At 39.6% G+C, this 143425-nt stretch overlaps 4 protein-coding genes and 9 long non-coding RNA genes across 19 annotated transcripts in view; 7 read left to right on the forward strand and 6 right to left on the reverse strand.

Moving 5' to 3' along the window:
- Positions 1-17485: 17485 nt before the first annotated feature.
- Positions 17486-40085, reverse strand: slc22a4 (solute carrier family 22 member 4). Of its 2 annotated transcripts, XM_078930969.1 has the most exons (11): positions 40017-40085; positions 25794-26216; positions 24390-24493; positions 24137-24291; positions 23159-23330; positions 21956-22082; positions 21785-21885; positions 21369-21583; positions 20469-20651; positions 19902-20037; positions 17486-18255 (listed from the first exon to the last, which is right to left on the reverse strand). In XM_078930969.1, the coding sequence occupies exons 2-11, from the start codon at positions 26199-26201 to the stop codon at positions 18183-18185; spliced, it is 1674 nt and encodes a 557-aa protein (XP_078787095.1). In that variant the 5' UTR covers positions 26202-26216; positions 40017-40085; the 3' UTR covers positions 17486-18182. The 2 variants fall into 2 exon arrangements, with proteins under 2 accessions (XP_078787095.1, XP_020564326.1); XM_020708667.3 differs by lacking the exon at positions 40017-40085 and having other exon boundaries at positions 25794-26326.
- On the forward strand, positions 21382-22115 carry LOC144983738 (uncharacterized). Its single transcript, XR_013647523.1, has 3 exons — positions 21382-21516; positions 21874-21913; positions 22009-22115. It is a non-coding gene; the product is annotated as an uncharacterized LOC144983738 (long non-coding RNA).
- LOC101165246 (organic cation/carnitine transporter 2) lies at positions 27947-34266 on the reverse strand. The gene is made up of 10 exons (XM_004076105.5): positions 33402-34266; positions 33209-33312; positions 32690-32844; positions 32412-32583; positions 32196-32322; positions 30819-30913; positions 30531-30745; positions 29684-29866; positions 29443-29578; positions 27947-29245 (listed from the first exon to the last, which is right to left on the reverse strand). Exons 1-10 carry the CDS (start codon positions 33789-33791, stop codon positions 29140-29142), a joined length of 1683 nt encoding a protein of 560 aa, XP_004076153.2. The 5' UTR covers positions 33792-34266; the 3' UTR covers positions 27947-29139.
- Positions 40086-41508: 1423 nt separating the features above from the next.
- On the forward strand, positions 41509-55823 carry LOC101164991 (organic cation/carnitine transporter 2). Of its 3 annotated transcripts, none has more exons than XM_023962520.2 (11): positions 41509-41617; positions 42283-42714; positions 43271-43374; positions 44248-44402; positions 44497-44668; positions 46680-46809; positions 49878-49975; positions 52587-52801; positions 52916-53098; positions 53479-53614; positions 54955-55823. In XM_023962520.2, exons 2-11 carry the CDS (start codon positions 42295-42297, stop codon positions 54977-54979), a joined length of 1638 nt encoding a protein of 545 aa, XP_023818288.1. In that variant the 5' UTR covers positions 41509-41617; positions 42283-42294; the 3' UTR covers positions 54980-55823. The 3 variants fall into 3 exon arrangements, with proteins under 3 accessions (XP_023818288.1, XP_020564330.2, XP_023818287.1); XM_020708671.3 differs by lacking the exon at positions 41509-41617 and adding an exon at positions 41884-42024; XM_023962519.2 differs by lacking the exon at positions 41509-41617 and adding an exon at positions 42027-42167.
- LOC101164738 (organic cation/carnitine transporter 2) lies at positions 49980-69593 on the reverse strand. Of its 4 annotated transcripts, none has more exons than XM_078930970.1 (11): positions 68972-69593; positions 68528-68710; positions 64177-64280; positions 63694-63848; positions 63407-63578; positions 62455-62581; positions 61754-61851; positions 58485-58699; positions 57493-57675; positions 57185-57320; positions 49980-50118 (listed from the first exon to the last, which is right to left on the reverse strand). In XM_078930970.1, exons 1-11 carry the CDS (start codon positions 69176-69178, stop codon positions 50115-50117), a joined length of 1584 nt encoding a protein of 527 aa, XP_078787096.1. In that variant the 5' UTR covers positions 69179-69593; the 3' UTR covers positions 49980-50114. The 4 variants fall into 4 exon arrangements, with proteins under 4 accessions (XP_078787096.1, XP_004076152.2, XP_020564327.1 ...); XM_004076104.5 differs by lacking the exon at positions 49980-50118 and adding an exon at positions 55735-56051; XM_020708668.3 differs by lacking the exon at positions 49980-50118 and adding an exon at positions 55735-56051 and having other exon boundaries at positions 63729-63848; positions 68574-68710; positions 68972-69405.
- Positions 69594-72010: 2417 nt separating this feature from the next.
- Positions 72011-73272, forward strand: LOC144983739 (uncharacterized). Its single transcript, XR_013647524.1, has 2 exons — positions 72011-72261; positions 72545-73272. It is a non-coding gene; the product is annotated as an uncharacterized LOC144983739 (long non-coding RNA).
- Positions 73273-75523: 2251 nt separating this feature from the next.
- On the forward strand, positions 75524-76280 carry LOC144983740 (uncharacterized). The gene is made up of 2 exons (XR_013647525.1): positions 75524-76037; positions 76152-76280. It is a non-coding gene; the product is annotated as an uncharacterized LOC144983740 (long non-coding RNA).
- A 12898-nt stretch (positions 76281-89178) lies between these two features.
- Positions 89179-89849, forward strand: LOC144981322 (uncharacterized). The gene is made up of 3 exons (XR_013647527.1): positions 89179-89259; positions 89382-89441; positions 89538-89849. It is a non-coding gene; the product is annotated as an uncharacterized LOC144981322 (long non-coding RNA).
- Positions 89850-90809: 960 nt separating this feature from the next.
- On the forward strand, positions 90810-92202 carry LOC105355562 (uncharacterized). The gene is made up of 3 exons (XR_013647526.1): positions 90810-90988; positions 91076-91204; positions 91274-92202. It is a non-coding gene; the product is annotated as an uncharacterized LOC105355562 (long non-coding RNA).
- A 6069-nt stretch (positions 92203-98271) lies between these two features.
- LOC105355561 (uncharacterized) lies at positions 98272-101421 on the forward strand. Its single transcript, XR_002874581.2, has 4 exons — positions 98272-98406; positions 98501-98560; positions 98734-99042; positions 99890-101421. It is a non-coding gene; the product is annotated as an uncharacterized LOC105355561 (long non-coding RNA).
- An 11173-nt stretch (positions 101422-112594) lies between these two features.
- LOC105355560 (uncharacterized) lies at positions 112595-115317 on the reverse strand. Its single transcript, XR_002291640.3, has 5 exons — positions 114994-115317; positions 114866-114915; positions 114390-114689; positions 113455-113742; positions 112595-113367 (listed from the first exon to the last, which is right to left on the reverse strand). It is a non-coding gene; the product is annotated as an uncharacterized LOC105355560 (long non-coding RNA).
- A 3538-nt stretch (positions 115318-118855) lies between these two features.
- On the reverse strand, positions 118856-126927 carry LOC111946293 (uncharacterized). The gene is made up of 5 exons (XR_013647520.1): positions 122304-126927; positions 121824-122132; positions 120935-121222; positions 120726-120854; positions 118856-120653 (listed from the first exon to the last, which is right to left on the reverse strand). It is a non-coding gene; the product is annotated as an uncharacterized LOC111946293 (long non-coding RNA).
- Positions 126928-140815: 13888 nt separating this feature from the next.
- Positions 140816-143425, reverse strand: part of LOC144983741 (uncharacterized) — a 3744-nt gene continuing 1134 nt past the window's right edge. The window contains exon 2 of the long non-coding RNA XR_013647528.1: positions 140816-142126. This is a non-coding gene — a long non-coding RNA (uncharacterized LOC144983741). The remainder of the gene's footprint in view (positions 142127-143425) is intronic.

The following is a 143425-nucleotide window of genomic DNA, read 5'->3' on the forward strand; positions in this document are numbered from 1 at the left end:
CAGGCATTTAACGCGTTCCTGACTGGGTGTCTCATGCCCGCTGTGTCTGTAGCTTCAAAGTCAACCACACCAAGGTTTACTTGCAAGTAAAGTGAGACTCTTTCAGGGTTCACCTGTTTGGTCCACACCAGAGTTCAGGCAAGCTTTTATATTTGCATTTGATGTGGATTTTCTAAGGAACAGAACTATATCATAGAGCCTATTGTGAAATGAACCCAAAACATCACCATTTTAAAACATTAGGAGTAAAAAAAATTTTTTTTTCAAGGACGACAAATAGATATTTCAATTAGACAGGCAACTTTATGTTTCACAAAACAAGTCTCTGCACCACAAACTGAATATAATCTGCTATCAGATTGACAGAGAACTGAGTGAGGGGCCTGAATCTGTGAATGAATACTAGAGATCAAACTTAATAAATGCCAACCCCTACCTTTTTTTACACTACTCAGTACACAGTAACAGTGGACAGAATCTTTGCCTGTAACTACGATGGCAAAACTGCATAAGATAGAGATTAACTCAGACTGCAAGAGGTGTCATGGATGGGGAAAAACCTTTCCTGGTAGTTGGAGCAAGAAAAAAACAAAGCCACATGTGAAGCTTTGCCATATTTGTTAGTTAAATGCTTGCTATTTATAGCTAAAAAAACATTTTTCTTATGAAGGTAATGATTACATGTTATTTGACAAGTGATTGAGGGCATCATAGGTTGAAAAACCCCCTGCATTTCCAAAGAGCCATGGCACAAGCAAGTCAAGACAGAAAGAAAAGGAAAAAATGGAAAGGCAAATTTCATCACACCTACAAAGTTTATTACACAAATCAAACAAAGAGCAATTTGCAACCACATGTGTCTTTAACGCAATACCTAGATAGTTCAGATTCTACAAAGTGTGTAATTAAGATATTAGAAGACTCCTGTCACGAAAGAATTGTTGTCCAAGTCAAAGTAAGGTTTAGTGTTGTGCAAACAGACCAGCTGAAGTGCCAGCCAGTAAATGTCATCTGGCATGTAGGCTTCATGTGTCGTCACCCTCTTTACACAACTTGCGAAGCAGTTCAGATGGATTTGAGCTTTTTCTTGTTTATGCTAAAACACAACATTTGCTTCTTTGGAAATTGTACTCATTTGCAACATTTCTATACTGTATTGTAATGTTTCTGCCTCAGGTCAAATAGGTTAGTCTTTATTGGATGGATGGATGGATGGATAGATAGATAGATAGATAGATAGATAGATAGATAGATAGATAGATAGATAGATAGATAGATAGATAGATAGATAGATAGATAGATAGATAGATAGATAGATAGATAGATAGATAGATAGATAGATAGATAGATAGATAGATAGATAGATAGATAGATAGATAGATAGATAGATAGATAGATAGATAGATAGATAGATAGATAGATAGATAGATAGATAGATAGATAGATAGATAGATAGATAGATAGATAGATAGATAGATAGATAGATAGATAGATAGATAGATAGATGGATGGATGGATGGATGGATGGATGGATGGATGGATGGATGGATGGATAGATATAGATAGATAGATAGATAGATAGATAGATAGATAGATAGATAGATAGATAGATAGATAGATAGATAGATAGATAGATAGATAGATAGATAGATAGATAGATAGATAGATAGATAGATAGATAGATTCCAAGCCTGCAATGATCTGCTGTTTGGTGGACTGAAGTTTGAAAGCAACGATTTTTCCAAGTTTACAAAAGCTTGTCTGATCTGGTTGTGTGCCAAAATTCTTCACGTTGTGGAGGTTGTGAGGTACCCACATACTTTCATATAGGAGTTCTTCATTTCAGACACAATAAAAAAAAACTTTTAGAGTTGTTTGAACAAGACCTTGTCCTGGAAGATGAGTATTAGGAATTAAGCACACCATTGGAGCTTGTAGAAGGCCTTTTCCTAAATAAACCCATAGAATGTAAAGAGTGAACTAACGAAAGAATAAAGAATATTTTTTCAGTTTTTTTTGGGTCCCTTTTGTCTTCTAAGTTTCTATTGCCTGGGAGCTTTCCCATGCCAAATGCTTACATGACAATAAATCAACTGTTGGGAGACTAAAGTATGTTTATCTTGGAAATGTTGAAAGAATAATTCCACATCTAATGGAAACTAACCGTCATGCCAGTAAAAGCACATTTTCCCATCCAAACAATAACTGCAGAGACTTAGGCTTCGTAATGATGCACTGATCAATAGGTTAGGAAATGTAATCTTGATTTTTTTTTACAATCTGCCCAAACCTGCTTTTGTTTAAATTTTACAATGTTTTTATTGTGGTCTGTGCTTACGCATGCTTGCTGAGCCTTTAAAAGACAATATGTTGGCAATTAAAAGAAAGTTGTATTTCATATGTGATTACACAGTAGGCATAGTCAGCGCATTAGGTACCTTAAAAGCAGAGGCTGTTTAATTTGAGGGACACACCAATCATTTTCGTGCTGCAGAACCTCTCAACTCCATTCAGGGTTTAGAAATTAACCCCATGACACCTGGATATATTTTTAATTCTGAATTTTTTTACTTATGTTTTGGCTTTCTAGTAGATGCTAAAAAAAGTTGAAATAGTTAACTGAAGCAGTTTGATGTGAATTTGCATCAATCAGCATCATTTAAACATTTATGATAATAAATAAATGATTATAATAATTAAAAATCAAAAAAAAGATTTTTCTAGACGGTAGGTTAAAAAAGCTTTTGCTTTTAACATGCAACAGATTAAAAAATGGAAACTTATTATTATCCCTTGGTTAAAGGGATAATCTATAACACTCTTTTTGTACAACTTCCCTTTAATCCTATCCATTTAAAAATCAGCAGTTGGATAACAGCATTGTCTGTTTTTTTGTGAAAAAAGAATTATATACGCTGGATAAAAGAGAGTGAAATTGGGGGATTATCAAACTTGTTTTACAATATCTATCCATCTATATAGCCAGGCTGTGTCCCACCAAGGTGGGGTAGCCTAGACAGGGCACACATTCTTAACTCCCTCCTTCTCTTCCCCAAACCCTCCTCCTTCAGTGTGTGCGTGCATGTGTGTGTGTGTGTGACTGGTCTAAGGCCTGGTCTAAGCCACACCACACTGCACCAGGGTCAGCTGTACAGCCCAGTGTGGGCACCTCCACTGCAGGGCCTCAGCCGAGGCTGGTTTCCCCTTGCCGGTTCATACCAAGACCAGACCTCTACCACACCCATCCATTCATTCATAGACAAACTCTCTCCACCCATCTCTGTCCTGAGCAGCCTCTCTCCCCTGCACCACAGTCATCCCTCTTGCATTCAACGCTCTTCTTACACCCTCTGTCCATCCCATTCGTGGTCTTCCTCTCATTCTCACTCCACTCACATCAGATTCGTATACCTTTTTCACCAATCGCTCCCTTTCCATTCTTTCAACATGTCCAAACCATCCCAGTGCCTTTTGCTCTGCTCTATAGGCCAACTCTCACAACACACCAGTTCTCTCTCGGATAACTTCATTTCTCACACGTTTTTCAATATAATAAATGAAATGAAAGAAAGGTAACTGAATACATTTTATTTGTAGCTAAATATCACTTCCCCTTCCCTTTTTTTCTTCTTTTAATGTTATTTCTTTGTCCTATACCATTCAATAACCTTATAAGCACTTTGTTTTGAGGGAAAAAAAGACTTGTGGGGTAAATATTACTGCACAGCACAATTATAATTAGCCTGTGGTTTAAAAAAAATGTTTCATTGATGAGTCAGGATTGTAAGATGTTTGAGGACACACAGGTTGAGTAGATGGAGGATTCCACAAATGTTTCTAGTAATCTATAATGTAATTTTATTAATGGGTCAGTTTTAAAGCAAATTTTATAAACAGTTTTTCAAAAAGGCTCCAAAAACACATCAAAGACTGCAATCTGAGTAGCACAGGAGCTGATTTCTTCCGATTATTTTCTGGACCGCAGCTGTCAAATGTTAAACAATTTATGTTACTTTAAATTTAATTTTGCATTTACCCAACCCAACAAAAAAAAATATGATCTATATTGTGAATCTATATTATGCATAAGAAACCACAGCCTCAGTCAGATGTCTCGCTCAGCATGGTCCGCTTTATTTCACCAGAGTAGCAAAGTCACATAGTTCACCAGTTCAGTCCCTGACCCTCTAAAGAAGCGGAGTAAAACAGCTGTTAATCGAAAACATTTTCTCGGGATGACATAACTTTTAAAGAGATTGTGGTGTCGCTTTTGACCACACGACGGCTGGAGTCATAATGGAGTCGTTCAGTGCTTGCATTCGATTTTCTGTTTAATTGATCCACTTAAACAACCCAGCAGGCATCATGACAATGCAAATTCCATAGATCATAGAAAATTGAACTGAAACTGCTGACATTCTGTCCCAAAAGCCTACAAAACTGTTAACTTTTGCATCTTCTCTGTTTTAACAAGGATAAAGTAAAGACACCGACTTACTATTTTATTTTTTATTTTAATTACAATGTTTAAATATATGCACAAACAATATAGGAAACAAACAGCAATAACATGAGGATCTATTCCTTTAAATTGGGGGAACATTGATTATCCATAGATCAAGGAACGTTTTGTCCTAATTTTTGTGCTGATGTGATACAGTATGTTGCTGGACCATATTAATTCATAAAAATTGACTGGTGTTTGTATGTATTGTGTATCTCTGCTGGGTTTTTTTAAGTTCTGCATGTTTCCATTTGGAAAACATCATTAGTTCTAATGTTTTCCTTCAGTTACTTTGACAAAACTTTACCTTCTTTCCCAATGAAAAGTACTTGTGTTTGGTTTTTAAAATGGTTTGTTTCATTTCGTAATTATTTAAAGTATTGCAGTTTCTCTGAACTAAATTTGTATACATGTGTGTAGACCCACTTTATACTCAATAGCAACATTAATTTTTTCCAACTTATCAGAATCTTTCTTTTTTTTTTTTTTTTTTAGCTCTTTTGTGTCGAAAAACTGTCACCTATTTTTTCCCACAGTATTAAATTGTTGAAGTCAGTTTGTTTTACAAGACCGCTTAATTTGCTTTCATAAATGTTCAAAAATATCCAAAGAAATAACTTTATGAAGTTTTTGGCTTTCTGGAAGCAAAATAAATAAGTTCTTTCTGGCTCTTAAGTCCTCTCCAGGATTCAGCAATATGGAATATTGTAGAAAACATTTTTAATATGAAATTCTCATTTAACCCATTAACCTTCAAAGCAAACTTGAGGTCCACAGTCTTTAGCTCTTTACACATTTTTGTCATTTTGCTTTCAACGCTTCACTAAGCAGGTCCTCATTGGCTTACGCATTTTGGGTCTTTTGTTTTTCTTAGGATAGTTTGTACCACTGTAGAGTATTTTCTCCTGGTCTCCTGCTAGTATCAGCACAGGCCTTGGTGTTTTATCTTAGTTGCACTATTGGTGTCTGATGAGCTTACTCTATCATATGCAGCTCTGTGAAATGCTCTCGTCCCAACAAAGTCATCAACCAACTGTGATTCTTGAGCGACTCAACATTCGGTCAGCTCGTCAACCCTCAATTTGCCCAGGAGCTCCACCGCCATCCCAATACGCCCCTTGCCGGTGTAAATGCAGGAGGTCAAGTTGTTGAGCTTTGTCTAACTCCTTCCTTGTTCCTTTTTGATTAATGTTGATTATCATTTAAAAGTTAAGTATAAATGTGGAACATTTAAACCCTCGCATGCAGTTATATTTATAGTTAACTAAAGTTAAACTTTTATTTTAAAAGTTTATGGCTTTTTATTTAGTTTTACCTGTTGGTCGTCTTTTAATCAAGAAGGCCTGGTTGTAGCAAAAGCATTTGAAAGGTAGCAAAGAAAGTTGAGTTGATCTAAGATTAAACGGATCATGGTGGCTATGATTTGTAGTCTCGCATTTATATTACAGGAACCATAAAAAAAGCACATTTCTAAGGTTTTGAACTAAACTTTATGTTCTTTCTTTCATTTCTTCTTTTCCTCCTTTGCAGTTTCGTTCTGAAAATCTTCAAAAAAAGAATTGCTGACCTTTAGCAAAAGTATTTTACAGTCCAACAGCAAATTTTTTAAAATTACATCCTCTGGAGGCTTTGTTATTTAGTATTCATTAATCCCCTTTTCAACAAAGGCATCTACTTCTAAAAAACAGAATGTAAACAAAGCAACATTTGCTTTGTATTCTAGAAACCAGTTACGTCCCAAAATCTGGAATGTTTAATCATCCGTATTTATCAAATTGAAATAACATACGCATCATATTTTATTAAAGACCCAATCAAAAGAAGTTGTTTCATCATCCAAGCTGGCATATGGCTAAACTTCATGGCTGAATAGCTCCGATATTTCTTGCTATTTTTGTTGCATTTGTATTGTTGGGTTGGGGTTGTGAGGGGCAGTAAGCTGGTGGGAAAGAGTGCAAGCAAAGGGATGATGGGACATGAGGGCAGGCTCACAACGTGCCGACAGTCCTGACAACTCAGAGGTGAATTTCTGCTTAATCTCTGCCCCTCTACAGATATTATGTCCTAGAACACAATTTTTTTTTTTTTTGTCTAATGGCATAATCATACTAAAAAGAATACCGGGAACGTTTTGAAAATGGATCAAAAGATGATTGGAGTAGCAATTTACCTAACTTACCTTCAAAATTATGAGCTGAATTCTAAGCTTACGTTTAAAGTCTTATCCAAGGAAAAGACGGCTGTTTATAGTTTGTGCATTGACGTAAACAGCTACCTCTACAAAGAGGATGTCATTTGATGTACAGCTCAAGAATACATCTTTTCTTAAAGAAAAGCAGCAATGTGATGAGCTTCCACGTGACACCTTAAACTGGCACTGAACTAAATCATTCATGCAAGACTACAAAGTGTCAGTCTATGTTCATTGTAAAAATAACAATCCATTACTTCATAAATATTACATGCTAGGATATGTGTCTTCTCTTTTAGTCCAACATTTTATTGATGTGATAAACAATATGTTTTAGTTTAACAGAGATACAACTCTAGATAAAAACAGAAGTTTATTAAGTAGATAAACTAGTAAACAAAAAAACAAAAACAAATTATAGCCCAGTGGTTTGATTAGTTAAAAATTTTATTATTTTAGGTCTACGATCAAAAGAAAGATCTAATGTTAACTTTAGACTTTCAAATTAGAGCTAATGTAGCAGGTGTTTGATCCACCAAATAAAAGTGAACTTTATTCATCTTGTTGAGGATAAATTAACCCGTCATGGAAGCTCTAAGGAAAAAAAAGTAATATTACAAAACAAGTAAGTAAATACATGAAATCAAATCAAATCAAAACTTTATTTATAAAGCACTTTTCATATAAAAAATATAACACAAAGTGCTTTACATTAAAACAATACAACACAAAATATAAAAACAAGCATGAAGATTAAAATAAACAAGCACAAAAATTAAAAAATAGGGCCCCCACTCCTTTCACACGACCCACCCCCCTAACCTATGGGGAAAGACAGTGAGAAAGAGGCTGAGCACGAAAGCAAGATGTTGGAAACGCTGAGAATTGGAACCTCCCTCTCTGTGAACAGCTGCATAGACAGCCAAATGCAGCATCACAGGCGGGGACCGCTCCACCACAGCTAAGTGGTGATGCAGTTTCCCATCCAGAGCCGCAGCGGATGAACAGCAGCCGACCCAGAGGAAGCAGCGGAAACAAAAATGAGAATAAAAATGAGAATGAAACAGTAAACATATTGATAAAAACAATAAAACATTGAAATAAGGTCAATTAAAATAATGTGTTAAAAATCTAGTTCAAGTTAATAAAACAAGATAAAATGGATAAATAAACAAATAAATAAATAACTAAATAAATGAAAGTAATAAAAAAGCAGCTAAAAGCTAGGTTAAAAAGATGGGTCTTGAGCCTTTTCTTAAAAGCATTAATGCTCTCTGCGGCTCTCAGGTCCTCTGGCAGACTGTTCCACAAACGGGGGCCATAGTGCTGAAACGCAGCCTCTCCATGGGTTTTGGTTTCTACAATCGGAATGGTTGACAGACCGGGGCCAGAAGATCTGAGGGTCCGCGAGGGTTCATACCTTACTAAAAGATCTGATAGATAAGAAGGCGCAAGACCGTTAAGACATTTAAAAACTGTTAAAAGAATCTTAAAATCAATCCTGAAGCATATGGGGAGCCAATGCAGGGATATTAAAATGAATCGATTCCTCATTTTTGTTGACCTAGTCATGCAGAGGAGCAGTGCAGTCTGATGGCTGTGGAAAGGAATGGTATACAGTAAACGTTCATTCCTACACTGGGAGTGTCTGAGCGAAGGAACTTCTCCATCTCTTCAGAGTCAGCTGGTTGAGTGCTGTTTTCCAGAATGGATCAGAGTTTGTTTAATACCCTCCTCCCACCTCCTCCACCAAGTCCAGCGAGCAGCCCGGGACAGAGCTGGACCTTCTTACCTGCTTATTCAGTCTCTAAATGTCCTGATCAGTGCATCCCAGCAGACAAAAGCATAGAGAAGGGCAGAGGCTACCACAGAGCCATAAAGGGTCTAAAGCAGAGGTCTACACAGAAGGAGCTTAGTCTCTCCAGAAGGTGGAGGTGACTTTAACCCTTGTGCTATCCTAGGCACATTGGGAGTTGGGTCATCTAGACCCACTAGAAAGTGCTCTGAACCTTTTTTCTTCAATGATTTGTGATCTTCACTGGTGTCCATGGATTACATGAAATCTTTCCACCTTTATCCACCTTTGTCATGGTAGGGAGAACACGACAATGTAAGGGTGGGGTCATCTAAGATAGCACAAGGGTTACCACCTTCTTAGACAGGTCATTAGTGTTGTGGGACTAGTCCAGTTTATTGTTGAGGTGAACAACCAGGTACTGTCAACCATGACAATGTCAGTTCCCTGGATGTTTACCTGTGTGTGACAACGTTCTTCGTTTTCGGAAATCAATCAGCATCTCTTTGGTCTTGCTGGCATTTAGGCACAGGTGATTGTTCACACTAGCTCAGAGTTCCTGATGGTAGAGCGGTACTCCACATCATCTTCTTCAGACACACAACCCACAATGAACCCACAATAAAGTCCAAAGTGTAAAAAGGTGAAACAGAAAGGTGATAAAATATTTAACACACACGCACACACATATGAAAAAGAATAGTGCAACGTTTACGTGTAAGAGTTTTTCTACAAATTTAAGTTGTAGAAAATTCTGTACCATCTATTTAACTATTTTCTATTTTACTTTACTCTATATGATCTGAAAAACAGTGCTCCTTTACATTAACAGGCATACAGACAATGAAGCACACAAAGTTGATTTTCAGGTTTGAAGCTGCCAGTAACTGTTTGTAAAAGAATGAACATGAAATTCCCCGAGGGTTTTGGGGCAAAGAGCAACAGCAGGAAAAGGTATAGCAATCAGGTAAATGTCACACATAGGCCAATCAGTGTCACTGACAGATGCCTTTCAAAGAAACATCTGAGATGTTCACATGTTTTTGTGAGGACTCAACTTTTCAGCTTAGACTTTCTGCTCGACACCCAGTATCCAGCACCCAGTTCACACATCTTGACGTAGATAAGTGAGAACAGCCCCTTCCAGGAAGAGTCTGCACTGCCAGCGCCGCCCCCAGGCTAACACTTACACCCCCACTTTCTCCACGGAGCTAGCGGTAATCTGCAAGATCACATTACTTTTACATGCATAATATGCACATCCATCTTTGCAAAAGTTTGATTATTGTTTGTTTTCGTGGGTGAAATGTAGACATGCTGCTGAGGCCATGACGTCATGAAATGGGCGGCACCCACATGGAGTGAAAGGCGGTGCCTCAGAGATCGAGCCATCTTACTTCCGGATAGGAAAAGTGCTCATAAAAATATTTAATTCAAAAATCCATTCTTTTGTGTGCCACAAGAATGTTACACGATAACTATCTAAATGACTTTTTGGGTTTTCAGCAGGTGTCAGAAAAGTTACCACAGGGATGGCTGGCTTGAGGCGGCCAAACGCTCGTAGGGTTATTGCTTTTTTCATTTTGAAGCAGAATTCACCAAGTATTGGATGTTCACCCACTAATAGGGAACGTGAGCTGGGCTTAGACCATTGGGTTTTACCCAACGGATGATGTGTTGTTGCAATGGTAATCCTATCTATGTACAATGGTAATCTTAACTTTGTATAACTATCATATACATAGTTATTGTTCACTATGAAATGCTTTAGAATAGCATGGTATAGACCCTTTAAGGGGGGGTAAACCACAAAATGGTCAGCTCATGGCTCCCCCAGGGGATAGATCAAGTTTAAGTTTAACAACTAATGGGACTTTATTTGAAACTATGCAAGAATTTGTCTGCATTCCAGAATCAAAAAAGCTAAAATATGGTTGAGATTAAATTTTTACTGTCCTGAACATAAAAGATTCTAAAGTATGGGCCAAAATTAAAAATATTTTTATATTATGGGCACTTTTATAAACAAAAGTGAAGCAACTACTGTCTTTAGCCTGAGTCACAGCTGCCCTTACAGGTGAATATGGGCTGTCTGCGGTCTCTGGGCCTCACTTATGTATCACATGCACAACTGGTTCATGTAAAATTTGTGCCTGGACAGTTAGGAGCCAGCCATTGCACTTACGAATGACTAGAGAGTGGTTTCAGTCCGTCATATGACAGCATCACCCCTACATGAAGTGTGTTACAGACACTTCACAATACAATTACCACATACACAATAACCACACAAATGTCCCTTGAGGTGGCCATATGAGCCTCAAGGGAACTGCGACCCTCCACAGGGCCCTAAACCCTAAAACCCACAAAACCTGGATGGGTTAACCCCATGCAGGTGCATATGACTAAGGCTTTTGGTATTTCCCAAATCAACATTGGGAAGATAATTTCAATGAAAGGAGAAAAACTATGATTTGGGAATGCTTTAATTGTATTGCTTTAGACAAGTGTGATTTTAGATGAATGACAAAAGTGAACATTAAATTCATATTACAAGACTGTCAGCTCGATGACTCAAAGTATCACAACCTTAAACCAAAAAGCAGCAAAACACAACAATTGCGAGCAGGTGCTATAGTTTTGGAGTGATTCGTACTTCTTAAACCAAGGATGTGTCATGAACAATCATCATCACAAACCAAGATTATACATAATCTGACCTGAAACTATAATAAGAAAAGGAATTGTCCCAGTTTATTCGGAGCAAAACCAAAAGAAAAAAAAAGTTAAGAAACTGAAATGTTAAGTGTTAAAGCAAGTTGTATTTTTATTTCCTAAATGAACAGCTACAGACCCAAACATTGCTGCTTGCAGGACTACATTTGAGCAGGAAATCCAGTAAACTAATCTAGTAACTAATAATATCACTAAAACTACATGTAAAATGAAATATTTACCTGTAGTTTTTGAGCTACAGATTTTAAGTCACATAATTACACCAATGGATTTAGATCATTTAAACTTAGAAAATACAGTGCAGGCAACTCCCTGCTTTAAAAAAAAGATCAAACAGAAAGGAATGTGTGTGACACATGGCTGCACATGAGAGTGCAGGTATGAGAACATCAATCGATACCAAAGTATTTAGTGTTTGTTGACATGCATGAAGGTTAAGGTTCAATAGATACAGCAGACAGGGACAGGAGTGGGGGCCTGTGGGAATGAAAAAGATTGAGTGGTTATGAGCCTGACCGACAGACAGAAAGAAAGGAACATAGTTCAAATTAATCTGAAGATATACTAAAAATACTGGCTCTTCACTTAGGAAATCCATTGTTGATTCAGCAAATCAGTGGATCAGTTTTAATATAAAAGGGATTTCTTAGAAAAATAAAATAAAATATATGATGAATATGAATGTAGGAATGTTAAATAAAAACAATTTCCTTTGAAGATAATTTTTTTTTTTTATATAACATGTCTCTTGGAAACACTGAAGTTTCTTTGATGACAGTGTTGCTGCTTCTTCATTTATTATCATCTTGTCATTCGTCTTCCACTGGAGCTGTAGTCAGCAAAACATTTAGGGTGTAAAAAGTGCGGAGAGCATTTTCACGATAAATGATCCAAAGCAACAGAGTCGTTTATGTTTTGTTTGTTGCTGAAGTTAACCAGGAAGTTGACAGAAAAACATTTGAATTTGACATTAAAAGTGATTGATACCATTTCTTCTTTTTCTGTTATGTTTTGTTGATTCTGGTCTCCTGTACTAAATAAAAGTTACAGATGATTGTATTTAGATACATTTGGTTTTCATTTATCCGTAAAAAGACACACATGCAGCAACCATTAAGACATAGTTAGATTAAATAGTCAGAATCCTAGTTCGATCTGTGAATCGCTGATCTTGGAATCAGATGGCCACCTACTGTACTTCACAATCCACAAAGATATGTTTTGTAAAAAAAAAAGCTCTCAAAGAAAGAGATATCTTGCGTATTGACCTTGATAATGACAGGCTTCGCTTTGTGTTTGTTCTGTGACACTTAACATTTTATGTACTCCACCCATGCAAATACTTTATTTTTACAGATTGTATGTTGCAAGCGTTGGTTTGCATCTGCATTCCTGGCTATGACCTAAAATGCATGCATGAAAACTAACTCAATGTTACCCTAGGTCAGGAAGCCAGACCCTGAAACAATCGAGCAGAAAAAGAATAAAAGCCTCAGACTCTTGCGTGACAGTGTTTGCATTAAATCACACTTCAGTGGCAGTGTTTGGGCCTTTCTGCCATCTGCTCAAGGCATGGCTGCAGGTAAAGTGGTTTGAGGTCATACCGACAATGGCAGAAGGAAAACAAACAGCCCGGGGCCATAAATGTAGGTTGCCAGGGCTGCAGTTTGAGAAAAAACAACAAATAAATATACCAACAACTTTACAGAGGATGCTCACCTTTGTCAAGAGCACAGCTTTTAAGCTTTAGCGAAGCTTAAACTGTGTTCACTTAAGTCTTTTTACATGCATTGTTTTTATTTTATTTTTTTACAAAACCCCAATAAATAACCAGACTGGCATGACAATGGGAGTCACAAGATGCTCAACCCACAGATTCCTTTTCCTGGCATGACCCACAGAATAAAGATAGAGATGCGTGCCTGCAACTATCATAAAAAAAACGAGATAGTAGACATAAACTAGACAAATACCCTGAGAAAATAAAACTAGAGCCAAAAATCTGCTGACAGTGGAGTCTCTGAGCCTCTGACTGTCTAACCTGCTCTGCCACCAAGGCCCGATTTCCTATAAACCACGTGACTTGAAAGAAGACGCCAGTACTTGTTTTCCACCAGCAGGTGGTGCTGTGCAGAGCTAGAAATTAGGGCATTTCTTATAAATCCCTCTGCAGTTGGGAAATCCAGGCCCCCTCTTTTACACAATCTCTTCCACAAATAGTGACACTCCTGTGAGGAAGTCTGGGCATTTTTTTTTTTAACAGTGGTGGATTTTTAGGAAACTAAACAACCATGTCTTACATGAAATGATACCACTTTAAACCTAAAAGAATTTTAGCATTCTAAAAAACTAAACTCTTAAGGGTATGATTTAGGTCCGAAATGTTTGTGTAAAACTATTTTTGATATTTGTAATCATTTCAACACCCTCTACTAAAGCATCACTTTTCTGGACTTTTAGAAGAAAATGAGCCACTTTCCAATGCAAATAATATCCATGATTACAAAAAAAAGATTATTCGTGAGATTTAAAAATAAAAAATCCCCTTATATTTGTCGTGTGACAAACATGCCACATCAAGTAGCATCATCCCAATGATATAGGAGCTTTGCTCATAAAATATCAGAGCTTAGAGAGCTGACTGTGTTTTTTCAGTAGGTTCAGCCTCTTCCCTTTTGTTGGCATACTGTATGTGGAAGCTCTTTATATTTTTTTAACGCCACCCATGCATAGATAATCACAGAAAAAGAAGAATTCAGCATCAAGAGGCTTTTGAGGAAATGCGACAAATATGGAAATCCACCTTTAGCAGGTGTATACTGTAGCACCAGAGACTGAACCTACAGGTTTACCGGTGTTATCTGATGCAGGATTGAGGTTCTGCAGGTTAACAAGGGTGTTTGTAATATTTCTCTAGTGTGAAAATACAAATGGAATTTGAATATGCTGAAGTCTACCAAGGTTCACTGTGTTTAATATATTTGTTTTTTTGGACACTTCCTGATTTTTTTCTGAATTGATAAACCTTTACCTATAGACCATGACAACAACTTCAGGAAACATCTACACTTTTTCAGCTTCAGTTCAAAAGCAAACCCAAAACTTGCATGATGAAAAAAAAAAAAAACAAAAACAAATCATTGTATGCACAAAGCTAAAAAGAATGTGACCTGTTTGCCATTCAAAGGTCTTTGGCGCCCTCTAGTGGTTAAAAACGAAACTTTTAAAAACAAAAGTTTGACTTGCACGCCTCACACAAATTAACCAAGATATATTGTTGTTAAGGCCCTATAAAAATATTACTACTGTTTAATAGGAGTAATAAGTAGACTTAAATACATTTACAATGTTAGTAGGCGGGGCGATGACATCATTGCTATCTCTGTGTCTCCGGCTGCCAGGAGACACAGACATGTTAGGAGCAGTGTGGACAGGCTTGTAGTTTTTTGTTAAGTGGCAGAGGAGACGGCTTTGTGACGGTTGTGCACTTCTGATGATTGTACACAGCTTCTCAGGACTTATTAGCGGCATTTCCACCTTCTGCGGTCCTCCTTCAGACGCACCGCCGTTCGTCGAAACTGTAAACCATCATATGAATTTGTGTTTCCAGTGGTGTCCAGACAAAATAAAGGCAGCTGTTATTCCCACATATTTACATCCAAGATGCTCATTTTGTTTTTTGGAGGTTCCCCACGGCTAAAATTTTAACACGTATTAGCCCAATGGGCAATTATTGTGGCTTGTGGCCAACATAGGGTTCTAAAATTGGATAGAAGGGTCAGACCAGAAGCAGATGCGTGGAGTGAGAAAGAAATAACATGGATTCGGGATTAAAACATTTGGATTGAAAATTATATTTTAAAACAGAAAATTTTAGAGTTTTTAGGTTAAAACTTTTGGTCTCATTTTAGAGCCAATTGCACCAATGGCTTGATGTACCTCGTGTAAAACCTCGAGAAATGCTGCGTTCATGTGGTTGAATGATAGGAAGAATGGAAAACAACAGATCTTCAAACACCACACGGATGCTAGAGCAGGGGCCCCAAACTTTTTCTTGTGAGGGCCACAAGAACTCTTTTTCTTTAAAACTTTAAACTTCTTTTGTCTTTCTTTTATTGAAAAGCCCTAAAATGAAGTTTTATTAATTCATTATCCTTTTAACAAAATAAATAACACTATTTATGAAATAAAAATGACTAAATAACTGTGACTTTCAAAGGTCCAGGATCTTAGAATGAAAACAAAGATCTGATCATCGATCCCAGATTTCTGTAGATCTAAAGAGCTCCGCGTTTCTGTACAGGAGAAAGGCACTGAGGAGATTGATTGACAAGGTCTCCAGCCAATCAGGACACAGAACAGGGTGCGCTGTTTAAAAAAGCAGCATAGTCGCACTAAAAGAATGAGCTCAACCGGGAAAGATGAACTGCGACATAGAAAGGGTAGACTGTCTTCTGTTCTGTTTGACAGGGATTTCAGAGAGTATCAGGTTGGAGCACAGACTGCAGAAGAGTGGAATAAAATGTCACGTTCTATGCAGGGGTTAATTCCAGGAAGCATGTTTAAACTACTGTGACTTTAATCCTGAACTCTGGTTGAAATCACCCTGAACTTTCCTACTCTGGGTATGTCGGTTCCAAAAGACCGGTAATGAGTTGGCGTAATTACGCTCGATTTGGCAAACCTGGATTACAGTAATGCACGTGCACAGCAAGTACATAAAGACATTCTCAATGGATCGCCGATTTCCGGAGTCACCATGGAAACACGTGGAGAAAAAAAGAGAGCACAATACTTTTGAGAGGAAGTCTGAGTCTTTAATGATGGCGTATGTAGATTATACGGCTGCATCAGCAAAAGAAACAGTTTCTGCTTGGAGAAAAAGTTTCTATCTCATTTCTATTTTCATTGTGATGCATATATATATATATATATATATATATATATATATATATATATATATATATATATATATATATATATATATATATATATATATATATATATACATATAAATTATCCAACTTAAATGAAATTATTCAATTGGTAACAAGGAATTGAGTTAAATGTATTCAACCTAATTTCTCATGTCTACCCAACTCTATCTTTTTTACAACTCAAATGTACATATTTATCTAAATAAATGTCATATTACTCCAATTCAATTACAGCTTTTCTCCATTGGTTTGGCTCATTTCTTGAAACAGAAATTACATTCTGAAAATTCTAACATCACTTAATAGTTTTACAGTTTAGCACAACACTATAGCTAACCTGCAAAATCTAATATATCTCCCAAAACTGTTCATTCATGCTTCAAAACTAAATTCCTTTCCCATGTAAAGAGTCAGTGCAACCAAAATGGCAAAGATCCTTCTCAATTGCTTTGGCTCAGTTCTTGAAGCAGACTGGACGTTCTCAACACTCTTGGTACTTTTGTCAAAATAATGTGGACGGTTCGGCACAACACCATGGTTCACCTGCAAAAGCTCACATCTCTCCCAAAACAATTCACTCATGTGTCAAAACTAAATTTCCTTCTCATTTAAACAGTCAGTGCCTCCAAAATACTTCGTCCCTTTGGCATTGTGTAAGCACTGCAAGTCAAAATGATTAGATGTTTTGTCACTATAGCAGAGGACCATTGAAATATCCCTCATGTCCACCTTTCAGTCTTAGCTCAGTCCTTCATTGACAATGGTTACTGTACTGTTTTTGTATAGCTAACAGAATACAATGTTGTATAAAACAAAAAGAGAAAGGATTTTAGGGCAAGTTTACCCCAACATGAATATACGCATTGGAAAAGAAGCCAAATCAAATAAAAATCCTATAAATTATATTTCATTTGAATAAACTGGATGATTGAGTGCAGCAACCTTGACACAAATTTTAAAGAAACTTTTTTTTTTGGACCGTTGAAAATAAATTAATGTGAGGAGGAAGAAATGAGTATTTGGCGACATCTAGTGGTTAAAAATGAACATTACAAAATATATTATTTGAAACCTTCCCGAATGTGGGCGGTCTTTCGAACTTCCACAAATAAAGAGTACACCGATATATTATAAGTATGCACATGCAAATGACACGTTTTCAAACATAAAACGGGAAAAGTGGGGATTTCAGATGAAAAAAAAGTTTAAAACCGGATTAGCTGTAGGCTAGCCATGCTAAAACTAAAAACCCATCTGTCAGTTTTTAGCTAACAACAATGTAAACAAAAACCGGTATTTTAAATCTTCTTTTTAAAAACATCTCACAAATTCAAATTTATTTAGACAAGCAAGACAGGTTTTCTTAAAATCTAAACGAAGACAACAAGTCCGCCATTACGAAAAGGCAGAAAAATCCCCAGTCATGGCAACAGGATGACTAAAAACTAAAAGCGTCATCATCAAACATCCATCATCATGTCATTTAAAAGACTTACTTCTTACATGTAATCCCCATCACTGGGCTCCGATTCGTGGTAATGGTGGTAAACCAGACTTGAGGATCGTTGAAGTGAACAAAGAAGTTGGCTTCTTGCTTTCTTCTTTCACTTTTATTTAGTCCTCCCTGCACCGAAAAATCCGTTGCTTTTTTTCGGAACCCCAACGCGCAGATGCAGACGCGGACGCGTCTCGCGACTCATTTCGGTCCAAAACGTAGCTCGCGCTGTTGATTTGCGCTGGTTCCGACCCAGCGAACATAACAAATACATTCTGTGCTTTCCAGAAGATCTCTGTGTCCCATTCAAAATGAAAGTGAAAGATCACTGAGCTTCCCACGGTAACATCATGAATATTCATATGTTACCTAATGAAGAGCTTACATGTACTGTGAGCATTTGAAAACAAAGGCAAATAACCAGTAATTGTATTGATTCATTTAAAACTTGATTGGGATGAGACAACATGAGACTATCAGCAAAGGTGTTAACATGCAGAAAGAACAGAAATAATCACAAATAACTATAACTTTGTTTCTTTTCCCTGCCAAATGGACATTTTCTCTCCAATGTTGTCTTCTTTTTCACCTTGTTTTCTGTGTAAACACAAAACAGATGTTTGGTGACAATTAGTAAAAAGTAATTCCACAAGTTACCTCATTCATTAATTCACTTTTACACTTAATCTGTGAGAAACTAAGAAAAAACAATTGAAGTAGTTTGCACTTGGTTGATCTGCACACTAGAGGGCTGCATTGGGATCGGGTCCCGCCGGGTCCCGCGGGACCCAACCCAAATCTCGCGGGATTGGGCGGTTTGAATTGTGCTGCGGGCGGGAGCGTGCGGCAAAAAATAAACCCCGCGGGATCAGTGCTGCCATGAATATCTCATGAATATATATTAGCAGACTACGTTAGGCTGAGCGGCTGTTGGATTCTTATGTACTGAAGCTCCGTGAAGGCATCAGGTAGAGACGCCCAATGGCCACTGTCATCTAACCTGTTGTTGGGGGTGCGCCCCGCCCCGCCTCTTACTAAGAGCGCGCTTCAGGCCGTCTGTCTGCGCGCACACAGGGACACTTTTAACCGAACAGGATTTGTGAAAATATATTTAATATTTAAGTTGCACATTACACAAGAGGAATGCATCAAAAGATGAGGCTGGAGGAGGACATGAATCTCTTTAATAATATCAATAAAAATACGTGTTTTTTTTCCTGCGGGACGGGGGACGATACAAAATCAATGCATCTCTATTACTGTGCGGGACTAAATTCTCTGAGTTTTGCGGGTGCGGGCGGGAGTGGACATACATATTGCGGGAGCGGGCGGGAGTGTAACGCATACGTTGCGGGAGCGGGCGGGATTGGTCAAAAATTCAGCGGGCGCGGGCGGGAGCGGGATGAAGAAAATAGTCCCGCGCAGGGCTCTACTGCACACTATTTGGAATCTAACAGCTTTATGAACATTTTTCATTAAAAAAACATTTACTTCAAGTTTATCATATAGGTCATGTGTGTTTTCAGATTAGCAAGAGAAAAAATAATAATACTATTGCTGGTTGAATCATGAATCTGATAATTACTATAAAAAAACACATTGCCTTTTTGCATTGAAGAATTGTGTCAAAGTATTTTACTCCTTATACATGAAAAGTCCATCTTAAAACATTAAAACATGAGCTTGTAATGCACCTACTTCTATGATCCACCAATAAAATAACTGTTAAAGTTATTGGGAAGTTAAAAGTAAATATTTTTTGGGAACATAATATTAACGACATAGATTGCTAGAAGAGACAAAATTTTAAGTTTTCTAAAATTTTAATCCTTTCATCTTTGAATTTAATGTCGACATCCCTGAGATATCTTTCTGTCTTTTTCCCCCCAGAATCTGTTTTTTATTTTATTTGAGGTTTCATTAATGAGAAGGAGGGTCTAAAGGCAGGGATACCCTGTTTATCTTAGTCTGTTAAGTTAAGTACAGCCATTATCTATTGTATTTTACGACAGATTTCTTGTTATACAAATACCGGTATGAAGCCCATTGAGGCACTATTGTTGTAAACTTGGGCTGTATAAATAAAATTGAATTGAAAAGGAATCTTTGTTTTTTTCAAGGCGATGCTAAATTTCTGCAGCATCCTGGATTGAATGGTACATTGCAAATTAGCGACATGTGGGGTTAAGAGAATCTTAAGAGGGAGGCCATACAAATCAAACACAGATTTAATGTAAACTCACCCGCATATCCTCTGCATTTGTGGGATGGTCTCTGGTAAAACTTTCCCGCGTGTTTCCGGCAGGATGAATGTTATGACAGCCCCACTGAGAGCCAGAACACCCATCACTATGTACGGTAGAGCCTTGTAGTATTTACCTATAATAAAGTAAAGGAAACAAGATGAAGGACACTTATTTTCTATAACGCTGTTGAGCATAATGTGTATAAAATTCTGGTTTCAGTTTGGATTTCCATTCAAAAAAATTCAATTGGAAATGACTCCAGAAGTACTAGAACTTTCCAGATTTTCCATTTGTAAACAAATTGTGAAAAGCGTAGCTGTTAAATACTGATTTATTGCTCAAAATTTCAAAATTCTATTCAAAACCTATTTTATTTAGTTTAGAAAAGCAGTGTTTACATAAGCAGTAATTTAAAAATGACCGGACATTGAACTTTCAATGACAAAATTATGAAAACACAAAAACTTAAAACAACAAAAACTCATTTAATGGACAAATCAATGAATTTTACATTAAAAATGTAATTACCAAATAATTTAAACTTTGCCACAGAAGTATTCTTACCCAGATAAATGATGAAAGGGGAGAGAATGGTGGCAATGCGTGCAGCCATGGAGCAGCAGCCCATGGCTGTGTTTCTGATTACAGTGGGGAAAAGCTCGGAGGTGACCGAGTACACAACGCAGAAGGCTGCAGTCACTCCAAACTTCCCCAGCATTTCAAGAAGCACAGCCACTGCGGGTAAATCTAAAGAGAGAAAAAAGGTCCCTAAGTATTCTTCTCTGATACTTTATTTTTAACCACATGGGAGGTGATCTTTAAGAGTTAGGAGGAAATGCCTTCGAGCAAAGTCTGGCTTAATATTTAACATTTCAACCTCTTCCAAAGCACCAAGCAAGAAATAGGAAGTAAAAGTCAAACAGTTAAAACAATTTATTTTACAACTAGAATTACCATTAATATTTTTCTAAAATTAAAAAGTTTTTGGTACTCCTATTAGGTTGGCCCTGCCCAACAAAAAAAGCAACAGATAAATAGTTTTTCATCCAGCATTGTTATAAAAATTAAATTTTCGGAATGGGCACTTGGAATTGTTCAACTCGACCTTTAGAAAAAAAAAGTCAACTATATAGCTTTGTGATGTATGTTGATAGACAGACAGAGTGAGTGAGTGAGTGAGTGAGTGAGTGAGTGAGTGAGTGAGATGGATGGATAGATAGATCATTCATGTTTAGCTAAAGCAGTTTTTCAGCTTGTAACAAGATAAAAAATGAAAGTAACAACAAACACAGTGCAAAATAAATATGTAAATGAACAAAAGTTTAAATGTAAATAAATACGCTAAAAAATGTGAATACAAGACACTCTCTTGATTTAAAGGTTTTCTTGGGTTGACAAACTATTAAGATGGTTGAGCATCTACTGTATTGTAATCCATGTATCATTTCTTTTTTTGAGCCTTACCTATTGGAATGAGGCGCACGCAGAGGATCATGACGCCCCCCAGGAAAAGTGTGGAGGACTGACAGATGTGTCTGGAGCAGTATCGGAGCAGCAACAAAGCAATTATGTATGCTGGGACCTCTGTCACAGCGGACAGGAAGCAGTTTAGGTAAGGGTTGCCATTGAGATTTGATGTGTTGAGGAGTAAAGCATAGTAACTAATGGTGATGATCATCCTGCCAAGATAATCACACACACAAACACACACGCACACACACACAGACACAAATAATCTTTACTTAACCGAAAGTGATGAAACTAGCAGCTATAGGAGCAGTAGCTTAAGACAGAGTTTTTCCTAAAAGTTTCACATGCAATCACTGTTAAAATTGATCAATTTTCAAGGATTAATGCAATTCAATAAAAATAACACTTACCACAAACTGGCACACGCCATTGTTATTGATAATATGTTGCAGCTTTTCACAATGACCATAATGTTGATTTTCCTTTCCTTCATTGCCAGAGAATCTTCAACCTGGAATAAAGCAGAGAGGTCTATTATGGTATGAATTCTAAAGTCAATTTTTGTGACAACTGTGTCTTACCTCTGCCTGTGTAAAAATGGGCTCTGGAACCTGGACTTTGTTCATCTTTGCAGCATCTTTCAGAATGGCCTCAGCCTCCTCTACCTTCCCCTGAGAAAGGAGCCAGCGCGGAGACTCTGAAAGCAACCTGAAAATAAAGTAAACCTGGAATCAATAAGAGACATCACAAAAATATATTTGTCATGAAATAAGTTCCAATTTTAGACTGATGTTTTATGAGCAGAGAAAATATGTCTTCTGACTGACATTGATTACAGTAAGGAGAAACATCTAAAATAAAAACAATGTATAATCACTGAATTCTTAAATTATTTTTCATTAGACACGGTTTGTGTCGGTCAACATACCTTACATGTTTCGGCAGAAACACTTCCGCCTTCCGTCAGGGTCATCATCAGGTGGTAGTGTGTGACGTCTTTAAAAACAGATGGTTGTGACTGAGGCAGAGTCACCTGTCAGACTTTGACTCGTGACTCCGCCCCTTGATGTCCGTTTTTCCTGGAGGATGTTGCTCCAGGTATGAGAGAGCAGGAAGGCCCCCTCATCCCGGTTCATGGAAGTTTGGGCTCACTTTCGTATGTCCACCACCTCCATGATCCATCTGGGGTGTCTGTTGTCTTCAGTGTGGAGGACTTTGGCCTTTTCCCAGTCCATGATGTGGTTTTCCTGCTTGCAGTGGTCCCTTATGGCTGATTTCATCTTTTCTTGAACTGCCTGTTGTCGTCTGCTCTTGTTAGTATTTTACTTTTTTACTTTTCGCATTCTTTTTGATGTTCTGTTTGTCTTGTGATGAAGGTGCGTCCTTTTTCTCCGACGTATGTTTTGTTGCAGACGTGACATGGTCTTTCATAAATGATATTACATTTCTTGTCTTTTGGATGGAGCAACATCCTCCAGCAAAAAATGGACATCAAGAGGCGGAGTCACCTGTCAGACTTTGACTCGTGACTCCGCCTCAGTCACAATCATCTGTTTTTTAAAGACGTCCCACTACCACCTGATGATGACTCTGATGAAGGCGAAGTGTTTCCACCGAAACATGTAAGGTATGTTGACAAACACAAACCGTGTCTGAGAAAAAATAATTTAAGAACTCAGTTAACTTAACAAGGAATTAATTGAATTAACGTATAATCCCGATGGACGTCCTTGTTCAGTTTATAATATTTAAGAATTTCCCTTTTCTGGCAGAAATATTCTTACCACCAAAGAGGAATGTAGATTAAACCAGAGGCAGCCATTGAAATTAGCAGCGACCGCCAGTCTCGAAGGAAATAGGCCACGGCAGGCATTGCCATGTACCCCACCGCTGAACCCATAAAGACTCCAAGAGAGCAGAAAACCACTCGGATCCGCGGGCTGAGAATTTCCGACCCTGTTGGAATAATTCAGTTACTATGAATTCAATTTACGTTAAAGCCACCAATTAAGAGCCACGCTCACCTTTAAATGCAACACAAAGGATGTCAAAAGTAAATTTTCTTTGATCAAAGTAGCTCCAGAAAGCTAAATTGTCATAACTCTTTTATAATGTTGAATACATTTTATGCTTTTTGGTAAAATTCCCCTTCCTGTGCAGAAATGTGAGCCAAATGCTGGAGTAATATTTACAGCAGGAGGTGCTTTTCAAGTTTAATTCCATATAACTATTCTTGGTGACCAACAAAACAAAATGCTCATAAATCACTATCCACCCAGAAATATTACAAATACAGATTATTTTATGCCCTGCACTATGCTAATCTAGTCTTAATTCATTGTGAGTGTGATTAATCCACACACTACCTTCGTGGTTATGTACTGATGTAATAATGCACTGAAATAATTTACTTTCAGATGACTTGTGTAGATTAAATTCTAACATTCTTCCAGACAGCCGTCAGACTTTTTGTCTTTTATGATCAAAACCACACAGTCTGACTCTTTATTTCCTCAAAGCCCTGCAGTTAATAAAAAACCTTAAATTTAATAATTAACTGAATTAAACACAATACTGTAAGATTACATAACATATATATGTAAAAAAAACTACTTCTGCAAAACCCCAATATTTTTAAATTCTTTGATTAATTAAAAACGGTACAAAAGCTATATTTCACATTTTGCACTAGACTGAACATAGTAATGCGATTGCTTCTGTCTAATTAGCGCGCACACAAAAGACCCAAGTTTAAGTTATACCCAAGACAAATGCAATGGTGTAGTTGGAGTATCCACCGGCCCCCACAAGACAGAAAATGAAGGTGAAGATCTCCCAGTTTGGGGAGAAGATCTGTGCTGTGATTGCTACAGTCTGCAGAGCCATCATGACGAAAAGCATTGGCTTCCTTCCAAACCTGGAAAAGAAACACAGTTGAGTCACTTAAATGTATTTATTACCTACATTAAGAAGATAAAAGTGCTGATAAACGATTAAAAATGTTCAGGTTCATACCTGTCAGACAGCTGGCCTGATAGCACAGTTCCCACCAGAACACCAACATAGTGAATCGAGGTGGTCAAAGGACCTTTATATGCATTGTCACATACCAAATCCCACTGAAAAACCAGTACATTTTTCATTTTAGTCATAATTCCTACAGTTACTGAGTCTAACATACACACTGTCAAGTTCTAAAACAAAACAAAGACAGGTAAAGCTTCTATATGAACAAGAAAAGGATGTAATCTGATAGATCTGACACACAAACCTCAGATTAGCAGCTTCTCTTTAAAAAAATTAAATATCCTCTGTGAAACACATACAGCACATTTTTGGTTATTGCAGCTGCAACTAGTCAACACAGTTAAGGCTGAGGCTATAATGGATTGTATTTTTATGTCTCCGTTATACTTTTCCGTTGGTGTGAGAGGTTTTTGTGTTTTTTTCATCCTCGGCCATCTTTGTTTGCACATTTGTGGCTAATTGTCCAAGCATCTGATTGGGCGAGGATCTCCAGGGCAACACTTAAATACTGAGCATCTTCTATCTGCAACTGTCCCCCAGCCGGTAGCTACAGAGCCAACATATCTTCTAGTTATATAGACTTTAGTAAAAGCAAATAATGGTAATTTTTGTGTAAATAAATGCTTTTTTCTAAATAAAACCTGAACTACTTTCACTTCTGCGGTCTTTGAGGCTAATTTGTTTTTCTTTCCTTTACGTTTTGTCCTTTTAAAATTCCCCTAGACTGGGATGAAGCAAAACACTTTTTAAAACAAAAAGCTTAACTGGATCTTTTGATTTTTGCATGGATAGATAAATGTAGTTTTTCCCTTTGGCTCATTCTTCTTTGCTTTCCCTCTTTTATTGTGTCTTTTGTTGACTCAAGGACTGCAGAACTAGCTGTCCGCACCACTCTTGTGCCCTCGTGGACTCGTCACCATGTAACTGATTATGTAAGGCTACCGGTGTAAGATTAAGAATAGGTAAGTAAGAATGGAAATGTTTTATATGAATATAAAACAGTTTTTTAGCAAAGCTTTGACAACAATCAGAGAGCAATGAAGGTTAAAAGACAAAGTGTCAGAGTGGGAAATAATTTAGCATAGCTATTGATGAGTGAGTTACACTGAACTGGTTAAAAGGACTAGTTATTGTCCCATCTCAGATATGAAGTTTTAAAATACTTATCGATATTTCTATGACATTTTTCTACATTATTACAAGTCTTAAAGCAAAACCTGCAGGTAGATAAGTAATAAGTGTTTTTCTTAAACCAGGAGGCACAATATAAATCTCTCATATTCCTTTAAACAGATGATTGCAAACATGAATCAAAGATACTTTAAGCTTCCTAAATGCTTTCTAAAGTTTAAACATTAATTTACTTAACAGGGGAAGTAATTGATTGCTTACTTCTGTAACTATAGTTGACTGATAGATCTCTCTGCTGTATATCCAGCCATCCTGGCAGGCCTCCCAGGGAATTTCACTCACATTCACGTCCACATTGGGGATGATATTTCTTTGTGAATAGTTTCTGACGGTTTCCAGGTGAAGCCTCCTGCATGAGCTGCGCCGTGCAGCTCCGTCAACAGTCTCCATTGGTATCGTCTCATTTCTCCATGCTTCACTTATGCTGTCGCTGTCAGGAATGTAGCACTCGTGAGGTGGAGTATCGCCCACAAATATAATGTAGATGCCAGTAAATCCATTTGGGAGGATGCTGATGGCCAATGCAAAGAAAATTCTCATCTGAAAGGGTCCCCAAGATCCAAGGAAAGATGTGATGGAGTCATAGTCTCGGATTTTTTCGTTGCTCATCACTCCTTTGGAGTGCTGAATAAAATGATATAAAAAACAAAAGAAGAAATCAATTTTTGTAAGTTTCTGCAGGCAAGTGTGCACTGTTCAGTGCGAGGCCATTTAAACAGCAGAGTTGCCTTATGTGCTGCTAATTTAAGTGTGGGAGGGTACATAGAGAGCTGTAAAAACCTAAGCACTACCTAATCTCTGACAAAGTTTAATTGTGGTGATAAAAAACTATCAATAATTACTGACACGTTTTACTGAAAAGCTGAGATTTGTTCTCCCACACACCAAAATTGAATATGTAATCATGAGCAACAAGTAAAAAAATAACTTCTTACTCAGCAGAACCTCAAATGGAGAGTAAATCATTTTTATATTCAGATAAACCATTAAGTCAAGTTGAACTTTGTCAACTTTGAACTTTGTAACAAGAGGGTTTGACCCCTTAAGTGGTCCTAACAGCTTCCGTAATTCTAAACTTAGCTTATCTTCTATTAACAATTAATAAGAAAACACACACTCACATTCATTATATATTATTTACCTGAACACGACACTAGTGGGAAGACTACGTTATTTAAGATAATCTGTGTATAGGAGCTGAATTGTAGCTATTCATGAGTTAACTAGGATTAAAATCCTAAATGTCAGCACCTAAGGAGAAACATCTCAATGCAAAGATCTTCATCCTTCAGGGCTAATGTTATAGCTTCACTTGTGAGCAAAAAAAAAGCAGAATTTTTATTTTTATTTTGCAAAAAGTGTGGTTAAAGTTGTTATAAACACTCACTGGTCCCTTAGCCACACCTGTCCAACTGGTAGTTAATGCAAATTTCTCATCAGCCAATCACATGGCAGCAACTCAATGCATTTAAGCATGAAGACATGGTCAAGACGATCTGCTGCAGTTCAAACTAAGAAATTAGAACGGGGAAGAAAGGCAATTGAAGTGACTTCTAGCATGGCATGGTTGTTGGTGCAACAACCTGTTGATCTACTGGGATTTTCACCCACATCCATCTCTAGGGTTTACAGAGATTAGTCAGAGAAAAAGGAACCTATCCAGTGAGCAGCAGTTCTATGGGTGGAAATGCCTTGTTGATGCCAGAGGTCAGAGGAGAATGGCCAAACTGGTTCCAGCTGATAGAAAGGCAACAGTAATTTAAATAACCAAAGGTTTCCACTGAGGTCTGCAGAAGAGCATCTCTGAACACACAACACATCCAACCTTGAGGAAGATGAGCTACAGCAGCAGAAGGCCACACTGGGTACCACTCCTGTCAGCTAAAAACAGGAAACTGAGGCTAAAATTTGCACAGGTCCACCAAAACTGGACAATAGACGACTGGAAAAATGTTGCCTTGTTTGATAGGTCTGGATTTCTGCTGCAACAGTTGGATGGTAGGGTCATAATTTAGCATCAACAACATGAAAGCGTGGATCCCCAAATGGCCTCCACCATCACCAGATCTCAACCCAATAAAACACCTTTGGGATGTGGTGGAACGGGAGATTGGTATCATGGATGTACAGCCGACAAATCTGCAGCAACTGCGTGATGCTGTCGTGTCAAAATAGACCATACTCTCTGTGGAATGTTTCCAGTACCTTGTTAAATCTATGCCACCAAGGAAAAAGCGGGTCCAACTCGGTACCATCAAGGTGTACCTAATGAAGTGGCCGAGACTCCCCATTAAGTGTAGTTCAAAGTTGGTTGGTGTATTTGGCAAATAGGACATGAGATGAAAACATACAACTTATTATTGTTTTCAATATTTATTTGATGAGTCAAAAGCAAAAAAAAGAACATCTTATGTCACATAATCTAAGTTCCTTCACATTTGTTGAGTCCTGCCATCTCTCTTGAGGGTTTATGGCATTTAGGTTGAGCTGAGGCCTGAACTTTGACGAAATTAGATCTGGCATGCACAGTTCCTGCTTCCCAACCCAGAGGCTCTAGAATACTCTCAAATGGATAATTCATGACTGAGACAGCAGTACTGAGGTGCGATGGTTTGGGGGTTTTAGTCTGTGAGGCCTTGAATCCTGCAGGGCTGCAACAAGAGATTCTTTCATGCTCAACCATCTAGAAAGACTACTACAGCCTTTAAAAAAAAGAGCAAAATATAAAGACTGAGAGTTAGCTTCTTGCACATGATTCAAGTAAAATGTCGTGTAACAGTCATAAATTCACATTGTTTAGTCAAGATTTTGTATCTATTTTTCTGCAGTATGATGGTTTGAATTCAAAATAATCCACAAGTAATCACACAAATCAATCACAAATGGAAGTTCTAAGGGAATCCTTACTTTGAAATATCACTTTTTCTTCATATCTTTACACAGAGAAATACTCTGATCACAATGCTATAATCAATTGGTTCTTTGTTGGATTAAAAAACACAGTGTGGTATATCTCCTCCTTTGATCAGTATTGGTAACAAGTATTTGTCCTATTCTTTACAAACATATAAAAAGTTCCACTTCTCTCTTGACACTTCAAATTTCTCCTAAACATATTTATAAGGCAAAAGAAAAATATGCAAAAAAATTACCATAAATAAATTATGCTTTCAACTATTATAATGTTTAGAGGGGTTCTATTGTGAATTTTTACATTTTTAAACCACAACTTTGCTTTTGCGAATAGTTTAGCTGCCTACAACACCAACTTTTTGTTATTGGTGTCAAAGTTTTTGTTATTGGTGTCAAAGTGTCTTTCATTACATTTTTTTAAATGATAATTTATGATTACCAGTATCATTTTCAATTAGAAGTACTGTAGAAATACTGGTTTAAAATCACAAAAAAAACAAGCTAAATATCTAGATATCTGACAGGATGAACTAAAACTGGTTAGGTTTATGTAAACACAACAATTATGACAGAGGTTTCTGCTAACACGTGACCACTTCTAAATGAAGAAACTGCTACAGAAAGTAGCAGTAAACTACAGATTAAGAGTTTCCACTTCAGATTTGGCTTCAAGTTGAGATAGTGAGTTGTGTGTGGCTCCATTTTGAATACATTTCCTCTTTTTGGATCTTCTGCACAGTCTGCAAAAAAGAGAAAATGTTTTAAATGGCCCATTTACAAGTAAGTAAATTGGTTATCTTATTGTGAAGTGATCCACTTTATGTTTGATCAGCACTTTTTGGAATCTACAGTAAGTGCAGCTACATGACTCACATACTTTTTTCTTGTCTTATCATAGTTTTTCTACTATAATCTTACTCTATAAAAATACACCTACCCCTGACATTCTTGCATCTGCTCCACTGTTTCTGGTAGATCTTTGTGAAGAGTCTCCGGGAGGAATAAGTTAACCATTGAGGAGGAGATAGTGAGACTCCCCATTAAAATATAAGGCAGAACTTTATCATATGTGCCTGCAAATAACAAAGAAGTCACAGAAGGAATGACTTGAATGTCCATGCAGCTCCAGTGATCTTCAAAATCAATTCTTAAACCTGATTTTTAAAAATCCTTTTTACCTAAATAGATGATATAGGGAGCTGTGATGCTGCCAATGCGAGCAGCTGAGGAGCACACCCCCATGCCAACGTTCCTCAGCACTGTGGGGTAGAGCTCAGCTGTGTATATGTACACAATGCTGAAGGCCATGGTAAAGCCAAACTTTCCAGTCATTTCCAGAGCTAGAGCAACCTGTTGAACACCTAAAAAATGTCAAAAATACAAAACAAAAAACACAGATAATCATTTATATTTCACATGTCAGCAAAACAAAATACCTGCATTTTTTCAAACTTCTTTGTACCCATCTTTACGCCGTCATTCAGATCATGAAAAGTGTTTGTTTTTTTACACAAAAAGGTAAAAAAATGCAAAATTTAACAAACAATAATTTATTTGCTAAACGAAAAAAGAGCAAAAAACCTCTCATTGGTGCTCAGTTCAGGTCTGTATTTGCTTTATGATAACAACATACTACTTCAGTTATTTTACAATTTTCTTTTATTCCAAGTTCAAATCTTGTATGAAGAGACTGAATTAATTAAAATTTAACTGTACAGATGAGTTAAATTAAATGTTAACATTAATAATCAATCTTTGAAAAAATCAACCTTAAAAAGGTGCTTCTAAAAGAAATTAGTGTCACTTCTAATAAACAAGTTCAAATATCGTCTTGAAGAACTAAAGTAAAACTTAATTAGCTGATTTTCATATCAACCAAAACCGTTTTATGATTGAGACAAACTTTGTACCTTTTTAAAATTTCTTGAAAAGTGAACCAATGAAAAAGATGGAACATACTTTTTTGAAAATGTACTACATCAATTCAGTTCATCAGGCAGGTGAAGTGAAAGGTTGGAATCTTACTCTCAGGGATGAACTGGATGAGGAGGAGAACTCCTCCACCCAGGAAAAGGAAGACAGACAGAAGGATTCTTCTTGGGGAAACCCTTAGCAGCAAAGTGGAAACTATGTAAGCAGGAACTTCACTGATGGCTGACAGGAAGCAGTTCATGAAGGGATTGCCACTTAGGTTAGAAGTGTTCAGGGATAATCCAAAGTACCCAATGTTTATTGACATCCTAGAACGAGGAAAATAGAATGTATTTTGGGAATACTGTATTAATCAAATATCTATGATTAATGCGCACTTACCACAAAAGGAGACACATCAGAGTGATGCACCGCAGTTTCTTAAATTTCAGAATATCAAGCATGGTGTATTTCCTGCCAGCAGGCATTTCCTGTATCTGAAACCAAAGTTATGAATAAAAAAGGAAAAAAATTACACCTTTAGTAGGCTGATTACATGCACAACGTCTGGGGATTTTTTAAAAAGTCATTCCATTTTTTTTAAATAAAAAATGAACACCTTTTGATAGAAGTATGGTCATGTTATTTCCAAAGAACCTATTTGAAACATTAATGTTAGTGTCATCTTAAATGGTATAAAAGCTTTTAGAAGATTTTAGTCTATTTTTTAAGGTTTTTTGGGAAAAAAAACATGTTAGAAACTGAGTTAAGTATTTTTGTACTCAACATAGGCTAAAAATGACAAGATAAACAGATAATGACTCATAAGTCCAACTATTTTCATTTCTTGAGTTATTTTCAAAGCATTCCAGAGGTCTTTTAATTAGGATTATGCCATTTTTAGTCAAAAGTAATTTTGGAGCTATCCAAGAGCGAATCTAGATTCCAGCTCAGAAGAAGAAAGCCAAGACGTTCGTCGTCTACATGCGAATGGATCAGAATAGAGCCGAACTTGTGGACTGCCAATTGAAGTTTCTAGGTAACAACGACAATGTCATGGTTTGGGTTTCCTTGTATTGGTTTTTGCTTTCCGTGTTGTTTTTTTGTCATGTTTGAGTTCTGTTGAGTTGAGTTCTATTTTGAAAGGTTCCCTGCATGTCACGTTTTTGAGTTTTACTTCCCTGGTTCCAGTCTCTCCTGATCGTTGTCACCTGTGTGTTGTCAGTCCTGTCTGTATTTATGTCTTGTCCCTGCCTTCCTCTTGCGATGGTCCACTATCGTCTCGTCCCTTCTGCCATGTGTTCATGTTTTGCTCTCAGTAAGTTTAGTTTTGTTTTCCTGCTCTGTAGCGCTTTTTGGTAGTTGAATAAATCCCTTGCCCTGGAACCGTGTGCCTCCTGTCTCTGCATTTTGGGTCCGTCATGCTCACCAGCCCCCCACTACCTGACAGACAAGCTCTTTTTCAACAGTTTTTTTTTTTCTCTGCTTCGGATTCCCAATTTGAATAAAAAAAAATACTCGGAAATGCAAGTTTAAGCTTAATTTTTTTTTTTTTACATACTGTATGTTGGCCGTGGTCAGAAAAATGCCACAGGAACATGTTTAAAATACCAAAAACCAGGATTTTCATCAATGGGTATTGGTGACATGGTTCATTTTTCAGCTTTCTATAAATTAAGTGTTTGTGCATACATGAATGCAATGCTCACCTCAAGGTTCCCAGTTTTTTTATGCCAATCATAGTAGTAATAAAAGAGCAATGGCAAAAGGTATCCTCACCTCAGACTCTTTAAAGATGACAGGGGGAGCAGCAACTTTATTTCTCCTGGCAGCATCTCTCACAATGGCCTCAGCTTCAACCACTCTTCCCTGAGTAACCAACCATCGAGGAGACTCTGAGATGAACCTGCATAGTGTTATTGAATGCTTTTAAAATGTGCACAACAATGGGAATATGTGTGTCGGCACACAAGCTGGCGAACGTGGAGAACATACCACCACAGTGGGATGTAAACCACAGAAGTTGCAGACAGAACAGCAAGCAGGGTCCTCCAGTCTCTGATGCCAAATGCAATCCAGGGCAGAGTCATGTAACCAATGCAATAAAACAAGAAGGCCCCAAGCGTTGTGAAGAGAACTCGCATGGTTTTACTCAACACCTCCGTACCTGTGCAAGACAAAACCCTGATAAACATGAATGAGCACAAATAAGCCCAGTTCTGCGGAAAACAATAGTGAGCGTGTAAATGGATTTAACAGGTCAGCATGCTTACCTAGTACAAAAGCAGAAATATAAATGGATATCTGAGAGGCTCCAACGAAGAGGAATATGATACAGAACATTTTCCATGATTGAGAAAAAGACTGAAGGAGAACCGAGAGGCACTGAACCGCCAGAGACATGAAAACGACCTTTTTCCTCCCAAACCTAAAAGCCAAAAAAGTTTCATAATTGGTAAAAACAAATTGTTAAAGATAGATTGTCAAAGATGTATCGACACAACAGCTACAGAATTCTCTCAAAATAAACATACATCTCCTTCCACAGCAGATGGAGCTGTTGCCATGCATGGCAGCAACAGTTTGCTCAGCTGTGTTTGGAGTTCAAATGTTCATAAACATGTCATGAGAGACAAAACTCCCCAGTCAGTCAAAGTTAAAGATGCAAGTTTGTAATTGATGAACAAAAAGTTAAATGATAGTTACAATGGCTGACGATAAAATAACAAATACCCACTGACAAAAAAACAACAGCTATAGCAAAAAAAAACAACAGCTATAGCACAAAATACCTGTCAGAAAGTTGTCCTGATATTAGGGAGCCAAAAAGGTACCCCACAAATAGAGATGAGGATGCAAATGGAACTTTCCACTGGTTGTCACACACAAGGTTCCACTGTGAAACACACCAGACATGTGAACGTGGAGCAAAAACAAGTCAGCATTTGCAGAAATTAACTTTAGAAAGTCACACACAAGACTGACCTCGGTGACGATGGTGGATTGGTAGATTTCTTTGCTGTAGGTCCAACCATCTAAGCACTCTTCCTGCTGCAGGCTAGTGAGGTTGACATCCCTTCCTGGAACGTACCCCTCACTCGACAGGTTTTTTACTACATCTAGCTTATACCTGCTACACTGACTTTTAATGTCTTCTCCATCCACTTCTGTGAAGGGTATGATGGCATTTCTCCACTCTTCAGTCAAGTTAACATCTGGAATGAGACAGTGGTGCTTTGGGGTTGCTCCAGCGAAGATTATGTAAAGTCCATTGAATCCCGTGGACACAAAAACCGTGTTCAAAAGAAAGAAAGTGACCCAGAAATAAGGACCAGTCTGTCCAAGAAATGCAGTGTCCTCATCATAATCTCCCATTTTAAAATAAAATAAATAAATAAATAAACAGAAACAAAAAAATTCCCTGCTCTGCAGAGTGGGAGAGCAGTTCCTCCTAAAGATTTCAGCTCAGTACCAGAGCAGTCTGGTTGAGCTCTCTGTGGGGTAGCATGAACTGGTCATTCAGTGGGACGGAGTCACAAAATAAAAATTTCCATTCCCAGACCTGAGATTGGATCAACCTCCTCTCAGGAGTAAAACTATTGACTCAAAAAAAGGAAAACTCAGAGAGCATGGAGTACGCCTTAACCCAAATGATTTAATTTTCAGGAAATCAAATAATTAGTGGCCTCAGAGTGGCCTGTCTACCGTAGAAACCCAATACACCTCATTACTGTGGTAAGTCTCTGTAAACAGCTTTCCACACTGTTAAATACTCCAGCGTGCCCGTACTCTAAATGTTGCTAAGTAGCATTAAGGCTGCTGTTAGACTATTTTGAGTCACACTGCAGAGGCAAGCTTTTATGGAAAGTTCAGCAGAAACAGTATCACTTTATGTTTGCTTTACTATCTCAGAGATAAACTGTGAAAACGGCTGACCCACGAAAAACCACACGTGCAACAGTTTTAGTCACACTGTATGCTACACTCACCAACACATGTTTCCCTATTTTACTGTAAACCTTTGAAGTTTAGCAGGAATATGTAAAAGGGATTTCTGCTCAAAACACAGACATGTGAAATTCCTGGCTGCAGCTGCCCGCCTTTCATAACAAATGTCATCAGAAAAGGCGTTCACTGTATCCCTGTTCCTCTTGCAGAGGAAAAACCAAATTAAACACAGCATATTTCTCAACATGTGCACTTTGTTCTGATGATCTCTGTTCATAAAGTGAAATTTCTTACAAAAAAACTGTTTTTTTGTACACAGGAATATTTTCACGTGTCTCTTTAGTTCTTTGTTTAAAGACAACCTCGGCTAATATTTTTAGAATTATTGCAATAACTTTTATACACAAATTTATTTAGCAAAAGTAACATATCTGAACTAATTGTATGGGTTTTTAACAGTTTGTACAGCACATCCTCCTAAAACAAAGCCGTTTCAAGTTTCACGATGGCAGTTAAGCTGTTTAATCAATGCTATCAGTGTTCAGACTCGTGGATGTTAATGCATATTTTCTTCAATTCCATTCGCAGTTCTGTAAATGCAAATGCCCACCAAGTGGTGTGTCAGCATGCGTGACAAGATTAAGTCATGCCCTCAATGAGGTTTTCAACACTGCAGACAAACAATCAGGCATTCCCAGGTTATCTGGTAAAAAGCTTTAGGTGTCATGAGTGTAGGTCAAAGGTGAAGATGCTGTAACACTAGTCAATTGTATGGCCCCTATCTCCAAACTTTTAAACAAATCGCAAAGTTGCTCTGCAGTTCAAAGCCAACGAGAAGAATGGTGGACATGGATGAGTCTAGACCTGTAAGTAACGTATTTATCTTATTATCTCCTCATTATACATCATGCAATGTTACTGAATTATGAGTTAAAGCGTTCTGATTGGCTGAAAGCGAACACGCCTGTTTAGCGTGGTGAATTTGACAGACAGATTCATTAGCCATTAATGACATTTGTTAACCTGTGACGTTAGGTGAGTCTCAAAATTCACCACAGATTTTGCTCATAAATGCAGAATGCACAAATGAAACGTAGTTTGCAAATGTACATCCTGCTGTTTGGATGATCTGCAAGTTCATACTGCAAGTGTACCTTAAAATTGTATTTGTGAAACATTTGTAAACCAGACCATGTGCATTTGTGAAAGAGATCCTGTGCATTTCTGAATTAGGAGAGTGATGTGTCCTCATAGCTTCTTATAACAATAAACAATATTGCATAATGAGCTTTAATTACAATTTTTTTCCAATGAGGTTTCAATGATCATTTCAAATACTAATTTCTTTAAACGCCATTTGTGCAAAGCAGTGATCAATTTAACTAGAAACATGTTTTAATGGTTTAACACGTTTTTGGCTAAAATTCAGTTTAATTCAAATTATTTTTCTTGAAGTTTTTATTGAAATGGGTTGCATTTAAGATAATCATGGATAAGTTTGATGAAACTCATCAGCAGCTTTACTTTTATTCTTGAATAACAGCACATACTGATGTGTATAATCACTAACATGATCTTTAACACCAAATTTGACTGAATCAATGATGGATCGAGTTTCTGATAGTCTGAGGGTTAACGTACTGATACAAGTCACATGGGGGAAAGCACCCTAAATGCAATCAGTGCACATATATCAGGGTTACATGTTAGCACATTTATGAATATTTATTGCACAGTACTATAATTTTTTCTTATTATATTAAGGCTTTAAAGTAAAAAAAAGTTGAAAGATTTTTCTCATGGTAACATTTACCTGAAATATGTATTAATGTTTTCCAAAACCTCACTGAGAATTGCTACATGTACAGAACTAAGATTTAAAGATTTAAAGTAGGCATGTCCAAAGTCCAGCCATGAGCCAATATACGGTTCCCTGCACTTTAAGGACTGTGTCTACGACTTCTTATTTGTAATTGGGTAACCATAGAACAGGGGTGGGTCGGAGTGTCTGCATGATTTCCAGATAGTCTTGCCCTACTCATGGCTGATTACCTGGTTCAGGTGTGTCCAGCCAATCAGAACATGCCAATGAGGGCATGTTGGAAAACATGCAGGAATGTGACCCTAAGTCCTCACCTCTGCCATAGAACCTTAGAACCTTAAAGTCCTCTTCCAACTATATTTGTAACCATTGTAAACGTTTTCCATGTGGTCTTTTAATCATTATTATGCTGTTTTTAGCCAAAATCAAAAGGTCTGTGACATTTTTAAGATTTTTAATATTAAGATTAATATTTTCTGCAGAACAGCAGGAGCTAATTAGAAATTCACCCGGAAGTCACCTTATGTGGAAATCCCTGCATTCCTTTGGTAACGCTCCCCTCTAGCGTACCCACCCTCACAGCCCCAGGCCACTTATGGCAGTTGCCACATCACAAACCTGAGCTTTTTCAAACCACAGGTTTTTGTCTGCTCCTGATCGTTAAAGATTTGTATTAGGAAATACTCAGAAACAAAATGTTAATCTTAAATCATTTATATGTTTCCCATCATGAGAAAAATGCTAAAAGAACACGTTAACATAGATTATCATAGGACCAAATCTGTCCCTCTTTGCAAAAGTTTAGAAACATCTGAGACAGAAATAAAAAAAGAGTTCAATTTGTTGTTAATCACTAAACAAATAAATCCACCTGGATTTCTTGGTCTAAAGAAAAAAAAGAAAACTTCCACAGTAACTTGAAACTACCAGGATTTGCTTGCAAGCAAACGAACATCTACATTTTGGGAAGGCCAAAATGTTCTTGTGCTTTCCAGGAGTCAGAGTTTCATTTCCATCTCTCTATCAACAAATAATCTGAAAAGTGTCCCTTTTTAAAACCAAGCAGTCTAGGTGTAAACAGGTCAGCCATGGGATTTATTGCCACATTAGTAAATGATTAAATAAAGGACAAAAAAGTATGTCAGCCACAGATTCTGCATGTTGTTCCACATAAAATGAGTTTAGTCTGTAATGTTCATCATAGATACACTGCATCTCTGAGAGACAGAATGCAAAAAAAAAGAATCCCGGAAATCACTTTGTACATTTATTAAAGAATTAATGGTGCAGAAAATAAACATCTGGACAATAACAAAAGTTCACCTCAGTACTTTGTGATGTAACCCTGGTTGGCACTGTCAGAGGTCTAACTTTTCCTGTAGATCTTTACCAAGTTTGCACACAATGTAGCTGCTATTTTGGTCCATTCTGCCATGCAGATCTTCTCAAGAGTTGTAATGTTTTGAGGGCTGTTGCAGATTATTAACTCCCCCACAAATTCTTTATGGGATTAAGGATCCTAAAACTGGCCAGACCACAACAGGACCTTGAAATACGTTTTATATTAACCCTTTTTATTGTCTGGGCAATGTTTTTGGAATCACTGTCCTGTTAGAAGATTCAGCCACTTTTCATCCTAAATGCTCTCACTGATAGGAGGTTTCTGCCTAAAATTTCACCATGCACAACCCCATTCAACCTTTCCTCAGTCTCCTGTGCCCTTTGCAGAAAAACACCCCCAAACCATGGCGTTTCCACCTCTATGCTTCATAGTGACTCTGGTGTTCTTTGGATGATCAAGAATAGATCCCTTTTTCTTCTGTTTAGACATGCCTGTTTTAATTCCAGTGGTGTCAGCTAGACACATAGAACAACAATATGTCCATGTCTACCATGGTCAAAAATGGGATGCAACTTCTTCCCCCTCCAAACACAGTGAGTGGTGTTGATTCCAAATACTTCCATTTTGATCTAACTCGTCTTTCTTGCTCGACATTTTTGTTGGACGGGCTTACTCTGTGCCAACAGTCTCGCCCACAACTCGCACTACAGAAACTATGCCCTAGAAAAATGACACAAGCTTTTGATTTTGACTAAAAACGGCAAAATTAAACCAATAAGTCTAGTCAGGAAAACTTTAAAAAATGCATCAACAGTTAATCAGAGTGGGACTTTGAGGTAGACTTGAACCATTGCAGTATTTGCTGCTTGTTTATTGGTGCTTCATACTTATTTTCTGCACTAACAATCATATAAATTCTTTGAAATCTTACACTGTGATTTCCTGGATTGTTAGTTTTAATTCCATCTCTCACATTTGAAGGTGAAACTGTCATTGCAACTTGCACGTTTGGTCACAGCCAAATGCTTTTTGCCCAAAATGTATTTAAACAGTCTCTGTTGTGTGTATTAGGGATTCCACCCATGCATCCATCCATCCATCCATCCATCCATCCATCCATCCATCCATCCATCCATCCATCCATCCATCCATCCATCCATCCATCCATCCATCCATCCATCCATCCACCCATGCATCCATCCATCCATCCATCCATCCATCCATCCATCCATCCATCCATCCATCCATCCATCCATCCATCCATCCATCCATCCATGCACCCACCCTTCCATCCATCCATCCATCCATCCATCCATCCATCCATCCATCCATCCATCCATCCATCCATCCATCCATCCATCCATCCATCCATCCTATAATACAATTTTATTAATTCATGATCCCTTTAATAAAATAAATAACTCTACTTATGAAATAAAAAATGACTAAATAACTGTGATTTTCAAAGAGAAAAAGTCAGGAAAAAATGTACTGATACATTAAAAAGAAAAAACAGCAAATATCCTCTCCCGTCATTTTCCCGCTGAGACTTTGAGGGCTGCAGCTCCTCACACGTCTCACAGTTTGCGCTAAAACTGAGCAGCTGCGCTGTGTCCTGTGCATTTGTTTCTCATCCAGTTATTATGAAAAAAAGCAAATTTCTATGTCTTCTGCTGCAGCTCGAGTATCTGCGTTACCTTTTCACCAGAAGATGAACTGTGACGTAGAAAGGGAAGACTGTCTTCTTTTCTATTTGACAGGGATTTTAGAGGCTTTCAGGTTGGAGCACAGACTGCAGAACAGTGGAATAAAATGTCACGTCTTGATCATGTGGCCAGATAAAAAACAAAACAAAATATTGGTCTCTGATAATCATAAGTGGGCCGGACCAAACATGGCCGGATCCAGCCCGCGGGCCGTAGTTTGCTCACCCCTGGTGTAGGCCCTTAAAGTTTTCTTGCTGATCTTTTCTTTTGTAATATATCTATTTAGTTGTATTTTTAATGTCAAATGTAGGGGTTTTATCTACTCAAAGGCTCCACTCAACGTAATGAAAATGTTGAAAAGCTTGAGGTGGAAAGAATGTGTATTTCTACTCAGTTTTACCTCTAAAGCTTCTTAGTTAATTCAATGCAAATGACTCAAATTTTCTTTTTAAAGCTGTTTGGGCTTAATCCCAAATGTTCTAATGTGCCTTTCGAGTAACAATGAACTCTGGACTTTTTCTGTCTTCTATACAAAATGCAATTAAAAAGAGCCTGTTGGGGAACTTTAGAATGTATCTTTTTAGTTTTCTGCAGAAACAGCTTGACTAAAATCCACTAAATCTTCACCAAGTCTGGTATTTGGAACAAACCAACTTACCAAAAAAGTATGCATATGTCACTCTGTACCCATTTTTACCAGTAGCCCTAACAAAGCTGACCTTTAAAAAAGGTGTCATAAAAAAGTTGTTAAAATTATGATTTTGCAGGATTATGCCTCTTACCTGTCACTGCAGTGTGAGGTTGAGAGGCACTGGAAAGGACAAGAAGGGTCTGCTCCTCTTAAGGAAGGCTTTATGGAGGTGTAAAGTCCTTTCATCTTGTCTTGAAGATAGTACATCTGATTTTTCTCTGTAGTCATAAAACAGTCCAGAGTTCATCTCTTTTTTGGAAATTGACTCAGTTAAGAAGGGACAACATGCTTGTCCATACCATCCTAACTTGATCTGCAAGATTTGTTAAATTTTCAATTAAAGTACGGAGGGAACATGAAAATAACAAATAAAGACTTAGACAAAAGTTTTCAGCAGCAGCTAGAGTAGATAAGAGATGTTCTTTAAAGTTGAGAATAATTCTCAACATTCTCAGAGAGTCAAAATTGATCTCTGAGGTGTTTATTTCTTTGAAATGCTGGAACTCATCAATATCTTAAACTATCCTCCTTACTTTTTTTGTTCTTAAAACAAATTAAAGTTTTATATCAGTTGTTTGTGCCAAAAAAGACTCAATCTGTAAAAAGAAGGTGCTGAGGGGATGCAGCACCTCTTACTGGCAAGAAATTGGGACTACACAAGAATCAAAAACTAAAAAGTATTTTTGAACCTTAACAGTAATTTTTAGCTTTTACAAAGAAATTACTAACTTTTGGTAAGTTATTGCACAAAAGCCCATTTTCTTTTTTCATTAGGTGTTGAGATTTCTAAATATAAGCTGAAATGTGCTGAAAACGTGCATTATAACCCTTGAGCTTTAACCATAAAAATGTCCTATTCATTTATTTTTTTGGACAAATGAGGTAAACGATGGGTTTTGGATTTGTTTATATTTGAATCCCATTTTAATACCACTTTTTGGGGTTTATACTACATAACAAGGTAGATTACAGAATCTTAAAATCTGTTGAAGATTATCTCAAAATAATCTCAAGATTATCTGTCCCCTTCACTTCCAAGTACTGTACTTGGGACTCAGCTGTATTTCTGTCACATATTAAGCTTGTGCAGATGTGAACATTTTGGCATTGCTGTCTATCTACAGGCACTTCATTAAAAAAACAAAAAAAAAACATATATATATATATATATATATATATATATATATATTTTACAGGAACATGTGTGAAGAATATGAACTGGAAACCCCAAGGTCAAAATGGGAAACACCTCCGAAGGTGGTAGAGAATGAGAGGGCAAAGATCCTGTGGGACTTCCAGATCCAGACTGATAGGATGGTAATGGCGAACCAACCAGACATTGTAGTGGTGGATAAAGAACAGAGGAAAGCAGTTGTGGTGGATGTGGCAGTGCCAAGCGATGGGAACATCAGGAAGAAGGAACATGAGAAACTGGAGAAATACCAGGGACTCAGAGAAGAACTGGAGAAAGCATGGAAAGTGAAGGTGACAGTGGTGCCTGTGGTAATTGGAGCACTCGGGGCAGTAACCCCCAAGCTGGAGGAGTGGCTATAACAGATACCTGGAAAGACCTCAGACCTCTCAGTCCAGAAAAGCGCAGTGCTAGGAACAGCTAAGATACTGTGCAGGACCCTCAAGCTCCCAGGCCTCTGGTAGAGGACCCAAGCTTGGAGGAGAAACCACCCGCGGAGGGTGAGAGGGGTGTTTTTTTTATTTTTTTTATATATATATATATATATACATATAGTTATTGGGGGTATTGTTGTGGAAATACTTTATAGTATTTTATTCTATAAAGCGTCATAATTTTAATCATAGTTTTTTTTAAATAAACCTTTTTGTTTACCTTAACTTTTTGTTTAAAAAGGCTACATAATATAATATGAAATAAGAAAAAGCAGAATGTATACAAATACAATAACTTGTGCAAAGTGTTAATGTCATGAACCAAATGCAGGAGACCAGGAGATCAGTGGCTGGCACTTAAGACTTTACTAAGTAAACTTAAAGCAAGCAAACCATGGCAAAAGGGAGAAACAGCAGAAGACCTGAGCAAACTGAACTGAAGACACCTGTGGATAATTATCAAATGAAACCAGGTGAGACTGACAAAACCAGAAAACAGAACATGACCCAACTGATCCGAAACAAACCAAATGGCGCACAGTCCTCACGGTTAATCATTAGAGGACAGCTTTGTTCTGCACCCACTGCCAGATTTTCCCTTTAAATATCCTGAAAGGTTAGTTCAGGGAAAAAAAAGTTATTTCTGTGGGTGGTGAGTAAGTGGGATGGTTTTATATGTAAAACAAAAACTGTTCTTAAGAAAAGCCCAATGTGAACTCCTTCATTTCTAGCTCTGCCCAAACATGCGCGCAGACGCTGCAGACGCGGATCCGCAGACCGACTTCTTCGAAGAATCCACTGCGTTCCTGGGACAATGGGGCCGCTTCCAGAAGCAGGTGTTTTTCGCTCTCTGCCTCAGCACAGTCCCCAACGGATTGATCGTCATGAGCATCGTCTTCCTCGCGGACACGCCGCCTCACCACTGCCTCGTCCCCGCGCATCTCAACCTGACAGCCGCGTGGAGGAACGCCAGCATCCCGCTGGAGGGCGGCGCGCGCACCCCCTCCAGGTGCTCCAGGTACAGACTGGAAGACTTGCTGAGTTTCTCGGAGGGTAACCTGCTGCCCGGCGTGGACGTCAATCTGTCCACCGTGCCCACGGAGGGATGCTTTGACGGGTGGGAGTACGACCACAGTGTCTACAAATCTACCATCATTTCTGAGGTGTGTGTCCACCTTTAGCTCAATCCAGAAAGGGCTGATGGATGTTCTCAAAGGCTTTTGAGCCACAATTGGATTACTTTAGTAAAGCACCAAATATAACTTTCATTTTTTATTAGTTTATTTGATACATAAAGTGGTATCTGGTCCAAAACTGGTTAACTTTCAACATTAAGGATTAAAATGATTTGAACAAAATTCTTTTTATTAACTATTTTTGTGTTAATTTAAATAATTGAAATCATCACATAAAAAAAACAAAATTGACTTTTAAAGCAAAAAAGGGATAGGATGATGTATGTTTTCTTCCCCACTTTCAAGCTATTTATTAAATCTATTTTGATGAATTTAATATTTATTTCTCAACTACTTACTAATAATCAAATTATTTACATGGGTAAGAGTTTAAGAAGTATTTTCCAATCAATTTCATGACTAATTATCCTAAATTTGAGATTTCTGTGCATACATTTATTTCTGTTTGTCTTCTTTAGTTTAAGTTATTTATTTTTTGATTGCTTGAAATAAGCCATTTCCAAATCCAAAACGTGTCTTGCAGTGGGATCTGGTGTGTGATGACAGCTGGAAGAATCCAATGACTTCTTCTGTCTTCTTCTGTGGTGTTCTCACAGGGTCCTTCCTTTCAGGGCAACTGTCTGACAGGTTGTATGCAAAAGAGGACATGCTGAACCCTTGTGCTATCTTAGATGACCCCACCCTTCCATTGACGTGTTCTCCCTACCATGACAAAGGTGGTTAAAGGGGTAAAGATTTCATGTTATCCATGGACACCAGTGCAGATCACAAATCATTGAAGAAAAAAGGTTCAGAGCACTGTCTAGTGGGTCTAGATGACCCAACTCCCAATGTTAAAGTGCCTAGGATAGCACAAGGGTTACAGAAGTTTTGATATCAATGTATCACCTACTAAAAAAGGCTGGAGCAGGCTGACATTAATTAGGGCATGTGAAAGGCATAATTAAATAAATTAATGGCATAAAGATAAGGATAAAAGGCATTGTAAAATAATGGAACTTTTTTAAATTTACAATGCTTAGTGCAATGTTCCTTAATCCTGCCAAAGGATACACTGACCTGCATGTGTTTTATGGTATCCTGTTTAAAAACTCCTGATTCAGCTCATGTCACGCAGCAGTTGTTTGAGGAGCGTGGGTGAAAAATGTTAAGTTTTAGTGATGGTTGGTAATCAAAATGCACCAAAAGCATGAGCACACAAACTGATAAAACCTTTTTTCATGATCTTTTTTTTTTTTTTAATCTGCTACACTTTCCACTTCTTAAAAAAAAAAACTTGCTTCGTGCAGCAGCCAAAGCAGATAAGGGAGTTAAGATTATAAATTAATTGCAAGTGTTGCATAATAAAAAAATCTAAAATGTCTAAATACATTTTTATATAGACAAATGGAGGGAATTATTAAAACATTTTAAACATTTAAACTTTTTGAATTAGGGTTAAAAAAAATAAAAGAAAATGTTCAATGTAGAAGATTTTCTCCTTTTTTCTGACAATTTCAGGTATGGAAGAAAAATAGTCATGTTTGCCACCATAGTTATCCAGACTGTTGCCACATTCGTCCAAGCTTTCTCTACAAGTTGGGCCATGTTTTGCGCATTTTTCTTCTTTGTTGGGGGTGGAAATATCTCCAACTACGTAACTGCATTTGTATTGGGTATGTTTTTTGTTTTGTTTCCATTTCTCAGTCATTATGATCTAAAGAAAAGCAGAGGTTTAAATGTTAATTGTTCTTCAAATCTTGTCTCAAGGAGCGGAAATATTGGTCCCACGTATTCGGACCATTTTCTCCACTGCTGGAGTGAGTCTGTTCTTCGCACTGGGATACATGCTACTGCCGCTGCTTGCTTTCCTTATTAGAGACTGGAGGATGCTCCTCTTTGGCCTGACGGTACCCGGATGTCTCTGTGCTCCTCTCTGGTGGTAGGTAGGTGTGTGTTGGCGTGTTTTCTGGGTTTAGTTGTTTGCTGCAAAACTGACCTTCTTAGCTGGTGTAAAGTGTGTGTTTGTGACCATTTTCATGAAAAAATGTGTTGAGTTTCTTATTAAATTAAAAAACAAAATATCAGAATTTTTTAAAATCAAGCTTCAGTTCAGCAAAGGGGAAATTCCATATAAAAGAGTCATCTCAAAATTTGACTAACCTTTCAACCTTTTCTTTTTTTTTTTACAATCGTCGAACATAAAAACTGGATTGTTTTATCCAAATCTTGGTTGAATTTTAGTAGTTGTAGAAGATTCAGAAAATTCGAAGTTTAAGGATTTATTCTAAAAAACAAATCAGACTTTGCTGACTCCCACAAATGCTACAAAGCTGAGTAAAGTTGTGTCATTGTGATTAAAACCGTTTAAATTCACAATTTAAACATTATATTTACAATGCGTCATTGTTGATATAAAATCACTGGCATTTATTTGTTTAGATGACAACTGTTTAAAAATAGTAAAATGGATTAAAAAAGGTACACATTTCCACAAGCTTTGACTCATCTCAGAAGTGTCCCATAGAAGTTTTTAGCAATAGAGATGGCGAGGAGTTCATCACTCTGTTAAAAACTTGCCAAAAAGGTTTGGTTTCAGTTTTAGGTCCTAAGATCCAGAAGGTCCTTGGTCTTCCCTTTAGTTCTGGAAACCAGGACTGTTCTGTCTTCTGAAATCTGTCTCCAGATCGGAGTATTTGGTCTGGAAGATTAACCCCACTGATCCTGCAGGTGGTGTCTTAAATATTAGGCCACTCAGGTATAAATGCGGGTCAGCCAAACTTCAGTCGGCTCATTAACTCTAGTTAAGTGGAAAACCATCCACTGATCGAACTAGAGAAAGATCACATTGGTGTGTGTTCAGAGGTCAAGACGAGGCAGCACTTTTGGCAGCATGGGATTGATTGGTGCTTAAAAGACAACTAAAACTATAAAGATGAACAGGATTTCAAAGTTCTTTTAGCTCTTCATAAGTCTTTTAAATTATTGCTCAGAGGTTTTCGTTTTTCAGTTGTCCTAAAGTTGAGGATTAAACCTCTTGGTGAGTCCTCGGTCCACCATCATGTCCTCATCTGTGGAACATCAGTCTGTCAGAGAATATCATCGCTGTAGACTGGTGTTTTGAAAAGAGGCTTAAAAATGATTTTTTATTTCTTTTTCAAAGCATAAAATTGACATTTTTCTTTAATGTGACCTTTTCTGTTGATTTGACTACTGATGAAAATTTAGCTCTCTTTAATGAAATCACTTTATAATGCTACTATTATTTTTAAATATTTCTTTAGCTGTTTTTTTTTTTTAAAGATTTTCATAAACTATAGACATGAACCCTGTGTTTCCTCATACGGGATCTGGGGGTTTGGCCTCCTCCATCTGGGGGGGGTCGTTGCTCTAGCGCTTGCCCTTGTCTGGGGGCCCTGGCCTGTGGCTTGCTGTGGTCACTGGCCTCCCATGATCTGTTGGGTTGCTGTGGCAATGTTGTCTATGATCAAATGCAATTGTTCATGTTTATTAGAGACAAGGGTATTATGTTTTGGATCAAATTAGTGGGGTGGGGGCCTGTGTGTATGTGATGAGTGTCATGTTTTAGATTTTTGTAAAAGGTTTTCTTTATTCGATGTGGATTTTCTTTTACATGAAGCCATGTTTTGGAGATGGCGTGAAAGCATAAGAGGCTCACCAAATATAGTTAGCTTTGAATTTAAAATGATACATAATTCATATCAACATATATTAAAAAGGTTTGAACATTTCAGCAAGCCATTGGCCAGGTGTTTTTATGTGAAATTTTAAATCAAGTCACTGTTTTCTTTCTCACAGAAAGTATATTCATTTGGCTATTTATTTATTTTTTGGGTGAATACCAAGAAATCTACAGAAAATGCACAAAGACTGAATGTTGTAGACGCAATTTCTGTTTTTATCTACTGTTCCCGCTCATGTTGATGTTGCAGGTTCATCCCGGAATCTCCTCGATGGCTGCTCTCTCAGGGAAGGGAGGATGAGGCAGAGGCCATTATTAGAAAGGCTGCTGAGATAAACAATGTGGAGCCTCCAACAGTCATCTTTGCTTCTTCATTGAAGGTGAAAGCATCTTTTTCTGCCACAATGAACAGCTTTGAAGTTGGCGAATAGTGACGCTTGCTTTTGTTTAGCACACAGTTGAGAAATGACACCCCCCCACCCCCACGGTCATTACTTAAAGACCACCTCCAATGAAAATTGTGGTTTTTGGTCATTTGAACATATTCCTCTGTGGCATTTTTGTGATGATGGAGGACATGTATAAAGAAAATTAGCTTAAAATTTCATTTCTGGGTATTTGTGAATTGTTGTGAATCAGGAGCCGACTAAAGATGGAAAGCTCTTCTAGTTGTTGCATAAAAACTACAACTGGTGGGCCACAAGCTTCCTGCACCGCTCCACTCTGATGCATTCACTTTCAGACAAATGGGTCCATTAATGTCTTCATTTTTCTAGTCTGAGCTGGCATCTGAATCACAACTGTATGACTAGATGGCTCCAAAATGGCATGTCATTTCTGTTACACTGCTAATGTTAGCTTGGGATTGTGAGGGGATGTAAGATAGCAGGAGCGCATGTAAACAGATGGATGATGGGAAGTAGGGCTGGGCTAATTATGGACCAATGGTCCTGCCCACAACTCAAATGAATCCTGATGAACTCTTGCTGCTTTGCAGAAACTATGTCCATGGAAAATAGTTTTATTTATTTTGGTTTTAGCTAAAAACGGCATAATCATAATTAAAAGACCAATGGGAACGCTTACCCATTGATGACCTCACCCTTACATTGAGGTGTTCTCCCTACCATTATAAAGGTGGAAAGATTTCATGTAATCCATGGACACCAGTGAAGATCACAAATCATTGAAAAAAAAAGGTTCAGCGCTCTGTCTAGTGGGTCTAGATGACCCAACTCCCAATGTTAAAGTGCCTAGGATAGCACAATAATCCTTGTGCTATCTTAGGCACTTTAACATGGCTCAAAAGATAGTTAAAGTGTGACTAAAAAGTTTGCACCAAATGCATATCTTACAAATACTGCAAATGTTTCATTGCATCTTAAAAGTAAAAAAGTCACGAAACTTAGGCAAACATTAAGTGAAACAAAAATAAATGAACATTAATTGCATACAAGAACATTGCAAACTAAATTGGTTTTCTGCAAGACACTTGTTCTGCTGCACTTGAGTGTTCATGATGTCCTCATGATGTCTTAAACTTAAAGGAAGCAGGACATTTAAAGTTGAACTTTAGACCACAATGTTGGTTAAAGGCTAACAACCATTTGCCAGCATTTCAATTTGCAAGTTAATATTGCACCAAAGCACTATCATTATGCTGGCAATGCCTACATTTAATGAAAAAAAGAACAACTCATCAATCAATTTATTATTTGTATAGCATAGGCAACCAAAATGCTTAACATAAAATCAGAACCAATATGATACAATAAAGAAACAATGACATCAGTTAAACAATAAAAGCAATAAAATTAACAAGCCGACCCACCAAATCTGCTCATTGGAGTTAAAAGCCTGAATAAGCCTGATTTTAAAAGTGTCTTAAAATTACCGACAGTTCTGGCAGACCTTACAGAAAAGGGGGGAGCATTTCAGAGTTTAGGGGCTGGAACTGAAAAGGCTCTGTCTCCCAGCACAAGCAGAGTCCTGGGAACCATTAAAAGCATTTAATCTTCAGATCTTAGGACTCGATGAGGACAATAAAAATGTAACAGCTCAGAGAGATAGAGGTGCCAGACCATTCAATCATTTAAAAAGAAGTCAGAAGTAAAATCTTAAAAATGATTGTAAAAGACACAGACAGCCAGTGAAGAGAGCGTAAAAGTGGAGTAACATGCTCACACCATCTGGTACCTGTTAACAGGGGGGGGCCGCAGAATTTTTAACAAGCTGGAGGCGGCGGAGCAGAGACTGGTCAATGCCACTGTACAGAGAGCTACAGTAGTCCAGTCTGGAGAAGATTAAAGCATGATTATGATTAAAGCATGGCTCATGAACTGCAGAACCAAAGTTAAAAGGAATGTGTGATTTGGAGAGAGGTGTTAATTTTTATTATCTGCTGATCCAGGATGTTAGAGATCGTGAAACTAAGCCAGAGGAGGAGCCGCAAAAACCACCAAAAATTGGAAAAGTGCACAAAAACATAAAAATGTATCAAAATCATATGAAATTCAAATTGTAACGTTGAATAATGGAAAAAGGAAAAGTAATTTGCTAGAAAATTTGACTCTTGTTTATTTTGCTGCAAACATTTATTCTAAAGTAAATATTTTTAGATCCTGTTAATATATTTTTTTTTTTTTTAGGTTTTTCAGTTAACGATTAAAAAGCAGGTTTTCATCAGACGGAGTTCACTTTCACACATCTTTATAATTTTTCATTGTCTGAGGGACAATTGACAAGATTTAAACAACTATGTGTGCAAGCATATTTTATTTTGATGCCATCTCCTTGAGGGGTAAAAAAGCAACAGGCCGTTGTTATGCAAGATGCATTTATTTTATTTTCTAGTTTGGCAAAATGTAACAATTGAGATCTTCTAACTAATAAGCACGTTCTTTTTTTCATTTAATTTTTTTCAATGAAAATGTCAACATTTTAATTAAACATGAATGCTTCTCCTTCTGTTGGCAGACCAGCTGCTTCCTTATCCAGCTGGTTTTTGTCACATGATGCAACATGTGAACTTTATTCTAGAAAGCAAACTGCCTCAAACTACATTATGACATTTACTCTGTGCTGACACACTGTACTACCCTTTGCCTGTTATACAAAAGACATTAAAGTTAAAGTGTAATGAACTTACAAATACTTTGGCCTAACACAACTCTGTCCTGTTACATCAAGATGCTTTTAAAACTAGTAGAATAATGTGAATATATTAATTATTGCACTGTAATATTTCTTATTGTTGGGAGATCAGTTCATTTTTTTCCTTCTTTTTAATAAATGTATTTGTGCTTAAAATAACGTAGATCTAAGTTTGGACATTTCTGTTTGTGTTGTTTCTCATAAAATACTCAGGAAATGGCCATGTATCTAAAGCATTTACCTTTTTTTAAACTGTAAAAGTTTGTGCTGTTCCTCATGTTCTGCTGTCGCACAGAATGAAGAGGAGCCTGAGAAGACGAGGGCCCTTAACATCTGTGACCTGCTTCACTCCCGAAACATCCGCTGGATCTCAATCACGCTGTGGCTGGTCTGGTGAGTCCCTGCTGTCCCAGTTGACCTCCACATTCCATAACAAAAAACAACCTGGAGCTCGTACTGTACGAGCTCGAGTCAGGTTTACTGCTGCTCATTGCCTGTTCAGGCATGATCTGCACCCCACACGCCGACCTGTTCAACTAACGACAAATAATGAGCTGTCAGGTGCTATGAAGCCTGCAGCAAAGATCAAAACCACTTTTTATATAGTATCACAGTAGGACCAGCTTGGAATAGTGGGTCTTGAGGGATTTTTTTTTCTGTTATGAAAGGAACAACATTTTAGAAAAGAATACCACTGATGTGTCTTTTATTTCAAATTTAATTTCTTGCGTGTTTGTAACATCAAGCTTTGGTTGTTCCAGATTTTGTGTTCAAGCAAAACTAAAGTTTGTTTCCATGTGAAAAAGTTAAACATTACATCAGTTGCAGTTAATTTTTCAATAAATATTGAGTTTGGCCGATGACTTTACTTCACTGCTCAATTTTGGAAACTGGAAATTTGAGTTTGACACCCCTGTTTTACACTAACCCTCCTATTATCCTTGGGATCAATTTGACCCCATTTCATGTTTATCATTTAAAAAATAATAGGTGACTTTTTTTTGTCATAATCGGGGTGTCAGTGGCTCAGGCGGTTAAGCAGGTTGTCCAATGATCGAAGGGTCGGCGTTTCGATCCTACAACTGTTGTTGTGTCCTTGGGCAAGACACTTCACCTTCCCTGCCTCCATTGGGGCTCCAGTGGAGAGTGAATGAATAATGGACACATTGTCAGCGCTTTAACCCTCATGCCATTTTATGGGGTTCAGACGACCCCACCCTTGCATTGATGTGTTATCCCTACCATGACGCAGGTGGATAAAGGGGAAGAGGATTTCATGTTATCCATGGATGCCAGTGAAGATCACAAATCACACATTGTTCTGACCATTGTGTCATTTTTTAAATTTTGCTTACTGTTGTTCATTTTTTTTAATCTTAATTGTTTTCTGTCGCACATTAGCACCGCAGCTATTCTGTGAAACTGCTCTGTTCACTGAATGAATACTCCTTAAGATCAATGAAGAAAAAAGGTTGGAGGTACTTTCCTGTGGGGTTCAGATGACCTCACTCCCAATGAGTTGAGCGCCTGGAAAAGCGCAGATCCATTGTTATATTTCATGACTTTTGCTAATTTGATGGGGACAACTGATTAAGCATTAGATTATTATGATTATAGTTTTTTTCAATGTGCTAAACACATATTGCATACAATGGTGTTCCTCGGGGGTCAGTTTGACCCCAGGCTGTTTTAGCTGTGTAAAACTTGCCTCTGTGTGTGTGACATGCCTACACCTGCAGGTGCAGAGTTGTTACTTTTGAGTTGATACTTAACAGGTGGGTGGGGAAAACAACTATTCCCACGAGAACTTTGCTACTTCTTCTCTTGTGGGCACCTAGGAAACAACTTGACTTAAAATCCTGCCAAAATGAGGAAGCCCATGTAGGCTTGTGAGTTGAAGACATCCAAGTCTTTCCAACTACGCATGCCTTCCTTCTAACATTGTCATCTCAAGTACATTATTTTCAATGTATGGTTATATGTAGAGCTTGAACAATGACTGTCTTAACCATGGCTGACTGTGTGTCTGGTGGGACACACTTAGCAGCACATCTATCCTGTTGTTGAAGTGGGTCGTGGGACCATAATTTTTCCTTTTTGGTGCTAATGTGACATTGTATGACCTACTGTAGTCATACCTGCTGAAATAGAACTGATATTTCCACCAAAAACAAACGGGGTCCATACTCTTGTGGTCATTAATGTTGTCCGTAAATTTGAGAAGATTTGTATGAAAACTTTTCAAGATACATTCATTCTAATTAAAAATTTTGGGCTGATGGTGGCGCTAGAAAACAGGTCAACTGATAGGTTTCATTATCAAGGGGTTATTTATGTATTCAAGAAATGATGTGCCTGACACAAAAACCTGGTCAACAGTTTTATGTAAATTATTTTCTGGAGGCAAACATCCCTGTGGTCAGATTTAACCCCAAGGCCAAAATTTGTCAGTAATATCTGAGGATAATCCAAGGGTTAAACTGCTTATAGTTTTGTAAATAAAATAATGAAAATTATACTGATGTTGATACAAATAAAAGTACATAAAAGAGGAAATGCATATAAAGTGAAGACAGCCACTTGAAATGTCAAATAATCTAATCACTTGGGTTAAAAAAAACAATGGAAATGACAATCACAGCTGACGGCTGTGATTGCCAAAAAATTCAAATATACTTTGGGAGTAACAAAACCAAAATCAAAACCCACTTCCTGAGTTGTGTTTTTATTTTAGTTTTTTAAAATGTTTTTGAGGAATGAAAAATGGAAAAAAAACTACATTGATCAATCGATCTATCCATTTCCCAACCTCCTATACTGGGATCACAAGGATGCTGGAGATGGGGTACTCCCTTGATGGGTCCCCAGTCCATCGCAGGGCCCCAGATTACTTTAAAAAGAAGATTACATCCTGATAACTCAAGTGCATGAGACACATGCTTTGTTTGGCAGAAGCTGCACATATTAATTTATGTTTTATTTAATTGCACTTTGTTTCCTGCAGGAACTCTCTTTCAATTTCTTACTTTGCCCTTTCTCTGAACACGGCAAACCTCATCGGGAATGTGTACTTCAACTGCTTCCTGTCTGCTTTGGTGGAGATCCCGGCCTACTCGCTGTCTTGGCTCATGTTCCGCTTTTGTCCTAGAAGATTCAGTATTTTCCCGATGCTCTTTATGGGTGGGGTGGTGTTACTCATTATTCATCTCCTCCCAACAGGTAGGACAATATTTCATCACAGGTCTAAAGTAAGTTTAGTATTGATTGTTGCATACAAGTTGAATGCTTTTTTTTTTTTTTTTTTTTTTTTTTTTTAAATGTGCTGCCTTGCAGCTTTGGTTTACGTATCCATAACACTTGAGATGATCGGGAAGTTTGCAGTGACGACGGCCTATGCCCTCGTCTATGCATACACAGCAGAGGTCTACCCCACCGTCCTGAGGACCACAGCTTTGGCCTCCTGTTCTATGGCTTCCAGAATTGGTAGCATCATTTCTCCATTCTTTGTTTACCTGCGTAAGTATCATCCCAGTTTGGCAATCATTGTCTCCACTTGGAAATGTATCCCCCTACTATAAAGTTGATATGTTGTATTTTAAACACGCGCTATTTTTCTTTTCTCTATTCTTAGAATTTTCTTGATTTATGAAGTTTTCTATTATTTTTAACTAATAAAACTCCAGGTTTGTGAAGGACTGCCACTTTGGTCTTGATGCTTCTTCAGAATTCTTAAAAAGAGCAACCACCAGCTCACAAATATCACCTCTCAGTATTCCCCTTTAGTCTCCAATTAAGACTGTAAAAAAAACAAAACAAACAACCTTTGGTCTTATAAAGTACCATTAAAGAGCCTTTTGTTTTCACTGTCCACCCTTCTTCTGCTCTTTTTGCCACAGGAAACTATTCAGTTTCACTGCCTCACATCCTCATGGGAAGCCTAACTGTTCTGATGGGGTTGCTGAGTCTCCTGCTGCCTGAGACCCATGGAATGCCTCTGCCTGACACCATCACTCACATGCAGCGCTTTCCTGGGTACAGATGCTCCTCCCACACATCCGTCCTGAACTCCATCATTACTAAATATTTCCGAATGTACTTCAGTTCCTTGACATGGAAATGTTACATTTTCAGAAAAGTTTGGTTATTTTCAATGATTTCTGTGTTTTATAGACAAAAGAAATGGTTCTAAATGATTTTTCCAGCTTAACTTTAACTCCTAACTTGAATTTTGCTACAAAAAAACAAAAAAAAAGAAACAGAGGGGTGTTTTTGTAACCTTCACACAGATCTTCTCTTTGGCTGTTTGCGACTTTACATAATAAAGTGAACAATGTTCCAGATTCACACAAGTGATTCCAGCAAAGGCTGAGATCCAAGTGAGAACACAATGTTCTCTAACACGGCCTGCCACCTGCACACATCCAGCTTCACAGTGGGGCCTGACTGGACCCTGTTTGATGTACTTTCTTGAGAACACTCACCGCGAATAAACTCGAGCTAACAAGTTCAGAAGAGCATAAAACTGAAACCAATGGGGGATAATTTAACATTGTTTGATCCTGGGAAAGTCCATTGTTTTCCTTTTTGTCATTCAAGTTGAAAAGGTCCTCAAAATCAGTACGTTATGGACTAGTTCAGCTAATGAAAATGACCTCACAGTTTAATCAGATTTAGCTTTCTTGTTTTATACATTTTCTCCTAAGTCAAGTTTATTACAAAAAGGGTTGTCAATTTAAAGCATGCCGGTTCAAATGATAAAAGTAAATGTAAACATAAATGTGTAACATTAAATATTAAAGTGAATTCTAATTTTGAAATATTCCATTTAAGTGTACATTCACAAAAATGATTCTATAGACTTGAAGTTAGATTTATATTTAACTAGATTTTAGATTTGGGTTTATATTTAGCTTTTAATTTACATGCATGACCCTTTTAGATGTGGTCAGGTTTTACTTAAATGCAGTGAAAGGTTTGCAGAAAAATTTAACTTCAACTTGCTGTGCTTTAACAAACAATGACTTGTCATCTGTCCCTGTATATCAAATTTTATGTCAAAAGTAAACATTTAAACCTTTTTCAGTGATAAAACAAAATCCTGACGAATGGGCTGATCAGTAAAATGCTGCAGATGTTTGTCCGAAGCGTTCTAATTTAACCAAAAATGCAACTTGAAAATGCAACTGAACCAAAAATTTAGAATAGAAGATGAGTTAAGTGTTTTAAAAATAAGTCATTTTTCTATGAGAAGAACAGTAATTTATCAATTTGCTGGATGCTCTTACTGTTTATTGATGGGATAGAGGAAGTCTGATTTTTGCACAGTGGCAGTCATTTCTTAACTTTCTGAATTTTTTCTTTTTCTTTTTCAGGTGTTTTCGCAGAAAAGGCTACTGAGAGACAAAAGCAGCAGAAGAGAAAGCTCTTGAAGAAAAGTCTGAGCTCAACGATCAGCAGTGAAAACAAGCAGAGATGACGCCAAACGCGGTCGATGCACATTTTGATGAACTCATTTGTATATATTGCATTTTGCTAATCATGTAAAATGCTGGACATGACTTTTTACAATTTAAAAGCAAAAAATAAAATACAAATAATTTTATGAAAAATATAGATCAAACCAAATACCACACCATCTTCCCAATGGAGGTAAAAACTATAGAAGTAAAAAAATAAAAGAATTTGATGTCGGCGGTAGGTATCCATTCTCAGTATAGGGCTGAAGATAACTTCAGTGATTTATGGCTGAATAATAAAAGGAAAGATAAAAAGGGGCCATATCACTGAATTTCTTTAAAGTAAACTACCCAAAAAGGCACAAAAGGACAGCATATAATATAGAATTTTAGCAATAAGTGTTGTTGGGGGGGGGGGGGAACCAACCAACCAACCAACCAGGTTCTAACAAACCATAAACATGGAAGTTTATCTAATCATTTAAAAAATATACAGAAAAAACTTTATAAATATTTCTATTAACTAAATGTTATTAACATATTTCTGAGCCACATAATTAAAAGTTTTTTAGTGTTTATGTACAGATTGTTTAATAAAGAAATATTTTTACTATTGAATATTTGTCAGTAAGGTTTTGCTTCCAATTCTAGTCTGATAACTTATTGTGAAAAATAAAAACACACAAATACTTGTGGTTTTGATCAACGTGCTGTATTCATTTGTACAATAATACTTTAAAAGATGCACTTTTGAATCTTAATAATAAAATTTGATTTCATACAAATTTTGTCTATTTGCTTTCATTTTGAAAATTTGTAATTTGTAATTTAAAAAAAAAAGCAAGTTGGTGCTAATACTTGTGGTCATCACATGAACACTAGTGATTACAAATTAAAAAAAAAGAAAACATCTAGTTTGCATCAGTCACAATATTAAACAAGAATGCAGACATCAACGAGAATCATCCAATGATACTGGACTGATATTTCTTTTGTTGCATAGATGGATTTTCCTGTAATGATGAAGAAAACCAGTTGTATTCTGACATGAATTAAGTGAAAACCTGTTAAAACACATCTTTGAAAATGCATACACTTTGAAAATGTCTTATGCGTAAATTTAGTAACTGTTGCTCCCCAGTTTCTTGTCATGAAGAGAGAGTAATTCACTGATATTTTCCTTTTTAAATGTGGCGTGTTGCAAATGACTGCAGATGTATAAAATAAGTGCTCAACTTTCAAGCTAATGTTTTCAGTCTTGTAAAAAAAACATGTCACCACTTGGGAGCAGTGTTGAACAATGGAAAATGGGAAATCTCTTCTTACAGGAGCAGTGTAACATGGGTTGGAGATTATCACAAGTACTATTTGTGTCCATTGTTGTTAATATTTTGAATTCCTCTCGTTTTTGTGTTCATTTGGTGGTGTTTAATAAGCGAACTGATTAAGTGCACTCAAGCATAAACAATTATAAAGTTAACATGCTTATGCTAAATTCTTTAATGGGAAGGTTAAATTTAAAGAAGAGACAGGATTTTTACCAATAAATCCACAATTAGATATTGAACCTGAACCCTATATTTTATATTTTTCAATACTATTTAGTATGCCCACTTGAAATTTAAAGATGAATAAAAAAATACAAATTTTAAAATTGTTTACATATTTTTCCTCCAAGTTCTTTTTTTATTCTAGTAGCAAATCTGAACATCTGTTCATTGCAATCAGTAGATTTCAAAGAACTGTTTGAACTACTGTCAGTTGTTTTTTCTGTCTAGACTAATCTAGATCTCACTTCTAGCACATTTTTAGGCTTCACATGTTTTTACTTGTCAGTTTTCTCTCAGCTTTTTCTTTTTTTGCACCTAGTTGGATTTCCTGTTTTTCTGGGAAGTCCTGTTTCCTTCTTAGTGATAGGATTAATACTCAGTGCAGTCACGCTTAGAATATTTTAGGATGTGGATTATTTTAGCAAATCCCAATTTATGTCCACCCACACCACATGACAAGTAGGAACACAATTACAATCCCATTATTGTAGAACTGCTTAATAATCTAAACATTGACAAAAGAAAGTATTTTATTTAGTCAAATTCTACAGGTGAGTAAAATGAGATGCTATTGAGAAAAGTACACAAATTGTTACCTTTGTCGTTCATGCATTTGTTCAATAGTTTCAGGCAGAGGTAGTTTGAAACTCTCTGGAAGGAAATAGGCGGAAATGGCAGTCACCACAGCCAGAGTTGCTAATATGACGTATGGCAGGTACTTATAGTGTACACCTGAAAGAGGAAGAGAAAGGGTGTCAGTGTGGTCAAGCTTTGATGCTAAGCTTCCGTTTCCACCAACATTTCAAACTTTTTGATGTTCAGACAGCTGTAAAACACAGCATAGCGCAACCATGGTGTAAAAATAACGTTAATGATTAAAATGTTTAATATCAGATGTACTTACTTAAGCTTAACAAGAATGGTGTGATGCAACTCCCCATCCTGGAGATGGTGGTGGTTGTCCCTGTTGCTGTGTTCCTGAGCACCGTTGGGTAAAGCTCTGTGGTGTAGGCAAACATCAGCGAGGCACCAGTGGTGAAGGAGTATTTACTCACCATCTCCAGAGTGAGAGACAAACTGGAAAGATCTAGACAATGACACATTTTTAACATTTATCACCATAATAAAGCAAATCATGATATCAATTATTAAAAATTAGGTTGAAAGAAAGTGAGATCTTAGATTTTTAAGAAGGTTTACAGTCGTTTAAGTTTTACATGATCCACTCAGATCATTTTTTGATCTATTGTAAACCGTTCCCGGTGGTGTTTATTTATGATTATGCTGTTTTTGGGCAGGACTTTGGGCACAGAGGATGTCTCCCCTTCCCATCATACATCTATTTACGTGGTCTCCCACTAGCTTACACTCCCTCACAAACCCAACAAAAATGAACAATATCACAGCTTTCCAGCTCTACAACATTGAGCCAGTTGCCAGGTTGGATTACAAAAACCAAGCCATCAAATCATATGCAAGTGGATGCATCAGAATGGAGCGGAGCAGGGAGCCTCTGGCTTTCAATAGTAAATTCTATGTCACACTTGCAAGCTTTTTCCAACAGCATTTTTTTGTCTACTCCCAACTCACAATAATTTAAATAAGACATATTCAGAAATTCAATTATAAGTTTTTTTTTCAATATATGTCCAATATATGTCCTCCATCATCAAAAAAAATGCCACAAGAATGTGTTAAAAACACCAAAAACATTATTGGTCTTTAAAAAATGTTACAAAACATTTTCAAGATGTCTCTTGCATACACCCTCATACCTCTTTATGCTAAAAAAAATCAAATTATGTAAATGGAAGATTTAAGTTCATTTTAATAATTCAAAACAATCCTTAGTGCACAAACTAACATAGTATAGGTAACAAAAAATGTTCTGCTCACGTTCTGGCACCAGTGGAATCAAGTACAATGGCACCGCTCCAGCGATCAATGAAACGATGATAGAGAGCCGCCGTGGAAAATATCGCAGAGCTATAAAGCTGGAAGCATAAGCTGGGATCTCTACCAGTGCAGAGATGAAACAGCTGATGTAGGGGTCAGTGTGGAGCTGGGACGTGTTGAAGGACAAGCAATAGTAACCTGTAATCAGAGTAAACCTGGACAAACAATGGACAGAAGTTACACAGATGGATAAATCCATTCTGTGTCATGATGCTAAACATATTTTTTGTCAGATTAGCTAAAGCTAGACATGACTTTGCTAGACACCCTAGAGTCTAGTGGCTAGACAAAGTTCCCATGAAGCTCTGCAGGATGGACTTAACAGGCAAAATTGAAGCACAACAGTGAGTGAGAAAGCCAGCAGACTGGTTTAATTTCTAACCTGAACAGCAAGTTATTTTGCTTTTATTTTGAAAAAGAAAAGCGGTGACAAACACTTTTTATTACCTTAATTTTTAAGTAGTCATTCAATAATCCAAGACCTCCTGCCAATTTAACCCAATTCCCCAAGCTCTGGTCAAGGCTACTCTCTCCTCCATGTCTCCTCTCATTGTAAGCAACATTCATGGGTCCCTCAAGACCAGATTTGTTCCTTCTGCCCTCAAATCAGCAGTTGTCACCCCCTTATTAAAAAAATCAGGTTCAGATCCCACCAATCTCAATGGGCCAGTTGTTCAAAAAGTTTAATCTGGATCAAAATTATCCGAATTTGGAAATCACAGTTTTTCCTATGCAGGATCAGGTAATCCATTTTAATTTTATGCTGGTTTTTCAAAGCAACATTGGACTGGATCACCCTGATCCAGATACACAGTTTTCAAGGTTACCAAATCCAGATTACCTGTGCTCTAAATGGGACAACATATCACAACACGGGCTACCAGCTATGTAAAGAACAGGTAGAAGAGCCAACATGGGGTCACTGTGAGAGTTTGTTATTTTGAGACAAAACACAAAAATAACTAACATGCACTTCCATTCATAATTTCTTTTATGACCCCTCATCTGAGTCACAAAAAACAAAAAAAAACAAATATACATTAACAATACATTGTGGATATTTTGAAAATGTCTTAAATAAAATGGCTAAATGTCCAATAGTTAACAAAATAAAGAATGTTCAGGGAGTTTTTTTATCTGAGGAGGAGAGACCAGAATTTTCAAGCGCTGCTTTTAGGAGGCGGATCTGCAGTTTAGCTTTGGTTTGCTGCAGTTTGGTCAGCTTGATATGTTCCTCTGCCAGGAGTATCTGTGCTTCTGCTCTTTCAGTCTCTCGTTTTAGAAGTAATTCATAGGCATCATGATTATTTTTCAAGCGTCTTTTCTGAGCTCCTGTGACTGCTGGCTCTACCAGTGAGGGTCCAGGTTGAATTTCAATAATACTTTTAATAGGGCTGAGATCCAGAATGAATGTTTCCTCTGCATTAGGAGGAACAGGCTCACTTTCCTCTACCTCTACAAGCCTACCCACTCCTACCATGGCTGATTACTCCTTTTCTTGCAGCATCCACACCAGCGCAGGCACGCTTCAACACTGCTCATTGCAAAACAAAATGTGCAATTGAGCGTTTAAATGGAGTTCTACAGAGGCGCTTTGCATGCCTTAACTACTTGCGAGTGGAACCACAGGGAGCACGCAACATAATACTAGCATGTATCGTCCTGCACAACATCGCTACCAGGCGCAATGTCCCTCACTGTGATGACGTTTATGATGCATCTGAGCCATTTGAAGAACCAGACCAACCTCTGGCATTCTGTCAGAATGAGGACTGAGTGGACGTATAGTAAGGGATGCAATTGTTAGACATTATTTTTGACAGGCTCATCTTTGATGATTTTTTCTTTAAAATTAATATACGGTGATGAATTGAATATATTATTTTTTTTGTTATTGAAATCTGTTTTGGGGATTATTTCATATTTCATTGTTTTTACTTTACTGAATAGCTTAATTGGCAGCCTATGTCTACTATATCTACTTTATCACTGTTACAACGGTTACACAAGTCAAGTGCAAAATATGAATAAAAGTATAAACACTAAATGTAACAAATGTATTATTTGACCAATTTTAAAGTTTTTCTTAATTTCCCTCCTGGAATCCACCTTTAAATCCTACCCCCTATTGGGATCAGGATAATCCAGTATGTTTGGATCAAAGTTATCCAAATCCTACTGACAGGTTTTAAACAAACAAACTGCAGGTTTGATCCAGATTTGAACTAAGTTTGGATACTGTGATCTAATCTGATTTCAGATTCCTTCTTTCCCTTTTGAACAACCCATTTTCAAGATTTGATCCAATCCGATCACCAAAATCCGATCAGTTTACCTTTGAACAACTGGCCCAATAACTTCAAAGGTACCACTCATTGCAAAAGTCCTTGAAAAAAGTGTTGCCTCCCAACTCCAGCTCTCTTCTAAGAATTAGTATGAACAGTTTCAGTCTGGCTTCTGTCAACTCTACAGAAACAGCCATCTTTAGAATGACCAATGACTTTCTTCTTCCCGTTGATGCTGGCTTAGTTTCCATCCTCCTCCTGCTTGACCTGACCGTGGCCTTTGAGACACCGCTGACCCCATCCTTCTGGAGAAGCTTTCTAACATTGGCATCACCGACTTACCAAGGCTCCTTCCTGGGGCCCCTGCTGTTCATCATCTACCTTCTCCCCCTTGGTCACATTCACTTTCACTGCTATGCAGATGGCCCCCCAGCTCTATTTCTCCAAGCCTGATTCCACGCCCCCACCTGCCTCCCTCTACAATTGCATCCTTGAAATAAAATCCTGGTTCAGTGCAAACATCCTTAAATTAAATAGCAACTAAACAGAACTTCTTGTTAGAGAAATGAAGAGCACCTGATATCTTTTCCATCTGCCTTTAAAACTTCAAACTTCAAACTTTATTTATTTGTATAGCGCCTTTCATTTTGGTTAAAAACTCAAAGCGCTTTACATAAAAAGCGATAAAATAGTCATAAAAAATGACAAAGATTTAAAACACGGGATAATCACACACAGATGGGACCCAGATGGGACCCTTACAAGAAAGGTGCCATATAAATAAAATGTATTATAAGTTATCTTTGTAAATTTACAATGAGTAAATTCATTTAAGGAATTTCAGTGATCAATGTTTGCATTTTTTATAAAAGATAAACAAAATCCCAGGAACTTTTTCGAATGGTTTTTGTTGTTTATACCTACAAAACAAAGCAGAGAAGGAGTGTTGTGGTTCGAATCCTGCTGTGCCTCAGCAGGTCAAACACGTTATAATGTTCTTTCTGGGTGTCTGTCTTCTCCACCTGAAAGGCAGAAACATGTATTTACATAGGATCTTAAAACCAAACAGAGACAAATTCATTCTTAAAAATCAAATCTTTAAACAACTGTTACTAATATTTTTGTAATTTTTTCCTAAAAAAAAATCTTTAGTATGTATCCTTTTCTGAAGTTCAGCTGGACAGTTTTGGTGAGTTTAGTAATGAGACAAAAGACAAAAATTTTCTGCCTCATACTTCCCTATAGAGTGACATTTTCAATTGAATATTTTTTCTCAATAGTTTTTACAGTGTGCATTTTTGACTACTTTGAATGTAAAGGTTGGTATTCTTTGGCTTTCAATCACAAGACCCTTTTACATGAATAAAGCTCAATTTGTTAAAAATATGTGAGCTTTTGTTCACATCAACTAGTTTTCATCACCAACAATTTGCTCTTTTTAAAAAAGCTGATTAAATGTGTTTCAACCAAGAATATCCGGACATTTCCTTTTTTTTGGTCTTTTGATGCTTCTTCATTTTCTGCCCACATTCCCAACCATATTTTATTAACCAAACAATTTATATCTGTAGCAGGAACTCCGATTGCAAATGTTTGCACGCTTTTCTCAGACTATAAAAACTTACAGAGTTACATTCAAAGATGTTGCTTGGTGCTTGAACTTTGTTCCACTTAGCAGCCATTTTCACTACAGCTTCAGCTTCAGCAATTCTGCCTTGAGATAGCAGCCAACGAGGGGACTCTGGGAGGATCCTGGATCACCATTGGGAAAAGATATGACAAATCTGAATTAAACAAACTGTAAAGAAGTATTTTACTTTTGCTTCTTAAAAGGCTCACACCCCCAACATGTCTGTAACCCTTGTGCTATCCTAGGCACTTTAATATTGGGAGTTGGGTCATCTAAACCCACTAGACAGTGCTCTGAACCTTTTTTCTTCAATGATTTGTGATCTTCACTGGTGTCCATGGATTACATGAAATCTTTCCACCTTTATCCACCTTTGTCATGGTAGGGAGAACACGTCAATGGAAGGGGGGGGTCATCTAAGATACCACAAGGGATGCAATTTTGTATGCTCATGTCAATTGTCTCAATAAAACAATTGAAAATGTAATAATTAAAGTTTAGAAAACAAAAAATAAAGAACGTTTTTTTAAGTCTTTAGTCAGAGCTCAATCCGGTTTTAAGCTAGCAGGCAAATTTGAACACTTCAGCAGCCAAAGCCTGAAAAAGAATTGACAGTTTTTTAAACTTTACTATCAATGCCTTTGTTTGGGATTTAAACAAAAGCCAAACAATTTTTTAAAATATCAAATATAAATATATATGTTTTTTTTCTAAAGTATAGCATCTAAAAGAGGAAACATTACATGCAATATTGACACTAGGGGACAGCAAACACCACAAAATTGTGTCCAATAGAGCTCGTAACAGGTTTTAGAAATACATGTATCAACTATTTCAGGAATTTGTTTTAAAATGGAAAACTAAAGACTTGCGTGGTTGAATTTTAGTGCATAAAGTCAATAGAAAAAGCCTATTGTATTTTAAACATTAAAGACTGTTAAACATACCACCAAAGGGGAATGTAGGCCACACAAGGGACAGACAGAGCCAAGAGAAGAGATTTCCAGTCCCTCAAAAAGTAAGCACAGAGAGGTAGCAACATGTAGCCGACAGCAAATCCACAGCATGTCCCCATGGATGAGTACAGGACACGTACATTCCCGGTGAAAATCTCTGCACCTAAACAAAGAAAAACACATGAACAAAAAGGGAGACACTGTACACAGAATCTTTGTATCAAACATTTGTACCATCATGCTAAAGTGGATTAAATCATATGTTTTTTCTTTTTTACCCAAAACTAAAGCAGCAACAAAATTTGATATTTGCCCCAGTCCGTTGATGAAGAGGAGGATGATAAACCAAATCCATGTTGTTGTGAAGACTGAAAGAAAGGTAAAAATTGTCTGTGCTGCCATTGTTGCAAACAGAACCGGTTTTCTTCCAAATCTGCAAAAAGAACAAAAATACAACAAAAAAATCTAATGAAAAGGCCAAAGGCCTCATGAATCTGAATATGTGCATTTAGGGTTTTGTTTACTGTTTGCGCAGAAACGTTTACAACAGAAAATATGCAAAAGTATTATAAACAAATGCAGCTTGTTTACAAAGAAGAACGACTTCATTAAAGTGTGTCTGCATTTGGGATAATTAATAATTCAGACAAAGCAATAGATTTGGCACTCAAATCTGGAAAATAAAAGTATTTTGTTTTGATCGAGACTGAAGCTTGACCTCTGGATGGGTGCTCCAGTACACTAACTGGCATTTGCATTACCTGTCTGACAGTGGTCCTGAGAAAAATGACCCCAGAAGAACTCCAACGAAGAAAATGGTGGAGGTGAATGGCTGCTTCCATTGCTCAGTGCACACCAAGTCAAACTAGAGAATTGAAGCATTCAAGTCAAAGTGAAAAAATGGTTATTTCAAAGTAAATTGATCATTTTTCATTGTTACATAACAGTTCATCTCTGTTCAGTTTATTTTTAAAGTGACTTTTCACAACCAAGATTGTCTCAGGGTGCTACAAAAAAGAAAGAATTGTTATATTGTAAGTCATTCCAGACATTCTGCATTTTTACTGTTAAAATCACTTCAGATCATTCCAATGAGGCCATATTATGTCAAAAGTTTTGTCATTTACACATGTGATTAACAAATTAGATTCAATGGATTATAATAGTATCCCCAAAATGACCAAACTAAGGGTGATAGTGAAAAGGAAAATTCCCTCTAGATGGAAGAAAAGGAAGAAATCTCAACACCATTTGTTTAGACTGGTTAAGGTCTGAGAAGACAAACATAGAAATGCTTTGACATCTGTTGAAGTACAAGAGAGGCACATCACCAACGAAAAACTGAAAGAACAGGAAGTATCTAAACACAAAATCAATAGAATATCTGCTACAAGACTAAAGGAAGGTTAGTCACTGCAGCAGTTGGAGGACGAAGCCGACAAATACGAAGATATGAAAACATTTGTAACCAGACAAAATAACAAAAGGGAGTTTTTGAACACTTGAGAAAATAAAAAATCCTAATCTTCTGTCTTGTAAGAAAATTGTATCAATAAATATTTTTAAAAGCAAAAAATTATTAGTTTGAGAAAACTTAGAGATGACGATTTGTTTTTCTCAAAATAAGATAATAAAATAATAAGAATTCCTTTTATTTTTATTACTTACTCATTGGCAGATTATCTTGCTAATTTAAAGAAAATCTGTGAGTGGGGTAAACATTTTTGACTGTTTATGCAGTGCATTTAAACGATGAAGTATTTTGGTAATAATAATAAAAAAAGGATACATTAGTAACAACAAAATAGTTTGGACCTCAGTGAGTTTAGCTTCTTGGCCTGTCTGTTCTCGACAGACTTATTTATAAATGATCCGTAGATACACATCTTTTTGGTCACTTTGATCACAATTTATTAATTTAAATAAAACAAATGAAGAATTGTCATCCATTTATGTATCCATTTGTTTTCCTTAAACACAAAATAAATGCTGCATCTGCTCACCAATTCAATAAATGCAGTTTCACTTAAAATTTTTCTTCAGTTCCATTTTTTATAACAATGTTCATGATCGAAAACATTTTCAAAGCTTTTTACTTTATGCTTTGTTGGAATTTTGATTGCCGCCCCCCTTTTTCCACATTATAAAATACACAAAGGTGCACAATCTTTGACAAGGTACATTATATTTGGGAAGTGCCATTCACACATGGGGAGCCATTCAGAGGGCTTCACAGAAATACAGTCTTGGTTCCAGCATAGTTTGACACTTCTGAGCTATGTTTTTCCACTAATCTGACATCGTTTTTGAATGCTGTTAAAATAAAGTTTAAAGAATACATCCAGAAAGCTGGGAATTTGTTTGTGTAGTTTGATTTTCATTTTGTGCCATTCGATGCTTCCATGTCATGTGTCCTGTCATGTAACAATGACATCTAGTTTTAGTCTTGTATGTTAACAGTTGGAGACACGTTTTGGCAAGTATTCTAAAGTAAGCACACTCAACTCAACAATGTCAAAATGACACAAAAATGTTCTTTGATAAAGCCCAACATTTCTTAAGAGAAAAGGCTCAGCTTCCAGGAATAGAGAAGCTTTGAATGAAAAGAAGGGGTGTGTCTCTCCTATTATACAAAATATAAACCCTTTGCTTTTTCTATTTTAACTACATAATAAAAGAAAGATTTAATGAGCATTTGATGATTTGGTAACACTTTATATTAAGATTCTTTAACAAGCTTTGTTAACACATTAACAAGCATTATAAATTAATTTATAGGGTGTTAGTAAGACATTTATTAGTACAATAAGTCTAATAAGGTTTATTAAATTACTTAGTTAACACATTTACAAGCATTATTATTAGGATTTTTCAAGATGCTAGTGATGCATTTACTGATATTATAGGTGCCTAACAAATGTGTCAGTGTTGATAAGCTTAATAAGATTTATTAACAACCTTTGTTAACAAATTAAGAAGTATTATTATTGTTTAGGGTTCTAGTAAGATATTTATTAGCATTACAGACGCCTGACACAAGCCTAAGTGTTCATAAGCTTAATAAGTTTTATTAACTAACTTAACAAATTAATAGGCTTTATTAATGTGTCAGATGCTAGTAAGATATTTATTAGCATTATAGATGTCTTGCAAATACCTGAAAGTGTTAATAAGATTTATTAACATCTAAAGTCAGATCATTGTCTTCTAAATCCATATTACTAAACTGCTTATAAGCTTTACAAATGTAGTAATTAACTTTGTTAATAGTTTATTAATTGTTTTGCAGCACCCCATCTAAAGTGTGGACGTTTTTTACCACAAACAACCACAAAGCATAAAGATTGTAAAATGAACTTTATGACATTAAAACAGACTAAACATACACAAATCGTTCTGTAAAAGATATATAAAAATTTAATTCAGACAAATATTTTTTTTAAAAAAAAACATATATACTGTTGTTGGATGACTAGCATCATAGCTAATAAGGATAAACTATTAGCATCTATCCTGAGTGAAACATTCATTGCAAATCCCATCACCAGGAGACAATTCTCTGCATTCAATGCCAACAGCATTCAACCACATTTGCCTTGCTTCAAAGTCCACAAGAAAGTTACACAAGCCAGTCATTTTAGAAGACCGAAGACAATAAACCTACAGGAGCCATGCTAAAGCTAACACGCTAACCTGCCCATCTTTGATTTTGAATCAAAGATGGGCAGGTTAACTAATGTCACCATTGACTAATGAATCTGTCAATCAAACTCATCAGCAAAACAGGCGTGCTCACTTTCAGCCAATTGAATGGCCTCTTAGACTTTGCTTTCACACAGGTGACAAAAAAGCCCCGCCCATCTTTGATTCTGCACCGGTCGGTCGTTAGCGTGTTAGCTTTAGCATGGCTCCTGTAGGTTTATTGTCTTCGTTCTTCAAAAATTACTGGCTTGTGTAACTTTCTTGTGGACTTTGAAGCAAGGCAACAGTGGTTGAATGCCGTTGGCATTGAATGCAGAGAATTGTCTCCTGGTGATGGGATTTGCAATGAATGTTTCACTCAGGATAGATGCTAATACTTTATCCTTATCAGCTATGATGCTAGAGTCATCCAACAACAGTATATATGTTTTAAAAATGATTTTATTTGTCTGAATTAAATTTTTATATATCTTTTACAGAACAATTTGTGTATGTTTAGTCTGTTTTAATGTCATAAAGTTCTTTTTACAATCTTTATGCTTTGTGGTTGTTTGTATTAAAAAACGTCCACACTTTAGATGGGGTGCTGCAAAACAATTAATAAACTATTAACAAAGTTAATTAATACATTTGTAAAGCTTATAAGCAGTTTAGTAATATGGATTCAGAAGACAATGGTCTGACTTTAGATGTTAATAAATCTTATTAACACTTTCAGGTATTTGCAAGACATCTATAATGCTAATAAATATCTTACTAGCATCTGACACATTAATAAAGCCTATTAATTTGTTACGTTAGTTAATAAAACTTATTAAGCTTATGAACACTCATGCTTGTGTCAGGCATCTATAATGCTAATAAATATCTTACTAGAACCCAAAACAATAATAATACTTCTTAATTTGTTAACAAAGGTTGTTAATAAATCTTATTAAGCTTATTAACACTGACACATTTGTTAGGCACCTATAATATCAGTAAATGCATCATTAGCATTTTGAAAACATCCTAATAATAATGCTTGTAAATGTGTTAACTAAGTAATTTAATAAACCTTATTAGACTTATTGTACTAATAAATGTCTTACTAACACCCTATAAATTAATTTATAATGCTTGTTAATGTGTTAACAAAGCTTGTTAAGGAATCTTAATATAAAGTGTTACCGATGATTTTATAATCTTTTCCATCAACATTTAAATACCTACGTGAAAAAGAAGTAGTTTTAGTGTGTTGACTGACAGCTTTTATAATATTTTTAAATCCCTTCAATGTTGGGGGGGGGATTACAGGCATCCATAAGATTCAGAAAGAGCAAAAAAAAGTTCACAAAAAAGACATTTGTATGTACAAAATGGGTAAACAGGATTATGAAAAAGATGCAAATTGAACATTTTCTCACTCACTTCAGTCACTATGGTAGACTGGTAAATGTCTTTGCTGTAGACCCACCCGTCCACACAGCCCTCCAGCTCGATGTCGCTGAGGTTGATGTCCTTGTGAGGAATAAAACCACGAGCGGAGAGATTCCTGACCACATCCAGTCTGTATCTGCTGCACTTGCTCAGCTCTTGTTTTCCATTCACCTCCTGACAGTCACAATGACAACAGCATAAAACAAACCCATACGATGAGCATTGATAATTGATATTAGTCATTAAAATCAAATGTAAACTTTGTTTTTCCACGTTTAAGCAGATCATTTGAAGGCAAAACAGAGGAAAAAAAACATTCACACAATCTTCACCTCACTGCACACATCATGGTGGAACAATGTAAAGATGAATTTTAGAGACACCTGAAAAGGTGAGGAGTGAAGCTTTCATAACTGGTACAGAAAAGTGACTTACTGTGAGTGGTATGACACTTGTTAGCCATTCCTCTGTGAGGTTGCTCTCTGGGACGCGGCAGTGGTGACTTGGGATGTCATTCATGAAAACAAGAGTGAAAGCTCCGAATCCATTGGGCATGATGCTGGCGCAGAGTAGAAAGAAGACGGCCTGTTGGAAACGTCCCCACTGCCCCAAAAAAGCCACGGCATCCCCATAATTTTTCATTCCGAATCAACCCTCTTTCTCCTGGGTAAACGCTCTGTCTGCTGTCTTCTCCAAAAAAAAGAAATCGGATGTGCCATTTGGTTTTTTTTCCTCTAAACGCAGGTTTAAATAGAAGAGCACTCCCTTTCAAGGGATTACATCTTCCTGTTCACACCTGTTTTAAAAAAAAAATGAGCAAAGATCCAAGAGGGGGAAAGACTCACGCGATCCTGTAAGCTCAGCACAGTGGTGAGCAAATGATCAGGAAAATGTAGCAGAACTTCAGAGTGTGACACCCTCCACCCTGAAAGCCTCAAGGACATATAGAATTTTGACCCTTTCCCTAGATGAACCCGGTTAGTGCTGGTGAAAACATGAAATGAGTTTTGGTTTCTTGCTTTTCCTGTTTACTGACTAGTTTTACAAAAGAGTTGTGAAACGATTCTGTCTCAGAGCAACATGTGTTCTTGTTATGCTGCCAAATAGAGAAAGATTCAGACATGTGGTAATTCCGAAAGTATTTTTTTTTTAATTTGTGTTTGTGTTGATAATAAAACTTTAAAAGAAACATTTTTGGTTTATTTATTGAGTAACAACAATGTCAAAAAACTAACCAAAAGAAACACTTACATTGTTACATTATGTTTGTTTCCTTTGGAATAGCTGCTAAAAACTAAAACAAATAGCATCCTGAATAGAAAAAAACATTAGGTTGCAATATTTGCTTTATTGTGGTGCTTGCAGACCCATTTTAGAAGTAAAGAAGTCAAGTTTTTAGTTTACTTTTTAGCTGAAATCTAACTCAACAAAATTTGGATTTGGTTGTGTCAAGACTAATTGTTAAGATGTCAAAACATTTAGGGTATTGCCTATCGGGGAGTTAAATAGGAAGAACACAGATATTTAAAGGTAAAGCAGATTTATCTGGAAACCAAGATTGATTTTATGAGTCTTTTATAAATGTTTATGCTCTAAGACCTTTTTATCTGAATTATTTTTAAAATAAAAGTATGAGTCCTTGAGGTCCTCTGCACTGGTCTTCCAGTTGTCCCTAAAACCTCTGGTGAGGCTTCATCTGCCTCCTCAGTCCTCGCCTCTGGAACAGCCTGACGGAGAGCCTCAGGACTCCATACGGTGGAGAAAATGTTTCAACATGGCTTTAAGATGATCCAATCTGGTTAATTTATTTTTAAAAAAGTATCAATGATTAAACTTTTTTTATTAATCTATTTTTATTTATGTTTGTTATTATAATTATTTTTTTCCTATTGTAAATATTTAAATTTATCTAATTTCTAGTGATCCTGATATTCTTGAATATATTATTATCATTAATTTGAACTTGAGGTTCCTTTGCGCCAGGGCTTGCAGGTTTGATCTGTGGTTGCTGCCGCGCTGCTCGCTCTCACTGATGGGGCGGCTGGGATCCAGTGTTGGGGAGTGGACCCTGTTGCTGTCCTAATCTGGGTGGGCTCTGTGGCGATGTTCCTGCGGCAGAGGTGGCTCCTGGTATTAATAGATTCCCAATCTACACTTCCTCAAAGCACAAACAAAGCATTTGTTTCTTTATAATGTTTTCTGCTGGTATTCATTATATGTGGGGTCATGGGGTGTATGTGTCAACAGAGAGGGGGGGGGGTTGATTCATATTATGTTAACCACCTTTTTTTATTTTCTTTTTTTAGTTTGTGCTTAATTGTGAAAGTGCTTTGAGCTGCTCAAAGCTTGAAAAACTCATTTTTATGAATAAAGTTTGATTTAAATTTGACTCATGATCCCAGCTTCCCTGTTCTGCTACAGTGGTATGAGAAAGTTCGGGCACCCCTGATAATTTTTAAGAGTTTTCTTAATATATCATTGGTTGTTCGGATCATCAATTTCAGTTAAATATATCATATAGCAGATTAACACAGTGATATTTGAGAAGTGAAATGAAGTTTATGGGATTTAAAGAAACTTTGCAATAATTACTTAAACAAAAATAGGCAGGTGCGTAAATTTGGGGACCCCTGTTGTTTTATTGATTTGACTATAGCAATAATTATTGGAACACAAATTTTGTTTTATAAGGTCATTGACCCTTGACCTACATACACATGTGAAGTCAATCATGAGAAGAGGTATTTAACCCCTTGTGCTATCTTAGATGACCCCACCCTTACATTGACGTGTTATTCCTACCATGACAAAGGTGGATAAAGGTGGAAAGATTTCATGTAATCCATGGACACCAGTGAAGATCACAAATCATTGAAGAAAAAAAGGTTCAGAGCACTGTCTAGTGGGTCTAGATGACCCAACTCCCAATGTTAAAGTGTCTAGGATAGCACAAGGGTTAAGGTAGCAAAGAGCAGGTTTTTCTCCTCTTTGAATCTTCTCTGAAGAATGTCAACATGGGAACCTGAAAACAGCTGTCAGATGACCTGAAAACAAAGATTGTTTAACACCATAGTTTAGGTGAAGGATACAAAAAGCTTGCCAAGAGATTTAGCTGTCAATTTCCACTGTGAGTAATATAGTGAGAAAATGGAAGACCACAGGCACAGTCCAAGCAAAGGCTCGGAGTGGCGACCCAGAAAAATCTCAGATAGGCAGAGGCGAAGGATACTGAGAACAATCAAACTCAACCCACAGACCAGCTCCAAAGACCTACAACATGATCAGATGGTGTCACTGTGCATCGTTGAACCATTCAGCGCACTTTGCACAAGGAGATGCTGTATGGAAGAGTAATGCAGAAGAAGCCTTTTCTGTGCACACACCACAAACAGAGTCGCTTGATGTTTGCTAAAGCACATTTGGATAAGCAAGCTTCACTTTGGAATAAGGTGCTGTGGACTGATGGAACTAAAATGGAGTTATTTGGACATAACAAGGGGCGGTGTGCTTGGCGAACAAAGAACACAGCATTCCAAGACAAACACTTACTACCCACAGCTGGTGGCGGTTCCATCATGCTTTGGGGCTGTGCGGCCAGTGCAGGTATCGGAAATCTTGTCAAAGTTGAAGGTCGCATGGATTCCAGTCAGTATCAGCAGATTCTTACAAACAATGTTCAAGAATCAGTGACAAAGTTGAAGTTGCGCCGGGGCTGGATACTTTAGGTAAGAGAATAAAAATGTCTCACAGATCAGGACGAGTTCAGATTTTGAAACTGTAACATATTAAACTTAGTATAATTATTATACCGCAACTCAGTAAAGTCTCCGGCAGTTATGATTTACAATGAAGACGAGTAAAAATAGTCTGGAGTTGCACAGTTGTGTTATACTGTGCACAAGTATGTATTTGAAATCTAAATTTAATTTTGTGGGGAACCGGAGTGAAAATAGTATAATAGTAGCAGTAAGAAACATGTCATTGCTAACATCAGCACCGTCTGTGCAGCTGGATCAGTCAGTCATTACAGCCATTGCTGCAGGAGACCAGAGTGCCAGAAACAAGAGTCTGGTTAAACGATGGTGTCAAATCCCAACTTTCAAGGTACTTTTACTTTATAATGGCTCTATGTAATGGTACATGTAACTTTTGGACCCTGTTTGTGAATGGTGCATTGATGCTAGTTCACTCAGAATCATCTGACCCATGGACCACCTGTTTAATAAATACTACATTTCATTCAGATTACCTTGTTTCACTATGGCATTCAATTATTATTTCTCAACTGGAATTGTACCTCAAGAAATATCTGATAAATGCTTTATCACATCATCTCCTAGCATCAATCTGATTTTTTTTAAATAATTTTAAACGGGGCCATAATGCATCCTTTGGAGCACACAACTTTTCTGAAAATACACCAAAATTTTAACTGTTAACTCATTTTGTGTTTTGGGGAGTTTTTATTGTTGTATTTTTATGCTTTTACATATTTTTGTACTGTGAGGCGACCTTGAGTGTCCAGAAAGGCGCCATATAAATAAAATGTATTATTATTATTATTTAAAATGTATGCAGGTTGTTATGATCTTTTCTCCTTCTGTGATTCGACTTTTTTGTGTGACTTCTTCATCTTTCCTATCAGTTGTAACACTTTTAATCAATAACTATGTATGAACTAACTAAATCAAAGAATTTTTATTTGTATAACTTTGCATTAAAAAGCATGTACTCCATTACTGAGTCTTTACATCACTCTGGTCAGGTTGGCATCTTTTTGCCGGTGGTTCTTTGTCGGACTTGGCCGTTGGTTTGATCCTGTTAGCCTGCTCCCTGCTGGTCCTCTGTGGCTGCTTGATACTGCTGGTGAAACTCCTCAACTCTTTGCTCAAGGGCCAAGTGGCAAAGGCAATTAATAGTATTGTTAACACAGTAATGTAGCAAATACTAAAACAATTATTTATATGGGAAAATTTAATTAATAAAACGTTAAACATTTTAATTTTAGCAATGATTTATTATGTGTATGAAACAATGTTATAAAGTATTAACACATTTTAAAAAGTTTAACCATAACTTATATTTGTCCTACAGACTTTCCCCACCCGTTCACTTGGCTTGCAGGATATCTGGCTGTGTTTGTTGGAGCAGGAATGACCTTTCTGGTTCAGAGTAGTTCTGTGTTTACATAAGCCATCACCCCCCTTGTTGGTAATTTAACAATAAACACAGTTTCATTTATTACATGAATAATTGATGAATGAATGAACGAATAAAACCATTTTTTTTCAAGTGCAATTCATCTTAACCTTTTGAGACCTGGTATCCACATGCAACAACACAACATTGTGGGTTTTATTACCACTCTAGTAAACTCTGACTACCTGGGGTCCTATGACTACAAAATAAAAAAGGCATTTCAAACAAGAGCTCGGGTCTTAGGAGGTTAATTAAATAAAGTTACCTAAGAATTTGTGAAACATTGTTGGTGACTTGAAAGTTAAAAAGTATTCACTTAAAGCCCAGGAGGCTGTTTTTTTTGGAACAGGATTTCCAGCAAAACTATAGGTCACAGTAAATATGTATGAATGATAGTATTAAAATACTTCACTTCTTTTAAAGTGGTTACTTTGACCAATTGGTTAAATTTTATTAAATAATTTAGTAGCAAAACTTGCTACTAAAGCGTAGCAAGTAGTAAGGATTTTTTTATGTCCTGCTTCTGTGCTCGAGCTAAACTTTTGTTTTAACATTTTGCCCAAATATTCATCTGTCGCTGCACGTATTGGGGAAGGTTGAGACCTACATTGAGTTGAATTATTTGTAATGACCCATTACGGTCTGGCACAACAGGGATTGGTGTAATCAGTAACGGGTTTATCCGTTAACCCTGGGGTCTAACCTTGGAATCACTACCACAGCTTTGCTGGCAGGCCTGGAAAGTCCTGGAGACAAATTCGCTGCTGCCACACAGGTATGGACTCATTAACACTGTGAATTCAGTGAGGTTGGACATACACCAAAGCTGAAAAAGGAGTTTGAAAGGGTGAAGGCTGTAGTCGGGCCAAAAGTAATGTGTCCACCTGATCTTGAAAGGGAAGCTATACCAACATGGGAAGAGCATAGTTTATTCACACCCGTCTCCTTGTGCTATCCTAGGCACTTTAACATTGGGAGTTGGGTCATCTAGACCCACTAGACAGTGCGCTGAACCTTTTTTTGCAATGATTTGTGATCTTCACTGGTGTCCATGGATTACATGAAATCTTTCCACCTTTATCCACCTTTGTCATGGTAGGGAGAACACGTCAATGTAAGGGTGGGGTCATCTAAGATAACATAGAAGGGTTAAAGTGACACAGCTTACAGGTTTTCTCCGTCAGCATTAAAAAAATAGCACTACCCAATAGTACTTGATAAATGATTTTAAAATCCACCCCGATTGTGGTGTTCACATGAGTGTGACATGTTTGGTGTGAAACTACCCCATCTAGTGGTGAAAAGAAAAACTAACTAACAGTTGTTGAACACCGCCAGAGGGTTCAAGACAAAATGTAACGAGGCGTGTTCGGAAAAATAAAGACACTACAGCGGACTGTCCATTTTTTTTGTGAAGCATCACGGACATTACTACGGAGCCCGTGTCCTGACATTAAGATATAAAAATATATCTTGTTCCCACAGATTAATATCTTGTTCCCACAGGTTATTATGTCGTTCGCACAAAATACTATTCCGTTCCCACAAGATACTATTCCGTTCCCACAAGATACTATTGCGTTCCCTCAAAATACTATTCCGTTCCCTCGAAATGATTAACTCGTGCGAACGCAATAATTATGTCGTTCGAACGCAATAATTAATCCGTTCGAACGCAATAATTATTCACGTCATAAGTCATTCACGCGGATATGCTCTTTGTACGCCGGCAAAAGCCGCTTTCAGCGGTAACTTCCGTGTCTCTGTGACCCATATTCGCTCAAAAAAGGAACATGAAAAACAAAAATGATCACTTTATTACCGTCTCAATGAATATAAGAAAAATATCAAAAGATTTATGATAACTAGGCTGCTTTGTCAAACGATAGCTCCTGCTAGGCTACTACTAGCTCCGCCGCAGAGCTCTCTGATCATGTATGCCGGCATTTGGGCAACTGGCTGGTCTGTTGTCAGACAGCTGATATTGTAGTTTAGGGTCGAATAGGAATAATAATATTCAGGACTTGTCTTTTATTAACTTTAGCAGTCAGTATCTTTACATTCGAAGGCTATTAGGCTACATGCTAACTGACTAGCCGATCATTTCCTGTTATTAATTTACGTCATAGATTTACAGCAGATACCTTCACATTTCTGTCTGTGTGTGTCTCATTACATTGCATTGAAGACACGGAGGATGTTTAGAGAACAGATTTATTGATTTCAAAAAGCACAGAAGCATCCAGCAAAGCACGCTGGGAAACGGGACGTACTGCTATTGTTGTTATGCTACAAGCTAAAGGTAAGTGCTTTAGGCGAAGCATCCAGCTTAATATGATATTTTTCAGATTTTCATCGAGAAAATAACAGATCGACCATTCTTGCTTTTATTTTTACCCCTATTGAATGCTCACAGAGACACGGAAGTAGCGGCAGGAAGCGGCTTTTGCAGCAAGATGACTGAGGGCGTACCAGATGATGTGAAAGTGAATACGATGGATGCTTTTGTGCTTTTTGAAATCAATAAATCTGTTCTCTAAACATCCTCCGTGTCTTCAATGCAATGTAATGAGACACACACAGACGGAAATGTGAAGGTATCTGCTGTAAATCTATGACGTAAATTAATAACAGGAAATGATCGGCTAGTCAGTTAGCATGTAGCCTAATAGCCTTCGAATGTAAAGATACTGACTGCTAAAGTTAATAAAAGACAAGTCCTGAATATTATTATTCCTATTCGACCCTAAACTACAATATCAGCTGTCTGTCAACCGACCAGCCAGTTGCCCAAATGCCGGCATACATGATCAGAGAGCTCTGCGGCGGAGCTAGTAGTAGCCTAGCAGGAGCTATCGTATGACAAAGCAGCCTAGTTATCATAAATCTTTTGATATTTCTCTTATATTCATTGAGACGGTAATAAAGTGATCATTTTTGTTTTTCATGTTCCTTTTTTGAACGAATATGGGTCACAGAGACACAGAAGTTACCGCTGAAAGCGGCTTTTGCCGGCGTACAAAGAGCATATCCGCGTGAATGACTTATGACGTGAATAATTATTGCGTTCGAACGGATTAATTATTGCGTTCGAACGACATAATTATTGCGTTCGCACGAGTTAATCATTTCGAGGGAACGGAATAGTATTTTGAGGGAACGCAATAGTATCTTGTGGGAACGGAATAGTATCTTGTGGGAACGGAATAGTATTTCGTGCGAACGACATAATAACCTGTGGGAACAAGATATTAATCTGTGGGAACAAGATATATTTTTATATCTTAATGTCAGGACACGGGCTCCGTACATTACACCGATCATCTTTTGATCTATTGTAAAAGTGTTCCCAGTGGTCTTTTAGAAAACCTGGTTCATTTTCTAGCACACTTTCTGCAGAGCGGCAGGAGTTCATTAGAATGTAAAGCAGGGAGGTTGTGGCCTGTCCACTTTCTACGCCAAAATTAAGCCTTTTTCCAACTGGATTTTTTATTGTCTGCTACTGTTTTACAATGATTTGAGTAAAGAAATACTCATAAAACGCAATTTTGAGCCTTAATTTCATTTTATTATGTCCTTCATCATCAGGAAAATGCCATAATATCACCAAAAACACAATTTACAACAGAGAGGGTCTTTAATTCCCCTAACAATTGTCCAATTTATTTTTTCGTGCTTTTAAAGAAAACACTTTCATGTACATTTTACATTTATTTCCCATTTCTCCTTTAACCTCCTGGGAATTCTGCACTGGTATCCCATACCTGCAGCCAGCCTACCCACACGAATGGCGTGTGCCCTTGGGAAACGTACTGCCAGGTATCTAAACACAGGTTTTATTTTTAGCTGAAAGTGAGTAGGAAAAATAGAAAAGATAAATAACAAAATGGCTGTCTATGGCCAATGATTTTATAGAAAAAAAATGTTTTTTGATGCTCACAAAATTAAAATGAAACTGTCTTAACAGGTATCGTTGGTTTGCCATTCTGTACCTCCTCCTCTGTTTCCTGCTGTTCCAATCTCTGGCGTCTGCTCTTTCCATGGCTGGTTGGGAAGGGATGACTGGCGTTGGCCTGCCAGTCGTCATAGTGATAGTATCTGTTGCCACCATTAATTTTATGCAAGTGCACTGACCTGATTATTTGCAATCAAGACTAAAAAAATTGGGACTCCTTTCCCGTTAGGATGAGCTCATTGGAGCCCTTTGATGACCTCATGACCAAAGCGATGCTTCAGTGCAGATTTGTTTTGTGTCTTAATCCCTCAACAAAAAAGAAATCTCATTGTTGATTTTTGTTTCTTCACTTTAAGAAAAATGAAAATGGAGGAACATCAGGGATTCTGACAGTTTAAATTGAAAGGAAAGAAGAAGGAAACAAAGGGGATCACTTTCTTGATAAAAAAACATTTGCCAACAGGAACATTCAACACTTGTTTTTAAGGCTGAAATCTCTGTGATGGAAAAACCCTCGTGAACTTTTTTTCAATGGTCAGGAGCTGTGATGAGTATTTCTGCTCTGGAAGATTGTTGCTTTTATTCATATTTGAACAAAAAGGAATGTAAAAAGAAAAATGGAAAAAAGAAAAATCAGACAGTTCCATTAAGGTATGTCTGTTATCTTTTAAACCAATTTCAAACTTCTACAAATGTTATATCTAAAAAACAAAGAGCTGTGGTAGGTATGCCACTGTCACTCATTAAAAACTCTGTAAAATTTGGTATGATAGCAGCATTTTATAAAAAAAAAATTAAACTATTTCCTCAGGTGACTCAGAAGCTGAAGTTATCTACAAAGAAGTGAAATTTAAAACAAGAAAAGAAAAACTGAAGCCAGACTACAAGACAACTATCTTTGAATCTTGGTTTTGAATTTGATTTCATACGGCTCGCTTTGCTTCTCGCGGTCAGTGGTGCAGTGGTTAGCGCTCTTGCCTCACAGTAAGAAGGCCCCTGGTTCAAGTGGAGTTTACATGTTCTCCCCGTGAATGTTTGGGTTCTCTCCGGGAACTCCACCTTCCTCCCGCCGTCCAAAAACATGCTTCATAGGTTAATAGGTCACTCTAAACTGTCCCAAGGTGTGAGTGTGAATAGGTGTGTGATATGTGTGACCCTGCGACAGACTGGCAACCTGTCCAGGGTGTCCCCTGCCTTTGCCTGTATGGGGCCGGGATAGGCTCCAGCAGCCCCGTGACCCTGAAAGGGATAAAACGGAAGAAGATTAATGAATGAACTTTGCTTCCATCAGGAGTTAAGAACTTTGCTTAACTAAAAAAAAAAAAAGACTTTAAAGATTTACCCATGTATGTTTTATAAATGTGTTTTTAGCATATTTAGCCACAAGATGGAGCAAGAATACTTCTCCTTATTAACATGTGTGATGTCATTACTTACTTCAAAACTGCTATTTAATCAATCTTGTTTAAGTTATTGTGTTTTGGCTCCAATTATGAGTCACTTGCATATGTTTTTATTCTTTTGAGATGTTTTTAAATGCATCATTTCATTTAAGAACACCAGAAAGGGCTAGAGTGTTTTGGAAAAAATTAAATAATAAACAAAACAGTAAAATTATCTGGGTGACCCTTAACACTTTACATAACTAGCATTTGACATCAAGTGTTTGAGTCACTTTCCAACAGTGGTACATTTTCAGTAAATGAAAAGCCTGGATCAGCTAATAACTTAATCATTTCAACCCAAATAATTTGCAATTTAATTATATGATAATTCCTTCGGCTCATAACTTACTAACCTTAATGGATCTGGTGGGGTATTCCAGGAAGCATGTTTAAACTACCCTGACTTTAATCCTGAACTCTGGCTGAAATCCACCTGAACTTGCTTACTCTGGGTACGTCGGTTCCAAAAGACCGGATACGTAAGAGTTAATGGCCGACGAAGTGTGCGGTTACTACTTTTTAACGCACGCCGTGGAAGCCTGAACCGTCCGACGCGAAGTGCGTTAAAAAGTAGTAACCGCACACTTCGAAGGCCATTAACCCGCTTATACCATGGTCACTTACAAAAGCAATACATATTAACCAGGTTTTAGTCCTTAATTCTTGTTTTTTTTTCGATTTGGATCACTTTTCTCATAAACAGCGTACTATATGTTACGCGATGCGGCGCATATAGTACATATATATAACATATAGTCCGCGTCGCGCAGCACCACCGCTGCAGTCAAGATTCGGCGATATATATATGCTGATCGTCACAATGGGTTGAATAAAGCATCAATTCAGAGGGAAAGTTAATCGCTTATCGCTTGTTTTTGCCCAGATGATGAAGCAAAAGGTTGTTTTACAGAAGCCGGCGCAGTGATACAAATCATTTAAGCCAGCCGACAGGAACTTCTTTTTTCACCGTGCGGTTATCAGGTTTTAACGCATACCCAGCAGCCAATCAGAATCGAGTATTCACCCGGACCATGGTATAAGAGTAGGTGTAATTACGCTCGACTTGGTAACCCTGGGTTAATGCACGTGCAGGGCAAGTACATAAAAGCATTCTCAATGGATCGCTGATTTCCGGAGTCACCATGGAAACGCGTGGAGAAAAAAAAAAGAGCGCTATACTTCAGTGAGACAGAGTCTGAGATTTTAATGACAGTGTATAAGGAATATAAGCCCATCAAAAAAGTAATATGGATGGATCAGCAAAAGAAAGAGTTTCTGCTTGGAGAAAAATAACAGACAAAGTAAACACATGAGTTTCTATCTCATTTCTATTTTTATTGTGACGCGCATATATATTTATATATATATACACCCACCCCCACACACCCCCACCCCCCCCCCACCACACACACACCCACACACACACACACACACACACACACACACACACACACACACACACACACCCACACACACACACACACACACACACACACACACACACACACACACACACACACACACACACACACACACACACACACACACACACACACACACACACACACACACACACACACACACACACACACACACACACAACTAATCCAACTTAAATGAACTAATTCAATTGGTAACAAGTAATTGAGTTAAATTTATTCAACCTAATTTCTTACGTCTATCAGACTCAATATTGCTTTTACAACTCACATTTACGTTTTTTCCTAACTAAATGTAATTTTACACCAATTCAATTAGGTTTTTCCATCTTAATGTATTGTACTTCTTGAACTCTCATATGTCTAAGTTAGAGGCTGCAGGTTTACTAATTTTTATAACAATAAAATGAAACAAAATGGATATACAGCATAAATTCCAACATCATGCACCATTTCTCTGACTTTAACATTACACTGCTTCACAGTAGGGGTGCTATTTAAACTCAATTCTCTCCCTCCCCCTCACTCATGGTGCAGAAAGAATTAAACATAACAGGACAAATAACTGGGCAAGACACAGTAAAACAGCTACAACTAAACATATTTGGACAAAAACCCACACTTAAAGCCAAATCCGTCCAGACAGGGAAAGGGAATGGTATCCCACAATTCCTTGCGGTGCAGATCCAACAGCAGCACCAAAGTTACACCTACTTAATTGAATTAATTTGAATGAAAGTAAAATAACTGATAACTACATGTTATTTTAAGATGACTTAACAAAAAAAAATTAAATAAAAGATTTATCTTAACTGAAGCAAATAATTAAGTTAGATAAATGTAAATAGTTTATCTTTCCAACATCCATATATGGTCTAATCACCCTCTCATGGTGGAAAAAGTATTATCTGAGCTTCTTCATCCACTAAATCATCTTCAAATGGACACACCATGCTGCTTCACCTCTCTGAAAACAAACTAACCTTCAACTAAACCTCCTCCAGACCAGGTTATGTTCAGAGCATGAGTTGCCATGGAAACTTGACATACCCTGAAACACACCTCTGTTTTTGGAACTGAAAGCAGTGGTTGTACTCTTCTTTAGCCTCAAACTTATTGTGGGAGCTAGCATAACCTGCTTTCTGGAATACCCCTTAGAGCTTGGTGGAAAAGCTTAGTTTAAAAACTAAGCTAGGCAAACTCATAGAGAGAAACAAAAATGCAACAAAGCAGATGACCTGCCAATGAGGAACTGAAAGCCAGACTTAAATATAGCCTAGTGAGGGTAATTACTAGAAATGAAAACAGCTGAGGTTATTATGAACAGGCCCTTGGTGTGACTAACAGGAAAACAACTCAAAGCATGACCAAAAACAGCTCTGAAACACAATCCTCACAATTATGATGATCCTGGCATTTAAAATGCAAGAAGAAAAAGACTTATGATGACGATGAGGAAAAGTTCAAACAGAAACCTTACTTTTAACGTTTAACAAAAGAAAAAACCCTTTGTCATTTATAGAACGTTATAAATATGCAACCTAAAAACACATAGGCTTGTTTAAAGTACTAAACAAACTGACTTCCTCTTATGCTGTTCAGGCAGTTTGTCACCTACCAAGTGAATCAGCTATCATGAAAAAGGAATTCACACCTCTAAGAAGGATCACACCTCTCTGAGAAAACATTTGCCGCTTGCATGCAGCTGCCATCGATCATTTTTCACCATCCTGCAATGAAAGGAAGTTGATATCTGCGCTTCTAAATGATAGCTACACACTAGAACATTCGCCACAACCAAGGAAATGATGGCGTGTCTTCATAAGACCATTTTGAATATGTGTCACGGCTGGAGGGACGGAAACCCAAGTGCAGATAGAAATGAGGCTGAGACTCAGGAATGCGCTTAGGGGGCGATTTAATGCTAACAGAAAGCGCCACAATGTGGGATCACAAAAACACAAAAAACTCCTCAAGAGAGGGAAAACTGCAAAAGGCAAAAAAAGGGAACAACTAAGCTCAGAAAAAGGCCAAAGGACAAAACAGACCTCAGTGTCGGCTGAGTAGGAAAACCACTGATTTAACAGGGACGCACCGACACTGAGGACTGAGTAGCATCAACTTAAATAAGCATGATTGCAAAGTGCAGGCAGCTTTGCACTCCTCCAAGAGAAGACCAGGCAGGAAAGGGAGGGGCCATCCAGGAGGAGCGACAGCTGACCTGCAAAACACAGACAGTCAGGAAACAGAACAGAAAAAACACCACACTGTGTCAATATGTTTCTGAATGACAACTACAGTATACACTAGAACTGAGGAAATGATGGCTTACCTTCATTCCATTGAAATTTGTAATACGTTTCCCGGTATCTTGTTCATTAAAGGCAAATGTTCTAAAAACAGAGAAAATAACAACGTAGCACCATGTAAGATAACAAGGACCACCAATATATATTAGGCTACTGGACTGGCCTTTGCCTATTTGCTAAAATAAAGACAAATGTGTTTAAAAGAAATCTATGAAAATCACTAATGTAGTATAAGAATTGGAGTTCAAATGTATTTCTTCCAAGTTATATTAAAGGAAACTTTCTTTTAACCCACACAGACACTTAAAGACTGAATCTTTAGTTTCATGCAAATGAGCTGTCATGCATTTTGTTAAGCTTTGCTATTTATGTTAAAACAATAAACCATTATTTTTTTTAAGTTTTGTAGTTTCTCAGAATGATGTTGTCCCAAATAGAGGTGTAAGTTTAAAACGTTAATTAGTGAGTGGAAGTATAATGTCCTTGTACAAGACAACTCAAAACTTTTTGTCCACAAATGTGAACACCATTACACAATTGCAGCATACTGTGCAAGTTTTCCTAAAAAATACAAAAATAAATAAATAAATTAACAAATAAGTCCAATAGTCTGGATTAATATTTTCTTCTCTTATTTTCTATGCTGATGGGGAGCCGGTTTAGCTCGTGCTGGTTGGCAGCACCTTCCGTCTGTGGAACCAGGGTTTGAATCCGGGCTTTTCCCTATTCCCTTCTTTGCTTCTGTGTGCCGGTCCCAAGCCCAGTTGTATTGAGAGGGTTGCGTCAGGAAGGGCATCCGGCGTAAAACATTGCCAAGTTAACCGTGCGACTCATCCACTAAAAGGAAGGTTGATTCGCTGTGGCGACCCCTGATGGGAAAAGCCAAAAGTGAAAGAAGGAGATTTTCTATGGTGATGAGATATGCAGACTGGCTAGGCTGCTCAAGGATCTTGAAATGCTTCTTAAAAAGCCACTCCTTTGTTTCCCGAACAATGTGTTTGGAACCGTTGTCATTCTGAAAGATCTTTAATCCGCAAAATTCTCCCTGCGTAAGGGAATTTTCACTCAAAATCTGATGATATGTGGCCCCATTCATTCTCCTTTACACAGATAAGCTGTCCTGGTCCTGTTGCATGATGTTATCTCCCCCATGCTTCGCGGCAGGTTTGGTGTTCTTGGGGTATAACCCAGCATTCTTTCTCCTCCAAACATGACACAGAGTTTTTTACTAAAAAGTTCTATTTTGGTTTCATCTGACCAAATCACATTCCCCCAATCCTCTTTTGGATCATCTGAATGCTCTGCAGCGAAGTGGTAAGTCGTAGGTTGAACTACACAGTTGAGTCAAAGACTCTATAAATGGGGCCAATTGCCTCCCTACTTGAAATTCAGTGTAGGTGCCATGAATTAATTTTGTTTCTTTTGTTAAGATGAATGAATATAACTTATATTTATGTTTTCAACATAGGCCATTGAATTGATGTTCAGCTTGTGGGTCACATGGTTGTGGGCGGTGACCTTAATTGACTTTATCTCACCTGTGGTGCTTTACCAGTGTAAGATGGAAGGGGGGGTGAGCTGGGTTGCTGTATTTTTGTTGACCGCTTTATGCGCTTTGAATATAATTATTTATTTTACCTTTAATTACCCTTTTTTTGTCACGATTAAAAGTTCAGGAAATGAACTTCATCATGCAGGGTCCATTTTTTGAGCTCAAGTGCATCATTCAATAACCCAGACCCAGCGTCAGCCTGTCAGCGACTGTTTGGTTTTGAAGTCGCTGCATTCAGCATTTAAGGGGTTGGATTGGAGCAAGGGTGGCGAACAAGTGTGACACCAAGAGCCGAATTTTTTCACTGTGAGAGTCATAGAGCCACGCCACACACTGACCTGCCAAGACATACACACACGAACACGCAATTAAAGCTGTATTATTTTCCATAACACATTAAATACATTACATTTCAGTTGTGTGCAACTTAAATTCATTTTTACCTTCGTAAAAATATCTTGCTTTTATATATTTTTTTTTATTTAAAATTGAATGACTGACTTTTTGCATCAAAAGCAAATAATTTATCAAATTTTAATAATCCATTGCAATGACTCAGTTCATTCTTCAACGTAGTAAGCTAACAAGTGCTAAGTTACCATTAATCTGCCTGCGTTTTTCGCGGCCCCCATTTCCACATTAAGAGCCCATTAACTTAAACACAGACACATACAACCAAACGACGTGAAAGTCACTTCTGCTCACAGCTCCCTGACTCATCGTTTTACACTTAAGATTTCCCATTTCCCATGAGTCTTAGGGGCTGAAGGCGGGGCTAAACCCCAGGCCAGTTTTAGCCTCTCTGATCGGTTCCTCAACGTGTCAGTCAGAACGGACCGATGCTTTAATTTCACGTGTTTCAAGGTAATAAAGAGGGACTGGCAGACATATATTGAGGAGAACGTTGACAGCAGCTTGAGAGCAGCTCTTTCACACACGGGGATTTCTCTGTTCTCCAAAACGTAACAGGGCCTTATTTCAGAGAGATTTCAGCTCATTTATCTCTGGTTCGCTCGCTGCCTCATCAGTGACAAGCGGGGATCTCATCAGTCAGTCTCTGCATTAAAGGATCCATGAGAAAAGTTATCTGCGGTCGTTTCCGTCCAGTTGCACAAGCAGCGTCACGTTCTGCGCTTTATTCGTTCTGATTGCAGCCTTCTGCTGTGAGTTCCACAAAGAAGGAAAGTGGAATGATTGCCGTTTTGAATGTGCACTTTGAAAAGCTTCAACTTGTTAATAAAGGAGACAATTTGTGTCAAATCAGGAAGAGTTTTTAATTTTCTCTGGGATACATTTTGTTCTTTTCTGCCATGAACAATGTTACTGCTTCCAAAAGCTCATAATAATAAATATAGTGACTTGCCATTCTGTTCAGTAAAAAAGTAAGAATCTTCCTTTTTTTCCAGAAACGTCCTGTGTTTATCTTTGTACTCTGGATTTCACCATTTTCACCATGAGGGTAACGGTCTGCACGCACATCAAATCGGTGTCTTTGTGTTGCGGCATTGGGCGTAACCCGCGCAGATGGTTGGCGCTCACGTATGTGTCGGGAGCAGCATCAAACACACACACACTGCCAAATTACTTTTATTATTATTTTTTTTAATACACTCTGATGGTTTGTGTGTTTTTTAAGAGGGAAAAAATTGTGAAATAAGGCACAGTATATAGAAAATATAATGACACGCAAAGAGCCGCACGCTCATTGGCCAAAAGCCGCATGCGGCTCGAGAGCCGCGTGTTCGCCACCCCTGGATTGGAGGGATAATCCACCAATTGGTCCCTGAACGTGGCTGTGGCTGTAGCCCAATGCTCCTCCAGGGTATGGCTCAACTAAGCGGCGTGTTGTTATGTTACTGTGACAGTGCTCAGCACCAAATACTACAACAAATACTAGGTTTCCATGGCGTTAATTTCTGATAATGCACACTTTGAAGGCCATTATCCCGCTTATACCATGGTCACTTACAACCAAAACCCCAAGAAATACAGTCAGATTTTAGTTCTTTATTCTTGTTATTTTTTTGTTTAGGTTGCTTTTTTGACAAAAATTAATTATTTGTTACATGGTGCAGCCTGTTGTCATGGTAACATGGCAATGCGCCGCTTAGCCAGCACCGACTAAGAAGACAACACACGGTGATTAAATCTCTCATTTATCAATGTTTTTCTTTCCCTATTAAAGTATTTTACTGGCCTTTAAAACTGTCAAATTCCACCCTTAGCAAAAAGTGTCCTAAAAGTATACAGTACTTAGTCTATACTTAAAGTGAGGCAGTTTACTTGAAGTTTACTTTTACTGTCTATGTAGTGTAAACTTAAAATGTTCCAGTTTAGTCTGAAGAACTATTCAGTTTGCATGCTTCCTTTACTGCATGTACATGGTATATAATATATTTGCTATACTTATTTTCAATGAAATACACTTCAATTTAACTACTTTTTGGTAAGTCCAGACACTAACAAATTATATAATTTCTTTTTTTATATGGCATTCATGCTACAAGTTGAAAATGAAGTCTTTAACAGTGGTATTTCTGAATTGGTTATGTTGAATCTATTTGTATTTTCGTGTGGGTGTGTACTCAAACATGTTGGTCGGCACTGCAGCGCGGTTATAAAACCTCTGTAGCAGATATGAATAAAGGCGTGTGGCTTTTGTACGTTCACAGATGGGCAAGGTTTAAGTTTGGTTTTCTTCGGTCTCTAAAAGTTTTTGATGTCTTTGAGAAAGTGTCGGAGATGATGATGCCGATGAATAGTTACAGACAGTTGTACCCAATGGTTTTCACTTCAGATATCCAAGTCTACATTCTGCTTTGGGTGAATTTATGTCTTGTTGAGACCTTTTGATAAGAAAGTGTGGATTGATAAACTATTATCTTTGAGTACCTCGAACATTCCTGGCCTATTTGTGAAAATACATGAATTTTTGGTGTTCTTTAGATATATATTTTTTTCCATCTTAGCTGGTGATTCTCTTGTTACATTAAACTCAACTTTTGTGTTCAGGAAACTTCTCTGCTACTTGAATTTGTTTATTTATGCACATAACACAAACATACATTGAGGGCTCTCTTCTGTGTTTATTTAAATTTGATTATTTCATGCGTCAAAGACATATGTGTGGTGAGTTGAACTGCTCATCATGTAAAGAAGCAGTTCCTCACAGAGAGTCCATATCTCCATCGAGTCCAATGTTGCTCAATTATAAACCATAAAGAAGGCAAAAAAAATGTTTAAGTTCCACAAAAATGTTACTTTACAACCTCATTAAACACATTGGCTTGTTAGATGTGCTAAACAAAAGTACTTCTTCCCCTTATGCTGTTTGGTCAATTTGCCAAGTAAAGCATCCTTAACATCTGTGATGATAAATGAATTTACACCTCTGAGAATGATCACACCTTTCTGTGAAAACATCTGCCACCTGCATGCTTTTGCATTTGTTGGTTTTTCACAATCCTGCATTGAAAGGAAGTGGATTTGTTGTTTCTACATGACAACTACACACTAGAACGTTCGCTACAACCAAGGAAATGATGGCGTGCCTTCATTTGTCTATTTTGATGACATTTCATATTGTTTTGTTCACTAAAAACAAAAGTTCTAAAAAAAAAAAGGGAAAATAGGAACATAGCAGTAGATTGTAAGACAAGGAAAGCATATTTTGTTGTTAAACAATATTCTGTTTGGAGTTTGGCTCAAAAAAATAGAAAATACCTTTTTGTCCACAGCACTAAAACTATGAACTTTTCTTGATTAAGTAGAAAGCACAGAAAAAAAGTAAATTCAAATGTAATTCATATTTTCTAAACAAAAAATGTACATTTTCTAAAAGCATCTTCCTTAAGGTTGTGTTACATTGCTGCTACATACATTTTGTGCATTATCCACACAAACATTCTGTCTTTCATGATACGTGCGTGATATTTGATGCATGATAAGTGTTTCTTGCGTTCATCAGTCGTTGATGTGCGAAGATGTTCGTCGCACACATCAAATTGAAATTGTGTAATTGACGCACAAATCACAAATGAATTGCATATAAACAGCGCAATAATCATGCACGGTTAATTTTCTTTGTTGATTTCTGTGTTCTTTGAGTGGTTCATTCATACTTCTGTGATTTTAACGTGGTCCACTTGTGAAATTTCATGTAACCATTGTCACTTTTATCACAACTGCAGTGTGATGAAAAATGTCTTTGATCAGATCGAAGATCAGATTAGAATTGATCTGTGTATGTGGGCCCAGAAAAACTTCATCCGATTATAACAAACTTGCGTCACTTATGCAGAGCAGCCGATCGGTCCTGTTCGCGCTCCAAAGCCTTTTCTGGAGCGCCACACTGTCTAAGCATGATGTAAAAGCCTGTGCACTAATGGCCCATGATCTGAATAAATTGTTTATATGCACCACGATCGGATCAACAATTGGAAGAACTCACATAAAAGTTAAATTAAATTTGATTTTCACCTGCATAGACTGGTTATTTCCATAAGTCTAAAGTCAGTGGAAGAAGGTGCCTATTTTAATACAAATCATTTTTTCCTACTTTTTTTCAAAGGGAGTCACAAATGTTTTGAAATTGGCAACAATTTTACACAATAACTTTGCTAAAGCAATGACGCTCACAAAAATTGAGGAAGTTCGCAGGTGTAACTGCTTTGTTCTCTGGCTTTTTTGAAGTCACAAAAAGCCACAGAACTGCTTCCGGGATTCTTATCAAAAGCAAGCCACAAAAAAAAAAAAAGAAGACATAAGCCAGGTCTGTCTGCAGCATTCAGTCTCGTGAGTCAAAGAGCAGAACATCTTCAGAAGGTGAACAACGACTGACTTGTTTTGTCTTTCACTCAATAGATCGTTGCAAGTATTTGTTCATTTCCATAAATGTTTATATTAAATATATGTTTTTCATGTTGGTATGCGTTTTCTTTTTCTAGTCACAATGATTTTCATCTCTTTGATCACAGCCGCTCTGTTAACAGGATCTTCTGGAAAAGGTAAATTTGTCTGTAATATATTTTTAAACGAATCACACATTTTTCAAGAATGTTAAACATATGTTAAACATGTTTTCATCTTTTTGTGTCTTCCAGGTTTTACAGAGTGCAGCTTTAATGAATCTGGAGAAACTTTGTGTTTTGCTGTAGCTGGAAAATCTAGGCTTTTTTACCTGTTGAACACAGACTTTGTTGACATGAGGCTTCTTAAGGATGGTACAAACAGAATCTTGAAAACACTCCCAAATGGATCAGTACAAATCTATACTAACACAGCCAGTTACTTTAAAAATGGAACAATCAAACTGAACAATGTCTCAAAGAAAGATGCTGGAACTTACATGCTTGAGGAGTTCAACTCTGAAGGGAAAGTTCTGAGAAAGTGCAGAATCCATCTTAATGTACTTGGTAAGAAAAATGTTTTTTCATCTCTTTTTTACATATTTTACACATTTAAGGATTAAAGATTATGGTTAGCTTTCACAGATAAACAGAAATATGTTGTCCTACTTGAATTGACCTTTATGTAACGGAGTTCATAAAAAAAACGTATTAAAAGTCACTGAAGGAAAAAATTATGCAATTTTAAATCCTTAAGCCAATACAAAAGAAACAACAACACACAAACGTTAATGGTCAAATGTAAATGTTGAAATACTGTAAAGCTCAACTGCAGTTAAAATTGCATCTGTTTAGGTCCAAAACTTCTCAGAACGACATAAACTAACAGTTGTAAGAATCTTTAAACCACTTTTAAGTAACACTGATTGAAACAAACTGTTTGGTAAACAAAGACAGGTTTTTTCAACCTGTCAGACTGTAGATCGCATCGGCTCCAGCAGTCTGTCACTCCAAAAAAGATTTATGAGTTCAGAAATTAAACGAAATGGCGACAAAGCAAATGACCTGAAAATGAGGATGTGGAAAATTAGGCACTTATATAGACTGAGGACAATTAACAGAAATGAAAACAGCTGTGGATGATTCTGAACATGAACCTGGTGTGACTGACAGACAGGAGGATTAATCCAAACAAAACATGACCAAAAACATCACTAGAATGCACAATCCTCACACCTACGTAAATGTTTCATGAAACCAACACAATTGAAGAAATACAACAGATTGGCTTAATATTTTAGAGAGTATATCACAAATGTTTTGTTATAAATTTTTGACAAGAAACAAGTCTTATTTTCACTCATTTTGGTGGACGTGAAAAACAAGGCGACATAAATATTATATCTTATTTCTTGCAGCTCCTGTGTCTGTGTTAACGGTGTCTCAGCAGTGTTTGTCACCAGAACAGCAGAAAGTCACCTGCTTCTATGAGGGAGATGAAGCAGAGCTCACTCTGTCTTTGAATGGTTTCTTACTTTTACAATCAAACAAACCCATTCAGTCCCTGAACAATGACACATCTGATAGATCCAGTGTATTTAATGTTTCCATCATCCTGCATGGACATCTTCTTGGAGACATCATGTGTAAAGTCTGGAACAATGTCAGCAGAGATGAGACAGTTATAACCCTCACTGCTTGCAACGGTACAGTAAACATTTTTCATAGAGAAAAGTTGGACGATTCAAATCATCAGTTTCTTCTAAATCTAAATAAACATTTGTTTCCTCCAGGTCCACAGCTAGTTTTTGTGGCTGCAGTTGCTGCAGTTTCTGCAGTTGTCCTTCTCTTAGTTTTTGCTGCCTTGACTGCCACCCTTAGGAAACTTTGCAAAAAACAAAGAGCTGTGACAGTTAATGCAGGTAAGTTACTCATGAAGAATTCAGATAAAAATGAGTATTATAGCAGCATTAAAAAAAATATCCCTCCAGGTGACAATGAAGCTGCTGTCATCTACACGGAAGTAAAAGGGAAAAAGGGTAAAAGGAAAACTGAAGCCAGACTACAAGACAGTGCCTGACAGCTATTTTATATTTCAAATGTATAAAATATTGTCAACGTGTTTACTTTTTTTTCCTTGCTTCAATCAGGAACATTTTACCAGGGGATAGATGAACTTAAATACAGAATTACCAAAATGAGTGCTTTAAAGTTTTGAAACTTTGTTTGAGAATGATTTGTTTTATCATATTTTATCACAATATGGAAATAAATTACTTGTTATGAATGAATCAACAAATGAATTGCTTTGTCATCACAACGACAGAAAAGATAGATATAGGCAGAAAAGGGAAAAACATGACGGGAACGGTGGTGGCACATTAAAAACCATACATCTCTACTCAGCTCATGATTGGGCATAAGTTGAGCTTAATGCTCAATTCCGATTTTTTTTTAAAACATCGGATTTTATGCAAGGCCGTTCACATTTCCAATTAAATGTAAACTTTGTGATCTCCTCTGTGACTGTGAAATGACCAAGAAGTGACCTGCATGCGCAAAAGAGTAGTCAACGGGGAACGACATCAATGTTAGCGGAAGTAGCTAACGTTAACAATGGATGTCAACAACAGTGTTGTCAACAGCGGAGCTCTTTTTGCATTATTTCATTTATTTTCACAAAGGAGCCAGCTCAATTACAATCTTCTCATTTTAAGAAGGCATTGGAGCTGGGATCGTCTGTACCCACTGTTGTGGTATGGGGATGTGAGTGTGCTGGGACCATGTGTGTGTGTGTATAAGAGAGAGGAGAGAGTGTGTGCAGCGAGGAAGGGAATGAGGGAATGAGGGGGCCAGTGCGGGCGCGCATTCATGTTGTGTGTTAAGGAGGAAGGAGAACAATAATAAAAGAAGGCTTCCCCCATCAGAACTGCTTTTGACTCTTTATTAATCAGTTCTCGAGAATCTGAGGGTCCGAGGGAAGTGAACCCCCAAAGGAGGATTTGCCTTTGGTCCCCTGCGCTTCTGACCACGGTCGGAAAGTTAAAAAAGTCATCGCAGGAAAGGTTCAACACCATGCTCGGCCATTTCGCTGGAAATGTTTTCAAAAACCGCCCAGTTGTGTTGGAAAAATGTATATAAGTTATCTCCTTTGCTTTTATGAATTACCTAGCTATATAGGTAATATAATCCTGTTTGCAGAAGTGTTTGCGTCCAAGTTCTGTTTCACAGAAAGGTGAAGGTGAAATTCTTGGGAGGAAACCGACGGTCTTAGCGTCTTCCCAAGATCAGCATGTTATCTGCTTCCAGACCGGAATAAAAGGACGCTCTGTGTCAGTTATCCGTGAGAAAAGACTTTGCAGGGCCAGGGATGATGTGGGAAGACTGTGAAAAGACGTGTTGCAATTAAAGTTTTCTGATAGCGCTGCAGCTGTGTTCTTATCTGTTTCCCCTTCTTAGAGCTCAGTGCATATGTAAATTAGGGAAACCCCAACAAATTTAATAAAACGGGAGGAGACAGGAATATGCGCCAGAGCGGAGAGAGATGGTAACTGGGTACTATTCTCTGTTCGTTCTCCTCGTACTCCTTGGTCTGTTGTCTTTCTTTCTTTATTGTGTTATTCAGATGTTGCTTTAACCCAACAGGTTGCGATAAGAGCCCCGGAGTTTGGCCTGAATAGAGTTGTCACCCTAAATATGAATCCAACCGGTGAGCTCGCTGCCCCAAAATTCATACTTTTGGACATAGAGACTGTGATAAAGCTGATATGAATTTGATCTCAAAATAACTTGAATAAAAGTTAAAATCAATTTAGACTCACTTGAATTTTTTGCTTTTTATTTCCTTAAGTATGTTTTACGCAATGCCTCATATGCAGGAGGAAAGGAACCCATTGCCACTGAGAGATAAGGTCCAATTTTATCTGTCACACTTTATGAACATATGTGATACAGTAAGGAACCTCGGTGTTATTCTCGATGCATATTTGACCAATATGTGAATCAAGTAACTAAGACTGCATTTTACCATCTGAGAAATATCGCCCGAGTGAGACCCTTCCTCTCTAGAGCCAGTGATGAAATCTTAATCCAAGCTTTTATTACATCAAGATTAGATTACTGTAATGCCCTCCTTTGTGGTGTAAAGAAGACCACTCTTAATTGCGTGCAGCTAGTCCAGAACTCTGCTGCACGCCTTTGACTGGAACCAGGAAGAGGGAGCACATTACACCAATCTTAAAATCTTTGCACTGGCTCCCTGTCAGCATCAGGATGGATTTTTAAGATTCTTTTAATAGTTTTAAAGAGTGTCCATGGCCTTGGTCTTTCCAGAGCCCTTAGGGGGTGGCGAACAAGTTTGTCACCAAGAGCCGAATTTTTTCACAGTGAGAGTGAAAGAGCCACACCACACATTGACCTGCCAAGACGTAAACACAAAAACACGCAATTAAAGCCATATTATTTTCCATAAAACACTCCTCTCCTTACAACACAACAGCAAGTTTTGTACTTGTGTTTATTTCAAGGAAAGTGTCCACCCACAATACACACATCAAATGCAGCTTAGCCAGAGTTAACACAGCGACTACCCCGGAGGTCAGATACTCCATCCACACACCAGGCACCTCTCTCTCATCTCATACACACTCACACACACACACACACACACACACACACACACTCTCTATCTCACTCTTTTCTCTACGACACACCCAACTACTCAGTGACGTGCAGTGAGGTTAATGCTGGTGAGGCACTGACTCCTCTGAAGTCAGATTTACGATTATAAAACTGAATATTTCACTATTCATCCCACAGTATTTAACAGGTTATTCTTTATATCTCAATATTCCTCTATCAATGACCCTTACACCAACAAATACACAATCATCTGGACAGAGTCATTCATATTCCCAATAAACACATTAAATACTTTACATTTCAGTTGTGTGCAGCATAAATTAATTTTAACCATAATTAAAATAATCTTGCTTTTATAATTTTTTTATTCAATTTAATGGATGACATTTTGCATGAAAAGCCAATTATTGAAGTAATACATTACAAACACTCAGCTTATTCATCAAAATGGCAGGCAAACAAGAGATACGCTGGCAATGAACTGGCTGCATTATGAACCTATGCACGCCCCTTCTGATCAAATACAGAACCCAGTGGCTTGCATACACATTCAAACAGCCAAACAGCATGCATCTAACTTCTGCTCATAGCCCCCTGGCACATGGTTTTCACCCAAGATTCCTCACTTCCCATGAGCCTTAGGGGCTGAAGGCGGGGCTAACCCCCAGGCCAGTTGTAGCCTCTCTGATCAGTTCTTTTACGTGAGTGTCAGTCAGAATGGACCGATGCCTTGATTTCACATGTTTCAAGGAAATAAACAGGGACTGGCAGACATATATTGAGGAGAACATCGACAGCAGCTTGAGAGTAGCTCTTTTACACACAAGTATTTCTCTGTTCTCCAAAACATAACAGGGCCTTCTTTCAAAGAGATTTCAGCTCAATCATCTCCGGTTCGCTCACTGCTTCATCAGTGACAACCGGGGATCTCAGGCAGTCAGTCTCTGCATTAGAGGATCGGGTATGTGTCGGGAGCAGCATCAAAACACACACACACTGCCAAATTACTTTATTATTATTAATTTTGAATACCCTCTGATGGATTTGAGTGTGGTTTAAGAGGGAAAAAACTCTGAAATTAAGCACAGTATATTGAAAATAGTGTAGCGACCTGGGAGTTAGCCCCGCCTTGAGCCCCCAAGACTCATGGGAAGTGGGGAGTCTTAGTGTGAAAACCTTGAGTGAGAGGGCTGGAAGCATAAGTGAGATCCATGCTGTTTGGGCTGTTTGTGTGTGCTTGAATAAATGGGTTGTCTACCCGTTTGTTCCTCCTGACACTGTCTGGGGTTGTGCAGTGTATGGGGCACAGAAAGCTTGATTTGAGGTGTATTCTAAGCGGCTTGGCTTCTGCTTCCCAGCTAAAGTGACATCCTAGCTGGGTCATTACATTGGTGTCAGACATGGGATGATTAGACGCTGCTATGCCATGGAGAGCTACGCTGTGGAGCGAGAAATGGAGCAACAGAGCCTGTAGGCAGTTCGGGACAAGGGAGGAGCAAAGTCAAAATCATCTTCCTGATGGTTGAAGAACCCGCAGTCATCTGCAGCCTGTGCCTAGGAGACGGGTCTTCACGCCAGCGATTCACCGTCCGGAGCAGACTGTGATGACGGTGCACAGCCCAGCTGAACTTCACGACACAATGGCTTAACACCGCATGTTTCCTCCAGGTCCACACCATGTGCACGGTTGGATTTTAACCCGACCATTGATCCGATCAAGATATTTTTCCCATTTAACTGCGGCTAATGACTCACTGCTGTTTCCTGCAGTACATTGCAACTAAACTTGAAAAGTTTGGGATCAAGTTTTGGGTGGCTTGCGACTTGAAATCCAAGCTACAGATACACATGTGGCAAATGCAGTACAGTGACACCATGGCAGTGCCAGGATTGTGAGTGATTCCTGAAATGTACTCATTGACATTTTTTAATTTGTAAATATGTGTAAAAATGTCAATTTTTGTACAATTTCTATAAATAAATCTTAGTGAAGGAAAAAAGCCATTTGTGTTGATCTCTCCCCAAGATGACAAAGTGAAAAACAAGATTCATTGAAGTTGTTCAGCATGGCCCCACCAATGGTGCACCAGTAAACGCCTTATTTACATCAGAAAAGCAGCCGTTCAAAGCTGCTTTAGGATATTAGCTGAAAGTCTTTTAGTCGATCGACTAACTGGCAGGATTTATAGGTAAAATAGTCAGATGGATCTGCCTAAGGGCTTCTAGTGTTGAATAAATGGGCTTTGATGCTGGAAAGGAGATTACGCAATCTTCCTCTCTCTTTCTTTCACTCTCTTTCTGAGACTGTTCGGACAGCTCTCCAACTTAGCCAGTTATTTAGCAGCTTGGCTATTGCTGTCCCACTACAGTGACGTACCTGATAGGTCGTTACAATGAGACGCAAAGAGCCGCACGCTCATTGGCCAAGAGCCACATGCGACATATGTTCGCAACCCCTGCCTTAGATCTTCAGGCGCGGGCCTGCTGAGGGTCCCTAGGGTCAAGACAAAAATCCACGGTGAGGCCTCGTTCAGACACCATGGACCTCGTCTGTGGAACAGCATGCCTGAGGATGTGAGGGCCTCATCCACTGTTGAGGTTTTTAAAAAGAAACTCAAGACTCATCTATTTAACTCAGCTTTTAATTAGATTACATATGTGGGATTTTTTACTCTTATATTTTACATTTTTTTATATTTTCACATATTTATTTGTTTAATGCCTTTCAGTCCTTTTATGTCTTAACTTATTCTAATATATATTCCAGAATTTTTTATGCACTAAATCATCTTATCTTATTTTAATTAATATTTTCATATTTTACCTTTTCTTATATTTTAACTTTCTTATTTTAATACTTCTACATTTTAGACTGTTTACGAGTCTTTTCTCACCCTTGGCTGGGGTGTTAGTGTTCGGGCTCCCAGAGATTTGGCCATGCTTTTCCTCTGGCATCTCTTGTTCCAGGTCCTCCGGGCTGCCGGGCCTGGTGTGCCGATGTTGGGCACACAGGACCAGGGGGTTGGGGGTTTCTGGGGCGGGAGATGCTGGGGATGAGTTGTGCTTGTGCTGCTCAGATGCTGACACCCTGGCCAACAGGAGGACAGGGCGGACAGCGCCTCCTGGGTTCTCTTTTCTTTAGCTCTGTGATTTATCTTTTATTTGTGCTTGTTTTTGTGTATTTTATTATGAGGGGCTAATTTAATTATTTTATTACATGTGTAATATGTGTTGGTTTTATTGTATTCTTTTTTTTTTTTTTATGAAAAGCACCTTGAGCTGTCTGTTTGATATGAAAAGTGCTTTATAAAAAAATGTATTTGAATTTGAATTTGATTGTTGGAATGAGGTCACCAAATAAAATTCAGTAGGTTAGTTATAGGCCTAAATTCATGACAATTGTGCAGAAAAACAATCTGTTAACCACTCTATCAATTCTAGTTCAAGTACTCCAGTTGTTATAATTAAGAAATTTTTTTTCATCCCCTCACAAACACTTAAGTGAAGCTAAAGTGAAGCTAAAGTGAACCTTTGTTTAATAAATACTTGGGTGGCCGTGGTGCAGCGGTAGGGCGGTCGTCCCATGATCGTAAGGTTGCAGGTTCGATTCCCGCCTTGCACACCCATGAGTCGAAGCGTCCTTGGGCAAGACACTGAACCCCACCTTGCCTCTGGTGATAGGCGGGCGCCTGTGTTTGGCAGCAGAGCGACCACCAGTGTGTGAATGTGTGTGTGAATGGGTCCGTGACTGTAAAGCGCTTTGTCCTTGTAGGAAGAAAGGCGCTATATAAGTATACGCCATAAATACAAAGAATTCAGTGTAAAAAACACCACGTCGCCCTCTAGAGGAGGCACTGCAAGCTACCGCTGCTAAACTGCAAGAAGAAAAGTAGACTTGCGAGGTCTTTGCAAAGGCCCAAAAGTAAAAAGAATTCGGAAAACACAACCCCAGAATAAACCAGAGGGGTTGATTCCACTATATATGTTTCTTTCTCAAAGCTTTGTCCTTCTGGTAAAATACATTTTTTGGCAGGAAGTCAGTTGTGCAAAAAAGACTTTCTAAAGTGTCTCAGATGTTCTTCACACATGTGAAATGACAAGTTTTAGTATCCAGACTGGGGATCGTTGTAATCAGCTCAGCTGCTGTTTTCTGCTTATTACTTTAAGCTTTCCTACTAATAACACAAACATACATTTAACATCAGGAGTCCCAGAGGAAAAAAAACACACAAGGTGTTAGAGAAGGTTTTTGTTGCAACGGCCTTGTTGACCAACTGTTTTTGTCACTTACAAAACCACACACATATTTCTGTCGTTTTTAGCAGAGAGGCTGGCCACGGAAAAAGACAAACACACACACACACACACACACCGTCCTATTTCTGCTGCATTCAGTCTTGTCAGTCAAAGAGCGAAACACCTTCACTCCTCTGTGTCGTATCGTTGGTGATTTTGACCTTTACCCAAGAACTAGAGTACAGTTGTAAGTATAACTATAGTTTTTTTTTTTTTCTTTTTTCCTAAATGAGTCAATCACATACAGGTTTTACATGTTGATGTGTGTTTTTTCTTTCCAGTCACAATGATTCTCATCTCCTTGATCACAGCAGCTCTGCTAACAGGATCTTTTGGAAAAGGTACATTTTAATGTGAAATTATACTTTTGAAGAAAGTCTAATTATTCAAGTAAAACAGACAGATTTTGAATTAACCAAAGTTTTGTAAAAATATTTCAATGTTAAACTATAAGTTTTAAAATAACTTATTTATTGCTAAATTAATGTTGTTTTTATATCTTTGTGTCTTCCAGGTTTTACAGATTGCAGCTTTAACGAATCAAAGGAAACTTCATGTTTCACTGCAGATCGAAAATCTGTTCATTTTTATCTGTCATACGAATACCATAGTGGCAAGAAGGAGCTAAAACACGGCAAGTCCGTACTCTTCCAGGTGGACCAAAATGGAAAAGTGATAACTGATCACCAATATTTTAAACTTGTTAATGGAACAATCAAATTGAACAATGTCTCAAAGACAAATGCTGGAGTTTACACCTTTCAAGAGTTTAACCCTGATGGCAAAGTACTGAGAAATTCCAGTGTGAATCTCAGAGTACTTGGTAAGAAAATATATATATTTGTTTTACTTCACATTTTTATGTAAATTTGTTCTAAAATACAGATTTATGACTTGAAAATAAAACTCAGTTTCTGTAAAGAAAACATATAAATTGTTCTTGTTACTTAACTTTAGCTTTGAGAGCCAGTTTAGCTCGTGCTGGTTTGCGGCGCCCTCCGTCCGTGAAACCCGGGTTCGACTCCAGGCTGCTCCCTGTTCCCTTCTCTACCTCTGCCGGTTCCAAGCCCGGTTAGAGAAGGTTGCGTCAGGAAGGGCATCTGGCGTAAAACATTGCCAAATTTACCATGCGACTTGTTCGCTGTGGCGACCCCTGATGGGAGAAGCCGAAAGTGGAAGAAGAACTTAACTTTATCTTTGAGAAACACAAGACATTAACTCAACTGTTTTTTATCGATTCTCTAGTTAAACTTAAATGTCCATCTAAGAGTATATTAAAAATATTGAGTAATAATTTAAGAGGCAAATCATGAATTATTATTTTTTTTATAATTCAATCAAACTGGGTATTAACAACAATAAAGGGTTATAGTAACCTATACATACTTAGAAAAATTTTTTCATGGACTTATTTTTTTTAACTTTCATATTTAATTTATCTTCTATTGCAGTTTCCTGTTTTTTTGTAATGAACTGTTTTTTTTCCCTTTTTTAATAGAAAAAAGTTTTCCATGTAAACCAGAAACTGTGGCTTTCTTACTCATTATACATTCTGATTTAAGGACTGTTTTTTTTTACTTTCATGAAATTTTAAAGAAACTTTTTACATTGTTTTTGCTGATGTTTTTACTTGTTTTATTTTATTTTATTTTATGTTTTATTTCTTGCAGCTCCTGTGTCTGTGTTAACGGTGTCTCAGCAGTGTTTGTCACCAGAACAGCAGAAAGTCACCTGCTTCTATGAGGGAGATGAAGCAGAGCTCACTCTGACTTTGAATGGTTTCTTACTTTTACAAACTAACAAACACAGTCAGTCCCTGAACAATGACACATCTGATAGATCCAGTGTGTTTAATGTTTCCATCATCATACATGGACAGCTTTTTGGAAACATCACGTGTAAAGTCTGGAACGATGTCAGCAGAGATGAGACGGTTAAAACCATCACTGCTTGCAACGGTGCAGTATACATTTTCCTCAGAGAAATGTTGGACAAATTCAAATCATCAGTTTATGTGGCTGTAGTTGCTGCAGTGTTGCCACTCTTAGTTTTTGTTGCTTTGACTGCCACTCCTATTGGAAATAGTAAAAAACAAAAAGCAGAAAATAGGTATGATTTTGACATTTTACAACATAAACCCCCAGATGACTTAGAAACTAAAGTTATCTTCATGAAAGTTAAAGTGAAATAAAAAATTGAGAAAAACTGAAGCCAAACTCCAAGATAGAGTTTGACAATCATTTTGATTTATCCCTTAATTAAAGTATTGTTAATATGTCATTTTGTTCTTCTGTCTTTGCTTCACTGAAGACAATTTTACCAATGGATAGATTTACTTTACTTTAATTTCAAAGTTTATGCTGTAAGAGTTGTAAATGTACGTGAAATGTTTGTTTTTCTATATGTTGCCACAAGATGAAGCCACATTACTTCTCTTTATCAACCTGTTAGACTGATATGTTTTTTCTTTCTTCTTAAATGCCATTTTATGAAACTCTTTAAGGTTAATGTGTCTTTTCTTCATTAATAACGCATTGGTATTTTTAATGTGTTTTTAATTTTGTTATTTCTGAAATGTTTATCGAAGAAAATAAAATCCCAGTCATGAAGTCTATATGGGCTGACATAGAGAGAAATTTTATTTTTCTGAAATTTTGAGAATGTACATGAACCACTATTCTACACTGTAACAGCTGGAAATACAAATTGTTTGGTGGAATTGAGCTCATGAGGCAGAAGATAAAATATATAAAAAAGCAGTAAATATCACGTTAAGTCAATGATGCTGGAAAATATAAAAAGTGAATAGCTGTAAATGCATGAATATTCTATCATGAGTATTATATATGTTATATTTTTCTTGATCTGTTACTGTTTTTTGCTTCTCTTTTAAACAAAACTGTATTCAGTTGTGTCTTTTGTGCTGTGTGAACTGTGTAAATCTGTAATATGAATGAATTTAGCTTTAGAATATCTGTAAAAAATGAAAATGAAAATCATTTCAGACTTACGTCTTTCAATTATTTTGTAGTTTCTCTGCATATTTCAGTCCACATTATAGGTGTTAGTTTGAAAGTTTTAATAGTGAGTGACATTATAATGTCCTTTAAGCACTCAAAGAGAAAAAAATAGCACTGTAGTCCAGACAACCAGAAATGTGATGTCCACAAATGTAAATACTATTAAACAATATCAGCAAAAATGATTTCCCTAATAATTGTAAAAGCAAATGAATCCATTACTGAGTTCCATAATCTGCATTTATATGTTCTCATTTCTTTTAGATACAGGAAGGCCAGAGTTCTTGCACAATTGTCTTCCTGTGTCTTTGAATAATGCAGCTTATTGACTTCCACTTTTCACCAAATGTTTTACTCTGTTCTTCCTTGATTCCATTCTAGAATGTGTCTACTTCAATTTGTACTGAAAAATGCCTCCATGATTACATAGATTCCACATCTTTCCCTTTGTTCTGCTTGACACTTGTTCCTACTTTCATGTTGTCCAAAATGACTGCCACTTTACAGCTTTAGTTTGAAGAGACAAAACAAATGTACAGGATGCAAGATAAAATTTCTAAAGGGAGAACTTAAAACACAAATAGCAATGGTATGTTCTGCATTCCACATTTGTAAATCTGGTAAAACATAACAATTTGAGACAGAAAAAATAGGATATTTAATATTGCAATGATCAAAGCTTTTCCCTCTTTATCAAAAGTCTCAATTGAAGTAAAAAAGAGGGAAAAAAAATCGCATCGTTATTAATTTATTTCCCTATTCAAAGTAAAGCTGGCATTTAATATTGAGCATTTAAGAATAAAAAAACAATGTTAATGTCATGGCTACAGAACACTTTCGGACCCAGATGCTGGAACCCAGAAGAAACACAGCGGAAGACGAGCGTGGAAGGTAAGAGATTTAATGGGAGATTCTGGAGACAGAGTGTGAGCAGGACATGACGTAGGTCCCTGGCGTGAGGCAGATGCTGGTGGCGTCACTGGTGGGTTCCTCCACAGGAAAGTGCAGCCGTCTGAAGGGGAGGTCCAAAGAACAGAGGCAACGGCAGAGGCTCGAGGTGTGACCGCAGGAGAAGACAGAGTGGGGGATCCGGGCTGAAGCTGATTCTGACGACCACTCGTGGTAATGGATTCCTGGAGGTGAGCAGAAAGAGAGTTTAGGCAGAGCTTGGCGTAGCGTGACAAACTAGAGCTTGACAAACTAGAACTCCTTATGAAGGCGGATGAGGTGATGAGGTAGGTGGTCGCAGCTGGGGAGAATCAGCAGCCAAGTGGAGAAGAGAGCGGGAAGAGTCTGACAGAGGCACCATATCAGTACCCCCCCTCAACGACCGCCTCCAGGCAGTCAAGGGCGGCGATCCGGGTGGGCACGGAAGAAATCCTCAATGAGCGAGGGGTCCAAAATAAACGAGCGGGCAATCCAGGAGCGCTCCTCCGGACCGTAGCCTACCCAGTCGTCCAGGAACTGGAATCCACGACCCCTACGACGGACATCCAGAATCTGGCTGACGTCGTAGGCCGGAGCGCCATCGATGACCCGGGCGGGTGGTGGGGAAGCGGACAGCGGGCACAGAGGACTGTCCTGGACTGGTTTGATCTGAGAGATGTGGAAAGAAGGGTGAACCTTCAGGGCTTTAGGAAAACGGCGACGGACACAGGTAGGGTTGATGAGCTTTTCAATGACATAGGGTCCAATGAACCATGGGGCCAGTTTCTTTGAGGATGCCTGAATGGGAATGTTACGAGTTGAGAGCCATACCCTTTGACCTGGTTGGTAATCGGGCCCCACCACCCTGAGACGGTTGGCGATCTGGCAGTTGCTCTCCTTGGTGCGGAGGAGAGCGGCCTTCGTCTGAGTCCAAATGCGTTGGCAACGCTGCAGGTGATGTTGGACGGAAGGCACTGCCAGATCCAATTCCTGTGACGGAAACAGAGGTGGTGAGTACCCGAGGGCGGCCTCAAAAGGAGAGATCCCGGTGGCAGATGATGGGTGAGTATTATGGGCATACTCGATCCATACAAGGAATTGGGACCAGTCCTGTTAATTCTGTGCCGCCAGACAGCGGAGGGCTGCCTCCAGTTACTGGTTCGCTCTCTCCACTTGGCCATTAGACTGTGGATGGTAGCCGGAAGTGAGACTGACCGTGGCCCCCAAGGCCGAACAGAAGGCCTTCCAGACCTGAGAAGTGAACTGGGGGCCACGGTCGGAGACAATGTCCACAGGGATGCCATGGTGGCGAAAAACGTGGTTGACCATGAGGTTAGCTGTCTCAGTGGCCGTGGGGAGTTGAGGAAGGGGAATGAAATGAGCCATCTTAGAAAAACGATCTACAACGGTGAGGATGACTGTGTTACCGTGTGACAGGGGGAGACCAGTGTCAAAATCCATGGCCAGGTGAGACCAGGGGCGGTCGGGAGTAGGAAGGGGATGGAGCAGACCTGCTGGGGCTGAGGATGAAGACTTAGACCGGGCACACGTGGAGCAGGCTGCGACGTACTCCCGCACGTCCTTTTCCATGGCAGGCCAATGGAACCTCTTACGGATAAGACTCAGGGTCCGGTGCACTCCCCCGTGGCAGGCTAAACGGGAGGTATGCCCCCAGGTGATGACATCCGAACGAAGCTCAGCTGGAACAATCAGGGTAACCCTGGGGACAGGAGGGTGGTCGTTGATGTTACTCAGGGCTTGGAGTACCTTATTTTCGATATCCCAAGTGAGGGCTCCGATTATGCAGGTGGACGGTAGTATATTGGAAGGGGTGTGTTCAGAAGGGCTGTATTTCCGGGACAGAGTGTCAGGCTTGACATTACGGGATCCGGGTCTGTAAGTGATTGTGAAATTGAAGCGGTCGAAAAAAAGACACCATCGAGCTTGCCTGGAGTTGATCCTCTTGGCGGAGCGGAGATAGGCCAGGTTCCTATGGTCGGTCCATACGATAAACGGCTGCTCGGCTTCCTCCAACCAGTGACGCGACTCCTCCAGTGCCAGCTTGATGGCGAGTAGCTCCCGGTTCCCGACATCGTAATTCTGTTCTGCTGGAGACAGTTTGCGTGAAAAAAATGCACAAGGTTTCATTTTGCCTGTGTTGGCTTCCTTCTGGGAGAGGACAGCCCCAACACCTGAGTCCGAAGCATCCACTTCGACAATGAATTGTCGTGATGGGTCAGGTTGGATGAGGATAGGTGCCGTGACAAAAAGATTTTTGAGTTTGTCGAAGGCTTGCTGAGCTTCTGTGGTCCAGATGAACGGACGATTAACGGACGTAAGACGAGTGAGGGGGGAAGCGATGCTGCTATAGTTTCTGATGAAACGTCTGTAGAAGTTTGCGAAACCTAAGAACTGTTGAAGTTTCTTTCGATTTTCAGGAGGTGCCCAATTGGTGACAGCCTCAATCTTAGAGGGGTCAGGACGAATGCAGCCAGACTCAATGATGTAGCCTAAGAACTGGACAGTAGAGACATGGAACTTGCATTTCTCATGCTTGACGTAGAGCTGATTTTCGAGTAATCTCTCGAGTACGAGACGTACATGATGTTCGTGCTGGGCCTGATCCTGAGAGTAAATGAGTATATCATCTAAGTAAACAAAAATGAAATGATTGAGAAAGTCACGAAGGATGTTGTTGACCATTCTCTGGAAGACTGCCGGGGCGTTGGTGAGGCCAAAGGGCATGACCAAGTATTCATAGTGCCCAAGGGGGTGTTAAAGGCAGTCTTCCATTCGTCGCCATCTTTAATGCGAACCAAATGATAAGCATTACGGAGGTCTAGCTTAGTGAAAATGCGGGCTTTCTGAGCAGAGTCGAAAACTGATGTGATTAATGGCAGAGAGTATTTATCTTTGACAGTGATCTGATTAAGGTCGCGGTAGTCAATGCATGGCCTGAGTGTTTTATCTTTCTTTTCCACGAAGAAAAATCCTGCTCCCACAGGGGAGGAAGAAGGTCGAATGTGACCCAAAGCGAGCGCTTCCTGAACATACTGCTCCATAGCGGTTTTTTCAGGAGTAAGGGCTCCATTGAGTGACGGATCCCTGGGACCAGTTGGGACCCTCCAAACCTCATCCGGAGGTTTGGAGGGAAGGGAGAGCTCGGTGATCATGCTGTGTTCGATCGGTGACGTGTAAGCGGACTTTAGAGGACAAGAAGGTGGATGATTGCGCTCCCTTTGGCGTTCTCGTATCCTAATGTCCGATCTAAGAGCTGCAGAGACTAACTCCTCAAAGGAGCGTGCTTCAGGTTGAGAACAGAGGTAGTCTTTTATTTGTTCGTTCAGGGATTGGTAAAAAATACCTTTAAGAGTCAGATCGGGCCAGCCAGCTTCCACCGCTAAAATGCGGAAGTCGATGACGTGATCGCTTACCGGTCGGCTGCACTGTCTGAGTGCGAGTAGCCGCCGGGTCGCTTCTTCCTGCTTACGAGGTTGGTCAAATATAAGGCGAAATTCACTGAGGAAACGTTCATAAGACAGGTGAGTGGTAGGATTGGCAGAGAGGAAGGCTTGAGCCCACTGGAGAGCTTTGTTTCGCAGAGAATTAATAATGAGTGTGATCTTACTGTGGTCTGTTTGATAGTATCCAGGGGCTTGTTGACATATCAACTGGCACTGCAGCAAAAATCCTCCGCAGGCTTCAACATCCCCGAAGAAGGGTTCCGGTTGGAGTCGGATATTTTCGGGGGTGGACGGTGATCCGGAAGCGGGAGGAGGTGAATTGACGGAAGCATGAGCTGTGGCGGGCGAAACATGGGAAAATTGACTTGTTATTTCATGTAAAGTCTGAGTAATACCATCCAGGCGATGAAAAAGGTCCTGCTGGGCCGCAGCCATTTCCGACAGGGCGTCCGCTTTACGTCCGAGCATAAGGCCTTGTTGGGAAACGGCTAGTCTGAGTCCTTCCGGGTCAGCTGGGTCGGGATTTTGGCCAGTCCGTTCTGTCATGGCTACAGAACACTTTCGGACCCAGATGCTGGAACCCAGAAGAAACACCGCGGAAGACGAGCGTGGCAGGTAAGAGATTTAATGGGAGATTCAGGAGACAGAGTGTGAGCAGGACATGAGGTAGTCCCTGGCGTGAGGCAGATGCTGGTGGCGTCACTGGTGGGTTCCTCCACAGGAAAGTGCAGCCGTCTGAAGGGGAGGTCCAAAGAACAGAGGCAACGGCAGAGGCTCGAGGTGTGACCGCAGGAGAAAACAGAGTGGGGGATCCGGGCTGAGGCTGATTTTTTTTTTTTTTAACTTGTCCTGTCCAACAGCTAGGCAGGCAGATGAGAGCTGAGGGCCTTTTGTGTTGGACATATTTTACTTTAACAAGAGGGGTTATTAATCTTCAGACAAACCAAAGGTGTGACTGAACAAACCCCTTTTGTAATTCAGGCCAAACTTTATTCATTTCAACCATGATTGAAAATCTTTGGTGTTGAACCGGACGGAAAAGGAAAGAAGGGAAGAGGAGGGAGGGATGTCAGAGGGGGGGGGGTCATAGTGAGAGGGGGGGGTAAGACCATGAAGCAGCATAGAGCAGACAGGTTTACTGGTTGTTTATCGTTACGGTACAGTTCCAATGTAGTACAAAAAGGGCGGGGCCTGTTCACACACACTCAAATATTATCAACACACCTGCTAGCTGCAAGAAATGTTCACATGTCAACATGTACACAAAACAGATAGTGTTCACACACGCATACTTATGCCTTTAAACCAACTAGTGTGAAATCTTTCATTCATTCAATCATGCAAACTATAAGTGCAAAGGTGAGCTAACACCTGTGCTCAGGTGAGTGTTTATGTTTTTCTAAAATGGATGGTGGAATGTGAAAAGAAGGAGGAGGAGCGCCCAGCCACCCCCACACCCAGACCCCCGCCGCAGCAGCAGCGGCAGCCGGAATTCCCCCAACGCCACACGGGAACAGGCAGGGAACAACCGCCCCCCGGGCGACCAAGACCGCCACCCAGGCCAGGGCCAGCAGGACCGCCGCGAGGCCCCCAGAGCAAGAGAGCAGGGAGGCGCGGAGAGAAAGAGAGCGCCGCCCCAGCCCAGCCAGGAAAGCAGCCCCCCCGCCGCGCCGGAAGAGCCCAACGCAGGGCCCCACCGGAGAAGGACGCCCACAGCCCCAGACGAGCACCCCACCACCACCCAGGAGTTCCGGGCATCCCCCCGCCCCAACCCAAGGTACGAGCCAGGACCCCCCAAGGGAGACCCGCTCCGCACTCCAGGCAGCCACCCACCCGGCCCACGGTTGGTCCAGGGAGGAGCAAGGCAGGGGCCCGCCGCCCCCGCCCAGGAGGGGGGAACCCCGGGGAAAAAAGGGTGGCCCACAAGGGGTGTTATAAATATGGCCCGACCAGGCTCGGCCATGTTGGAAGTTTGGCGGGGCCCAGCGCTCAGGGGCAAGGACCAGGACCCACCCCCCAGGGACACGAACACCCCGGCTCAGATGTAATATGAACCCCCCCACCGGCCAGGGAGCCGGCACCCAAGGGACACGGCCGCCATCGCCAAGGGGCCCACACCCCCCACCAGGGAAGGGGTAGGGGACAGATGGACCCAGGTCCCCCCCTTCCTTGCAAAATGTGTGTGCGTGTATGTGTGTTTGAGAGGGTGTGTGTGTGCATGTGTGTGTGTTTATGTTGGAATGTATATATTGAAGGGGGAGGGGTGTGTGTACTAAGGGGGGTGCAGTTAAAATTGGCGAGTAGGGCACTAAGGGGACATCTCCTGATTACTCACACTGATGTCCCCCCACCCTCCCCACCAAGGGGCCCTAAATGTCTAAGGTGCCAGGTACCTTGGTGGGTAAGGTGCCAGGAGGACATCTGCTGCTTGCTTGCAGTGATGTCCAAGCACCCCCCCTACCAAGGACCCTACATGTCTAAGGTGCAAATAAAACCGAAAGAGGGGGGGCCCACTCCATACGGCAACCATAGGAGGGGGGCCACTGCCAAGTAACCCCCCCCCCCCCCAAGGCGCATCCCAGGCTAGACCCCCCACCCCCTCACCCTAATATGAGGTTATATGAGAAAGGGGGTAAGTTGGGGACAGCTGGTAGACTGTGCCCCGGTGGTCAAACAGCTGTCCCCCAGCCCCCCCCCCCAGCAAAGGGGCCAGGGCCACCCAGCCCAGGGGCCCCACCCCCGGAGGCGCCGACACCCCAAGCCCGGCACCACCCACCCCACACAGAGAGAGAGGAGCCAGAAAGCGTCGCCCCCCCCGGAGCAAGCCCAGGCCCACACCCCCAGACGCCGGCCCTAGAGGAGCTCTGGTCAGGTTTCGACGGGACCGAGGAGGCCAACCGACCGAGGCAACCACTGATTGCCTCAGCCCCCCCCGCCAAACCCCCCCAGCGCAGGCAAAGGGACCACCCCCCCAAGCCAAGCCAGACCACCACCCCACCCCCCCACCGCGCACCCCCACACCCAAGCCCAGAGGACCACGCAGCGCCCCAGCCTGCCCCACCCAGGCACCGGACCCGACCCCCGACCAACGGAGCCCCCACCGCCCCCGCCAGGCACCGGAGGCCCCGACCCCCACCCCAAACCACGGCAGAAGGGCAAGGAGCAGCGACGACCAAGCCCCCCCACCCCTTAAGTCATGGAGTCAACCACAGGAGACCAGAGAGACTGAATTCTTTCAAAGTTACTTGAACTTTGGGCTGACATTTTTTCCAAGCTGATATGATCAAACAGCAGATTTCTGTGTTGACTTATGTTTATATTTTTCTTGTTTTTCCAATTTATTAAAATAGTTTTTTTGGCAATACAAAGAGTTGTGAAAATGATAGATGCTAATCCTTCTTTTATATCGATGGCACTCATGTCACCAAGCACACAAAGTGACGGTGAGGCCGTGATTGAAACCTTAAGCCAGACTGATAAATCGGCACATACCTGCTGCCAGAGAGCCTGGACAGGAGTGCAAAACCACAGTGCGTGCATGTAGCTGTCGGGTAGATTATTATCACAGTGCTCGCAAATGTCTGAGTTACTGAGACCCATCTTGAACATCCTCTGTCCAGTGTAGTAAATTCTGTGAAGAGTTTTGAGATGGATTAGCTGCAGATTTGGACTTTTTGTCAGTTTAAAGGTGTTTAGACAGAGTTCTGACCAGAAGCTTTCATCTGTGCTGATGCTCAAATCTGCATCCCATTTTTTTGTTGGAAGGGCAATATTGTTATCTAAATTACATAAAAGTTTGTATATTTTGGAGAGAGTTCTATTCATTGAAAAATTAATCAGAGTGGTAACTACATCTGGTAGCTTTAAATCGTCGTCTTTAAATTTATACTTTTTAGTAATACTTGATTTAAGTTGCTGATATTCCAAGAAGTTATTTATTCCATGTTTGTCTTGAAGTTCCTGGGGAGTTATGAATCTTCTATCAATAATTACGTGCTCTAGTTGTTTTATGCCCCCTGCTTGCCAAGCTGGGAAGTGAATCATTTTTTTGTTAATAAGGATGTTATATGAAGACAATTGTGCCGTCATTTTGCACGGTTGAATTGATGATTTTGATATTTTGAGAAATTCCCACCAGGCTGTTAAAGTGGCATTTATATTAATGCTTTTGAAACAATCCTGTTTTTTAACTGTTTGGCTAATAAATGGTAGCTGTGACAGGTTGATCTTTCCACATAACGCCTGTTCCAAGTCTAACCATGAGTTGGTTTCTGGATTATTTTTTAACCATTTTAAGATATATTGTAATCTATTTGCAAGAAAGTATTTGTGGAAGTTAGGTAATTCTAATCCTCCACAGCTTTTTGCAGATTTTAAAGTTTTTAGACTAATTCTTGCAGGTTTGTTGTTCCATAGAAAGCTTGATATGGATGAGTCTAATGTTTTGAACCATTTTAATGGCGGTTGTGTGGGAATCATTGAGAAGAGATAATTAACTTTGGGTACGATTTTCATTTTAACCGTGGCTACCTTGCCCATAAGGGACAGAGGCAGGTTGGTCCAGCGTGTTAGATCGTCCTGTATGCTTTTCAGTAATGGGGTGTGGTTTAGCTGCACCAGTTCTGATAGTTTGGGGGAAAAGTAGATACCCAGATATTTGATATTTCCTGTTTTAACTGGAATTGTGAGTCTTTGTTCCATATTCCTGTTGAGTGGTAATAAAACAGACTTATTCCAATTAATGGAATAGTCTGATATGGAGGAGAATTCATTTATGATCATTGCTGTTTCATTTACAGAATGTAAATTTGTTGTCAAATTTTTTGTCAACATGATTTAAATATATCAATGTAACAATGCAAGAAATTATGTGTGATTTTCAAGATTTTATGTTTCGAAGGTGTAGAGGGATGGAGGGAACGGTGTCTGCTTCCGTGTCCTCTTTGCGTGATGAAAAAAAGTAGAGCCACTTTCTCTTTTGTGCTTAACAGGCACGTTTATTCACATTGGAAAGATGTAGAACATGCTCCTCGGATCATGGAGTCCGCCATACACACCGAACATTGCACATGCGCAGCTACGCTGCAGAAGCACAGACATTACTGTCAACAGCTTACCGTAAGGCACCTTTTATGAACACATAGATAAACATAGACTCTAACTTTACCATAACACATTGAGTAAGGACTCACTTTAATCTTTACATCTTAACAGAAGGTAAACATAATTTGTTCTTATTTAACACACATGTTTAGTATTTGTAAACTGAAAAACCCCACTTTTCCCGTTTTTTCAGTGAACCCTTATAAACCTTCTTCATAGCAAAGTGAGGGTGTGTTGCTCTTGACAAGACTGAATGTTGCAGACATAGGAAGGTGTGATTGTGGGTTTCATTTTGAGGTTTTCTGTGGCCAGCTTTTCGGGTGAAAGAAAAAAAACAGAGGTATCTGAGTGGTTTCTAAGTGACAAAAACTGTTGGTCAACAAGGCCGTTGCAGCAACAACGTTTCTCTCACACCTTCTATGTGCATCTATTCTATGTTAATATTAATGTTGAATGGATGTTGGAAGACAAATTAAGAAATAGAAAAGTTTCCTCAAAGCAGCAGCTGAGTGGATCACAATAAAATGTTTACCATCCTGGACACTAAAACAGTACAGCTTTTTCAGAAAACTTGTCATTTCATGAAAGAAGAACATCTGAGAAAGAAAAAAAAGCTGACTTCCTGTCAAATAAATATGGTTTACCAGAAGAACAACATATGTGATCTTAGACAGAAACATAGATATCTGTGGTGAAAGCATTCTTTCACTTTTGATTAAAAAGTTTTCTGTAATTATTTGGAATCAACATCATTTCTTAGCTTTCACAAAGATGGAAAAAACTAAACCATTCTCATGAGTGGAAGGTTTAACAGTCCACATGTCTTTATTTATCTTCACCTTAACCACAGAGGGGTTTGAACTGCGCTCAAAAGCTGTGAAACGTCTTTGTGAAGACACTTAAACATATAAGGAGTTTCACTTTAGTGAAGTTCAATTTTAACTTTTGATCTGCTACTTAAAAACAAGAAAAAATATATATTTTGAGTAAACATTTTAGACAGTTCCACAATTTAAGCTGCTACAATTTTAACCTCCTTTTTTAAAATGAAAAACAATGTCAGAAACAATTTTTTAACCTTGTATCTTTTTCTTAAATTCCCAATATTAAATGCCAGCTCTTTTGCTCTTTTTTACTTCAATTGAGACTTTTGATAAAGAAGGAAAAGTTTTGATCATTCTAAAAAGACAAATTCTAGAATGGAATCAAGGAAGAACAGAGTAAAACTTCTCTTGGTGAAAAGTGGAAGTCAATGAGCTGCATTATTCAAAGACACAGGAAGACAATTGTGCAAGAACTCTGGCCTTTAAAAGAAATGAGAACATATAGATGCAGATTATGGAACTCAGTAATGGATTCATTTGCTTTTACAATTATTAGAGAAATCCTGTTTGCTGCTATTGTTTAATAGCATTTACATTTGTGGACATCACATTTCTGGTTGTCTGGACTACAGTGCTATTTTTTTCTCTTTGAGTGCTTAAAGGACATTATAATGTCAATCACTATTTAAACTTTTAAACTAACAACTATAATGTGGACTAAAATATGCAGAAAACTACAAAATGAATGAAAGAAGATGTTTCAAGTGAGTCTGAAGGGATTTTAATTTTCATTTTTTACAGATATTTTAAAGTTTAATTCATTCATATTACAGATTTACACAGTTCACACACCACAAAAGACAAAACTGATTCAAATTTTATTTAAAAAAAGAAGCAAAAAACAGTAACAGATCAAGAAAAATATAACATAATATATAATACATAATATATAATACACATGATAGAATATTCATGCATTTCCAGCTATTTACTTTTTATATTTTCCAGCATCATTGACTTAACGTGATATTTACTGCTTTTATACGTTTTATCTTCTGCCTCATGAGCTCAATTCCACCAAACAATTTGTATTTCCAGCTTTTACAGTGTAGAATAGTGGTTCATGTACATTCTCAAAATTTCAGAAAAATAATATTTCTCTCTATGTCAGCCCATATAGACTTCATGACTGGGATTTCATTTTATTCTAAAAACATTTCAAAAATAACAAAATTAAAAACAAATTACAGGAACAAAAATACCAATGCGGTATTAATGAAGTAAAGTCACATTAACCTTAAGAAGTTTCTTAAAATGGCATTTAAGAAATAAGAAAAAAACATTCAACAGTCTAACAGGTTGATAAAGAGAAGTAATGTGGCTTCATCTTGTGGCAACATATAGAAAAACAAACATTTCACGTACATTTGAAACTCTTACAGAACAAAATGTTGAAATTAAAGTAAAAGTAAATCTATCCATTGGTAAAATTGTTTTCAGTGAAGCAAAGACAGAAGAAAAAAGTGACATATAAACAATTGTTTAATTTAAGGATAAATCAAAATGATTGTCAAACTCTATCTTGGAGTTTGGCTTCAGTTTTTCTCTATTTTTTATTTCACTTTAACTTTCATGAAGATAAATTTAGTTTTTAAGTCATCTGGGGGTTTATGTTGTAAAATGACACCATCATATCTATCTTCTGGTTTTTGAATTTTACAAATTATAATTAGAGTGGCAGTCAAAGCAACAAAAACTATGAGTGGAACAACTGCAGCGAATGGGGCCAAAGAAACTGAAACTTGTGAACCTGTAGAAAAAAAGATAATTAATTATAGAACAAACTGATTGATTTTTAATTTGTCCAACATTTTTCTGAGGAAAATGTATACTGCACCGTTGCAAGCAGTCATGGTTTTAACCGTCTCATCTCTGCTGACATCGTTCCAGACTTTACACGTGATGTTTCCAAAAAGCTGTCCATGTATGATGATGGAAACATTAAACACACTGGATCTATCAGATGTGTCATTGTTCAGGGACTGACTGGGTTTGTTTGATTGTAAAAGTAAGAAACCATTCAAAGTCAGAGTGAGCTCTGCTTCATCTCCCTCATAGAAGCAGGTGACTTTCTGCTGTTCTGGTGACAAACACTGCTGAGACACCGTTAACACAGACACAGGAGCTGCAAGAAATAAAACATATTCAAGTAAAAACATCAGCAAGAATAATGTAAAAAGTTTCTTTATATCTCATTAAAGTAACAAAGACAGTCCTAAATTCAGAATTTAAGCTGCAGTTTCTGGTTTTACATATAAAAACATTATTGTCTTTCTATAAAACAGTTAATTGAAAATAGGATTTTGCTATAAAATATACACACAGGATAAAAGTGTCATAATTTTTATTTAGGAAAAATTTTCTTTTGTGAGGTGCTGAATCCCTTCAACCTTTTGTAAAAATAAATAAATAAACAGTTTGATTGAATTGTATTGAGTTGAATTTTTATTTTCCTCTTAAATTATTATAATTCAAAATTCTTGATATGTAAATGCACTTACAGACACACAATAACGTATGTGTGTGTGCACATTTTAGCTGCAGCCGGAAGGATAAACTGTTTTTTCTCAATTCAGGAAATAAAATTCATAATTAGAGAAATGATGAAAATCAGTTGAGATCATGTCTTGTGTTTTTCAAAGATAAAGTTAAGTAACAAGATCAATTTATATTTTTATTTCTCTACGGAAACTGAGTTTTATTTTTAGGTCATAAATTTGTATTTTAGAACAAATTTACAAATGTGAAAAAAAAGAAAAATGTTTTTCTTACCAAGTACTCTGAGATTCACAATGGAATTTCTCAGTACTTTGCCATCAGGGTTAAACTCTTGAAAGGTGTAAACTCCAGCATTTGTCTTTGAAACATTGTTCAATCTGATTGTTCCATTAACATATTGGTGATTAGTTATCACTTTTCCATTTTGGTCCATCTGGAAGAGTACGGACCCGCCGTGTTTTAGCTCCTTCTTGCCACTATGGTATTTTTCTGACAGATAAAAATGAACAGATTTTCCATCTGCAGTGAAACATGAAGTTTCCTTTGATTCATTAAAGCTGCAATCTGTAAAACCTGGAAGACACAAAGATAAAAAAAAACATTAATTTAGCATTTAAAATGTTATTTTAAAACTTATAATTTAACATAAAAATAAATATTTTTACAGAACTTTAGTTAATTCAAAATCTGTCTGTTTTACTTGAATAATTAGACTTTCTTCAAAATTATAATTTCACATTAAAATGTACCTTTTCCAAAAGATCCTGTTAGCAGAGCTGCTGTGATCAAGGTGTTGTGACTGGAAAAAAAAACACATATCAACATGTAAAACCTGTATGTTATGTATTCATTTAAAAAGATCAATAGTTATACTTACATCTGTACTCTCTAGTTTTTGTTTAAAGGTCAAAATCAGCAACAATAAGGGAAAAATCAAACTAGTCAACCCTTAAACAGCTTCTTCACTACAGAGTGAAGGTGTTTCGCTCTTTGACTGACAAGACTGAATGGAGCAGACATAGGACGGTAGGTGTGTGTGTGTGTGTGTAGGTGTGTGTGTTTGTCTTTTTCTGTGGCCAGCCTCTCTGCTAAGAACGACAGAAGTATGTGTGTGGTTTTCTAAGTGACAAAAAACTGTTGGTCATCAAGGCTGCTCAACAAAAACTTTCTCTAACACCTTCTGTGTGCAGCTTTCCTCTGGAATAATAATGTTAATGCATGTTTGTGATATTTCAATGAAAGCTAACAGGAAGTAACAGAAAAGTTTCCTGAACACAGCTGATCATCTGAGAAACTTTAGAAAGTATTTTAAAGTTCCTGCCAAAAATACAGCTTATCTAAAAGAAAATCACTTAATACGTGACAGAAACGTAGATATCTGACATCTTACGCCTTAGCATTACAAATCTGTCTGTAATAGTTTAAAAACAACATTATCCCCTATTTGTTAATGTATAAATTCTATTTTGAACATCATGTCAAGTGAAAATAATGTAGAAACATCCATCCATCTTCAGAACCTGCTGAATCCCTTCTGGGGTCATGGGGTTGCTGGAGCCAATCCAGTTACAGTTGATCAAAGGCCCTGAACAGGTCTGCAGTCTGTTGCAGGGCCTCACACTCATGCACAATTAAAGAAAGTGATTAACATATGAAGCATGTTTTTGGACTGTAGAGGAAGCCGGAGTGCCCGGAGCAAATCACACATGCATGGGGAGAACATGCAAACTCCACACAGAAAGATGGCAGCCAGGACTGAAACCAGGGCCCTCTCACTGTGAGGCCAGAGTGCTACACCACCATGCAGTCCAGGTTAGAAACAATGATGTGAAACATTTCCTCCAGCCATAATTTTAAATCCACAATGTTGAGTGTCAGCTTTTCATTTGAAAGAGGAACATAATTTATGATTATGTCTATTTTGTCTTTTCTTTAATTATTTCAGGAAAGACATTTGATGAAGAGAAAAAGGTTTAGGTCACTGAAATATGGAATGAAGTTTCTTTCTTCGGTTTTAAATTGTCTTTGGTCTCATTCACACTCGTGGTTTCCATTGCAGACCACAACTGGACTCTATAGTTCCTGCTCGTGCCCTTTGGTCTCTATAACGCCCCTCTGTGTTCCAGGCGTTTGTCAATGACGTCTTCCAGGACATGCTGCAACGCTTGGTTGCCGTCTACGTTAACGACATCCTTATCTACTGTACTCTGACACGTTGGAGGAGCACGTTGCACATGTTGCAGATGTTACAGTGGCTGATTAAACATAACCTGTATGCTAAAGGGGAGAAATACGCGTTCTACAAGACCTCTGTTGCTTTTCTGGGTTATGTGATCAGTGTTAGGAGGCGTAACAATGGACCAGGGCAAGATGGAGGCTGTGCTGCAGTAATCCCTGCCAACTACAGTGAAGGAGGTGCAGTAATTCGTCGGGTTCACAAAATTCTACCAGCATTTCATTCATAGCTTCAGCTCAGTGGCAGCTCCTCTCACCTGGAAGGTGCTCCCAAAAGACTGCTCTGGCCCCGGGCGGCCGCTCAACCATTCCGAAAGCTGAAACAGTTCTTTACCCGGTCATCCATCCTTCATCCCCAAGATCCTGCCAGCCAGTTCATCGTACTGGTACTGTTAGGTTGTAAGGGACTGTAAGCTATTATATAGGAGAGAGTGGAAACAAAGGCATGATGAAGTACTGCCACTCTGCAAAAACTGTTTCAGAAAACGACACAGGTTTTTGGATTTTGCCCAAAAGTGGCATAATCATAATTAAAAGACCACTGGAAACACTTTTACAATAGATCAACAGATGATTGGAGTGGGAATACAAAGGAATCACTGTATCCTCCCTCTTGGCTGTGTTAAGCTTAAGGTTATTGTTCTTTGCCTTTTGAACAAACGTCTTGATCTGCTGCCTGTACTCCTCCTCATTCCCCTTCTTTATGCCACAATCGCAGAATTGTCCAAATTATATAGCAACAGGGCTGCACGGTGGCGCAGTGGTTAGCGCTCTTGCCTCACAGCAAGAAGGCCCCCGGTTCAAGTCCCAGCTGGGGGACATGAAAAACACAACATCAATGGGGGACCTGGAGTTTGCATGTTCTCCCCATGCATGCGTGGGTTTCCTCCAGGATCTCCGGCTTCCTCCCATCATCCAAAAACATGCTACATAGGTTGATTGGCAACTCTAAATTGTCCATAGATGTGAGAGTGAATGGATGTGTGATTGAGGATATTCCACCCTGCGACAGACTGGCGACCAGTCCAGGGTATCCCTTGCCTACGCCCAAGTGGCCGGGATAGGCTCCGGCAACCCCGTGACCCCGAAAGGGAATAAACGGTTAAGAAGATGAATGAATGAAAAAAATGAATGAAATATAGCAACAGTTCATTTTCATTCTAGACACAATCAATACCCTATTTTAGGCCCATGGATGGTGAATCCCTGAATAAAATGCCTGAAACAAAAGAATTCCCTCTAACAGTTAGTCCTCCTCTCAATACAAAGATGCTGGCCTCTGTCTCCACCTGGTGGTCAATAACAGTCACTGCGATTCACATGGAAAACCTTAAAAGGAAAATTGATTCAAGTTTTTGACAATTCAAAAAAAAAAAGTACAAGGTATAATATACATTAGATATAATGTACTTTACTGGCAGTTAATCAGAAGGGAGTGAGAGACCTAAGATTACAATTTTTCATTCTTTCTCTGTTTTTAGTTTGTGGTTTAAATGTTGACTGTACAAGAGAACTGGACTGAGGGATCTCTCACCCCTAGCATTCCTCCAAGAAGCCAAAATTTCTATACACTTCTACAGAGAAATAAACAGCTATTACTCTGTCATTCTATTTGTTAAAATAACCATTCTTTCTCTGATTATTTTTTAACATGTTCTTGCTAATCTGATTTTTTTCCACAATATTTCTTTTTTAATCGTGAAGTATTCAAGTTATAAACTGACCAATAGGATGCCCCAATAAAAGACTGTGGTGCCTGCCGGCCCCCACCTCAAAGTTTGATTAACAGATTTTCCGGAGCCCCTCTTCAGTGTAAGGGGCGTGCCCTTCAAACAAGCTCACTCCTAATTGGCAACAGTAGTTGCCACAAAAACATTGATTTAAACTCAGACCAATCACTGTCATCTGGCTCCAATATGGAAGAAAAATGGCGAGTGAAGGTAAGACATTTTCTATGGGTGATGTCACATTCTCTCCATCCAGTTCTCTTATAAAGTCAATAAGTAAATAATGTGAACCTTAAACAGAGAAAGGAATGATCTTTGTTATCAATTCTGCATCAGGATGAAATGTCCCAGAACTTTTTATGAAATATAAAACTATTAAAAATGTCTTGATGGTAGTTTAATCTGAAAATCAGCAACATTTTTAAAAAGTAGTGTCTAAAGTTGCTCAAGCGTAAAATAATTAAATAAAAATATACTTTAAAGAATTAGAAAAACAAGTGATGCATCAATTTCTTGCATTTTTTTTAGGTTTTAACATCTGGTACATCATTCTCTACATGTGCAGTCAATGGAAACATGTTGATCAAGTCAAGAAATGTGACAAAGCAAAAGTCGCTGTTGGCAGTAAACCTAACCAAGATCTGAGGATTTGCATCAGTGTGGTTAGCAGCCTCACCATTCAGCCAGCAAACACATCTAACCACTCACATCCCAGCACACGATCTCAGCTTCAGCTATTGAGCTTCATCCAAAAAACAAAGAAAGTAGAGCATTTAGAGAGAAAGTATTTTATTCATTAGACAAAGTACATTATTGTTACAATGATAATACAATTGTTACAGTCTTGAGTGAGATTAAGAACCTTGAGATGAGAAATTAATGTCTAACCTTTGACAGCTGAGCAGATTTTGTTTGAAAGCAAGAAACTTAAAGGCGGCAGCAGAGAAACCACTGACGCTTCAGCAAAAAATACAGAAACTCATGAAGAAACAATTAACAATACTAAAATATTTATTTTAACATGTGTCCATAAATTCCAGCAAAAATAGACAACAATGAAGAGACTACAATGATTTATGTAGCTGTAAGAGGGAAAAAGTTCTTTATATTCCTGTGCAGGAAAATAAAGGTTTTGATGGCCTTAAAGAAAATGTGTCAAACTCAAGGCCCGGGGGCCAAATGTGGCCCTCCGTGTCATTTTATGTGGCCCGCGAGAGCATAAAAGTTTTTAATTTCTTAGAATAAAAAATAAAAATTGGTGTGTATTTATTCATATCTAGGGCGAATCAGTCTTAAAATATCCGATTGGGCAACTATACATTAGGACTTAAACCCTGCCCATATAAACTAACCTGTCAGAATCAAATGTAAAAGGGTTGATGCTAGTGTAACAAGCAAACATATGTTTTCTATGCTACTGTAATTGTGACTTTAGGTTATAGTAAATAAATAATAAGTTATTTAACATTAAGGAGTAGTTAGATTTATTTTTCATTACATTTAGTTACATGTATAAATTATAATCAGGCTCTTTGAGGACAGCCGCCATGCTGATGTGGCCCTCGGTGAAAATGAGTTTGACACCCCTGCCTTAAAGAAAAGAAAAACACCTAAAACAATTTTATTTTCATATTTTTTACAGAAATTATAATTTTACATATAAAAAGCCCTTCATTTTTACTGAGTCTTCATTCTTGCATTTTATGAGAGGAGAAGTTAAAACACAAAAAGACATTGTTAGGTAGGGTGGTTCCATGTGTTTTCTCTTACCATATGTATTTGTTAAAATTGTTAAATTTCTTACAGAAATTAGAAGAAAAGTTTCCTGAAAATTGCAGCTGAGCTGATCACAAAAAAATACGTAAAGCTTTTAAAATAATGATAACGTGGTTAAACTACAGAAATCCATTTGCAATAGTAAGTAAGCATTTTTAAAATTATTAATGCAGGATCTTAGATTAATATTTTATCATCTAATATCATATGACTGTAAAAAGAACATCCTCCATAGCCATTTAGGTAAAATGTTATTTTTTAAATCTTCTATCATAAAATTACTGAAATGTTGATTATGACTTTCCTCTTAAACATTTTTGTATACACAAGATGTACATTAAATTGTGTTTATTATGTTTTTGTGCTGCCAATTTATTAGAAATCCTTAAATTTCCTCAGTTTTTAATGTCTTATTTTATTTTGGGGGGTTTTAGCAAGCAAAACTGTAAACTATGAATTAAAGCAAATTTAATGGGTATATCTACAAAATAAATGGAGTTATATATGGTTATTTACTTTAAAAGAGAAATGAAAAACTTACAAAGGATTTAATAAAAGAAAGACGCATTTTTAGGATGATCAAATGACCTTGAAAAAGTAAAGTCAATCCAATCAACACAATGTTTAACTATTCCTCAGTGAAGAAGCAGAACAGAATGAAGATTTTGCAACAGAAATACTTTTTTTATCAGCAGAACAAAAAATTATCGTTGGGCGCTGCGTTGTTGCCTGGCTTCAGTTTTTCTATTCTTTTTTTTTATTTTAACGTCTGCGTAGATAACATCAGCTTGTGCGTCTCCTGAAAAAATACAGACTTTTAATAGACTGCTATGATACACATTCTTTACAAAATCCTTTACTAGTGACTTACCTGCATTAACTGCTGCCGCTCTTCGTTTTTGACAAAGTTTTATTAAAGCGGCGATCAAAGCAGCAAGAAGTAAGAATGAGAAAAATGCAGCAACTGCAGCAAATGTAGCCACAGAAACTGATTGTAAACCTGGAGAAAAACAATTTTTTATTTAGATTTAACTGATTTGAATTTGTCCAACATTTCTCTGTGGAAAATGTATACTGCACCGTTGCAAGCAGGGATGGTTTTAACCTTCTCATCTCTGCTGACATTGTTCCAGACTTTACACGTGATGTCTCCAAGAGGCTGTCCATGTATGATGATGGAAACATTAAACACACTGGATCTATCAGATGTGTCATTGTTCAGGGACTGACTGGGTTTGTTTGATTGTAAAAGTAAGAAACCATTCAAAGTCAGAGTGAGCTCTGCTTCATCTCCCTCATAGAAGCAGGTGACTTTCTGCTGTTCTGGTGACAAACACTGCTGAGACACCGTTAACACAGACACAGGAGCTGCAAGAAATAAAACATATTCAAGTAAAAACATCAGCAAGAATAATGTAAAAAGTTTCTTTAAAATGTCAATAAAGTAACAAAGACAGTCCTAAATCCTGAATGAATGAGTAAGAAAGCTATAGTTTGTGTTTAATGGAAAACTCTTTTCTTAAAAAAAAAACTAAAAAAACTGTTAATTTCCTTTTTTTTAATTGATTAAAAAACAGGAAACCGCAATAGAAGATAAATCAATTATAAAAGTTAAAAAAAATGATGTCCATGAAATATTTCCTTCCAAGTATGTATAGGGTACTGTAACCCTTTATTGTTTTTAATACCCAGTTTGATTGATTTGTAATAAAATAATTTATGATTTGCCTCTTAAATTATTACTCAATATTCTTAATATACTCTTAGATGGACATTTAAGTTTAATTAGAGAATCGATAAAAAACAGTTGAGTTCATGTCTTGTGTTTCTCAAAGATAAAGTTAAGTAACAAGAACAATTTATATGTTTTCTTTACAGAAACTGAGTTTTATTTTCAAGTCATAAATATGTATTTTAGAACAAATTTACATAAAAATGTGAAGTAAAACAAATATGTATATTTTCTTACCAAGTACTCTGAGATTCACAATGGAATTTCTCAGTACTTTGCCATCAGGGTTAAACTCTTGAAAGGTGTAAACTCCAGCATTTGTCTTTGAGACATTGTTCAATTTGATTGTTCCATTAACAAGTTTAAAATGTTGGTGATCAGTTATCACTTTTCCATTTTGGTCCACCTGGAAGAGTACGGACTTGCCGTGTTTTAGCTCCTTCTTGCCACTATGGTATTCGTATGACAGATAAAAATGAACAGATTTTCCATCTGCAGTGAAACATGAAGTTTCCTTTGATTCGTTAAAGCTGCAATTTGTAAAACCTGGAAGACACAAAGATGAAAAAACCAAATTACTTTAGCAATAAATATGTTATTTTTAAACTTATAGTTTAACATTGAAATATTTTACAGAACTTTGGTTAATTCAAAATCTGTCTGTTTTACTTGAATAATTAGACTTTCTTCAAAGTATAATTTCACACTAAAATGTACCTTTTCCAAAAGATCCTGTTAGCAGAGCTGCTGTGATCAAGGAGATGAGAATCATTGTGACTGGAAAGAAAAAACACACATCAACATGTAAAACCTGTATGTGATTGACTCATTTAGGAAAAAAGAAAAAAAAAACTATAGTTATACTTACAACTGTACTCTAGTTCTTGGGTAAAGGTCAAAATCACCAACGATATGACACAGAGGAGTGAAGGTGTTTCACTCTTTGACTGACAAGACTGAATGCAGCAGAAATGGGACGGTGTGTGTGTGTTTGTGTGTGTGTTTGTCTTTTTCCGTGGCCAGCCTCTCTGCTAAAATGACAGAAGTATGTGTGTGGTATTGTAAGTGACAAAAACAGTTGGTCAACATGGCCGTTACAACAAAAACCTTCTCTAACACCTTGTGCGCTTTTTTTCCTCTGGGACTCCTGATGTTAAATGTATGTTTGTGTTGTTGGGAGGAAAGCTTAAAGTAAGTATCAGAAAACAGCAGCTGAGCTGATTACAACGATCCACAGTCTGGATAATAAAACTCTACAGATTTTCTGTAGCCCGCGAGAGCATACATTCACATGTGTGAAGAACATCTGAGAACATATAACAAGCACCACAGAGGCGCCCCAGGAGGACTGTGATGGCTCTATTATCCCCTCTTTCAACATTTGGTCCACACGGTCTGCAATAATCTTCCGTTTGTGAGGGGAGACCCGATATGCCTTGCAACGAATGGGAAGGTCATCAGTGGTGAAGATGTGGTGTGTTTCCACTGTAGTTTTTCCCAGTCGGCTTAAACACAGTCCTGTCCAGGATCTAAGCAGGCTATTAACCTCAGGTGGGACCTCAGGACAGGAGAGTTGTTCTGAGTCTGATTTTGCAGAGGGAAACAGAGTATGTGTTGTTGGAAGAGCCACAAACAGGTTGGTTTTGGGACCAACACCATCAGAAGGGTGTTTTTCTTCAGGTGGCAAAAACGGATGGAAAGTGCAGCTTTTAGACCCACGAGTTCCATATGTGTGGTTGCTAAGGTCAATGATAGTAGAGGTTTTACGAAGGAAATCCAGACCCAATATAAGAGCAAAAGCAAGGTTGTCATCTGCCATGATGTAAGTGTCTAAGGGGTAGGAGACATCATGCCAGCAGTACATCAGACAAATTTTACCAAGGGCGTAGTGTATTTTATCATCAGCCAAAGCAAAGCTTTGATCGTTGCTTGGGCGCAGGGTTTCACCACTCCGAGCTATCTCCAACCACAGCCTGTGACTCATAAGGGTGAATGTACAACCAGTGTCAAACACAGCCCTGCATTGTTTTCACCTGATAGTCCTTGGGACGCGCAGCAGAGATAACCAAGGCATCTGTCCCTGTTTAACCATGGTTACTACGTCTGCTGTCCTCTTAGAGGAACTTTTGTCAAGGGGTCTTTCATAAGGTTTTTCTTTAGCTTTCTGCTGATCAACCTTCCCCCAGTAGTCTTTTGATGAACTACAGTCCCTTTCCACTAGTGTGCCTATCCTCACCATCAGGTCTACGGTGGTTACAGTCCCTCTTAAACATCCAGCAATTCGCGGATTACAATTATTTAGAATCTTTCTCACCAGCTCCGATTCACTGATGTCTGCTTTCCATTTTAAACATAGAGCCCGATAATCATAGGCAAAGTCCTTAAGACATTGCCCTGGTAACTGCACCATGTCTCGAAGCCTTTCCTCCACTTCTGCCAGGTAGTCAGGCGGAAGAAAGGCAATTTGAAATCCCTCTCTAAACTCATGTCAGTTGTGTACTTGAGCTTTAGCCACGCTCCACCAACTATGTGCTGGCCCTTTAAGAACACTAGACAATGTGCCTATAAGCTCGGCATCAGTTAGTTGCCTTACAGCTAAAAAGGTTTCACATAGCTCAATGAAGTTTAATACTTCTGCGACTTCTCTGGACCCACTGAAAGATGAGGAATCCATACGGATTGCTGGTTTCGCATACATCATTGGAGCATTTGCCCGCTGACTAACAGTGGTATTTAGCGACGTGTTTTCTGGTGGAGGAACTGGAGAGTTTTTGCTGGTGCTTGGCAAAGCTAGTGTTGGAGACAGCATGTGAATTGACTGAGGACCTGAGGTAAAAGAGAGGTGTACTCCACCCAGCGCAGATGGACCAGAACCGGAAGGAAAACTGGGCGTCTGAGACACTGAATCAAAAACTGTTTGAGTTTGTGAAGTTCTTATTTGTAATGGCTGCGCCGCAGGAGAAAAGGAGTGTTGGTGACGGAGCCGTGCTCCATCAGTGGAGAGAGACGTGGAGATAGTAGCTGGACTGGCACGCTTCAGTCTTTGGATTTCAGCCTTCCACTTATCATCTCGTCGTTGTAAACACTCAACCAATTGCTGCTCATACTGTTGCATCATTGCCACCATGCGTTGTTCAAGAGCTTCCAAAGAATCGTCTACATGGCCTCGGACACCAATCTCCCTGTTAAGAGCACTTTCCATAGAGTCTCTAAAATCATTTTTTAATGATGTTACTATTTGCCCCAGAACATCTAAGACATTATATAGAGGAATTAAAGGAGGGGCATCCATGTAGGAAGTATTATTGTCTACAAGTGTGACATTTTCCTCCTGATCATCATCTGACAGGTAAAGAGAACTGATGAGTGAGGCGACTTCCTCCACAGGGTTCCTCCTGGTGACCCAAGCATCTCCTCCTCACTGCTCATGTTCACTGATGTTATGGTCGAATGCGTCACCCTGCGTCGTTTGACTGTCTTCTCTGGCATCCACGTCACTTGTGGGGTGATCAAATAGCATGGACTGATCTGGATTCGTACCATTATTAGGCGTATCATCCGCCATATTGCTCTGGAGACAATTACAGTGTGATTCACATATATTTATATATTTATATTTGACAGAAGTGAGAACATACAAATTTACAAGTCTTTTTTCTTTTCTTTTTTTTTAACAACTGAAATGCAAGATTTAACAGTCAAATTATATTCCCCATACTGGCCACCACTGTGACAAACACTACTTAATTTAAATAATGTGTGTTATCAAAAGTTCTTTTGGGTTCTTTAAATATTGTTAAACAGAATCACAGTATAATTCAAAACAGTAATACACCTGTAGAGTTTTCCAAAACATAAATTTAATGTGTTTTAACTCCCAAGTTCCTTTTTTCTCGCTCTTTTTTTCCCTGGGTGCGCGCTCATACAAGAGTCAATGAAATGTCCCCGCAAACGCGCATCGCGGCCTCTGTCAGTCTAGTAAATCCAACCAAAATAAACTGGTATACCAGTTAAATAAAAATATGTTTTTTGGGTACCCAAGAAAAAAAAATGTGTCGATCTCACAAGCTGGTCTTTCAGTCTCTTTAGAATGCGCCCACTCCCGGGATAGCGCACGTAACTCCCCTCGGCCGTTCGAATAAATCTCCGGTTTCTGCTCCCCTGTCACTCATCTGGCGTCCACAGAATGTTTGGTGGGATCAATCCAGTAGGCAAGGAACATCGAATATCTTGTAAGTCTTGGTCACGGGAGAGGACCACGGTGGCAGCTGTCAGCGCGTCTTTCACTTTCCTTCTTCCCTCTTTTGCACACCTGTTCCGACCCTATTTAATAACCTTGGGGCGTGACTGCCGTGCGTCAGGTGAACCGTCCATAACATAAATAAATAAACCCATGAACATAACACAAAGACCACATCCAGAAACGACAGTGGATAACATATACCATGTGCATGTGGGGACGTTAGTTCTACCTGCACCCAGGTAGAACTACTGTTCCTTTTTTTTTTTCTTCTCTATAGTCATAATGTGACCCCGTCACAGGGCTTTGAATCACGCTCAATAGCCTTGAGACGTCTGTTTGAAAACAACTAAACATACAAAATGTTTTACTTTAGTCTTGTTGATTTGTATTTATTCCAGATTTCTGAATGCACTACATCTCCGAGCAACCCCAGCGCACAGTTCCTGGATGCCACACACCTCTAAGTGGGATTAACTCAGACACAGGTCCCTGTAGCGATCAGCCTAAAAACATTCAACATTAGCTGGTAGCTCCTCCCACACGCAGCTGCGGTGTCAAGCTTTAAAGAACACAATTTTGGACAGGCGGGGCTGGACGGCAAAACACCCCGCCGAACCGACCCTAAAACCACCCAAATTATGCATACCCACCCAAAGCGATTTTCCCTGCAACTTCAGAACCAAAACCGCCCAGTCTTGCAACAATGTCGATGTGTTTTTTTTCCTTACTGCATACTCATACTCCCACCTTCAAACCAACTAGTGTGAAATATTTCATTCAATCACGCAAAATATTAGTGCAAAGGTGAGCTAACACCTGTGCTCAAGTTAGTGTTTATGTACTTCTACAATGGATTATGGAATGTGAAAGAATGAGGGGGAGTGCCCAGCCATCCCCACACCAAGACCACAGCTGCAGCAGCTGCGGTAGCCAGTACCCCCCAACGCCCGCACGGCAGCATATAGATAACAACCGCCCCCCAGGCGACAGCGCCTGCCACCCTGGCCAGGGCCAGCAGGACCGCCACGGGGGACCCCCAGAGCCAGAGAGCTGGGAGGCATGGGGGGACAGAGAGTGCAACCCTGGACCAACCAGGAGAGCAGCCCCCCCCCCCCCCCCCCCCCCCATCGCACCAAGAGAACCCAACGCATGGCCCCGCCCGAGAAGAACGTCCACAACCCCAGAAGAGCATCTCATCATCACCCAGGAGTTCTGGGCATTCCGTCGCCCCAACCCCAGGTACAACCAGGACCCCCCAAGGGAGATCCACTCCGCGCTCCAGGCAGCCACCCGCCCAGCCCACGGTTGGTCCAGGAAGGAGCAAGGCAGGGGCCAGCCGTCCCTGCCCAGGAGGAGGGCACCCAGGGGAAAAGGGCATCCACAAGAGGTGTTGTAAACATGGCCCGACCAGGCTCGGCCACAGTTGGAAATTTGGCGAGGCCCAGTGCTCAGAGGCAAGGACCAGAACCCACACCACAGGGCCATGGACACCCCTGGCACCCAGGAAACACGGCCGCCGTTGCCAAGGGCCCATTGCCCCCTACCAGGGATGGGGTAGGGGACAGATGTTGCGAAATGCGTGTGTGTTTGTTAGGGTGTGTGTGCATATATGTGTGTTAGAGTTTATATTTTGAGGAGTAAAGGGTGTGTGTACTAAGGGGGTGCATTTAAAATTGGCAGGTAGGGCACTGAGCGGACATCTCCTGATTACTCACAATGATGTCCCATCACCCTCCCCACCAAGGGGCCCTAAATGTCTAAGGTGCAGTTAAAATTTGCCGAGAGGACATCTGCTGCTAGCTGGCAGTGATGTCCAAGCACCCCGCCACTAAGGGCCCTACATGTCTAATGTGCAAAAAAAAAAAAAAAACGAGAGAGGGGCGGCCCATTCCATACGGCAACCATGGGAGGGGGACCACTGCCAAGTAGCTCTTCCCCCCACGGTGCATCGCAGGTTAAACTTCCCACCCCCTCACCCTAATATAAGATTATATGAGGAAGGGGGTAAGTCGGGGACAGCTGGTAGACTGTCCCCGGGTGGTCAAAGCCGTCCCCCAGCCCACCCCAGCACAGGGCCCAGGTCCCCTCAGCCCAGGGGTCCCATCCCCTGAAGCGCAGACCCCCCAGGTCCCACACCATCCACCCCACACAGAGAGAGAGGAGCCAGAAGGCGCCGCCCCCCCCACAGGAAGTCCAGGCCCCTGCCCCCAAGTGCCGCCCCTGGGAGACCTCTGGTCTGGCCTCGACAGGACCGCGAAAGCCAACCAGCCGGGGCGACAGCGGATTGCCTCAGCAGAGACCCCAACCCGTCAAACTTCAAGGTCCCATATCAATAGTGGACCCTACCCCTCCCCCAGGCAGCCACCCCACAGGACAGGTCCAACAAGCCCCCACCCCAGACCCCGTAGTCCTGGCAGATGTCACCCAGAGCGACCGCGGGCCCCAAGAAGGTTGCCCCGCCCCCTACCAGAGCCAGGGAAGGAGTGATCCCAGCCCCAGGTGCAGATGGGCAGCCCATCCAGCGACAGATAGTCCTTCTCCATGGCCTCACTCAACTCCTCCCAGGACCGGGTTTTTGCCTCTGCAACAGTCCAGGCCGCAGCTCGCTTTGACTGCCAGTACCTGTCAGCTGCCTCTGGAGTCCCACAAGCCAGCCAGGCCTGGTAGGACTTTCTTCAGCTAGACGGCATCTCTTACTGCCAGTGTCCACCACTGGGTCCGGGGGTTGCCGGTGCGACCCGCACCAGAGACCTTGCGACCACAGCTCCGACCAGCGGCAGAGACAATGGAAGTGAAAAACATGGTCCACTCGGACTCAATGTCCCCAACCTCCCTCAGTACCTATTTGAAGTTCTCCCGGATGTGGGAGTAAAAGACTAACCTGACGGAGGGCTCAGCCAGACGTTCCCAGCAGTCCCTCACAGGGCATTTGGGTCTCCCGAGTCTGTCTCCTTTCCCGCCAGCGAATCCAACTCACCACCAGGTAGTGATCGGTGGACAGCTCTGCCCCTCTCTTTACCCGAGTGTCCATGTCAATCATTGACCTCCTGCCTATATTTTAAAATACTGTTTAAAAATAATGAACAGGTTTTTAAAGGAAAAGGAAATAATATAATGGCTCATTTAAAATCTGTGTGCAGGTTTTTCAGGAATCGGGAAATCTTTATTGTCATTTTATCACATGATAAAACGAAATTAAGCTCTATGGTCCCGGGCCAGCCGTTTACATTCAGACATAAATAAATAATATAATATCAATGTGATATCAATATGTTACGGTGTGGTTCCTGGTGAGTATTGCACAGAAAGTATGTTTCAAATTGCACAGTATATTATATTTAGTATTGCACAGCCCTGTGATATTGCACATGAGAATTAGCTTGTTGTCCATGGAGAGGGGGTGGGGTGCAGTGATCAACCGGAGTTCAGCAGTCTGACTGTTTCAGGGAAGAAACTGTTCCTCAGTCTGGTGGTCCTGCTCTTTGTGCTCCTCAGTCTCCTGCCTGAGGGGAGCAGGGAGAACAGAGGGGTGAGTGAGGGGTGAGTGGGGTCTTTCAGGATCCGGGAGGCCCGTTTCCTGCATCTGGTCTTATAGATGTCAGTGGTGGATGGCAGGCTGCAGCCCACAGTCCTCTGTGCAGCTTTGGTCACTCGTTGCAGAGCTTTCCTCTCTGCCGTAGAGCAGCTGCTGTGCCACACCGTGATGCAGGAGGCCAGGACGCTCTCCACCACACACCTGTAGAAGGAGGTCAGGACTGAGATCCCCATCCCAGCACGCCTGAGCCTCCTCAGGAAATAGAGGCGCTGGTGTGCCTTTTTGACCAGGCAGGAGGTGTTGGTGCTCCAGGTAAGGTCGCTGGAGATGTGCACGCCCAGATACCTGAAGCTGGAAACCACTTCCACCACGTCCCCTCCGATGTGAATGGGGGGAGGGGGGCATCTGTCCTTCCTGAAAACCACGATCCTCTCCTTGGTCTTCTTCCCGTTGATACAGAGGTTGTTGTCTCTGCACCAGCTCTCCAGATGTTCCACCTCCTGCCTGTAGTCGGACTCATCGTTGTTGGAGATGCGTCCAACCACAGCTGCGTCATCTGCAAACTTCACGATCAGACAGCTGGGGTGACTCGCTGTGCAGTCATGCGTGAGCAGGGTGAACAGGAGGGGGCTTAGCACACAGCCCTGGGGGGAGCCCGTGCTGAGGGTGATCGGGGAGGAGGAGACGTTGCAGATTTTCACAGACTGTGGTCTGTCTATCAGGAAGTCCAAGACCCAGTTGCACAGAGTGGGGCTCAGTCCAAGTGTGTGAAGTTTTTGGGTGAGGGTCTGCGGGATGATGGTGTTAAAAGCTGATGTGAAGTCCACGAAGAGCAGTCGAACGTACGTGTTCTTGTTCTCTACGTGGGTGAGGGTTGAGAGGAGATGGCGTCCTCTGTGGATCGGTTTGACCTGTATGCATATTGGTGCCGGTCCTTGGTGATATCGATGGATTCTGTGATGCGGGTCATGACCAGTTTTTCGAAGCATTTCATGACTATCGGTGTCAGGGCAACCGGCCGATAGTCATTCAGACCTGTCACTGTGGATGTTTTGGGGATTGGGATGATGGTGGCGGTTTTCAGGCAGGTGGGGACCACTGACTGCTTCAGGGAGGTGTTGAAGATGTCTGTCAGCACCTCTGTGAGCTGGTGTGCACAGTCCGTCAGCACCTGTCCAGGGATGTTGTCGGGTCCAGCAATTTTGTGAGGGTTGATCCTCTGGAGGGTCCTCTTCACCTCAGCAGGCGTCACCCTGAAAGGCTCTTCGCCAGGTGGGATGGTGAGTCTGGTGCTGGGAGGGGCGGTGTTGGAGTCCTCAAAGCGGGAGTAGAAGAGGTTGAGTGCGTCTGGTAGAGAGGGGTCCTCAGGGCACTGTGCATCTATGTTGTTGTAGTCCGTGATGCACTTAATGCCCTTCCACATACTCCGAGGGTCATTCGACGTAAAGTGTCCCTGAATCCTCTGAGCATAGGCGGCCTTGGCCCTCCTCACCCCAGCATGCAGCTCCCTTCTTGCTGCTCTGAGTGCCACCTTGTCACCTGACTGGAACGCAGAATTTCTGTGTTTCAGCAGAGCCTGCACCTCTGCGTTCAGCCAGGGTTTTTGATTGAGGTAGTTTGTTATAGTCCTGATGCTGGTGACATCCTCCTTGGACTTACTGATGAACCCGAGGACTCCTGATGCATAGTCCTCCAGGTCCACCTCCCCCTCATGCGAAGCTGCCTCCCTGAAGATCTGGGCTCCCTGAAGATCACGGGCCTGGAAGATTCACAATTTCATGATCTTTTTATATATTTATGAGAGATAAACTGCGACTACACTGTGACAGACTGGCAACGTGTCCAGGCTACCCCCTGCCTTCGCCCACAGGTGGTAGGGATGGGCTCCGGCAGCGCCGTGAGCCTGAAAAGGAATAGATGGAAGAAGATGAATGACTGTTGGTTGATTGTGTGATTGCAAAAGATCACATTTATTTTTTTAATTATGAACAATTTGGGACTCCATACAGCAGGGAGGCGGGGCGATGACATCAGTACTCACTCGGTGTGGCTAGATGCTCCTCGTGAGCGAGGCCGGTCTCTAATCAGTGCTTGGTGAGCGAGCTACCGGACTCACATGTGGTGAAATAAATGTTTCTAAAACAAACTTAGCTTTTCCAAAAGATCCTTTTAGCAGAGCTGCTGTGATCAAGGAGATGAGAATCATTGTGACTGTAAGAGAAAACACATAACATGTAAAACATCTATGTGATGTATTCATTCATATAAAAAATGCAGTTATATTGTTAACGCTTTATTTTACAGTACAGTACTTACAGTGCACTTAAGTGGTATTTACATGGTACTTATTGTGTAACTACTGGGTACTTTCATGGTATTTCAATGGTACTTTTTATGGGACTTACTGGGTACTTACATGGTATTTCTTTATGTCTACTCTGTACTTACATGGTACTTACTGTGTATTTGTGTGGTACTATTTGGTTCATACCTAGGTGGTACATACTGGGTTTTTATAATATACTTATTGGGCATTTACATGTTGTGCAAAGGTGTCTTTTGTGGAACTTACCACATGTAACAACAAGGTAAGTACAAATAAAGTACCTTGACCTTTAGGTCTGGAGAAGATTTTAGATAAAACATAAGGTTAAATGCTTTGCAAAAAGAAATAAATACTATAAAACATTCCTGTCATGGCTAGCTCATCAAGACAGACCCAGATGCTGGAACCCCGGAAGGAAGACACAGGTGAGTTAAGGGGTGAACAAAAAAGTTTATTTCTCTTGGTCCAGTGTGGTAGATGGAGTAGCGGGAAACCAGATGGTGGCTCGTGGCGTGACTGGAGGTTTGTCCGTGGCTCGTGGCGTGACTGGAAGTTTGTCCGTGGCTCGTGGCGTGACTGGAAGTTTGTCCGTGGCTCGTGGCGTGACTGGAAGTTTGTCCGTGGCTCGTGGCGTGATTGGAAGTATGTCCGTGGCTCGTGGCGTGACTGGAAGTTTGTCCGTGGCTCGTGGCGTGTCTGGAGGTTTGTCCGTGGCTCGTGGCGTGTCTGGAAGTTCGGTGGAGGCTCGTGGCGAGACTGGAGGTAGGCTGAGGCTAGAGGCGTGACTGGAAGATTCGCAGAGGCTTGGATCCTGGAGAGTAGATGACCCAGGTGACCACTCGTGGTAACGATGTCCTGAGGATGAGGCAGAGAGCCAGACTTAGGCAATGGCAAGAGTACATGAACTAGAAAACTAGCGACTAAACTATGCACCATCAGGGGCAACAAACTGGCGATGAATACTGGAACTCCTAATGAAGCCTGGCAGGTGATGCGATGAGTGGTCACAGCTGTGTCGGATCAGGAACCAAGCAGAGAGGGGAGGGGGAGGAGAGCTGACAGAGGCACCATCACAATATCCTTGTGTCGTGTCTAAACAATCTTATTTTGCAATGTTTTAATAAGAAGTTTTGCAATCATAGATGCTGAATATTATATAAGAAAAATGGTTTAAAGAAAACCTTCAGTTTTTTTTTAATAACTTCCAAACCATGTGACCTTATGATTCCAAATAAATGCTGAATTATGGCTGCAACATAATAAAACCATACACACAAAAATTTTATATGAATTTTTATATAAAACCCCAGCAAGTTGCATATGAATTCTGTTCATTTGCTCTCAAACAACGTGACTCAAAGAGATGACACCTATGCCAAATGGTGGTAATGACATCCCTACATAAGACATGACAACTTTCTTTTGCAATCAAAGATGCTAAATATTTTATATGAATTTTTTTAATTAAATTCCAGAGGTTTGCAAATGAAATCTGGTCAATTTTTTCAATAGCTCCCAAAACACCTCACCCAAAAAGGCAAATATAGCCTCGCAGAATTCTCAGATTTGGATCTGTGTGGAGACAGGACACCCAGGACAACAGTTCAAAAGGGAGCACAAAAAAAAGTTTATTTCAGGGGGGCAATATTTGAGGAGTTTGTTGCTCAGTTTATCCGTTGGAGCCAGGAGCCTCTGTCTATAAATTAAAACAGAAAAAAAAACAAGAAGTCCATAAAAAAGCTAAAACACCAGGCTCAATAAAACCCACTAAAAACACACACAATAAGTAAAAAATAAATAGCATGCAATTATTAAAATGTGGCTCTGGCGACTATACAAAAGTCTTTCTTGGGTAATCCAAAGAAGACAGATAAAACAGCAGAGGGGTACTTAGCTCGAAGAGGGGCGGGTCACAACCACACCCCTCTGCGTTCCAACGTCGCTTCCCCCTCTGAACGGTGTCTGGCCCCTGGCTCAACTGCTCCTCCAGTGCCGGTCAGCGCTCGTCCATCCACAGGGGCGTCTCCTTCTGGACGTCTTCCACCGCCACTTCACCCGGAGATGCCTCACTCCAAGTGCGGTATTTTGCTGTCGGCCCGGTGCTGCTCCGGTGGCTCCGCTTGTCCACATCAACAGGTGGAAGCCGCACCCCCCGCCATCTCCTCGCTGTAGGGAGCTGCTGCTCTTGTGTTGCTGCTGTCTGTCCAGAGCCTGCTCCTTTGGAGCGGCTCCTTTGGAGCGGCTCCTTTGGAGCGGCTCCTTTGGAGCGGCTCCTTTGGAGCGGCTCCTTTGGAGCGGCTCCTTTGGAGCGGCTCCTTTGGAGCGGCTCCTTTGGAGCGGCTCCTTTGGAGCGGCTCCTTTATAGCGGCTCCTTTGGAGCGGCTCCTTTGGAGCGGCTCCTTTGGAGCGGCTCCTTTGGAGCGGCTCCTTTGTCCCATCCCCGGAGGTGCCGACACCCCAGGCCTGCACCACCCACCCCACACAGAGAGAGAGGAGCCAGAAAGCGCCACCCCCCCGGAGGGCCTGGAGAGAGCTCTGGTTAGGCGTTGACGGGACCGAGGCAGCCAACCGGCCGGGGCAACCGCCGATTGCCTCAGCGGAGACAACCCCCCAAGGCCCCGTACCAATAGTGCCCCCCGCCCCAGAACCACCCACAGGACAGGGCCGACAAGCCCCCCACCTCCCCAGACCGCGTAGCCGCAGCGGATGACACCCAGAGCGACCGGGGTCCCAAGAGGGTTGTCCCATTCCAGAGCCAGGGAAAGGTTGATACCAGCCCCAGGTGTAGATGGGCAGCCCATCCGCAGGGCATCCCCCCCCGAGCAGGGCCCCCCGCCAACCCCCCCCCCCCAAGCCAAGCCAGACCACCACTCCAGCCCCCCCCCCCCCCACACACACACACACACACACCCGAGCCCAGAAGACCGCACAGCGCCCCAGCCCGCCCCACCCAGGCACCAGACCCGACCAACAGAGCCCCCATCGCCCCCTACCGGGCACCGGTGGCCCCGAACCCCACCCCGAACCACAGCAGTAAGGCAAAGAGCAGCGACGACCAGGCCCCCCACCCCCTAAGTCATGGAGTTAGCTATGGGAGACCAGAGAGACTGAATTCTTTCAAAGTTATGTTGTGGCACTGACTTCCCAACATCAGACACACCAAACTATTATGCAATCAAGGATGCTAAATGTTTCATATGATTTTTTGTAATAAAATTTCAGCAGAGGACGAGAGCTGAAAGGCACACATTACAGCGTGAATGATCAGTTTCCAGGCGAGATCCTCCGCCGGCGGAAAATCCTCTTCCGCTGGATGGGCTTCCCATCTACGCCTGGGGCTGGGATCGGCCCTTCCCTGGCTCTGGGGCGGGACGGGACAACCCTCTTGGGGCCCCCGGTCGCTCTGGGTGTCCTCCGCTTCGGCTGCGGGGTCTTGGGGGGGGGGGTGGGGGGTCTTGTCGGCCCTGACCTGTGGGGGGGCATTCTGGGGGAGGGGGGGGGTCCACTATTGGTACGGGGCAGGGGGGGTTGACGGGTCGGGGTCTCCGCTGAGGCCATCGGCGGTTTCCCCGGCCGGTTGGCTGCCTCAGTCCCGTCGAGGCCTGACCAGAGCTCTTCTAGGGCCGGCGTTTGGGGGTGGGGGCCTGGGCTTGCTCCGGGGGGGGCCGGCGGTTTCTGGCTCCTCTCTCTCTGTGTGGGGGGGGTGGTGCTGGGCCTGGGGTGTCGGCGCCTCCGGGGGTGGGGCCCCTGGGCTGGGTGGGCCTGGCCCCCTTGCTGGGGGGGGGGGGGGCGGGGGACAGCTGTTTGACCACCGGGGGACAGTATATCAGTTGTCCCCAACTTACCCCCTTCCTCATATAACCTCATAATAGGGTGAGGGGGTGGGGGGCTTAGCCTGCGATGAGCCTTGGGGGGGGGTTTACTAGGAAGTGGCCCCCCTCCTATGGTTGCCGTATGGAGTGGGCCCCCCCTCTTTCGGTTTTACTTGCACCTTAGACATGTAGGGCCCTTGGTAGGGGGGGTGCTTGGACATCACTGCCAGCAAGCAGCGGATGTCCTCCTAGCACCCTACCCGCCAATTTTAACCGCACCTTAGACATTTAGGGCCCCTTGGTGGGGAGGGTGAGGGGACGTCACTGTGAGTTATCAGGAGATGTCCCCTTAGTGCCCTACCCGCCAATTTTAACTGCACCCCCCTTAGTACACACACCCCTCCCCCCTCAATATATACATCCCAACATAAACACACACACATGCACACACACACCATCTCAAACACACATACACGCACACACATTTTGCAAGGAAGGTGGGACCTGGGTCCATCTGTCCCCTGCCTCTTCCCTGGTGGGGGGTGCGGGCCCCCTTTGCAACGGCGGCCGTGTCCCCGGGGTGCCGGCTTCCTGGGCCCGGCGGTGCTCTCTCCGCGCGGTGGGGGAGTTCACATTACATCTGAGCCGGGGGTGTCTGGTCCCTGGGGGGTGGGTTCTGGTCCTTGCTCCTGAGTGCTGGGCCCCGCCAAATTTCCAACTGTGGCCGAGCCTGGTCGGGCCATATTTATAACACCCCTTGTGGGCCCTCTTTTTTTCCCCGGGGTTCCCCCCTCCTGGGCGGGGGCGGCGGGCCCCCCTGCCTCGCTCCTCCCTGGACCAACCGTGGGCCGGGCGGATGGCTGCCTGGAGTGCGGAGCGGGTCTCCCTTGGGGGGGTCCTGGCTCGTACCTGGGGTTGGGGCGGGGGGATGCCCGGAACTCCTGGGTGGTGGTGGGGTGCTCGTTTGGGGCTGTGGGCGTCCTTCTCCGGTGGGGCTCTGCGTTGGGTTCTCCCGGCGCGGCGGGGGGGCTGCTCTCCTGGCTGGGCTGGGGCGGCGCTCTCTTTCCCTCCGTGCTTCCCTGGCCTCTGGCTCTGGGGGCCTTGCGGCGGCCCTGCTGGCCCTGGCCTGGGTGGCGGGCTTGGTCGCCCGGGCGGCGGTTGTTCCCTGCCGGTTCCCGTGTGGCGTTGGGGGGATTCCGGCTGCCGCTGCTGCTGCGGTGGGGGTCTTGGGGTGGGGATGGCTGGTCACTCTCCCTCCTTCTTTTCACGTTCCACCATCCATTTTAGAAGAACATAAAACCTCACCTGAGCACTGGTGTTAGCTCACCTTTGCACTAATAGCTTGCATGACTGAATGACTGAAATGTTTCACACTAGTTGGTTTTAAGGCATAAGTATGCGTGTGTGAACACTATCTGTTTTGTGTACATGTCGACAGGTGGACATTTTTGCAGCTAGCAGGTGTGTTTATAACATTTGAGTGTGTGTGTGGACGGGCCCCGCCCTTTTTGTACTGCATTTGAACCTTACCATAATGATTAACAACCAGTAAACTTGTTGCTGTATGCTGCTTCATGGTCTTATCCCCCTTCCCCTCCTATTATCACCCCCTACCCCCCCCTCTCTCTAGCGTCCCTCTCTCTTCTTCCCCTCTTTCCTTTTCCGTCCGGTCCAACACCAAAGATTTTCAGACATGATTGAAATTAATAAAGTTTGGCCTCAATTACAAAAGGGGTTTATTCAGACATACCTTTGGTTTGTCAGAAGATTAATAACCCCTCTTGTTAAAGCAAAATATGTCCAACACAAGAGGCCCTCAGCTCTCGTCTGTCTGCCCAGCTGTTGGACAGGACAAGTTAAAAAAAAAGAAAAAAAAAAAAAAAAAAGGAAAATCCTCTTCCCGCTGAGGAGGAAGCACCTATCTGCTGGAGCCCGCGCGGTGGTTGCCGTTGATAAACTTTTTGTGAACGGCAAGCTGTTCCGGGACCCAGAGGTAACACCCTGGCTGTGCTGAAAGCTTTCAGAGGCGCACTGACATCTGCGCTGCCCAGAAGAAACCCGCAAACTTATTTAATTGAATAGGAAATAATCGGATCATCAATAATCCACACCTCTCAGGAAAACTGTCTTTTCTTTCTCTCACATTCATGTTTCTGTTGTTGTTTCGTTGTTTTTGTTTTTTGTTCTTTCTCTTTTCCTCTCTCTTTTCTCTTGTCCCCCCCCCTTCCCATGTCCTCATATGTGAATCAGGTAAAGTCAACGCAACCACGATGAGTATTTATTTATGCACGGAACAGGCGCGCGCGCATACTAGCGCGCATAAGAGCATGCGCACGCGATCCCGCACACACACGTTGATAAACTGCAAAAACCTCACTTAGGCTCACACAGGACGCACGCAACATGCAACTCACAGCCAAGACACGTTCACCCACAACGCACAGCGCTTGTCAGTGTAGCAGGAACGCACAGCGTGCACGCGCACACGGACGGGCACACGCACTATTTAGCCTTGCACTCTCCCGGTTAGAACAGCTATGAACAGTCTTAACATCGTTAGCTGGAATGTGCGTGGACTTGGTTCTGGGCCAAAGAGATTGAAACCGTTAAATCACCTGGATGATCTTAAAGCAGATATAGCTTTACTGCAGGAAACCCATTTATCTTTAACAGCTGGTCATCTCCTGTGCTGTTCCCAGTATCCAGTTATGTATTCTGCCGGTTTCAACTCCAAACAAAGAGGGGTTGCAGTTTTGATTAATAAAAATGTTACATTTACTCATAAGGATACAGTTACTGACCCAGAAGGCAGATTTGTAATCATTAATATATCCATTCAGAATAAGGACTTTTGCATAGCCAGTATCTATGGCCCGAATGTTGACGACTCTTCCTTCTTTCACAGATTCTTCACCTCACTCTCAGTTCACTCTGACTCCACAATCATTATAGGAGGAGACTTCAACCTTGTTTTGGACCCTGAACTTGACAGACTCAGCGCGGCAGCAAACCAGCGTACATGGCGCTCTGCATGTATCCTACAGCAGTACATGAATGATCTGGGTCTCTGCGACGCTTGGCGCTCATGTCATCCAAACGCTAAGGGGTTCACCTTTTTTTCTCCAGTCCACCATTCACACTCTCGTTTAGATTATTTATTAGTCAGTAACTCCCTTTTGAAAGAAATTAAAAGTTCCAACATTCATCCAATTATTATCAGTGACCATGCACCAGTTTCTGTTACTATTTCAAGGGAAGTACCCACACCCTCGGGTTCAATCTGGAGGTTTAATACATCTCTGTTAAAAAAACAGGAATTTATTGAATTCTTTAAAAAAGAGTGGGCAACCTTCTTAGAATTCAACAATACTTCTGAAATATCACCAAGTGTTCTTTGGGAAACAGCAAAAGCAGTCATGAGAGGGAAAATCATCTCTTATTCAACGCATAAAAAACGCAAAGAGAAAGCAGATTTATTAGAACTAGAAAATAAAATCAAAACCCTGGAGACTGCTTATGCTGCTTCTGCACAGGAACACATACTGGGGGACCTGAAAAATTTAAAGCTGCAGTTAAATGACATCATCAATAAACAAACACAATTCCAGATACAAAGGCTTCGACTGGAAAGATATGAAAACTCAAATAAATCTGGCAAATTTCTAGCTAATCAGCTTAAAATTAATAAAGAAAAATCAACAATCATTTCTATTATGGACCAAACAGGGAATGTCACCCATGACCCGGTAAAAATTAATAATGCGTTTAAAGACTTTTATCAAAACTTATACACTCCACAGATCAATCCATCAGAACAAAGCATCAAATCATTTCTTAATAATGTAAACCTACCCAGCTTAAACGAAGATCAAATCACAAACTTAGATTCTCCGCTCTTCTTGTCTGAACTTCATGAAGCTCTGTTACTTATGCCCAATGGTAAAGCACCAGGGCCTGACGGCTTTCCTGCTGAGTTTTATAAAGAATTCTGGGAACAACTGGCACCAACATTTTATAAAACGGTCACATCTATCAATGAAAGCCAATCAATGCCACCTAACATGAACTCAGCCAATATAATTCTTCTTCTAAAACCAGACAAAGATCCCACTAGTCCTTCAAGCTATCGCCCCATTTCTCTAATCAATGCAGATGTAAAAATTATCTGCAAAGCACTAGCACAGAGAATAGAAAAAATCACTCCTCACATAATTCACTTCGACCAAACTGGATTCATCAAAGGCAGACACTCGGATGATAATGTCCGTAGATTAGTTAATATAATAGACTTTGCCACCATCAAAAACCAGGAAATGACGGTACTATCGCTGGATGCTGAAAAAGCCTTTGACAGAGTAAATTGGAAGTTCCTTATTGCCGCCCTCCATAAGTTTGGTTTCGGAGAAGCATTCATCAATTGGATCAAAATATTATATCACAACCCCAATGCATCAGTTAGAACTAATAAACAGACTTCAAACAGGTTTTTTCTTGGAAGAGGAACCAGACAGGGCTGCCCACTCTCTCCTTCTCTTTTTACTATATTCATTGAGCCTTTAGCTGCAGCAATAAGACAGAATGAGAGCATTATAGGAATAAAAACCAAACACAGCCATCATAAAATTAGTCTTTATGCGGATGACATATTACTGTTTTTAAGGAATTTACATTCTGTAAATGAAACAGCAATGATCATAAATGAATTCTCCTCCATATCAGACTATTCCATTAATTGGAATAAGTCTGTTTTATTACCACTCAACAGGAATATGGAACAAAGACTCACAATTCCAGTTAAAACAGGAAATATCAAATATCTGGGTATCTACTTTTCCCCCAAAATATCAGAACTGGTGCAGCTAAACCACACTCCATTACTGAAAAGCATACAGGACGATCTAACACGCTGGACCAACCTGCCTCTGTCTCTTATGGGCAAGGTAGCCACGGTTAAAATGAAAATCTTACCCAAGGTTAATTATCTCTTCTCAATGATTCCCACACAACCGCCATTAAAATGGTTCAAAACATTAGACTCATCCATATCAAGCTTTCTATGGAACAACAAACCTGCAAGAATTAGTCTAAAAACCTTAAAATCTGCAAAAAGCTGTGGAGGATTAGAATTACCTAACTTCCACAAATACTTTCTTGCAAATAGATTGCAATACATCTTAAAATGGTTAAAAAATAATCCAGAAACCAACTTGTGAAGAAACTGGATTTTCTAGAAAGGACTGTATTAAATTTTAGGTTCGTACCCGTCAGTTTCTTGCACACAGAAATAATGAATAACAACTCAGAGACAGTTACTTATCTTTTGTGGAGGTTTTACTTCGCACAAACACGAAGGGGACAGACATATGAACATGGTACATTCAAAGTCCGAACCAACGAGCTCAGGGATGGGCTTTGGTATAAAAACCCTGCATTTGCATATTCAGAAGATCGTCCGATGGGCCTCGTGTGAAAAACACGCCCACAGGTTACTGCTGGAGAGAACCTCCAAGGCTAAAGTGAAGATAAGTCTGAGGCCTGCTCAGCAGAAAACATGCACAGAAAAAGGGAGGATGAGAAGAAACTGTTAGAACAATAGCTTGGCTGTGCTTTCTTCAAATGTAATATAATTTTGAGATGACAATACATGCTCAGTGAATTAAGTTTAAACCATTAGTGTAATAAAAGTTAAAGGCAGTTTCTAACTATTCTTCACATACCCCCCTGTTTGTCATATCAAAATTATATATGGAAAGTCAGCAGAACTCCTGTCATCATCAATCAAATACCATTTTACAAAGATTTTCAGTATAGGCATCATATTGGCTCTGCATCGAAAACAAAAGTGTAGAGATACAGGTAAATTCAAAAGAAAACATAAAATCAGCGTGAATAAATGAGCATATCAGAGGTGGTAGGTGATACATGAGTGTTGATGCGAAAACCTCCAGGGCTAAACTTATACCATCTGTGTGAAACATTCAGTGAGCAGTCAGGGAGGGCAAAACTCATCAACGACTCTGTGCCCCTCAGCAGCCACCACTAAGGATACGCATGCATCACCAGTCCAGACCTCGGCACAATTTCATTAATTAAAGTTACATAGAACAAGAAAAAAATTAAGAAATAAATAAAAAATTTTAAAAAATCAAATCAAACAAAAGAAAAACAATAAAATAAATTTGTAAAGACCAGTTTCAACCACGAGCGCCTTGATGATTTGAGTGAGATCTCCAGAGGAAGAGGGAATAAAAGTACAAGATGAAACCACGAGCAACGGCTGGACCCATGTTAGCTGGTTCGAAGCTCACTGTAGCTGGAAGAGAGCAGCGCTAGAGGAAACACATCAGGGAGCGCCCCTCGCCAAGAGTAGTGTCACACTGCAGCGGCTCCGTAGTTGGACTTCAACCAGGGATGTGTCTCAAAATGTCAGTCTCATAGGCTCTCAGCAATTTACAGTGGCTTACGTGAATCCAGGAGGGTCGTACAGCAATTCGTACTGCGGTTGGCATGGTGAGGAGAACCTTGAAGGGTCCTGTCCACCTCGGGCGTGACCAATCAGTCCGTTAAATGGTCTTCAGGGTAAAGCAGGTCACCGACAGAGGCCTTCTGGTCAGGATGCAGAGTCTGTGGGGAGGAGAGAGCTGGAGGCAGACTCAATGCGTTCCTTTGTTCTCACAGCTTTCTTCAAACAATCATGTAAATCATCAATGGTGTCAATAGAGCCAGGCATGAGAGTAGAAAAAAATCAGGAAAAAAAATAAAAAAATAAAAAAAATAAAAATTGCGAAAAAACACATTGAAAGTGAAACAGACAAGAACTGCGTCTCATTTTAACAGCACCATGAGCAGGCTGATAACAGTTTGACTAATGGGAAAGTTTGAACGGAAGGGAGTGGAGCATACTGCATGTGATTCTGGAGAATTCGCACAAGAGAATCACAGGTGACATTGTTTCAACTATCAGCCGCGCAAGCAGCTGCAGCTTACAGCGAGTGAGTGAGGGTGGGGGGCTGATCAGATAAGGTGGTGAGGTCCAAGAAAAAAAATTTTTTTTGCTAGAAACAGAAACTAAATGTCCTGAAAAATTTAACCTGTGCTTGGGCCAGCTGGAGTTTAGTTTTACCACACTTATTGCCCTGAGAGTTAAAATTTAGAAAGATTAGCAGACATGTCCAAAAAAAAAAAAAATGTAAGGACGAGTTAGTGAACCAGATATCCTCAGGAATGCTTTTAAGGGGTCAATCCTGATTTACAAGCAGAAATGCAGGGACCTGATTAGTGGGGTCAGAAGGCTGCAATCAAACTTTTTATGAGCAGGGAGAGTGAACTAAAAAAAGGAAAGGCTGCACCAGCCATCCGAGTCTGATCATGTTTATACAAGTGGGAGGTCTGTCCTGCACAAACTGATCCACGGCTGCTTTGTAAGAAATGATACTTTCTATAGCTTTTTTCTGAACATCTACCTTAGTCCATGTCCTAAACACTAAAATACACAGTAAAACACGTCCTATCATTTTTTCTGAGAGCATAGAAAGCTGTTATATTCTGCTTACAACGGAGAAATCACCCCTCCTTTCTGCGAGTTCTCATCAGCCTGTCTGCAGGCTCGGGCACGCGCACTCTGATCTGTGAAGCTGCTCCCCCTCCTCCTGCTCTGTCCTGCACTCCTGGGCTGCTTAACTTTCTATGAAATCCATAATCTTTAACCCATTTATCCAAATACTTTATTAATGTCTGATCCTGACTTTCCACATACTTCCAAACTTTATGAAAAGCTTTCTGGACCTGATCAATGTTCTTTCTTACTGTCTTTGTTAGATTTTACGAATGAGTCCCACCCATCTTTTTGAGGTTTTTGATCGACGATCAGCCACAAACGCTCTCAGGAAATCATAGACTACGTCAGGCTTCTACAAAGATAGT

Source organism: Oryzias latipes, chromosome 14 (assembly GCF_053564925.1).
Source record: "Oryzias latipes strain Hd-rR chromosome 14, Olatipes_Hd-rR_3.1".
Lineage (NCBI taxonomy): Eukaryota > Metazoa > Chordata > Actinopteri > Beloniformes > Adrianichthyidae > Oryzias > Oryzias latipes.

Excerpts from the sequence above, each read along its gene's own strand:
- slc22a4 (XM_078930969.1), bottom strand. The coding sequence starts at position 26,201 with ATGAGCAACGAAAAAATCCGAGACTATGACTCCATCACATCTTTCCTT. Across the intron at positions 24,494-25,793 it reads AGTCAACTATAGTTACAGAA|TGGGATTTGGTATGTGACAA; the intron begins GTAAGCAATCAA and ends CTGGTTTTTCAG. Across the intron at positions 22,083-23,158 it reads ATCTACATTCCTCTTTGGTG|GTTGCTTTCAGAGTCTCCGC; the intron begins GTAAGAATATTT and ends CTTTATTTTCAG.
- LOC101165246 (XM_004076105.5), bottom strand. The coding sequence starts at position 33,791 with ATGGGAGATTATGATGAGGACACTGCATTTCTTGGACAGACTGGTCCT. Across the intron at positions 32,845-33,208 it reads TCAGGACAACTTTCTGACAG|GTTTGGGAGGAAAAAGGTCG; the intron begins GTATTTTGTGCT and ends TTTGGCTTTTAG. Across the intron at positions 29,246-29,442 it reads CAGATGCAAGAATGTCAGGG|ACTGTGCAGAAGATCCAAAA; the intron begins GTAGGTGTATTT and ends TCTTTTTTGCAG.
- LOC101164991 (XM_023962520.2), top strand. The coding sequence starts at position 42,295 with ATGCGCGCAGACGCTGCAGACGCGGATCCGCAGACCGACTTCTTCGAA. Across the intron at positions 43,375-44,247 it reads TCAGGGCAACTGTCTGACAG|GTATGGAAGAAAAATAGTCA; the intron begins GTTGTATGCAAA and ends TGACAATTTCAG. Across the intron at positions 46,810-49,877 it reads TCTTTGCTTCTTCATTGAAG|AATGAAGAGGAGCCTGAGAA; the intron begins GTGAAAGCATCT and ends GCTGTCGCACAG.
- LOC101164738 (XM_004076104.5), bottom strand. The coding sequence starts at position 69,178 with ATGAAAAATTATGGGGATGCCGTGGCTTTTTTGGGGCAGTGGGGACGT. Across the intron at positions 58,700-61,753 it reads CTCCTTCTCTGCTTTGTTTT|GTTTACTCTGATTACAGGTT; the intron begins GTAGGTATAAAC and ends TTGTTTGTCCAG. Across the intron at positions 57,321-57,492 it reads ACCATTCTTGTTAAGCTTAA|GTGTACACTATAAGTACCTG; the intron begins GTAAGTACATCT and ends TTCCTCTTTCAG.